The sequence below is a fragment of the Globicephala melas genome, chromosome 5 (genome assembly GCF_963455315.2).
Source record: "Globicephala melas chromosome 5, mGloMel1.2, whole genome shotgun sequence".
NCBI lineage: Eukaryota > Metazoa > Chordata > Mammalia > Artiodactyla > Delphinidae > Globicephala > Globicephala melas.
In genome coordinates this window covers 55,522,220-55,666,398 of record NC_083318.1, presented here as the reverse complement: position 1 = coordinate 55,666,398, position 144,179 = coordinate 55,522,220, and positions in this window count along the sequence as shown.

Sequence of the window (144,179 nt, the reverse complement as noted above, 5' to 3'; positions counted from 1 at the left end):
ATTCAACCATATACTTTCAAGACTGGTTATATTGTGTCATACACATCTCAGATCCAAGGCCGTAAATTCAAAGAGGTCAGCGTACCAAATTTAAATGTTTAATAAAAGACATTTTGAATAAATGGAGAGAGACTATTTCTGATTTTAAAATTATATATAGTTAAGATGTTTATTTATCTCAAATTAACTTAAAATTCCATCCTGCTTAAAGTCCTAAGTACGTTTCATAGGAATAAAAAGTCCATACTTTACAGTCAATTTTAAAATATAATGTTATATAATATATAGTTTAATAATGCTTTATAATATATAGTTTAATAATGTTTTAACTATATATAGTTTAATAATGTTTATATAATATATAGTTTAATAATGCTTTATAATATATAGTTTAATAATGTTTTAACTATATATAGTTTAATAATGTTTATATAATATATAGTTTAATAATGCTTTAACTATATATAGTTTAATATATAGTTTATAATATATAGTTTAATAATGTTTATATAATATATAGTTTAATAATTCTTTAATCACATATAGTTATAACTTGTATCATCTGTTTCTTTAATCTTTTCTATTTGATAGAAGATATTTATTCTTGGTTACTCTTTTTTCAGATGATTTATTACTAAGATTCATAATTATATTGTATTTATTGGCCATTTAAATTTGTACACATGTGACTGTTTAATTGGATGTGTTTGCCTTTTCTAGACATTTGTTGTATGGAAAAATGCATGAATAAAATAAGCTTTTCATTTTTCAGAATATATGTGTTGGCAAAAAATATTAAAAACACATTTTCATAGTTTATTATTAATGTCTGGTGTTTCAAAATTCTACAGAGCCAAATCTATCACTCTTCAAATTTATGGTTTCTTCCATTTTCACTCAAGGTTCAGAAATGCCTTTCTTAATCTTAAATTGAAGAAATATTACCTTGTCTTTTGTCCCGATTCTTTTATAATTGATTTTTTAAACTTAATATATAATTGACTTTCTATTTTAATATTAAGGATATTTTTTAGGCTCTACAAGTTTTTACCGATCCTCTTGTACTGGTTACCTCTGGTATAAAAACAAAACAAAATAAAACAAAAATACACATATATATAAACATGTTGGACTTGCCCATGATGTTGAAACTGTGACATTATTTCTAATTATATTTGCATTGTATTTTTTAGCTTGTTATCTGTTTTCCTTTTAGTTTTGCTGTTTGATATTTGGAATAAAACATCAAAAGTAGTGATATTTGTGACCCCTCAATCATAAAGCTACACATTTAGGTTTTATATTTACTATGTTTGCTGAAATATCTGGAACAATATTGATAACAGATGATACTGTAACAGCAATTCTAGCCCTATTCCTAATTTGAGGTAGGATAACTCTATGTGTTTCACCATTAATTATGGTACTGGCAGATGGTTAAAAACTAAATATGTGTGTGTTTGTGTGTGTGTATATTCTACAAAATTGAAAAATTAATTACAGTAGTAACCCATGGTAACACAGGCCTGAGAAAAACGTTCTTTTACATGAGTGACTACTGGAATCAATTGTTCAATTTTATTGAATATAAAATTTTATTTCATTAATTGTAATTTTATAAACTTCTGAGATTATATAATTATGTACAAAAAAATCTATCTTACATTTAATTTAGGCTCATTGTAACCTTTTAAGGAACCTATAGCTTTCTAGGATGTACTTGGAAAACTTGACTGCAGTATACACTTCTCATTTTATAGGTAAATAAACTGAATCTTAGAGAGGCTAAGTAATTTGTCTATAGTGAGACAGCATAATTGAAAAAGGCATGCATCTAATTTGATTCTGCCACCAATCTCATGCCTAATGTGGATAAGATTGCAATTTCTTAATTCTCATCTTAAGCTTTACTACAATGAGATCTTAACAATTAACTAACTGATATGCCCTTGTGTTAGAGTTCTCCAAATAAACACAACCAACAGGACATATCTAAAAAGAGATTTATAGGCATTGGCTTATGTCTTTACAGAGGCCACAAATTCCCAAGATCAGCCATATGCAATCTGGAGAACCAGAAAAGCAGATGGTGTAATTCAGTCTGAAACCAAAGGCCTAAGAACCTGGGGCTAAGGGTGTGAGTTCGAGTTCAAAAGTCCAAAAAATGGGGAGCCAATGGTGTACATCCTGGTGTGAGTGAAAAGCTCAGAGAAACAAAAATGCCAATGTCCAGGGCAGAAGAGATGAATGTCTCAGCTCAAACAGAGAGAGCTAATTGACCCTTCTGCCCTTCTGTTTTATTCAAGCCCTCAGTGCAGTGAATGATGCCCACCCACATTGATGAAGGTAATCTTTTTTACTTAGTCAACTGATTTAAATCCTAATCTCTTCCAGAAACACTCCCATGGACACATCCAGAATTAATATTTCACCAGCAAGCTGAGCATGCCTTAGCTCAGTCAAGATGATACAAAAAATTAAGCATGACAGAGCCCAAGGGCATTCTCTGAGTTTGATATGACTGAACACCATGCATCTAGATTGATACTTTGATGGTCTTTCCACTTTACTATTGTACCATAGTATAGGCAGATTGATGGAGGTGGGTGTTCTCTCTTATTCCAACACTCAAACTTAGTATGTCACACTTGCTGCTTTTTTCCTAATCAAGTCTCTAAAATGAATATAACATCTGTAAGTATCATTTCTTTGAATTGACTATCACCTTCACAACATGTGATATGAGATCCCTTTGCCCTGTAGGAAAATGTCAAGAATTCATAACCATTTTCAGGTTCTTGTCACCTTTGTAATCCAGCAACTGAGACACTGTCATCTCATCAGCAATGTCGATCCCACTTTTTCTAACAACATTGCAGTTGTCGCTTTCCTGACAGATATTTTAGAAAATTCACATACTTGCAAAATTTTAGACAGAGTAACTTTAAAACCTGAGTGTTGGGAAGAAGAACCATTCTAAAACACAGAGGTGCACAAAATACACCACATATGCCTTATTAACAGAGTAGCTGTGCTTCTTTAGAAAACTGTGGAGGCTGGCAGAAGCAGAAGTCTAAAATGCTGAACGCAGACCAGCTCATTTGGATCAGGAAGGTTCTTGCTGATATATGTTGATTCAACAAAATAGCCAGACATACATTTCAAATTCAGACTTGGAGGGAGATGACCTAGGTTATTTTAACTAATTTTTATTTGACATTTAATACATCTTACTCATTCTTACACTTATAACAATACATCCATACAACAACCATACATTACTGGTATTTTCTTTATCTTCCATGTGAATATGGGTCCAGCAGATAACTACATGCTCAAAGAAGGAAATTGATGATTGTTTAATAAAGGAATCACTTTCATAGGTAGGGCTAGGTTTAAGAAAAACCGACAAGAGATAGTAAAACACCCAGGTCATAGTCACTACTTGGTCTGAAGGTATGGTGAAGGGAATGGTTAAGAGCACCCAGCAAGATCTGGAGTTGGAGAAGGGGGCTTCCGGAAAGAAAAATAAGCATTGTCAGTCTTTAGCCTGTCACAGAAAGAACCAAGGGCATAAACATCAAACTTCTATTATTACTCTCCTGTTGATGCTTCCTATTCACTGAATGTCAGAAGATCAAGATCCTTGGTTGGTTCATTCTGTGAATATCACCCTCCAGAGGCACAGAGCAGGATGGAGAGGGATGGAAAGTAGATCTGCACAGGCAAGTGGAGAACATCCAGCACGTCACACAGGAGGTAAATGGACTTGCAGAGGTTAAATAACTTGCCTTAGGTAAAAAGATATGTGGTTGCTGAGATGGGATTTAATTCATGATCCTGTAACAGGAAGCTCTGTGTTTTTGCTCCGATGCTACAATTATGCCACTTCTCATTAAAAAAGAATTTATTCACTCTACTTTCCTTTTCTGCAACACAGACTTTTATTTTAGTTGAAGTCAAAGGAGTACAAAAACACATCTCAGAATGATAAATGCTTATTTTAGCAACACAACCTAAAGTTACTCTCTATCTCCTTCAACCAACCAATTTTCTTTCAGAGAACCTCAAATGCACTTACACATTCTTAGGCTTATACTGAGTGTACCTATGAAATATGTTGATCATGATAAAGCCTTAATACTTTTAAAAACTACCTTCTTACACTAGTTCAAAAAATTAAATAGAATGTTTCAGTAGCAATCAATTACATGGGAAGAATGTATAACAATCCCCTTATAATTTTTTTTTTTTTTTTGCAGTACACAGGCCTCTCACTGTTGTGGCCTCTCCCGTTGCGGAGCACAGGCTCCGGACGTGCAGGCCCAGCGGCCATGGCTCACGGGCCCAGCCACTCTGCGGCATGTGGGATCCTGCCGGACTGGGGCACGAACCCGTGTCCCCTGCATCGGCAGGCAGACTCTCAACCACTGCGCCACCAGGGAAGCCCCCCTTGTAAAATATTTTAAAATAAAATGTTTTCCATTTAAATAATCTTCTTATGTAAATTGCATAAGTTAACATTCAGTCATTCATTTCTATTTGCAAAAAATAATTATAAAAACTTTTTGTTTATGAGTCATGTTACTTAATACTGTGAACAAAAATTTAAGATGTTTTCCTATTGGAAGGTGGATCTTGATGTTTTGATATAGTTCTAAGTAGTGAATGGTACCTTACTTTTTTATAGAATAGTTTTGAAACAATATATTTAACTAAAGGAATCACTAGTAACTTTCCAGAAAGGCAAATAGTTTTTACACATGGGTTGCCTTCCCAAAATCATAATATAAACATGTTGCCTTGCAAAGTACTATATCTCTTGTCTTTACAACAAGACTTTAAAGGTAAGCAGACACTTGAAACTGATACTGATTCCTTATGCAGATTTTCAGTATAAAGAAGAAATACAGAGCAGAAGCCTCCTCACACAAAGACTGCCAGGAGGTCAGGAGCCTACAATCCTGTGATAAAATTGAAGTATTAACCTGTTAAATGAACCACTTCAACAGCATCAGAGAACCTCTTAGGATAAATTTCTTACTGTTTCAGATATGATTTACCTTGGCAAATGGGATATGTAAGTATCAAAACTGTTCTAATATGGTATTGTTATTCTTCTGACCTTTCCATCTAGAGGTACATGAACCCTTTGATTCACAGCAAGTTAAATGTCACTATGGCAATAAACTTTGGACATAATCATTGAGTATATAATCAATGAATGCATTTTAAAATTATTGACTATTTTTGATGTTTCTCTCCCAACATTGCCCTTCAACAGCATCATATGTCTCTCAGAAACCTATAGACAAGTTGAATATATACAATGAAAATATATAATCACAATGTAAAACAAACAACACAGAGAACATCACTTCTTTGTAGGAATTAGTTCTCTGGCCCCTTTCTATCCAAATATGACCTTAAGAATGGAGCAGGGGTGAGTAATCTGAAGTTGTTTGACCTACAAATTTCTCTCATTAATAGTAATCAGGAGTTCTTGGAATTAGAGTTTTTTATTACTTCTCAGAGTTAGTTTAACTCCTAGTTTAACTCCTGGAAGAACTTCCGTTCTAAGGAAGCAAATGAACATTAGCTAGCTGAGAATCGGCTTCTTTGTTTTAAAGGAGACAATGAATAATGTTGCATGACTGGAGAGCAAGAGACTTTGAATCTCGGGGCAGATGCTGCTTCCCACTATATGAATGGAGAAAACACATATGTCCTCAACTACCCCCATTCTACTTACTTAATTAGTACCAACTGTTGGAATGCCCAAGCATCTGGAAGTACAAAAATATTCATAACTTGAAGGAAATATTTGGACATCAAGATGCAGTAAATAGTAAGCTATTATAAATATTTGTTCATGAGGTGCCTGGCTGTACTGAGTCTAAATTGTTCCTTAGTGCTGTTTGACACATCAACTCTTTGAGACCATTCAAACAGTGTAATATGGTGAAACTAACTTCCTAAAATAACTGTAGCTAAGTTCAAAAGCAGCCTGTTATAAGTTAGATAATAATCATAGGCACTCTTTTGCCTTGAATAGTCCCAGTTTTATCTCCTGTTCCTGGATAATGTTTAATAATGCCAACTTTCACTCTTAAAGTGTTCCAGTTTGGATGATAAATTGTAAGGCCATCCCAATTATAGGGTGACTTAGAAAAAAAGAGAAAACCTATATTTTTATTATATTTTAAAGAAGAAACTAAACTTTAGAAAGATTTGTTTTCATTGTGAATTTCATTATATACAATGATATGATGCCTCTGCCATTTGCTATAATTTTTTGAAATGAGTAATACCCAGCACCAAAACAATGACAATTAAGTGAAAAGCAAAAGAACATGAAAGATATTGTAAAGCACTGAGAAATTTGCCTTTTTTCCCCACTATACAGAGGGCACATATTTGTGATGTTTGCAGATTTTTAAAATATATTATCTGAAACAAAAACATAATTTCATTTCTCAAATAATGTCTCATCTTTTTTTTTGGCATAAATTTTAAAATTGTCAACCTGCTCATTTATGCTACTGGCTAAAACTCTAATTGCCTAAAAAGGATTTAATTTCAAACATGGGCTAGTTTCTTTTTTTTTTCCTCTAAGATTTTCATGTAAACATATTTTTTTAATCTTCCAGAGCTAGCAAGTATATATATGACATTAAAAAAGTGACTTCTGATTGCTGTAAATGCCAAGAAATACATTTCTAAATATAGTCATTTTATCATAAATGATAATTGAATCTTCTTTTACAGGATTTAGAGCAAAACCATTTAAAATAACATAGATTTTCCTTAATTCATATGAAAAAAAGCAGGATTTTTATGAGTGTTACATTTTGAAAACAGTACTGATTTTGTTCAAAAACTTTTTTAAAGAATTTGAACTTTCTACCTTTAATCATGATCTTAAAGCTACTTTTACAGTTAGCCCAAAGTGACTTTGGATGTTCCTTTCCAGAATACAATAATAAACTGATAAGATTAAAGGCTATCAAAGGAATTAATAAATAGCTAGTAGGAGAATATATATGTAGACATACAAAAGGAAAAAAATATATTGAGCATATGAAGTAAAACCAGAACTGGAGTTTTTTTTTTTTTTTGCGGTACGCGGGCCTCTCACTGCTGTGGCCTCTCCCGTTGCGGAGCACAGGCTCCGGACGCGCAGGCTCAATGGCCATGGCTCACGGGCTCAGCCGCTCCGCGGCATGTGGGATCTTCCCAGACCGGGGCACGAACCCGTGTCCCCTGCATCGGCAGGCAGACTCTCAACCACTGCGTCACCAGGGAAGCCCAGAACTGGAGTTTTTGAAAAAACAATTAGCAAGACTAGATTATACATAATTCAATGTGGGCAGAACACATTATTTAAAAACAAGATAACATGTATTAGCTGTTGTGGAGCCTTGCTAAAATTGTGTAGAAAAATATTTGACATTTTGTTGTACTTCATTTATTTAATTAATAAGAATTATATATATAAATATACACGTACCTACACACATTTATATGCATACATATGCACATATGTTGACAATTTCCCCATTATAACAGATTTCTATGTAGAAAGACTTCAAAATTTTACAATTCACAACAATTTAAATTAATTCTGCATTATTTCAATTAAATGGTGTTTGTATTACAAACAGCCAAAGACTAAAATGGGATTACCTAGATTTTTTTATTCTAGGAAATCAATATAGTTCCATGGATTCAGTTTTGCTATTCAGATCTTTGACTTGAAAGAGACTGCACTCAGCACTATGTCATGCTAATTCTTGCAGTCCAGTAGACTCTTTGTGCTGACTCAAATTTTACCAGAAATATATTGAATACACTTGCGGTTCATCAGTTACAGTACCCTTTGGCTCATTGGTCAAATGGAGTGTTTGGCAAAACACAAGTAAACTGGAGGGATGCATGCAATAAGTAGTACATGCTAAACATAAAAGTCATTGTTCAGTATATAAAATAAGTTTGCAAACATACCAGGTAATATTAACATGTATAGAGTCTCATGGAACTTGGATGATTAACAAAATAATTTCTTAAACAATTTTGATGCTTGATTTTTCTTTTTGAATGAAGAACTGATCAGATGATCTTAGAAACTTTCACGGGCAATTGAATTTACCCTCAACAAGAATATAGTAAATATGTTCTTATGAAGCATCTACTTTACTTTTTCTGGAGCCCCAAATTTATGTGGCTTTGTGAATTAAAGGGTCCACATAAATAGAACACTTGCTAGTTACTGAATGATGCTAAAGAAATGTTGCTATTTTTTAGATTTAATAATTAATGGTGGGCTTCCCTGGTGGCGCAGTGGTTGAGAGTCTGCCTGCCGATGCAGGGGACACGGGTTCGTGCCCCGGTCCGGAAAGATCCCACATGCCGCGGAGCGGCTGGGCCCGTGAGCCATGGCCGCTGAGCCTGCGCGTCCGGAGCCTGTGCTCCGCAACGGGAGAGGCCACAACAGTGAGAGGCCCGCGTACCGCAAAAAAAAAAAAACAAGAACAAAACAAATAATTAATGGTTTTATTTAAGAAAGAATCATCTTTTAAAGGTAAGTACTAAATAGTTATGAGTGAAGCACAGACTTTTTGGATCTACCTCAAACTACTTCTGGAGGAATGGGAAAAAGTAGAATAGAATGTAGACAAACAAGATTGGCCCTAAGTTAAAGTGGTTAAAGCTGTGTAACGGATCCATGAAGTTTTGTTGTACTATTATCTCTATTTTTATATGTTTTTGAAATATTCCATAATGAAAATGTTTCCACAATAAAGATAAATATCACCTCATATATTCCTGAAATAAAAAAAATAGAAATTTAACCACAATCAAAACAAAGGCAGGAAGGAAAAGATTATGTAATGTACAAGACATCATGTTTTTTGGTTTTCTATCTTATAATAGATGCTTTCAATATAGAATAAGTATTTGAGCAATATTCAGGATGTTGTCACCAGCAGTCTTGGATAACCTGCAAAGTATGCTCCACATGTCTTTTAAATCTTCAGCTTTCTTTATTATGCTCTGTCTTACCTCTACATTCAGTACCTTCATTAAGTTTCTGTCTGCCCTACCATTAACTGATGACACATATATCATTCCTTACCATACTTGAGAGCATTTCCATTTTTTTCTTTCTCTAGTTTCCTCCTCTGTTTCTCCCTCTACTTCTTCAATATAAACCCCGTTTTCTTATATATTTGAGTCTATCAAAGTGCAAGCAATTCAGTATACCCCAATGACAGAGGTGTTATGTGATAGAAGTTTAATATATAAGCACAGAGAAGAATACTTCAAAAAAAATCTTAGCATTTCTGCAATTAAATATGGTAGAAAAATAAAATTCCATTTATTGCTATTTAGGATGCAATGGTAAGTCCATTTCGTTGTTCTCTCAGACCAAACAGTGCTAGACATCTCCCCCAAAGCATTCATTAAGCTAGTAATTCCACCATTCTGGTTATTCAGTACATTTCTTTTTGTGTCTGCTTCCTATTAGCTATTATCCCAGTATCTAGATTCTATTTTTTATCCTTTCTTATTCCCTCTTTGGGCTTTCCATTCAAAACTATGCAAGGAGAGGTCAGCTAGTCACCCTCTAATGGAAAGTATTGCAGTTGGACCATCCTCTCAAGTCAGTGCTTGATGAAGACTTTAGTAGTCTTGAAGATTCAGAGCTAGCTCCAAATCCTTTCCTCCTAACCAATATTCATACTGCCCTTCGATACCTAAGAGTACTGGGGCTTAACCAAAATGATACACATCATTAGTGGAATTCCAAGCGTTAGATCCAGTCACAACTCTAAAGGAACTTAAGATATACATAGAAAGAACTAAAGAATTTGTGTGTTCATTTCAACTGCTAATAAATGAACAGAATGGGATGTTTTTCCTCCCAAGAAGACTGCTAATTTCCCCTGGCTTTCATTTTTCATAAGCTGTATAATGACATACTCTCAGTTAAAATACCTTATTTACTTGCAGGATGTTCACTCTTTGTATACGTAGAGATGTGATAATAACACAAGAACAGACTTAATCTAAAATTAGTTTCAAGTAATCACGCAATAAGCTTACAGATACTATTCCTTCCTGTTGTCTCTGCCAAGTTTTTTTTTTTTTTTAAGCCTGTTTTCTCTGGGGCATTTATAAATCTTTGATATAATTTTTTTTAATATAATAGAGCAGAGTCCAAATTAGTAACCTAAGACTTTCCGTTTTCAGAGGCATGGAGAGGAAAGTTTCAGGAGTTTCTAAACTAACCTGCTGAGCTCGCAGTTATGGTCAAGATCTTATAATGAGAACCGGTAGCCCCACAAACCGAGATTGGGTAGAATGGCACAAGATAAGACATTCCTAGTTTAGAAATTTTGGGGATTTTTGTTTCTTTTTAAGGACAAAATTCGTTCTTGTGAAACAGAATTTAATTATTACCATTGGGTTGAAAGGAAAGAGCAACATTGCTAAGTTTCCCACTCCCTTTTGAGTATTTCGTGATATCTGTATCTAAAATATATTTCTTAAAGATGATGTACAAGGTAATTTTCATTCGTTCCTTCGGATCCACTCTCTACTATTTTTCATCTTGCTCTGAACCCAGAAGATTGCCCCATATTCACTGTGTCAGAGGACTCCATTTCAATTTAGCTTCTGACTGGACTCAACAAATGACAGATGGCTGCAGGAGATCATAGGGTAGGAGGACAGTATTAAGTTGCTAAGAGTTGACTGTGCCCTTGGAGGCCATAGTTTATTTTTCACATAGTTGCCCTATTTAGGTTTTGGTCCCTGCCCTTCCCTGTCCCTTCATGTCATTTTCCTATTAAACAAGATCCACTAGTATTTTTGTTTGCTTGCTTGCTTGTTTGTTTTTAAACCTATATATTCCAGCTTATGAAAATATTAGGTAAGTCTTATTGCCTCTAGAATAAAATACCAAAGTACTTAATTAAGCATTTGCCTTTCTTTAATTCCAATTTCCTTTTATATTCCTATTCAATGTCAGTTCTCTACAGCCATACTGGTGTAGTGACTGTCCCCAAATATTTTCCATTTAATTCAACTTGAATAAATTCAATACAAATTAGGTCACCTCAAATTTCTTAAGCACTGTTAATTTCTAAAAGTATGATATAGCTCCTGAGATCTGGATGAAAAGGGGATAGATAGCAGTTGGAGAGGTTAAAACAGATATAATACAATAAAAAACTAAGTTCCACAAATGGTGTCACAGGTTACTCTATAAATCTCTGTAGAACACATGAGTACAATTTTTAAAGGCTAACTTTACTTAATAAACTGAATCCTAGGGCAAGGAGAATAAATTGTGAAAAGATTTGGGGAGACCTAAAGAAAACTTGTAAGAATGTATAGTTTCAATGTATTTCTTATCAGTGTATTGGCTTTTTGCCCTCTTCAACTTGCAGTGAATTTTTCATCTTTAGAGTGTCCCCTGGTTAACAGAAAAAATAGCCACAGTGGTTCATTAGTACCTTTCATCCATCCATCCATTCAGTACAAGACTCTTTCCACAACACCAGTACATTGTTTCATAAACCCTTCCAAGGTATAAAATCTGAAAATATACTCAGATGAACTTAAATCAGGAATGCTCACCCTGACATTTGTAAATTGCTACCCCCCCCCCCCCAACGATCAGGGATGTCTAAACTTATGCTTTGGGCAACTCTACACTCTAATGTTTTTTTTTTTATTTCAAGCTTTTCATTTTGATGACAAGCTACAGGAACTAATTTAAGTATATTCTGGATTGTCTGGCTTATAAGTATATCAATAAACTATTGGTGTGTAGTAAAGTATTATGCCATAATAACTCAAAGTGGAATTCAAAATTAAGCATATATTTCTCACATGTTGGTGGGTCAGCTAGCACAGATTTGTTCCACTTGTGTACATTCTGGGTCCCAAAGTAAAAGGGCATCTGCTAATGAATGCAATGCAGAAGCATAATGTGGCAAGTCCAATATTAAAAAGCTTCTTTTTATATTTTTTTATTTACCATTTTACTTTATTTGTGTGTGTATGTTGAAATGTTATTTTATTTATCTATCTATTTATTTATTTATCTCTTTTGTTGGAGTATAATTACTTTACACTGCTGTATCACTTTCTGCTGTACAGTAAAGTGAATCAGCCATACATATACATATATCCCCTCTTTTTTGGATTTCTTTCCCATTTAGGTCACCACAGAGCACCAAGTAGAGTTCCCTGTGCTATACAGGAGGTTCACATTAGTTATCTATTTTATACATAGTAGTAGTGTGTATTATGTCAATCCCAATCTCCCAATTCATACCATCCTCCCTTTCCCCCTTGGTATCCATAGGTAAAAACCTTCTTTTAAGACTGCTTATATTATCTCCACTAATGTCCCATTGTTCAAAGCTAGATAGATAGCCAAGATCAAAGCCAAGGGTCATGGTTGTGCACTCAGCCTCCCTAGTAGTGAATGAGAATTTATAAAGCACAGGATATGGTGGGAGGTAATTATTAGTGCCAATTTGTCTATCACAGCACAATGATGTTGATGCAAACATTTTAATTTGTTTTAGCAAATGATTGTGTTCCAGCAAATTGACAATCAAATGATAACAAGTTTACAATAGAAAAGGTATTATAAATTGAATGGACAAGAGTTGTATGATTCATGAGTCATCAGATGGCACACTCTACTTTGGTCTGTCAGACGGATGATCTGTTCCAAAGAGGTGAGTTCAATATTACCAGTCTAAAATTGTTCCATCTTTGTAATTACCTACTCACAACAATCAGTACTGTACAGTTGATCAATAATAAATGTGTAAAGAAAAAAACATTTTTTCAGAATTCAGCAAAAATTGGAATGAGTAGCTGTTTAATACAGATATGAATAACACTAGAATTGTAGATTACTGTAAAATAAAACAGGAGAGCATTATACGATTATCAAACAAAACCTCACCAAAATTGTCATTTTAGTATTCTACACTGTCACTTTTTTTAAAGTTTGGGATCTGATTATCTTACCAAAAAAATGGTTAAAATTATTAATGCATTTTGTACACATTTATTTAAAATATTGTTCTTTGCATTTCTGTTGTTAGAATCAAAATCCATAAAGAGATAAATATGGAGCCAAACCTAATTTTAAATATTTCTCTTAAACTTAACATTGATGTTTTAGTTTCAATATCACATCATCACAAGGTATTAGGTAAAATTTCTAAGTTCCAAGTTATTGACAGAATAAATTACCAATCGTTTGACCAGGTTTCCAGTTTTCAGTCTCCTGTATGTCTTCATCCATTTTCTCAGCCTTTGCTCACTCACTGCCCAGTCCCTGAAGCCATGTATTTTAGGTTTCATTTACATGGCTGCAGTCTAATTCTAGGTATTAATTTCTCTTTCAAACATTGCCATGATACTGCTACAAAATTAATCATCCCAAAATAAGGTGGGCTATAACATATACATTTATTGAGATCATGATTCTACAGATCTGTGTTTCAGCTGAGGGTTATTTCTTTTTTAAAACTGAAATGTAAATGACATATAACGTGTGAATTTAAGATGTACAGCATATTAATTTGAGACATTTATATATTGTAATATGATTGCCATTGTAGAGATAATTAGCAACAATAACACATTACATAATTATCCTTTCTTTTTAGAGGTCAGAATCATTAAGTTCTAGTCTCTTAGCAAGTTTGATGATTATAATGCAATATTGTTTTCTGTATTTACTGTATTGTGCATTAGATATCTAAGTCATATCAGGCAGAGAAAGAAAAGTATGTATGATATACTTATGTGTGAAATCTTAAAAGGCCAAACTCCTAAATATAGAAAGTAAAACAGTGGTTTCCAGGGGAAGGAGTGGGGGGCACAGTGGAAGGGAGTGGGGGGCACAGGCACTGTCTTGGCTGGAGCACATTTGCTCAGCTCCATATTTCTTATATTCATCCAGCAGATTAGAACAGATTCTTTTCAAAAGGCAGAGGTACCAGAGCAACTAAGTGGAACTACATGAGTCATTTTGAGGCCTGTATTCAGAACTGTTATACCGTCACTTCTGTGGTATTTTACTGACAGAAACAAAGCCCGGTTTCTCTTCTTTGAGAGGAAATAGTCACATGGAAGAGTGTAGATAAGGGTGGGATTAAAAACTTGGACAATTAATGCAAACAGTCTTTCTTCCTTTGTATTTAATCTGTTTTGTTTTTAAAATTCTATTCTTTTATTTACATAAGTTTGAAACTATCAATACGAATCATTCAATTAAGTACTCATCAATCCTGGGTGATTTCTTTGTCTTTTTATTTATTTTTAAACTGAAATGAGATTCATATATTATGTTTGAGAATCTCAGCCTTATGATTGGAGATTGTTTTAAGAATACATAGGGAAGCAAAGGGACGAATGTAGGCTCAAACTCTTCATAGACAACATTATTTAGGATACCACAATAAATCTAATGGATTAATAAGAAATCTAATTAAGAGGTGGGAAAGCAGTGTGGTTGAGAGCATGGTTGCCAGATTCTGAGAGGAAAATTATGGAACTGCAGGAGAAATAAGTGAATCCACTATTACAGTTGGAGATGTTAAGACCTCTCTATTAGTAATTGACAGATCCAACAGGTAGAAAATCATAAAGCATAGTTGAACTGAATAACATCATAAATCAACTGCATTTAATTGGCATTTATAGAATATTTCATCCAACAACAGCAGAATGCACATTCTCCTCAAGCTCACATGGAACATTCACTAAGATAGGCTGCATTCTAGGCTGTAAAATGTGCCTCATTTAATTTAAAAGAATAAACATTATACAAATCATGCTTTCAAAACACATGAAATTATACTAGAAAAATTATACTAGAAAACAATAACAGAAATTATACTAGAAAACAATAAAAGAAACATGGAAAAATCTCCAAATGTTTGGATATTAAATAACAAACTTCTAAAGAATACATGAGTCAAAAAAGAAATCCTGAGAACAATTATAAATGTTTTGAAATAAATGAAAATGGAAATACAACTTATCAAAACTTGACAGATGCAGTAAGAGCAGTGATTACAGGAAAATTTGTAGTATTGACTTCATATATTAAAAAAGAAAAAGGATCTCAAATCAATAATTTAAGTGTCTACCTAAGGTAACTAGAAAAATAAGAGCAAATTAAATTCAAATAAAAGAAATAATAAAGGAGTAGAAATTAATGAAACTGAAGACAGGAAAACAATAGAGAAAATCAGTGAAACCAAAGCTGTTTGTTTGAAAAGAGCAATAAAATTGTTAAACCTCCTAGTCAGGATAACTAAGAAAAAAATAGCAGTCACTGAACATTAAATTCATTGATTCAATGAACATTAAAACAAAATAAAAATATTATGAATAATTCTATGCTCACAATTTGATAACATAGATGAAATGAACCAATTCCTTGAAAGATACAATCTACCAAAATTCACACAAGGAGAAATTAGTAATTTGAATAAGCCTATATGTATTAAAGAAATTAAAACAATAAATAATACCTTCTAAAATAGAAAGCGTCAGGAAAAAACGCCAGAAGGATCAACTGAATTCTATTCAATATTTAAGGAAGAAATGATACTATAAGTTCCAGAAAATAAAAGCAAGGATGCACTTCCTAAATCATTCTATGAAGACAACATTTCCTTAATACCAAAACTGGAGACATTTCAAGAAGGGAAAGCTGTATATGTATATGTATGTATGTGTATAATGGATGAATATTCAGTAAATGATCTACCATATAAATCCATGAAAACGCACAGAAAAAAAACCTTAAATGCATATTGCTGAGTGAAGTCAGTTTGAAAAGTCTACATACTGTATGATTCCAACTATACAACATTCTGGAAAAAGCCATACTATGGAGACAGTAAAAAAAAAATCAGTGGTTTTCAAGGTTTGGGGTAGGGTTGAGGGTGGGGATGAATAGGTATAACAGGGGATTTTGAAGGCAGTGAAACTATTCTGTATGATAATACAATGGTGTATACATGATATTAAACAATTGTCAAAACTCATAGTACTGTACAACACAAAAAGCAAACCTGAATATAAACTATGTTAGTTGATAATAATGTATTGGTTCATCAGTTCTAACAATTGAATGCCACTAAGGCAAAATGTTAGTAACAGGGAAAAGTGAGGGCAGAAGGAAAGGGAGCATAAGGGGATTCTGTGTGTTTCCTGCTCAATTTTTCTGTAAACATGAATCTGCTTTTAAAAATATGTATATTATACTTAAAGCAAATTGTCAGCTTCTCCTACATTCAAGGAAAGGAACTTAAACAAAATGAAAAAAACAAAACTACTGGTACACAACACAACATAGATGTATCTCATGGACACCCTGAGAAAATAAGTCAATAGAAAGAAAGAGTACATAGCATACAATACCATTTATATGATGCTCAAAAGCAAGCAAACTAATCTATGTGTGATTAAAATCAGAAAGGTGGTCATGCTTGTACCAATGTACCAAAAAGCAAGGAGGTACAAAGGAACTTTCTGGAGTGTGGAAAACGTTTTGTCATCTTCGTGGTAGTTACATGTGCATATACATATGTAAAATTTTATTGAGCTGTATATTTAAGATGAGCACCTTTACTGAATGGAAATCCGTGTTTTTATTATACCTCAATAAAAAGAAATAACAATAATTAAATAAGAAATAACAATGAAGAAAATCAATTACTTTCTTTAAACTGCATATCACATCATGAAACTATGAACAAATGAGAAACAATTTGACTATTGGTTAAGAGTATAGGATCTGGTGCCAGCTGCCTGAGTTCAAATCCTGGATTGGCAATTTGTTAACCTTAAGCAAGTACTTTAGTCTGTGCCTAAGTGTCTTCTATAGAAAGTGAAAATCATAGTATCTGCCTAGTAGTATTGATGTGAGGAAGTAAATATTTGAATATATCTAAGGTGCTTTGAACATTGCTTGACATATAGTAAGCTCTCAAAACAGCTTGAATACTTTTGGTAAACAGGTATTCAATAAATGTAATGTGCCTATTCTATCCATTCATGAAAGTTAGAACTTAATATTCTGCAGAATGTTGGGGTGTCCAAAGCATTCGTCTCCAATGCAAACTTCTATGCAGTGTGACTTGAGTGGTCCTTTGGCTAAAATAGTTTCCCTTCCATTTTCCAGACTCACACTTCTCACCTATCAATCATTATTGATTCTAGGCAATACAAATGGAGCTTTTTTTTCCCCTACAGAATAACACATTTAAATTGTATAGTTAATAAATGTCTTTATTTTTGGAATAATTATCACTTACTGAATGTCTGTAATACACAACTCAATATTCTACAGATGTTAGGTTATGGGGTAAGGGGAAAATTTGGAAAGGAATTTCATTAAGACAAATAATGAGTGGCTTTCCGAATCTAAAGTTTCTATCTGGTAAAATGCTCACTGATATTTTAATAATCATACAACTTACAGAAACTTCGCTGATGGCAAATATTTAACATATTGATTTTCATTATGGAAAGTGGCACAAATAAATACTAGAATCTCTTCTAGAGGAAAAGGACAAGGATTTAGGGTTTACCACTTAATCACCTATCGCACAACCTCTCCTCTGCTGAACACCTGTGCTATAACCTCACCATCACTTTGCTTTTCAGGCTTTTGAATGACCTTAACTTATTCATCTAGACAATTTCCTAGTATCTAAGGAAAGATTTATTGAAACACCCTTAAGATAAACAGTTATAACATCTAAAATTAAGAATTAGGCTCTAAAGGGTTTATCTAATATTTGGAAGACCTGTTGTCCTTACAAACCTGATGCTCTTAGACAGCAGGAATATTTCATTCAAATATATTTCCCAAACCCCAAGGAAACAAACATATACAGTTATGTTTATTATATCTTAAACAGTTATATTTAGATTGTTTTGCATGTAGCAAAAATGACTATATTCCCAACCTTAATTAGCATCTCTCTCAGAAGACTTTCTTAATATTTTCTCTAGTGAAAATTATACTTTTATTTTTAAATAATAAATCAAGATACAGAATACAGGGTACCCAGTTAGAAATACCAGTTTAACTCCGCTTTACCCAATGGAGATTTCATGCACACCATTAGACACTTTTCCCTATATTAAAGCCACATTAAGAATGTTAACGTATTTTACTCAGTATTTTGATGTCAGAGTCATCCAAGCTATTCTAATTATCCAGAGATAAACCTAAACAAAAAAGCAGGAACTAAAAAAAATTCTACAATATTTGTTTTATTATATTAACAAATAATTTTTGCTCAGCACCTTCAAGTTGCCGTGTTGCTTTACTTGTTCAAGCTCATTCAAATTCATTTATTTTTCCAAATGTCAGCAGTAATCTAAACTTGTTCCACATCGCAGGCTGCTGACAGCTGGTATGTAAGGTAATAAACAGAATCACATTCACTTGGGACAGTGAAATTCATACATTTTCCTTTCTATGGACCCCACTATCACATAATTTAGATATTAGCTTGTCACTGTGATTTTCAATTAATTCTTCATAGAGTTAATGTAACTGAACTGATGCTTCTGCTCACAGGTGTCAACAGAAATGTTAATTATCTCTATACAAACTGATATGTAGGCCAGTGCATTTTACTCTTCCAGAGTAGAATATATGGAGAAATAAAAAACATATATGCTGTTCACCTAAAAGGAAACTACTTTACTGTGACATATTTTTTTTTGAATGGATGGTCAAGGAACCAAAGTGTTTTTTTTACCTCACCCCCAAGGGAATTTTGGCATTATAAGACTTATTGATCTATCAAGCTCTTGCAATTCTGGCTTTATGAATTCATATACTATCCAAAGAAGAAAATCTAAAATATTTTATTTTCCCTGAAGAAAATCTTGGTGTGCAAATAAAGAAAGAAGCATAAAAGTAAGGGCTGATTTTAGTTAATAATTTCAAATATTTTCCTATAGTCCTTTGTTCAGGAACCAAATGACAGAAAAGTATAATTTTTCAGAAATCCCCCAAAATATCCCTTGTATACCTTTATCCCTCCATTAATATCATAGTGGGGCTTATTGTTATCACAGAATTTCAGTCAGGTAAACTAAATCATACTAGAATATTATAACTTCCTGAATTCCCTCAATAAAAAAAAATTTAAATATTCTAAAGAACCTCAGGGTGATAACAGTGAAATCCTAAAGTGATGGATCTTAATTTTGTTCATTGATGTCTTTTTTATTCATTCTTCTTGTCAAGATAGGCATTTAACTTATTCTTTAGTCAACTCCTTGCTATTTTCCTCATCTAAATGGTATAAATTCTACTCTCCTGAGACACCTCAGCATCACTTCTGTAATTCCATTATTAAATGTACTTATCACACCATGTTATATTTTTTTCAAGAGTCTTCTCAGAAGCTAAACTTTTTTGACCTCAGCCTCATTTCTGGGGAAAAATAATTGAGCATCTTATGGAGTAATTGTCAAATGAACTTTTTTCTGTGAATGTTTTTACGTTTCGTTGGCTGTTCTGCTGGTTGATGACTTTCTTAGGTTTTAATCCAGAGTTTTAAGAAAATAAACTCTATCCCTTTCACAATTCATACATCATAGTTTTACTCTATAATTTTTGTTTAATGTAGTATGTTAAAGGTTGCAGAACCCTACATACCAATGCCTAATTTTATAGATGATGAAACTAGGACACTCAAAAGTTTATAAACATCTTCTCTAAGCCCCAATTTCCTCATCGTCAAAAATACAAAAAATTCTGAGCTAAAGAGGTTATTCTAAGAAGTAAATGTATACTTAGCACATGACAGGTAGTAAGCATTCAAGAAAGAGTATATGTTTGGATTATTTTTGTGACAATGTGTCAATAATTTTCAAAAATCTCAAGTTTATTGTTTCTTTATTGAATAAATTCAGCATGTTTCCCAAACAAAGAAAACCTTGCCTTTCACATTAACATTTATATTTATCTGTCAATTCAATACTATTCTCCCAGCCTGCTTTTTATGGAAATGACTGTCCTCAGGCTGCAGCTCCTGCTGTGTTCTACAGAACTCCTCTGATTATTTGTACCATATCCATACACACCTCGCCCCCTGTGCAATGGCTATGCATTCTCAAGTTTGCGTCAATATGGAAAACTTATGGGTAGAACTCACACAGTAACTTAAATATCTTTGATACCTTTCATACCTTGTTCTCACACTTGCATTTTCTCAAATTATCTTTTTCTACAGGCTTTTCCTGTTGTCAGTTGAATTATCATTACTCGAGATAATAGAGGATTGAGATCTGGGAACACATATTAATATATAAATTGCCTGGTATGTGTTTTGATTTCACACTTTTTAAATTATAGTTTGTACAATTGTAATGAAATAAATATTTATGTAACTATTTTGTTGAAATCTGTCTCATCCATTAGGCTACAATCTGTTGGAGGGCATGTACTAGGCATATTCAGTTTATTCTAACCCTGACATGTGCCCAAGTCTAGAAAACACCTGCCTATTTGGTGAATTTTTTTCCATATTACTTGCACTCCTTATTTCAGCTTGAAATATGTAAATTATTATGGAATCATGTGTCTTTTTTTTTTATTTGTTTCAAACCAGCTATTTGTTTATTCAGTCATTGATAGTTTTCTTTAGCCTTGCTTACCAACTGTTCTCATTACTTAAATCAGTTATGTTGATTTCTAAACATAAGTGAAAATAGCATCTAAGTGCATTCTAATGATAGGTTTGTAATTTATACAAAGAAAAATGTTTATATCGGGCCTCTCTAACAAGTTAAAGAAAAATTTTTTTAAACATTTGTATTAATATCTACTTATAAATGCATAGGTCACATAATTGCTTCTTTTTAACAATTTTCTGTTTGGTGCATAACAGCATTTATAATATAATGCTTTTGTCTCCTAAATGTTCACCTGAATATATACCCGCATAGTTGGCAAGCTACTCATGTTTATATTTTCCCATGTCTGAGAGTTAACATATGTTCTTAGCCACTGAGGACCAGTAAATACTGTCAAAGGGACACATCTGAGCAATGCAGTTTAATGCATCACACTGTAAATTCTCTCGGCCACATAGTGGTGCCTTCCCCTCTTTTGAAACAAATATTGCTTTTCTTTGGTGGTCTTACTTTCTTCTGACCTGGAAAGAGTTTGTTTAATATTGTAACACAAAAATTCAAACGGTAGTGCTAGACCTGAACAAAATAAACAATGAATGGGCATCAGGCTCAATGTTAAAATATAATATTTAGAGGGCTTTAAAAAATTCTTTGTAAAAACAGAGTAAAGATGAGCAATAGAATATTGAATCCTTCAGAAACAACAGTGTAGCCTGGGGAGACCAGTAATTACACGAAAGGTTTATGGAAACATCTTTAAACTAAAGGATATCATAACTCACAGAAATTTGGAGATGAGAAAATATGAGTTACAAGCAGGCCTGCAACCCACTTTCTCCCTTTTATGCCCAGGCCAAAAAAAAAAAAAAAAAAAGATCCATTCAAATCCCCTTGTAAACTCTTTTAACAAGATATCATGGCAAATACATTAATTATACTTACCAGCAGAAGGAGTTCTTATCTATGGACTTCCTTTAATGGGATATACCTGGTCAAAGTACTTTGCTTATTAAATGTAAATCTTCCGTTTATGGATTATAGCTAGAAATACTAGAGAATATCATAACAGTTCTAGAACTAACGGGGAATAACAATGGAGTTGTTTTATAAAGAAAACACTTGCTTTCATTTGTGCTAGCAGTATCACTTTCATAGAAATGTTAAAACTTAATCAGAATATAACCCGAGGCTAGAAGACCAGCAGAGTTGTGCTGACAGTCTCAGATTTTTCTATTTTATGCATGCCCTGATATTGCCCCTGTCTTTGAATTATCAGTAAAGTGAGAAGAACTATGACTTCTGTACGTGTGATTTGACAATTTCCTTCCTTGTGTTTTCTAACGTAAGATGCCTGGAAGGCATCTCCATAGGCCTGAGCTGCAAGAAACCCAGGTTGAACTTTGTTAGGGGTCTTAACCCAAGTGCCTCTGAAGGTAACCATATGCAGAGGTAAGTTATTTAGAGTTGTGATAAAGTTAAAATGGGACCTTTAGGGTGGAGCCCTAATCCACTGGTGTTCTTATAAGATGAGGAAGAGACACCAGGGATGGGTGTAAACAGAAAAAAGGACAGTGGGAAGATGGATGTCTGCAAGCCAAGGAGAACAGCCTCAGGACAAACCAAACCTGCTAACACCTTGATCTTGGACTTTTAGCCTCCAGACGTGAGAAAATGAATTTGTGTTGTTGAAACCACCTGGTCTGTAGTATTTTGTTATGGCCACCCCAGCAGGCTAATACAAACTAATTTAGTTTGCCCTATCATTCCCAGGAATACATACTTTTGCTTAAAAGTATATGCATTTAATATGGTATATATTTTATCAGTGATTTAATTCAAAGTGAAAGATTAATGGAACCTTGGAACTTTAATGATGATGGTCTGTTACTTTAAAGATAGGGAACAGAGGCCAAGAAAGCAAGGTGACAAAACGTGTGTTCCTAAATATGGGGGTGGGGGTGAGATAGGCCAACAATTAACACATTTCTCTCATATATCCTAAACTACAGAGAAATGAGGGGAAAAAAAGAGAATCACAAACGTAGGCCAAAATATCATCTCTATTACTGTTAAAGGCTAACTAGACAAAGGAGCCTAATGGAAAGAAATGGGCTTGCTAAATGCATTCCCAAATTCATCATGAAAATCTACCCTATCAGGTCAGTGCCAGAACATGGCAGACATTCACACCACTCTAATTAACAGAGTCAAATGTTCTTCTTGAAAGAGAAGAATAGAATGATTGTTCCTTGTGTGTAAACAGTACTGAAGAAAAAATATATATATATATGGAGTAGACCTGCTTTCATTATCCATTGCTGCATATATCTTCAATTAGGATGGCGCTCAATGGAGAAAAATCATCTCAGATCCAAATGGCATCTGCTGGAACTATAACATCCAGGATGGCTTCTTCCCTAACATGTCTGAATCCTAGCCGGACTGGCTGAAATAGTGGGGGCTGGATAGCATTTGACTCTCTTCCTGCACAGTCTCTCTGTGTAGCTAGTTTTATTTTCCTCCCAGTGTGGAAATCTCAGTTTAGCCAGACTCCTTAGCTGGTAGCTTACTTCCTCCAGTAGACAAAAATAGAAGGTACTAGGCTTGCTTAATGCCTGAAATTTGAAGCTCTAGAATGATATTTTCACCATATTTTTTGATTAAAACAGTCATAGAATGAGACAAGATGCAAGGAGAGGGAAAATAGACTGTCTCTTCATGGAAGAGCGATATTAACAATTGCAAAGCCAGGAGCTATTTTTGCACCATTTTTTAGAAATAGGAACTACTAAAGGATCCCAACATGCCAAGTTCATTCTTACTAAATTTCAGTCTGATACTTCAAACGATCTTACCAGATATGGAATGGATAAAGTGTCAGAGGAAAGTCATGTGTGTTAAAATAATTGGGTTTAAACCAATATGAACTTAAGCTAATGTAAAAGGAAAATGCAAGAGTGAGAAAGGAGAGTTTTACGCTAATAATAATGAGTTACAGTAAATAAAATTGTTAATTGACTAATTATAGTAAAAGAAATAAAATATTTTTAAATTTAAAATACTGCTCACATGGGCTCCTTTAATATTTATTGAGTGTCCTATATGCCACACTCTGTTCTATCCTCTGGGAAGATAGCATATCAAGTCCATGATCTCATAGAGCTTACAATTTAGTGTGTATTTGTGTGTGTGTGTGTGTGTGTGCACGCGTATGTGTGTGTATGTTGAGGGGGTGGTCATGAGAAACAAATAAATGTATAAAATATAATAAAGAAATGTAAGGTGAAGAAGTGTAAAGCCAGATGAGAGGAAGAGAATGTTCCTATCCCTTTCCCTTCTGCACATTCTTTGGTCATAGCACAACCACTATAATAAACAAGTTATCTGTTTCCCCTTAGTTTTCCCCCAGGAGAAAGAGAACTTTAAGGAAAGAGATTGTATTTTATGCTCCAAATTTCAATTAGTACAGAGCCCGGATCTACTCCTGGCTCAGTCAGTGTCTGTTTAACTTCAAAATTCATCAGTCTGACTTCTCTTCCCCATTTTTCTGTAGGAAAGAAATATTCTTAAACATTTCTTTGCACAGCAATACTGAGCTCAAATATGCACAACTTATCTATCAATCTGCTTTCAATGTCATTTTCTAAAACTAGAAGACTAAACCTCTATTTTTAATGTGTTTAACAAACATACACAGAACAAAACATCTGACTGTTTCCCAGATGACACTGATATGCTCTTCTAGAAGGAATGTTCCACCAGTGTTGGGAACCATCTCTCTGAGTCATATTGACTTACAAATGAAACCCTGTTGCAGTTGGCTGCAGTTCACAACAGGCCTCCTTTAATTATGTTACCTCCTTTTTTCTTCTTTCCATTTTCCACTTCATTCTACCCTGTAATTATGTGAATCCAGTGTGTAATGTTGAGCAGGACTAAATGGGTTCTGGTACCAATTCCGTTGGGGAAGGGGGTTCCCCACACCAACAGGCAGACAAGTCAACTCAATTCTGACACTATGTTGCTGGAGATAGCGTCAGATTCCACAGGCTAAGGGTTCAGTTCTATAAGTCTGTCCTCCCCTACTTCAGATGCCAGTCACAAACCCAGATGGTTACCTGAGCTTCTGACTATCCAGCTACAGATTGGAGGTTCCCATGACCTCCTCCTTGGAATAGAGATGCCAGTCACAATCCAGACTGGTAGCTGTACTGAGCCACTGGCTATAAATCAGGGGTTCCCAAGATCCCCTTCTCAAGTTCTATTAACTTGCTAGACTGACTCACTGAACTCAGATAAAAAATTTACTTACTAGATTATCGATTTATTGTAAAAAGGTATAATTTAGGAACAGCCAGATGGAAGAGATGCAGAGGACAAGGAATAAAGAAAAGGTGCAGGGCTTCCCTGGTGGCACAGTGGTTGAGAGTCCGCCTGCCGAAGCAGGGGACACGGATTCGTGCCCTGGTCCAGGAAGATCCCACATGCCGCGGAGTGGCTGGGCCCGTGAGCCATGGCCGCTGAGCCTGCGTGTCTGGAGCCTGTGCTCCGCAACGGGAGAGGCCACAACAGTGAGAGGCCCGCGTACCACACACACACAAAAAAAGTGCAGAACTTCCATGCTCTCTCCAAGCTCACCACTCTCCTGGCACTTCCCTGTGTTCACCAACCCAGAAGCTCTCTGAACCCTGTCCTTTTGGGGATTTATGGAGGCTTCGTTACATAGGCATGATTAGCTAAATCAATGGCCACTGGCAATTGATTCAACTTCCAGCCCTCTCCCTCCCCAGAGATCAAGGGGATGGGACTGAAAGTTCCAACCCTCTAATCACATGGTTGGTTCCTCTGGTAAGCAGCCCACAACCTGAGATGAACTAGGGCCATACTAATTGTTAACTCATTAACATAACAAAGGACATCTTTAACTTTCTCAAAACTGTAGAAATTCCAAGTGTTTCAGGAGCTCTGTGCCAGAAAAAGGGACAAAGATCAAATATCTATTGCTTATTATAAATCAATATCACGAGGACTTAATAGCTGCCACTTTTATAATAGTATGCTTGATATGCACTAGACACTGCCTGGTGTGCTCTGACTTTCTTATATTTTTAAATTCCATTTAATACTGACAATAATCTATTAAAAGCAGATAATTAAACTGAGACTTAGAGAGTTCAGGACCATGGCCATAGTGAGAGCTTGTATGTGATCAAGCCAAAACTTGAAACCCTGCCTGGTTCGTTCCATAACTTTATGTAGTTAATCAGTTTGCTCTTATACTGTAATTAATGATCTGCTCTCAATTAGATATTTTATATCTTTTTGAAGGTCCAGATTGGTTGATTTTCATTACAAAATTTCCCCTGTTTTGGAGATAAATTAAATTATCTAATTATCTTTGGCTTCTAATATTTATTTATGTAAGGCAGTTCTTAATCTTTGTTGGGTCAAAAACCCTGCTGAGCATATGGGAAAAGAATATGGAAAGAAACAGCAACAACAAACTGTGGACATATGGACATCAATATATATAACTCGACTTCAGAAGGTTTGCAGACATTCTGAAGCATGTCCAAATTAGCCTTTCAAGTAAAATTTTCCAAAGTCCACGGAGACTATTATTTGCACACCCCAAATTAAATAGCATTGAGTCATGTATTGTGTTGACCTGAAACAAACCGACTGCCAGATATTTCTCTAGAAAACTAGGTTTATTCAGGATCATCAGAGAATTGCAATTCAGGGAATGCAACCATGGCCAGCAACATGCAAGTCCCTACACAGCAAGGGAGGGAGATTGCTTTTATAGAGAGGATAAGGAAGTTGGGAGGCCTGTAGTAAACAAAGAGTCCATGGCTTTCCACTGGCTGAGTCCTTACCAGGAAAGACGAGTCTTCTTATTGGTCTCTGCTATCTTCCCAAGGTGTGAGAGCTCTCCCCTTTCTGGTCTCCTAACTCTATTTAATTGAGGTTTCTCTTTATTAACTTTTCACAGTTGCAGGGTAAGGCTATTTAAATTTGTATCCAGCAACACAATTACATCAAAGGAAAGCCAGTTTGGTGTTAATGTGTCTTTATCACCTCAAAAATTCACTTTTAACTAAGTGAGATTAGATCTCTGGCTCAAAATTGGTTGTTCTTTCTAATATTATTTTGGAGACACTACATGTGTTTGTTGATTATTGATAATCAACCAGAACATTGTCAAGCATAGTTTTAAGAGCTTTACAAATATTAGCTCACTTACCATCAGTGACCTATAAATAAGTAATTAAAGTTTAAAAAGTGAGTTAATTAAAAGAGTTAGTATAAAGATTTGTCAAAAGATTATTAATGTGGTATGTGGGTTATTAAAAATTGGGAAATATTTCCTTAATGAATGTTAGATCATCTTGCATAAAATATATGGACCGCACCTTATGATTTATTCTCTTTTTTAAATAATATTGGCTATAATCATTATGTAAAATTGCATCTCAATGATAGAAGATGATCATTAGCTATATATTCCTATATTTTTGTTTTTAAAGAGAGATATATGGGAAGAAAGCAGGGAGTGTGAAACATTCTACTACTGTAGATCGTATCAGTGATTGCTCGGTTGCTCCAATGCCATCCATGATGTCCTCATGACAGAATTTGAGATAGAGAAGGAAAGTTGGCTGGAAGTGATAATACTGGTGTATCTGTGGCCAACCCTTAGATAGAAATTGAAGGAAAAGACATCATATTCTCCTTCCTGTTCTTGACACATGTACCACTGTTTGCTAAAACTTAGCCATTTTCAGTTTTACTCTTTTGACTGCATTTTTTTATATATATATATATATGTGTATAAATATATGTTTATTTATATGTATATATAAATAATATATAAATATATATGTATATATAAAATTAGATGGAAATAGAAAAATCACTGGTTATTAAAAAATTTTCATATATCTGAAATAGTCATTTGCTTATAGACAATGTTTTTTTTTCTGAAATAATGCAATTCATACAAATATGTGGTTGTTGAGGCTATTATCATAATACAAATTCCAAGACAAAAATCTGGAATGATAGTTCAGTGATGTGGGGTGGGAATTACTTTTACTTCATTTGAAAAAGAAAATTGTGTCGTAAGAGAAAGTAGAAAAAAAAAGCCTTCTAGAAAGAAAAGGGAATATAAAAATAATGTATGTTTTGACAATGATCACTTGCTTATATGAAGTCGTAGCAAGATATAATTCCCCCCGCCCTCCAGGTTCATCAGTTATAGTAGGGAGATACATTAAAAATACATCCATTAACGTATCTTCCCAATCACAATTTTAATGATGTTAGTAATGTTCTCTTTCCTTCTCTTTTCTCCCCTCTCCTCTCAACTCTCTGGCACATGTTTCTCCTCTTTCTTCCTTCTTTTCTTCCCTTATCTGGCCCTCCCTCCTTTCCTCCCTTTCTTATTTGCTTTCTTTTTTCATTCCTCTCCTTAACATTCTTTCTTTTCCTTCTTTCCTCCCTCTCACTTCACTTCACAAATGTTTGTAATAACTTTTATTTTTCAAGAAAACATTCTATAATGTGGTAAGTAAAGAGATGTCCTCAAGAAGCTTCAGATGTACAAATAGAGATTAACATAACAAAATGTTTAAAAATTGAGAAAGAACCACACAATCATAGGTTAAGTTTGGAACAAGGTTTAGGAGAGTTCTTATTATGCAGAGACAAATTCTAACTGGAATTACACTTCATGGAAGAGTTTAAATTAGGTTGGAGTTTGAGAGATGAGATAAAATTTCTACAGGGGAAAATTATGCTGGAAGAATTGGAATCTCAGACAACAAAAACAACATTATTAAAGACATTAATATAGGGAAAGTAGATGGCATTCATAGAAACTCAGGATAAAATTTTATAATAGCTCTTTTTTCCCCCAGAGAATACCGTGCAATGGGCAAGTAATACATTTATCTTCATAATCATAGTTAAGGAAGCATGAACATTTAATTCATGTAAGAGGATGCAAATGTAATATACATTGATAATGTAAAGAAAAATCTATGAAGCAAGAAGGGGGAAGAAGAGAGGAAGTATAAGGATTAACTTCTTAATAATAGATAGTGCCTAGAATGATTATAGTAATATTTTTTGAAACTGCAATTTCAAAGGAATAAATAAGATAAATTAAAATTTAGTTACAGGCTTACTTCACGTAGAGATTGTTCAGTTAATGACTTTTTGCCAAAAGTGATCTTTAAAATGTTCACGTTTTTAATGATTCTTTCTTTTTTAAAGAATGAAATTTTAGCCTCCAAACACACTAAATAAATATACTATTTGAACTGGAATTTTGATATTATGATTTTAAGCAGAGATACTCATAAAAACAAGTTTCTAGTCAGAAATCATGGTATACAATGTTTGAATTTTACATCCTTTCTTCCTCTATCCCTTCTTCTCTTTTCTTTCCTTTTTTCCCATCATTTTTTTTCTTTTCTTTTTTCCTCTTCTCCCCCCCCTCTTTTTTTTACCTCTCTTCCCTTCTTTTCTCTTTTTTTTTTTCTTTAAATTTCTCTGCATGCTGCAAAGTCTGAATTGTGGTCTCTTTCTCTTAGAACTACTTTTTCCAGTTGAACAATTATTCCAGTTACAATAATTCTGGTTGTTCTAACCCTGACACTGACCACCTTGGGTGAACTCACCATACTCCATTCAGTGTGCCTTAAAGTCACATTGTAAAATAGCAGTTTCCTATGCCCCATGCCACTGTAAGTTGGGCAGATGGCTGAAAAAGAAGGGTATCATGTTTCATAACAGGATTACTGACTTCCTTGATTGTGATCATCTTTCATAATAGTAGCCATCTTTGCAGCATAGTGCTTTCTGCAGGTACCCTTGTTAACATTACTAATTCCACTCTATCATCATTTTTGAAAAATAAGTATCATAGGTGACAGGGCTTAAAGTATTGAATGATACTTTTAAGAACAGTAATGATAAATACTAAAATTCAAAATAGGTGCAAAATGTATGCTGAAAAAGCTAAATATTTATAAAATAATCTTCAAGTTAGTGTGGATTATGTTACTGTATTTATCTCCTGTGATACTGGTTTTATGGTTCTTTTATTTGTTTCTTGATCAAATGACTTGATGTGGGTAAACTCTAAGCATCAATTTTTTTCAAGTATAAATTAATGATAATAATAATACCTATCATTAGGTTATGGTAACAGACTGTATTAGTCTACTAGGACTGCCATAATACAATACTCCAGGCTAAATAGCTTAAACAAGAGAAATTTACTTTCTCACAGTTCTGGAGGCTGGAAGTCCAAGACCAAGACACCAGAAATGTGTCCAGAGGTCTCCCTTTCTGGCTGCAGATGGCCACCTTCTGGCTGTGTTCTCACGTGGACTTTCCTCTGTGTGTACGCACTCCTGTTGTCTATTCCTCTTCATGTAAGGCAGGGGTCCCCAACCCCTGGGCCACACAGCAGGAGGTGAGCAATGGTCCAGCCAGTGAAGCTTCATCTGCCATTCCCCATTGTTCCCCATCACTCGCATTACTGCCTGAGCCATCATCCTCCCCTCCCCCCTCAGCCCTGGTCCATGGAAAAATTGTCTTCCACGAAACCAGTCCCTGGTGCCAAAAACGTTGGGGACTGCTAATCTAAAGACACCAATTCTATTGAATTAAGTCCCCACCTTATCACTTTAATTAACGTTAATTAAACCCTTGAAGGCCCTATATACAAATAAAGTCGTGCTGGGCTTTATGGTTTCAATATATAAACTGGGGAAGGGGAGGGGCACAATTTAGCCCATAACAGACATTTTTGGCTGTGCTTAAATTGCCTCAGATCTTTTTATCAATTCTATATGCCCATCTAAAATCTTCTTAGTGCTTTTGCTTTCAATGGCTTAATAATAAAGTAGAGTGGCATCTGCCACTCTCTCCCCAAGACTGGAGCCACTATTCACACTTGGAATTGCCTGGGAGTTTCTGTCATTCCCTTCTTCTCCCCTGCAGGCTCAGATTGACTTTAACTTAGACTGAACATTTGTTTGGCATCTTGAACTTTCCTGTCCCACTTTCTACCTATCATACCCCACACTCCCATTACTTAACTGGGAGCACTTCTTTTCTTAATAAATTACATGCACACAAATAATTGGCCTAGATTCCACTACAGGGTATCCTCATCTAAAAAAGATATTGCAAGGACTAACTGAGAGAATGCATCAAAAATCATTAGCCTGTTGTGGGGGAAGGATAAATTAGGAGTTTGAAATTAGCAGATACAAACTACTATATATAAAATAGATAAATAATAAGGCCCTATTGTACACAAGGAACTGTATTTAATATCTTATAATAAATCATAATGGAAAAGAATATTAAAAGAATATATATGTATGTATATGTGTGTGTGTGTGTGTGTATATATATATATATATATATATATGCATGAATCACTTTGCCGTTCACCAGAAACTAACACAACATTGTAAATCAAGTGTACTTCAATAAAATCTTTTTTTAATTAATTACCTTGGTACTTGCTCATAGTAAACATTCCATACCTGTTAGTTACTGTTTCATTAGTTATTTGTGTTTGTTATAGTTGCTATTATTTTGTTAATTTTATTATAATTCAAGGTTTATGTCATGCATCATAAGACTTTTGTACTTCAATGTTTTTTGCACTTCAGTATTTTTACCTAAAAAGATTGGTGAGAGTACACAACTGAAAGATTTCTGAAGATTAAATGAGATGGAACATAGACTCTTTTATCAGAATGATTCTCATAGTAATTATTAAATAATTATTAGTTTTATCTTATAGTGGGTATCTGCAGGATTCCCAAAATAGTTTGTCTCTTTGGAAAATACTCAAGACAGTTTATTAAAAGATCCCTAACTTGGTAAGAGTTCTTAAAAGCATACCATTTAAGAAATCTGGAAAAGATCTTGGAAGTCTTGCAATTGCACTAGAGAGAATAAGATACAAAAGTCAGAGGACTACATGTTGACCACTTTCAACTATATAAAACTGTAGTAAGAGACAAATTCGTGTTGCTTTACAGAGCAGAACTAAGGCTAGAGAGTATATTAAAGAGAAAGAAATGATTATTCTATCATTGATTTGTTCACCAAATGGTTTTTGAACACCTGCCATGTGTCAACCACTGATCTGGGTACCAAAGATAAGTAAACACAAAACAAACAAACAACAAACAAACAAACAAACCAAGTAAGAGTCACTACCCATGGGGAGTTTACATTCTGGTGAGGGAAAATTGAAATAATGGGTATCATTATTAATACTATTGAAGCAGAACTGTGGATGATCAAATTTAAGTATATGATGGAAGAAATTTTATACTTGGGTGGAAGTTGACTTTCAATGGTCCATCTAACTCAGAGAGCCTGTGCATTTATACAACTAAATGACTTATTTCTGCTGCACTGAATTATTCTCTAATGCTTTTTTATGTTTTTAAAACACATTTATATGCATTAATTTTATCTATTTTAGGTCAAAAATTTCTCAGTGAACTAGAATGACATTTATCTAAATTATTATTATATCATGAAAAAGGTTAATATACTTTTTGTTGGTGATAATATTATCGATAATAATAATGATGTTCTCATATATTATTTTGGAAATGACTCTTGTGGAAATAATTGAAAACCAGTATTCAGAATTGAGTTATGGTAAGAAGGAATAAGTCTATAAAAATGAAAACTAATTTTATTTCTAAATATCTCTCTTCAGGAGCTATTCCTATTCCGTACTCTTTAGTTTATGCCAGAGAAATGCCAGACAGAGATAGGAAGGAACATAAATCTATAACATGGGTTTTACATATTTGGTAGGTTGACCTAAGGCTTCTATTAGAATTGCTTAGGAAGAAAATCTGAAATATTGTTGTAAAGCTGTGAAACTGGAAATCGTGACTTACAATACAATAATTCCACCTGTAGGCATATAGAGTTAGGCAAGTTCTTTCACATGGACATTGGGGAAAAATTGGCAGAAGTATTCAAAGCACCAATTTTGAAATAACAAATAAGTAGAAGCAACTCAGATTTTTATTGACAAGAGAAGAAGCAAAAATTAGTTGTAGTATAGTAATACAAAGAAATATAATTTACTGGAAAATTAATAATTATAACCACGTATATACATGTGATTGAATATTGAAAAACATATTTGATTAAAAAAATCAAGTCAGAGAAGATAGTTTTATATACAAAAATATATTAAACTTTTTTGTATGTATTATAAGATCTATTTATAATATATACAAAATATATTAAAATTGAAGAAAGAGAGGTAGATATGACTGCTGAAGAGAAAAAATTGTTTCCTATAAAACTAAAAGAATGACCAAATATTAAAATATTTATTATGATTAGTTATATAGTAGTCTTTTTTAAAAATATACTTACAAATATACAATATATACAACATATACAATGCACATTAATATGTACTTATATATATTTAGAACAATACATAACATACAATGTGCTTATAATAATTTTTATTTTATTTGCATGCAGTATTAAATAACAGGTCTAATCAACATTTGAGTTTTGGAAGGTGATATCTGACATGTATAATTTAAATAATTTCCTCGATGTTTCTTTTGCATACAAAGTTTGAGATCTTGTGAGGAATGTACTCATCAGACTTGCAAATTAGAAGAATCATTTTGGGAGGCACTTTTTTGGTAAATTGGAGGCAGATAAAACAAAATGTAAGACAGTCTGGAAGAAGGATACTTCAGGTTTTATTAAAGAGAAGAGGAGTTTCTAAACTAGGTCAGTGACAAGGAAATGAAGAGGAGGTGTGTGTATTTTCAATTAGCAAAGTTTACTTAATAATTGATTAGATGAAGGAATTATGATTATGGTTGAATGAGAAACCTAGGAAATTTAACATTTTTCTAGATTATATCACCTATTGTTTCACGGGTTGTCGAGTAGGGAAGACTAAATGTGAGGAGTCTCAGAGAGAGATAATAAGGATGCTCTGAGATTGGTTCAGTGTGAAGTGCTTGGGACAGATCTAGATGTAGATGGTCAGTAGAATGTTGGATACATGAGTCTGGAATTTTGGCAACGAGTATCATCTAGAGATTTCACAATTGATGACTAAAGTTTTTCTAGAAAAGCAATGTAAAATTAGAATAGAAAAATATGGAAGCCTGAACACTTTGGGCACTACGCCACCAAAAAATGATCCAGAAGAAGAGGAACCTTAGAATAAATGAGGAAAGGATTACCTCACCAAGAGCCAAAAAGGAGAAGGAAGAGAGAGGAAATATTATCCAAAGAAAATATATGGGTCAATTGATACAGAGGTTTAGGAAAACAGATCCTGGGGCTGAGTTATGAAAAAAAGGTGAAGAGCAAAAAAAAAAAAAAAAGTTGAAGAGCAGTGAGACCTGCAAATAGGATGGAATTAAGAGACTGAACATATTTATGAGAAAAAAGCATATTTAATAAATGTTGAAAATAGTCTAAATATCCAAGAAAGTGAGATTAAATAAAGTTGTATACGCATGTGTATTAAATAAATCTATATATGTATGTATATCTCACCATTATATTCAGCTTATAGTTATGTCATTAAAAATTACATTATCAAATAATAATTAATAAAAAAATTATTTGTGATATAAGATTAAATGTAAAGCGATCTTTAAAACTTCACATGCAATGCAATCCCATTCCTGTAAAATATAACTGCAACAAAATATAATACACAGTTAAGGTAATCAATCTATTATCATGGAAAAAAAATTCTACATTAATACATTTCCAAATTTCTTCTATGAACATATTTTATCTATATAATCAGAACAAAAGTAAATTTAGTTATATAATAGTTTCACATTTTCCTATTCCTCAACATGCTCCATTCTCAAATTATCCTCATGCTTTATAATAATTGCTTTTATTGGATATATCCTTCACCTTTTTACCACTGTCTCAATTCCTTACACTTCTTTGTAAACACACCAACTTTTAGTTTAGTCCAACTGTCCTCCCATCCTACTCTGGCACCAGCGTAGCAGCTGTAAGTGGCTGGAGAAAACACATGAAACAGCTATGTGGACTCACTTTATTACAAGACTACTAACCTCATATAGGCTCTTAATCCTGTTGACTATCATGTGATTTTTTTTTTTCCTTTTTCCTCATGCCTCTGATATCGCTATCCCTAAATTCAATCTCATTGAGACTCTTTCATTTAGAAAATAACAGCAATCAAAAGTGAACTCTCACCACATTTACAAACTTACATACATTGGTTCCCATAACTTTAGCCCTGCTCCTGTTACCATGTGCAAATGACCTGCCTATTCCCCATAGATCTGTCCCCTCTCACTACAACATTAAGGAGCCATAAATTTCCCCTTCTCTCTCTCTCGGATCATCAGTGTTTTCCTTTCATCAATGGTTTCCTTTCTGTTGGATCCTTCTCATCATAAATTGCACTCTGTAATTCCACATTATATATATGCTATGGGCTTAATGTTTGTGTGCCCCCTGCCCCCCAGTTCATATGGTGAAGACTTAATCTCCAGTGTGATGTTATTTGGAAGTGGGGTATCTAGGAAGTAAAAAGGTTTAGCTTAGGCCATGTGGGTGGATCACTTATGATGGGATTATTGACCTTAAAAGAAGAGAGGAAAGAGCTCTCTTTCTCCTCCATGTGAGGACACAGCCAGAAGGCAGCAGTCTGCAAAGAAGGAGGAGGGCAGAGGGCCCTCACCAGACACCAAATCTGTTAGCACCTTGATCTTGGATATCCCACCCTCCAGAAGTGTGAGAAATAATGCTTGCTGTTCAAGTCACTTAATCTATGATATTTTGTAAAGTAGCTTGAATTAAACTATAACTTATGTATAATTAGCCCACATCCACCACCTACCATTTCTCTGCTCCTCTTTTTTGCCCGATTGCTAGAGTGTTTTCTATTCTTACCTCTTCCGGTTCCTCTTTTATTCTCCTTTGAGTATAATTCATGCAGGTCAACACATTCACTAAAATGTTCTTTTCTCAAGGGCACCAATGACTTTCCCACTGCTAAATTTGACAACTAATGCTCAATTCTCTCATTATTTTGGTCAATCAGTAAAATTTGAGCTGCTGACTCTTTCTTCCCTCTTCAATTGCCTTCAAGCCAACATCTCCTGACTTTTCTTCTTCCTCACTGAATACCTCTCAGTTTTCTCTGTTACTTACTCCTCATTATCATTTTACTTCCATTTCACTTGAAATATTCTCCTCTCAGATATACACACACTTCACTTACTAACTTCCTTCATGGCTTTGCTCAAAAGTCTCCTTTTTATAATATGAGAAACTATGACCATTCTATTTAAATTTGTGACCTACCAGTCAAGTATTATCCTCACTCTGGCTTATTTTTCATAAAAACACTATCAAGAGCAGTACATATTATAGTAATTTATTTGCTTATTGACTGTCTCCACCACACTAGAATTTAAATTTTATGAAGCCAATCATTTTTGACTGTTTTTTGAATTGCTGTACCAGTAGTGTCTATGCAATATTCAGTTAAAATGTAGGAGCTTAATAAATATTTGTAGAATGAATGGATAATAAATTTTTAAAAGAACAGCTACAATTAAAAGGGGAGATTAAAAACAGTAGAAGGTTATCATACTACTATTTGAAAGTGAACTACTTTTGAAATGTGATAATGCTTATATGGTCATGTGGGAAGATTAGTGAAGTAGCATGAAAATGGAGGTAATTTATTTTTCTTATGAAACGATGGCAAGTATGCTCATATCTGTGATTAAAGCAATATGTTTCATATTTTTATCTTTAAATATTCTACTTATACTTCTGTGGGATTTTGCCATAAGTCACCAAATTTCACTGTTTCAGAGTTTTTAGGTATATTTAACATGACTTATGAGATCCTTAAGAAGGCACAAAACTCTCTTTTCCCCTTTAATGGTATAGTTTAAACTCACCTGGACCCTACTTCATAGAATTGCTGGCATAGTTTTCAGTGCTTTCCTTAAAAATTTGACATTTGATGTCAATGATTACAGATATAAGAACAACTTGAAATTCTTTCCAAAGAGCAACCATTTTACTCTTATTTTTTTCATTGTCCTCTACATCATGTATGCATTATCAAGGATATATTCTATCTTTATAATATCTTAAAGCTTTCCTCATAAGTGTCATGTATGTCAGTATAGTCTTGTGATTTCTGCTTCAATGAACTACTTTTTAGATTATAAAATTAAATTCACTTTTATAATATTACTGACATTAATATTTGTGGAAGTCATGGACATGCCCTACGCAGATCCCATATCAAGGGAGAACCTGCCATGAGGAGTGGGGTTAGCTGACAAGCTTCCAGCTCCATGACTTTGTGATTTGCCAAAGAGTTCACACCAAGGCCATGCCCTCCTTGGGTTGCTCCCACTCAAGGACTAAGTAGAACAAGGATAGTAGAAGTAGACTATATCCTACCTAATACAGGACTCCCCTGGGTAAAAAGTAATCTTTGTTCTGAAATTCCTGTGGGCTTGGAGAGACTTTGTCATAGTTAGCAATGCAGACTGAAGCCCTAACTGTCCGATTCTCTTTCTTTCCCCATCTCTTTCCACAGGTGTTATATCTGCAATTGGGAGTGAAGGTACTTCCTGATTATTTCTGCTCTCTTCCTTTTTTATCTTTCATAGATGTCTGTCTCCCTAATAAGCCCAATAAACCTCTTGTACTTCAAATTTTATGTAGGCATCTGTTTTCTTGGAGAACCCAATTTGATATTTTTTCAGAGCTTAAACATAAGAGTATCTTTCCAGTTACCTATTACCAATCAATATCTATGGAAATTTCAATATGTATTACTTGAGCTTGTTAAGAGCGGCAGATACCAGGTTTAAACTAGCTGAAGTAAATTGAGGAATTTATTAGAAGAGTGCTATGAAATCTCATGAAACATTCAAATGATTAAATAAAATCATCTTTGAAATGAAAAAAAAAAAAAAAGAAGGTTGAGCTTAGTAACAATTGTACCCAGGAACTAGAGCACCATGTTTTTCTCCATAATTTATATCTGAGTTAATCTGGTAACTTAGTTCATTCTTCTCTTTAATATCAGTATGGGTTTCTGTTTGAAAAACAAGAGAGAGAGAAAGAGACAGAGAGAGGGTGGTACCCAATATTGTGAAGAGACAGTATCCATTATACTTCCATGTGTCCCCCTCACCCCCCCAACCATGTCCAAATTGTAGGGAAGGGACCCATTGTCTGATTTTTCCACTTTGGCCCATCAATTATAGCCAGGGGCCAAGGTCACTTTGAACAAAATGCATGCTCCCATATTAATGATATACACAGAAGAAATAGTTAAATAAAAATTTAAAAAGGCAGGAAACAAACGTAAGAACATATAAAACAACAAAAACAACATGAAGGTACCAATGTACCCAGTAGACTGTATTATATCAATTTACTGTTTTTTTATTTAATCCAATTATATTATAAAAATACTGCTTTTTAAATAGCACTCACTATTACTTATATCTTTCTTTGGGGCATAGAAATCACTATTCTCAAATTGTCCCATTGACATTATTTTGTATTTACAGTATTTACTGGCTACTGCAACTAGAACTTTCTACTTTCTCATTTAACAATATTGATGTACAATCTTTGACTACCACGTGTTTTCCCAACTTTTAAATCAGAGAGATAAATTTTATATTTATATTTACTGGTAACTTGCCATGTTCCAAAAGTTTGAGATCACATACAAAAAAAGTCTAAATATGTAATAAAATAATGTAATACAAATATTAAATTAAGTTAGATTAAGTTCAGTACTTAGGGAGACATAGTACAGAGAAATATAAATATTATTTCTTACACTATTACAAGAGGTGGGTATCAAATCGAAATCTAAGCTTCTCTGGTAACTAATGAAATAGAGAAACATAATCAGTGACCAATTACTATACATATATACATATACATATATATTTTTTCTTATAAGAGAAAAACAAGCTTTCCTTGGTACTGAAGTAAAACTGACTGTTCTCCCATGGGTCTTTATACAGAGAAAACAGTGTAATGAACTTGAAAATGTTCTCAGTGACATTCTGACAATAAATGTACCAAGAGTTTTTATGTAGGTCTTACTAATGGATGTCCTTCAATATAAGCCAGAGACATAACATCAGAAAATAATTCAATATAAATTAAGTTCATGAGGTGTAAGATAATGTAGTTCATGTATGTCATTCAAGTAGTTGAGTTGTAATTCAGTTCCCTGATGGTGATATATACATATATATATATATATATATATATATATATATATAATCATTGTGTTGGATTTATTTTTTGTTTAAAATCATTGATACAAATTATGTGAAATTTTATTTAAGCATTCAGTTTTATTTATTGATAGAAAAGGTATTAAGCAAAATTTTCAAAATGATATTAATTGAAATATGTCTGCAACTGGAGCATTAATATGTTATTTATTGCCTACCTATTTTGTGCAAGTGCAGTGTGAGCACTGAGGATACAGCAGTAAAAAGAGTGAGAAGGTTGCTACCTTCCTGGAATTGAGGAGGCTAGGGAAGCAATAAACAGGAAAGGAAATGATAGAAAACAGTTAAGACTGATAAAGGCTAAAAAGAAAATTAATAGGGACTCCGATAGGGAGAACTTTGTAGTATCTACTTTAAATGGATTAGTCAGGAAAGGATTTTCTGACAATTAAATATAAAAGAGTAGATAATCATGCTAAATATCAGAAGAGTGTTTCCAAAGCAGTGTCTCTACGTGGATAGACCCTGTGTGGGGAAAGGACTTGACCTATTTGAGGAACTGAAAAGATGGTATGGGAGGAATGTAGGAAAGCAAGATGACCAGTATAAAATAATGTTGGGGAGATTGTCAAGAGCAAGATAATACTTGTAAGTATAGGCCATTATAAGGAGTTCAGATTTTACTAAAATCCAGGTACATTTGTATTTTAAGCAAAAGGGTGAAATGATATGAATTATTGTATGAAGAAAACCCTCTGGTGATATATGCCAATTGTTTCAGAGGACAGTGAGAATGGGATAGTGGCCAAGTTGTATACTATCACAGTGGTCCAAGCAAACATCTGACAATAAATTCAGCTTGAGTGGTGGCAGCAGATGTATTTTGGGGTTAGACAGGTTAGATGTGTCAAACGAAGAAAAGACTCAAGCATGGCTCCCAGGACTCTGGAGTAACTGGGTGAATTATATTTAAATTTAAATTGCACACAGTGAAGAAAGGAAAAGTTTTGCTGGGGATGGAGTGCTCTGGAAGCAAGAGTACCATTTTGAATATGCTAAATTTGAGATTACCATGAGGTCTCTGAAAGAAGATTTTAGTTCTACGATCTTTAAGATATCCTTAGAAAGAGTTTAAAGCCATGAAACTAGATGAGACATCCTAAAGACATACTACAGATAGAATAGAAAATTGTCCTTCAGAAAACTGATATTTGGAGTTTGATTCCATGAGAAGGATGCAGAACAGAATATTGAGTTTTAAATGGAGGAACAAACTAGTAAAATGGGAAGAAAAACATGAGAGAATATAGTTTTTCAGAAGCCAAGAAAAAGAAGTGATTAAAGACTGTGGCTTGTGTGTATTCTGAACTTAAGAAAAAAAAAGTATCTATAGAATAATATAATTTTAAAAAGGGAAAATAATTAATAGAATAATTAATTTTCTCACATTGATTTGAATTAAAATAGGCTAAATATCAGAAAACAAGGATTTCCATCAGAATTCTAGACTTCTGCTGAGAAAGTGGTTTGTTTACATTATGGTCTCCTGGGTTTCTTATTATATCACTCATGTCTTCACTATTAGAAGGACTATTTCAGTCATAACCTTGAAACATGATTCATCCGTTCTCAAACTACAGAATTTAGGAGTCTACTATGGTATGGATTATTATATATACTTCTCAAAACAATCTTATGAGGTAAGGATTTTTCATGTCATTCCATTATACAAATGGAGAAGTGGAAGTTTTGCAAGTTAAAATGACATACCTATATTTCCACAGTACAAAATTGGAGTTTGAATAAAACCATGTCTGACTTCTGACTTCTTGAGTAAAATCATGTCAAAATTCTGATCCTATCCTCTTGGCCATTTTGTGATGGTTAGTTTTCAAGTAATATCACCTTCTAAGATATATTTCCAAATCTATGTCTTTATTTATACTGGTCAAATTTTAAGTCAAAATTTGTTAAATTCTAAGTTTGATATATTAGGCAAGGTATTTCTTCTTTCTTCATTGGCTCTGTAAATTTGAAAACCAACTCATCGTTAGTTTGCATAATTATAACCTGGCGCATCAGTATTTCAGCTATTTGTCCTCCACAGTGTAGTTGTTTAAGCTACTTAAACAATGCAATCTGAAGAATACTTTCTCTGTTTTATTTGTTAAGAATATGACATAATTTATTCCATATCCTTATCTTGCATATATTATATGTCTATTTTAACTAAGGCAGTCAAGTTATTTTTATTTTATCCACTTTAAACACACGTGTCAAAAATTAGATAAAATAATTATTCAATTTTCTTTACAGCACTTAAATAATCAGTAATTTCCTGCATGTCAGAGAAGAAAATACGTGGGTGAAATTAATAATTTAAATAGATTTATAAAGCTTATTCTCTAGATGACTATATTCTATTTAGTATAGATAAGCTGCTATTGCTACAGCTATCAGGGCATCTTAAAACAAAAGGAAAGCTTTCCTTGAAAAGAGATAATATGATAATTGGTCTCCCACTCAATTGTAGATGTTTTATGTCTAAAATACTTGAAAGTTAAAACAAGCATTATATTCAGTGTTAGATGGATTATGATCTGGATCTTCCCATTTCAATGATAAGAATAAAGTGAAACGGAGTTTATATACCAATGCATTTGTCACTCAATAGTTCATCACTATTTCCCTCCAGTTTTTCACAGTTTAATCTACTAAAAATCTTTTTGGACATTAGAATGGAGCATACTATAATGCCTGATTGTGTCATTTTTGAAGGCCTTTTGTTTACCCAGCTGTGAAGACGAAGTTCTCATGTAAGCAGCTAAGAAGCTTGCGCATATTGCCTTAGTTTTTTCATCTCTAAAAGGGGGATAATATTCATAAAATTTAGGATGTTTGTGAGATTAAATTATCCATGTGAAATTCTTAGACTGGTCCTAGGCATATAGATAAGTTATAGTAAATGCTAGTTTTATTGCTGCCTGCTTTGCGCTAAGCTCTAAACTTTATTTTAAACCCTTATAGTTTTCTTCCACTGCAACTACAATCATTTTCCCAAGACTACTTCTTATGTCAAAATTTTGTGCCATTTCTCCCTCCTCCAATTTCTATAAATTTTGAATGATGGGTACATTGATTTCCTTACCAAAAATCTTAACTGTGTTTTCACAGGGCTCAAGGCAAGAGGAGCATAGAGTGGCAGCTTTCCTTCCCAACTTTTGTTCTCTTAAGACCCTCTTACTTAGCCCTGCTTGTCTGTTTTTTCACAAATACCTTTATTTAGCCTATATTTTCAAGCCCAATTCACCTTAATTTTCTCTAGTTCATAACTATTGGTATTTACTTTCATATCCAAGTTATGGAAATATTTCTAATTACTTATTTCCCTAAAAGCTGTTGAATCCTCCTTGCTTCTGTCAGGGCTCCCATGCAAGGATTAGGATTCATATTTAAAAAATGGAGTCTACCGGAATTTTACTAACAGCTCTCAAATTAATATCCCCTAACTGAATTGCCACACTCTGCTCACCAGGAGCAACGTCCTGCTACTTTATCTTTGAGCTGTTTGGCTATTTGCCTGATTTATGCTTGAAGGTTTTTAACCCCTAGAGGCATCTAATCTTGTTCACCTAACAGAAACTCTTCTAACAACTAGTCTAGCCTCCTGGCATCTACATGATTTTATTAGTTAGAATGTAAGAGAAAACTGATTTCTATATTTCTTTTTTTAAATTAATTTAATTAATTTATTTACTTTTGTCTGTGTTGGGACTTCTTTGCTGCGCGCAGGCTTTCTGTAGTTGCGGCGAGCGGGGGCTGCTTTTCGTTGCGGTGCGCGGGCTTCTCATTGCGGTGGCTTCTCTTGTTGTGGAGCACGGGTTCTAGGTGCGTGGGCTTCAGTAGTTGTGGCTCACAGGCTCTACAGCGCAGGCTCAGTAGTTGCGGCGCACGGGCTCAGTTGCTCCGCGCATGTGGGATCCTCCCAGACCAGGGATCGAAACCGTGTCCCCTGCATTGGCAGGCAGATTCTCAACCACCGGGCCATCAGGAAAGTCCCATTTCCATATTTCTAAGTAGAGATTATGCTTACTTTGTAACTTGATGTAGTAGCAACAACATAGCCTCAGGTTCAGACGCCATCCTTTACTCATTTCATGAGAAGGTGCAATTTTCTTTACTTTTTGATATTCTGTTTTTGCATTCAGACATAACCTTTCAACATATACAGAATGAAAATCAGGTCATTGACATAAATTTTCCAAGTAAAACACAAAACAAAATGATAAGATGTCAAAATGGCTTAAAAACCAAACAAACAAACCTGACAATACCAATTGCTGGTAAGGACGTGGAATGATGGAAGCTGTCATTCATTGTTGACGGGTATGCTAAATGGTAGAGCCACTTTGAAAAATAGAGTGAAACTTTTTTATAAAGCTAAATATAATCTTGCCATATGATCCAGAAATTGTGCTCCTAAGTATTTACGCAGCTAATTTGAATCCTCAGGTCCACAAAAATACTACATGCAAATCATTATAGCAGTTTCGTTCATACTTGCCAAAAACTTAAGAAAATCAAGTCTTCAATAGGTGAATAAAGATCAAAAGTGTCTTATTATCTTTGGGACCTTATTTACTTGAAAGAGATATGAGGTAGTTTTCTAGGTGGCTGATGACATTCAAAACTTGTTCAGATTTTGCTTACCTGGTTGTATATATGCATGTAAAAATTCATTAATCTGTATACATAAGATTTGTGCAATTTGATGTCTGAAGCTCAATTAGAAAAAAAATGAAACAATATTTGAAAATATTTCTTAAATAATATAACAATTTGTATGTGGAGTTGTAATGTGTTTTGTTTTTATAATAGAAAATGTTAAGCTTTCTACAGAGCATTTTTTACCAATAAAATATCATTTTTGAGACTGAGCTAATGGCCACTGTTAAATTAACAATTCATTAAGGAGTTGAAAAATTACTTCATGCTGCTATGGACATTATTGGCACATTGTATATAAGTCATTACCCTTCAGTATTAGAGTATAGGAGTGAGCAATACATTGGATTACAGGATTCCACAAATGGATTTGTATTTTGAAGCTGTTATGAGAAGTTAAGAACTTTATGTTGGAGTAGCCTATAAATCATCTTGGAAACATTTTGTCTCAACAGGTTGCTGACATAATTAGAAATATTCAAGATGGTAATCCATTATAAGTTCCTTCTCATTCTAAACCATCTTTTCACTGCATAAGAGTTCACATAAAATAAAAGGTTAAGAAATTGTTGCAGCATCAGGATATTATGAAAGCTAATGATAACTGTGAAAAATGTATATGTTTTACAAGGTGATTTTTAGGAATTGCAGTTAAATTAATATTTCAAGTATTTTCTCTCTTCTCACTGTCCCCCTCTCACCTTCCCAAAAAATCCTATCAGAATTTGGCAAAATTGGCTGGGAAAACTTAAGTGAAAAGAGAAAATAGTGACAGAGTTCTTGAGTGTGTGTGTGTGTGCATGCGTGTGAGTGTGTGTGTATAAATAAGGCTAATATTGACACTTAAGACTTCTATGGAACTAAATTTGGTTTGACTCAGTGAAATAATCAATATATTCTTATGTCATGTGGTGTCATGAAGGTATAGTCTCTGATTTATTATCTCTCGTTCTTTACACATAGGTCAAAGACTGTGTAACAGATTCTGTATTTTCCTATGTATTCCCTAGAACTATGTAGAGGTTTAAAGTAATTCCCCATTTTTCTGCCAACAAAGTTGCTCTCACCACCTGCTATGGATGCTCCTGGATTTTATGTCATTCTCCAGATTCACAAGCTTTAAGATAAATGTTCAGACATGTTCTACTTCACCATGGCCAACGATATCAATAGAAAGAACATAAATTCTACCACAAAGTCAGATTTCCTCTTTTCCTGATCAGAGTCTAAGCTTATACTTAAAAATCTAATAAACATAACAAAAAAGAGACATCTTAAAGAGACAAACATCTCAAAACTATATGCTCTGCAGCAAAAATGTTGAAGAGTATTCAATCAATACTGAGAGTCTGTGACCAAACTGAAACAGAATGGCTTGACATGAACTTCACCAAGGCAGAGACTGTGTATCACTCTACCAACCATAAACTATATGTAAGTGAGCAAAGGTCCTCAAACACTATCATTAATGTCACTGGATAGAGCTCCACAGCTGCTTTTTCTGCTCAACATCATCATATTTAAGAAAAACTTTTTAAGAGGAGAAAAAACAAGACACTATTTGAAAAAAAATTAGAATAGCCTTTGTCAGCAAAGATTGTGGAGGCAACAAAAATACATATGAAACTTCCTTCCCAGGTAGGAAACCTAAAATATTTGTATCCTTTCACTTTCAAATATAATATAGTACATCCATAAATTGAATCCCTTTCCTCTTCTGAGCTCATATTTTCAAATATTTTCACATTTTCGATTCAAGTACCTCATAATCTTCTAGTAGAATTTTGCTGAATCTTTGCAATGTTTTGTTTGACTCTCGTGCCATTAATTTTGTTTTATGATAATTTTTGTGCTTATTTGAATACATATGCTTTTCTATTAATCCAGACCTGTAGGGAGAGGACTTCAATAAAAATTATAAGGTAAAATTAAAAGTTCACAAGTTGGAATTATAGGACAGGAGGTGGAGTGATAACATCTGCTTTAGTGAGATTAAGTACTTTTTAGAATTTAGAATTTTTTTTAATTCAACTTTGTATACCTGTACTTTGTATAGCATAACTTTGAGTATCATAGTTGTGCAGTAAGCATTTGGTAAATAATTGATATTGGATGACTGATTGAACTTCATATCTATGGGAAATTTAATAGGAAATTACCATTTAAGCCAGACCACACCTAAGTAAAGCTTTTCTGTACTTCCTCATTTAACACCTGGTGCTTCTTTTTCCCTCCTACTAGACATAATCACTATTTTATAATCTTATACTATTCTACTCTATCTTTACTATGTTCTTGTGGTTCAAAAAAATTTTATTAATGACTATCAAAATATTATGAAAAAAGTTTATCCTTGAAGTTTACCCTGGAATGAAGATATTGCTCTTTTACTATAACTTTTTTCTTACTTTTCTATTTATGCCATGATCTCCTATTTGGGGAATGCATTCTGTGTTGGGGTACATATATCCATAAATTTTGAATTCTTCCTAATAAACTACTCTAGGGTCTGTGGAATCTCTAAAAACAAATAAATAAACAACAACAAAAAAACCCACTCCATTTTCAAAGTATTATTGGATATTTTTTATCCTAAAACATATTAAAATTTCAGAGTAAAGTATTCTTTGTTGATGAGAGTAAAGTCTTTTTTTTTTAATAATAACTAAAATTATTTTAAACTAAAATTTGGCTGAATAATTTAAACAATAATTGTTGACATAAAAGTCATGGGTATGACAGAAAGAAAAAAAACACAACATAAAAATAATATTAATGATAAATAATTGTCTTTTTAAGGGGATTAGAGGACATCTCTGAACTGAATTCTATTGTGCCATATATTCAGTTTGTGAGTGTTTTTCCTCCAGCTGGCTTGGGCATGTGAAGATGGGATTTGAGGCTCTGTCACCAGGCTGGGGTTTTTGTACTCAAAGTAGAAGACTGATCCTGTAGAGGCTGAAGACCATGGCGATATTCAGGTCTTATTTCTTACTTTGTGTCTTTGCCCATTGAGTTATTAAAAATGTTACTTCTGGAGGAAATAGACATTCTGTCATGTGTGATAAAGAAATAATAATTTTCAGTCCATGACAGTTAACTGGGAAACCTCGTACCATATAAAGAAGTGTACTCCACACTGGATTATAAGCCATGCAAATATTTGATGAAGGCTGGCTTTTGAAAAAAATCTCATTATTAATTAAGGAAATAAACTTAATTTCTCTCCCACCCCTGCACACTTGCTTTCTTTTTTCTCAAAGAAAATTTTACCAGTACAATTTCCTCTTTACTCCTTTATCTTCTGGATGGGGCAAGGTACCTTTTATAATTCTATGCCTTGGCAACTGATAAGAACGCTGAATGGAATCAGGTCACAGCAGAGCTTCTACATTACAGCCCTGTCAAAACTCATGCTTTACTCTTCCCAAAAGTTTGGAAAGCCGATTAAATTGAGTACTGGTTATGTGCACAGCCTAAAATGTGTTTGGTGAACAAGGTGATTTCAGGTGTATCTTTTATGTCTAAAAACTTCTATAAATTTTTGTTTCTTATATTTGACAATAGACCTTTGAATAAATGTGGTATCAATACAGAGTCATAATTTGCATAGTCTCACATCATTAAAATAACTGAAAAGTTAACCTCAGTGCAGTACTGAAAATGGCAGAAAAATAGCCTGACACATATATTCATTTCTTTGTTGTTTATTTAATAATGCTGACAATAAACAAGCAGCGCATGCAGTCAGTGGAAAGCAAAACCAAGTTTTGCTTCTAATCTATAGAAATAATGTAACTGAAGTTACTTGGGGAAAACATGATTGAATGAGCAGGCTCTTGCTTGATATTATGAGGAAGGATTGTTCAGTTAAACAAGAAGTGAAAAGGTGGTAATAAGCAGTAACAGATCCTCCAGGCACAGGCAATTGGCATTAGCATCTGGTTGGTTCACGTGTGCAATCAATACAGCAGGTATTATAGCCCATGAATTGAGCAGTGTCTCCTCCACTTGCTCTCTAAGGAGCTTACATCAGTAAAATAAAATGTTTTGGTTGTTTTTGGAGGGAAGTTACATATCTGATGATTCTACTTTTGTCATGTTAGATATAGTAATCCTGATTTGATATTTTTGCTTTAATAAAACAGATGAGTAAAATTAAACATATTATCTCCTATAGACGCATTAAAGATTGACCATATATTTAACCTGCATGAGTCCATGAACCATATTTTTATTGTTTTTGTCTGTTAATTGCAGTAGTATTTTCTATCCAACCTACTCATGCTGCTACTGAAAAGTGAGCTTTTCCCAAGCATACTTTCCTGATGTCAACCATGTACTCAAAACCTATAGCTTCACTATGAACAAAAGACAAACTTGTATTGGGTTGGCCAAAAAGTTCATTCGGGTTTTTCCATAACATCTTATAGAAAAACCCAGTGAACTTTTTGGCCAACCCTATATTAGAAGTCCATTAAAACCTGTACTCAAACTTTAAAAAAAAATTAACTCCTACTAATCTTCTTAAGCTATTGTTCTAGTGCATTCTGACTGTACTTTCTGGTAATTAACGAACAAACCTTGCAATTTACAATCCCACACCTTTGCCTGTGTTTGTTGTTCCTTCTCTTGGAAATATTCTTCATTCTCCTTCTGACATAGGACCAATTTTTACCATAATGTGAAGACCCATTGCTTGACCCCTACCTGAATTTCTTGATGTAAAATAAAAAGCTCTCTTCTAAAAAATTCAAGAGTTTACTTTCACTGCTTCTGGGGTTCTTATACTGCTGTGTAAAACAGTTGTCTGTGAGTTTGTGTTATTGTCAATAATAACAATATTAAGTGTTTACTAAGGGTCAAGAAACCTGCTACAATATTTTTATGCACAAACATATTTACTCAGGCAAATATGATTTTATCTCAAATTTTTAAATCAGAAAACTAAAGCTTAAGAGGTGTTAAGTAAATTGCTAAGCCCAGAGCCAATGACAAAGCTAGGGATCAAATCCATGTTGGTCTTACTCTGAAGCCTAAAAATGACAACCCTTACAATTAACAGTAAACATCTTGAGGATAAACATTCTCTCTTTTCTGTATTTGTACATTCTCAAACAATTAGCATAGTAATTTATAAATCCTAAGCCAGAGATTTCTTTTTTTTTTTTTTTTTGTGGTACGCGGGCCTCTCACTGCTGTGGCCTCTCCTGTTGCGGAGCACAGGCTCCGGACGCGCAGGCTCAGCGGCCATGGCTCACGGGCCCAGCCACTCCGCGGCATGTGGGATCTTCCCGGACCGGGGCACGAACCCGTGTCGCCTGCATCGGCAGGCGGACTCTCAACAACTGTGCCACCAGGGAAGCCCTAAGACAGAGATTTTTAAAGATGATTGCATATTAGAAAGAATGGGAGGTTTTAAAAATTCCTATGTCTGAATATACCTCAGTCCAATGGTTGGGGACAGGTATACTGGAAGGCTAGGTAAGTGTGATAAGTTGCCTGAGTGAAGATCTACTGACTTGAGATTTCATTTGGTATCTACTGAACTCAATGAATGAATAAAGGTACAATATAAATTACAGGCATACCTTATTTTATTATGCTTCATTTCATTGTGCTTCACAGATACTGTGTCATTTATGAATTAAAGGTTTGCAGTCACCCTGCTTTGTCAGATGATGGTTAGAATATTTTAGCAATAAAGTATTTTTAATTAAAATACATACATTTTTTTTTAGACATCATTCTATTCCACACTGGATGACTACAGTATAGTGTAAACATTACTTATATATATATTGGGAGACAAAAATATCATGTGACTCATTTTATTGTGATATTTGCTTTATTGTGGTAGTCTGGAACTGAGCTCACAATATCTCAGAGGCATACCTATGTGTCCCTGATTGGATATAGGAATATAGTACAAATGAGCACACCTGTACACATAATTGTACAGATAATATTTGGATATGGCCTGCATATAGTATAAATGTAGAGAGAGTATCTTTTACTATAATCATCTGAAGTAGTTGATTTTTTTTTTTCCAGTCTGTTGAGGAGAGGTGAACCAAGAGTAAGTAAAGATTTTAAGAAGAATAATGTGATCCAAGTTTTGCTTTAGAAAGAGTAATGCAATAGAACAATAATGTAGGATACATTTAAGTGAGAGATGCTCCAGAACCTAAAGTCCATAGTGCCCGTTGAGAAGGTTTTGCCATTTCCTTAGTCTTGAAGAACAAAGGGACAAAATAATTATGATAAAGTAGAAAGAGAAATAACAGGTAAAATATGAAAGGTACTAAAAAAATGCTGATATAAACTTAATACATTGTATCTGAGAGAGTGTTTGAATGTGTGACACTGTAGTAATTGAGGAATGATGGACAGTGATTAGGAAAACAAAAGGAAGAACAGATTTGGAGACCCAAAGTGGAGAACTTATTCTCATATCTGCTTAATATCCTTGGTTTCTACATTGATCTTAATATTTACTGAAGTTAGAGGTTATTTCTGTCTCTAAAATTAGTCTAATTTTAGTTCAAATTGGATAAACAATATGGATATGGTGGAAATTGCACCACACTAAGAGATTATGTTTCTGCTCCTATATTCATGGTGCTATTTTTTTTTTCATATATCTGAGCAATTCTGGACCTGACATATATTTCAAAGATAGACATAAATGTTTTTGTCTGCAAACCCCAGTGTGCATCAAAGAGACAGTTGGGGAATTTTTATACACTCTCCTGAGACAGAAATAATTGGCTGTAAGAACATTCAATCTTAACCCCACTACCTCAATCAAAGAAGCTATTAGTGGAACTTCTCTGTTCTTTGGTGGCAACATTAACAATCATTCTGATATATTTTTAAAACTACTTCTCATATTAGAAAATCTTCCTCTAGAAGCATTACATATTCCACTTGCTACAAAAGTGTCAATTTATATTTCTGAGAAAGATGTGCTTAGTTCTTAAAGGATATTATAAAGGAATAATAGATAATAGGTGCAATTTATATGCATGTCCCCTAGAGAGAAAAAATTAAATATATAATGAATTTTAAGCAAAGGTCTTTAGGTCTATAAACTGGCTAGAGGCCTCCTAGAATATACTTCCATGTAAAATTGTCTGAATAGCAATTTAAAGTATGGGAGAGGGAGGGAGATGCAAGAGGGAAGAGATATGGGAACATATGTATAACTGATTCACTAACAGAGACAGCAGAAACTAACACACCATTGTAAAGCAATTATACTCCAATAAAGATGTTTTAAAAAAAAAGAGAGAGAGAAAAAAATACGGTCCCCAAAATTAGATATGGCTGACTTTGAAGGATCTAATTATTTACAAATTAGAGCAAAATTTTACATATTTATTGATATATTAATTTTGTGTGATTGTGAATGGATCCCATAGCTTGTGTGTAAAAGGAAATAAGTTGACTAGTACCTACTGATCACTTACATCATCATTTTTCATATAATTCTCTTTTGGAGATTGATTAAAGTAAGAATCATTTATGTTCTGTTAATACATATTCTTTCCAAATTATTAAATCATTTATAAGAACAAAAAAAATAAGTATGGGAATAGCTCATGTGAGGTCAAGACAAGAGATGTATGAGTTGGAAATCATTTATATAGAGAGTTCTAGTTACAGAAATCAATTAGAAGAGAAAGGATGGAGATTGAGAAAAATAGAGAGATGAGATCAAATCATAAATAAACAAATCAACAAAAAAAACCCAAGTGTAAGTGACTCAAAGAATGGAAAGACAAGACACATAAGGAGAAAATTGTGCAAATAGGTATAATGGAATGTCATCAAATCAAAAGTTTTGTTTTGTTCTGTTTTGACATTGCTGATTAACAGTGTCATGTGAAGTATTTAAATTAAAGAAGGAAAACATTTAAAAAACAGCCATTAGAGTTGCTTAATTCATATATTTTGAGAAACCAATAGCAAACAATTGAAGTGGGTAACATTCTTATTGTTAAGTCTTGTTAATAGATGCGACCTCATACTGGAAATGTAAAATTATTAAGTTAAATAAGGAAAACTATTATTTATTTCCTTGATATTTCAAAAGATCCCAAAGAATCTGTTTTTTTCCCTAGCTCAATAGCAGCGACAACAGCTTTGCATACTCCAAGACCAGATATGCATGTCTAAGAATATTCCCTTATGGAGGAAAACAGATTTTAGGAAGGTGGCTCATTCTATACCTTAGAGCAAGAAAAATTTAGAATGGTGTTATTGCCAAAAAGCAAGGATACTTTAAGTATTGCAGGGGTTGTTCTCTGAGACTATGTAGTTATACTAATATCATATGGTAGAAACTTTAAGGCAAAAAATAGTAGTGGAGGAAGTAGTGTGTTTTATAATGATAAAATGTTTAAGCCACCTAGATGATAAAACAATTGTAAATTTGTATGTACCAAATAACAAAGACAGAAAATATGACAACAAAGAATGACAGTATTGAAAAGGAGTAACTGAAAATCTACCATCATAATGGGGAGACATTAACATACATCTTTAAAAAAATCTTATCTTAAAAAAAATCAAAGTTATATAGGTCAAACAACAATTAATAAAATTAACCAAATAGAAAACTTCACCTGACAATGAAAGAGTATGAAATATTTACCAAAATCGACAATTTAAAAGAGCATATATTCAATCATTCAAAGTATGTTTTTTGGCCACAGTGAAATTAATAAAAAACATAAATTTAAAATGTTTTTAGATTAAATTTATTTAGAAATGAAGCAATGTATCTCTAAATAAACCATAGGTTATGGAAGAAATCAAAATATATGTTACACAAGTTATAACTTAATTATTATGAAAATATGACATACTAACAGAAGATTAGCCCTAAATGTATATATTAAAAGAGAAAAAGGTTGAAAATCAATTACCTAAGTACCCAACCCAGAAAGAACAGAAAATTTAAATCAAAGAAAAAGCCATAATAAAATAAGAATAACAATCAGTGAGGTAGAGCACAAACATACTGTAGGCAAAATCAACAAAGCAAAATTCGACTCTACGGTAAAACTAACACAATTGGTAATCACTTTGAAAGCTTAAAAAAGAAAGGTGATAAGACACAAAGTACCAGTATAAAGAATAAAATGGGTACTAACATGGATTTCAAATGCATTAAAAAACAAAACAGTAAGAAAATATTTTGTTGTTATATTTGATAATTTAGATTAAGGGACAAACTTCTATAAAATATAATTTACTGAAATTTGAGAGAAGCAGAATGAAAATATCTTAGTAGTAATGTAACTTAGGAGATGTTAAATCTATGATTAATTTGTTTTACAAAGAACAATCAGATTCACATGGCATCACTAATAATTTCATTCACAAATATTTGAGGAAGAGAATACATTGTATAAAAATTTTTACAGAGCAAAAAATATAAGAATATTTCCTTGCTTGTTTTAGTAGGAAGTATATCTTTGATAATAACACTAAATGACATCAAGATCACAGCAAGATCACAGGCTAATTCTTTTCTTGAACATGGATGGAAAATGCAGAAAATGCTAAACAAAAAAATAGCAAATCAAATCCAGCAGCATATAAAAATGATGATAATAGTGAGTTTCTTAAAAGCATGCAAAGTTGGTTTACCCTATGAAAATCAAACAATACTTACCATGGTAAGTATTATGATTACCTCAAAAGATGTAGTAAAAGCATGTAATAAAATTCAAAATCTCTTCATAAAAATATTTAGTAAAATAATTAAAGAAGTTAATAATCTGATAAAGAAAATCTATAATAAATGACAGCAGTCTTTATATTTAATGGTGATATATTGAAAGCTTTCCCACTGAGACCAAGCTAGGGCAGGGATGCCAGTTTCACTATTTTTATTTAATGTCCTCCTTTAAGACATAGAGAGTGAAGTAAGAAAAAGATAAATTTCAAAAGTGAAGATTGGAAAAAACCCCAAAATATTAAAACTGTTATTATGAGCAAAATCAAGTAATTTTCAGCATGATATGTCTAGTACATTCAAGGAATCTAAGTAATATTATTAAATTCAATAAATAATATCAATAAACAGAAATATAAATTTGATATAGAAGCAAGAGATCAATAAGAAAATAAATTTAATACAATACTATTATAATAGCAGGGAAAACATCAGATGCCCATGAATATCTAATAAAATTGTAAAATCTCTATAGAGAAGTCTATAAACCATTATCAAGAAAAATTAAAGACCTAAATAAATGAGAAGATATACTGTATTCATTAACTCTGAGAATCAGTAATGTAAAGAGATAATTTTTTTGCCAAATTAATCTATAAAGTTATTCTTATTCTAATAAAATGCTAGAATACTTTTGTGATTATTAATAATTCTAAGAATTTATGGAAATGTAGTACAGGTGTAAAAATAGACCAATCAAACATAATAGTCAAGATGAAGGAGGAGGTGAAGTGGGGTGGGTAAGAAATAACCTTGTGTTCTGATTTTACTCTGTGTGACCTGTTTGTTCAACATGAAACATAAATATATATTGGTGTATGTATTGCTTGAAGTATTCTAAAGAATCCATTATTTTTCACTTGTAAGGGCCATTTACATAGCTTAAGAGAAGTTAATTTAATTTATTGTAATCAAAACCTAAGTGATAAAATGACATTTATTAGATATATGTGTTTAATATTTGATAATATATATTTTATGTTTATAGAAGATAGATAAATAGATAGATAGAAATATAATTTTAAAAACTGAAGCACATTCAACAAGTTATAAATAACTGGGGTTTCTTTTCTTGGTAAAATACTTGGGAATGTTAATATATTAATGCCAGTTGAGAATTAAAGGCAGTGAGTATATACTATCTTACAGGAGCATAGTATAATACCTCATAGAAAGCAGGGTTCTATTATTTGCTCTGCCACTTACTCATTGTAGGTTCTTAAACAAATCACTTAGACTCACTGATTTTCAGTTTATTCCTCTTTAAAAAGAAAAAAATAATGGCATGGATATATAGGGCTGTTCTCAATAGTAAATGAGAACACAGTTCAAATACAGCCATTAACACAATTCTTCACATATTGTTAGCATTCAATTGCTGTTGGGTATTATTATTATTACTGTCATGGGAATGTTCTAGTAAAAGCGAAATAGTGGTTGTTAGTTTTATAGGGTAGCAAGTTTATGGAAAGTTATTCTTTTAAAAAATATGACATAGTAGCACCAAGCAAGCTAGTGAAAAAAAGCAGAGGAGCCCAAAGAGATGGTTAGTGTTGCAAAATGGAGAGATTTTCAATGTGACAAATTATGCAAAGAGGTGATGGAGGAAAAAAAATGAATATGTAAGGCAGGTGAGGAGGAAGAATATTTCCCATTTTGATAGAAAGAAGGTGATAATTGGTGAAAAACCAAAACAAATACTTCTAGCAAAAAAAAGTGACATGATATCTAGAGAAAGTTCAGGAGTCCAAAACTGAGGACTCGGGTAACAGTTAATTAGGAAGCAAGCATCTATGGAGAGGTAAGGCGGTGAACCTGTGATGTGGATCTTGGGTGGTGAGATGGAATAAAGATGGCCGTTAAGTTATCACTCGCACTCTGAGAGGTGGATTTGAGTTTATTTTCCATCTCTTGAATTCAGGCTACCAATAGTGACTACCACTAGAACACATCAGAAGTGGCATTGAGACAATTCCATACCAAGGTTTTAAAATGATAAGAAATGTCTGCTTTTTGCTTCTTGGAATACTCACTCTTAGAATCTCCTTATCGGTGGAGACATTTGTCGTATTGTCAGAAAGCACAAGCAACTATGTGGAGAAATCTACTTGGAGGAGAATCAAGGCCCCAGTCAACAACCTTCAGTTTAGCTTTCATCTGACAACCAAATTGTCAGAAGAGTGTAAGTCATCTTGGAAATGAAGGTAAAGAATATTATAGTTCTACCTGAACTGTTCAGCTTATGATACATAAAGTAAATGTAGGTTGTCCCTGCCAAGCCCTGCTCCTATTGCAAAACTTCAAAATCCTATGACTGATTTTGTTTTAACTTACTATGTTTAGAGTGCAAATATAGATAACTGAAACAAATGGCAAGAGAAAGTTTGAAAGAGTCTAATATATAGTGTATAGTGAATGATTGATTATATACTTATAAAATATACATATTTAAATATATATATTCCCCTGATATTAAAGAAAAACAAAACAAACAAACAAGAAAAACAAAAACAGAGAATCTGGTAAGAAATGGAGGCAGTGATACATCACTTATATACCACTATCAACGTGGTTATTTTATCTGGGAAATGAAAATATCCAAGACTAAAGGAGAGATCAATAAAAGCTAAATTAAAGGGATTCTGAGGAGATTGAACATTTAGAGAAAAAATAGCTAACTTGCACAAATCAGTTTGTTTACCTACACCTTCTGTTCACACATAAGGAACATAAATTATGATTTATGAGAGACAGAAGGTTACTTTACATATCTACAGAAGGCTTCCCTGGAATCAAACTGGTCTTATGGTAAAATTAAGTGGCAAATGCCCTGAAGCATTATCACATAAGTTGGGGCCAGACCCATACAATCACATGTACTTACAATCGTTTAACTAATAATTGAATGTAATGTTGAGAGAGAACATCTTTCTTCACTCACCAGTGCACTTGGACATTTAAGATGACAGCATTATATTTTCCTTTCTATGAAAGTTTCTTTAAGTGAAAAGCAAATACTATAAAAACACATACTTTAAATGCTGCCTTATTTAGAGGGATATATCTAAATACTCAAAATAACTTATTTTAAATTTTAATTTACAGTATTGAGTTTAATATTATATATACATATATTACATACACATAATAACATTCATATATGTATATGAATACATATATACTTATATATGCTTATTCATACACATATACACACAAACACACTAACATATAGGTTAGGAAATATATCACTGAGGAAGGGATTTAAATGTAGTTGTAAAAAAGAGAAAAATAAATCTTGGAGTGTCCTGGTTTGATGTACAGAGTTAGATTTTTGCCTGGTAAGCAGTTGGAAAAAAGTCTCCTTAACGAAGTAACTTTCTTATTTTTCTTTCTGATCATATAATATGTGCTAATTTTAAGAAATGTAAAATAAGTTAAAGTTTATTCTATATTTTAATTTTTGTACTTTTTGTCTTTAAAAATTTTTAAACTTATTTTAAGTTGCTTTATGTTCATCATGATAGAAGGGCTTATAATATTTTGGGGGTCAAAACTTAAGATATATTCAGATAAATGGTATCTAAAATACAAGTTTTGTTAACACCAATGTCACTACAAAAGATTTAGAGTACAGTATATAAAGAATATATATATATATATAGCATCTTCTTTATCCATTCAAGTTTTGGGGGGCACCTAGGTTGCTTCCATATCTTGGCTATTGTGAATAATGCTGCAATAAACATTGGAGTGCACATATCTTTTCAAATTAATGTTTTTGTTTTCTTCTGATAAATACTCAGTACCATTCAATCCAGCAATTCCACTCTTGGGAATTGATTTTTTATTAGACACATTTTATACCCCTATTTTTGATTTCTAAATTCACATAAGACATGCTTCTTCTTCAGTTCCTCGAGTTACGTAGCTAAATACTAGATTTTCTGATAAACCTGGACTGATGAAATAGCTAATATTATATGAGTACATATTAGCTTAGTAAACCTCTATGCATACCGTTAATACAGAACTACTTAAATAATGTGAATTACAACACTTCAGTCTATGTGAAATAGTAAAAACAGGTAATGGAATCAAGATACTTAATATCTTTTCCCTGATTCTACAAATAACTGCTTATGTAACCATGAATAAAATTACTAATTTTCTGGATAATATTTTTTTAACGTTGAAAAGAGAGGGAAAGGAAAAACTTGTAATTTTCAAATATCTTAAGGATGTAGGTATTTAAACCCAATACTGTGTAGAAATTCAAATTTTAAACAAATAGAAACAGAAGTATTTTAGCTCAAGACTCTTACTTTTGTTGCAAATGACAATAATTATCCTAGCTAATGTCAGCAGAAAAGAAAATTATTGAAAGCATATAATGTAGCCAGTAGAATTTATAGGAAGACAGGAGAAACAAGTTTAACAAAAGGCACAATTCTAGGAATGCCAGAGAGCTGAAAATACAGCCAAGGTCAAAGCTAAGGAACAAATTTGTTGAAATACCTCCACTGGCATCACTGCCACTGGACATTTGACATCACTACTGCTTGATACTCTCAGATGACACCACTAACTATGCATGCTTTTAAAGCTGTGAATAATTTCTCAATTCTCCCTGTGGCTTTGCCTTGCTTCCATAAGCCTCAAGGATTTTAGATAGTAATGCAGAGCCTACATATGTATAAAAATCACTGCCCACTGGGTTGTTGTTGCGCATATATAGAGAAAAAGAAATGGCATTTTTTTGCCTCAGGAAGTATGACTCTGCCAACAAATCTCATCCAGTGAGGCACTTACTTCAAAATGGAGTGGTGCTGTAATATTTCATAACAGATATAACAAACGTTCTCCACTACATACCTAGGGATTTGAAATTTTAATAAAATAACACTTCACATTTCCATCATTCTCTAGTTCATTTATAACATATTTGATGCTACTTACTAAGCTGATTTTTCATATAAACAATGTACCCAAACCTAGATTTTGGAAAACTATATTCTACAATATTCTCTTGCTTTTGGGAAAATCAAGCTTAGTTTTGTTTCTTGAATGTGATTTTTAAAAAATAAATGGGCCATTTACATACATCTTAGGTAAGTATTGCAAATGTATCTTCTAGGTTTCTATAGACACGTTCAGGTTTGGAGAGGTCTTTTTAGATACAATCTGTGAAAAAATAAATTGATAAGCTAGACTTCAATAAAATTGAAAACTTCCACTCTGTGGAAGACACTTTCCGAAGAATGAAAAGAGAAGCCACAAATTAAGAAGGGTTGTTTGCAAAAAATAAATCTGATAAAAGATTTTATCTAAAATGTGCAAACACTTAAACCTTAATAATGAGAAAACAACTTGATTAAAAAATGGGCCAAAGACCTTAATAGTCACCTCACCAAAGAAGACGTATAGATGGTAAATAAGCATATGCAAAGATGCTCTACATCATATGTTGTCAGGGAAAGACAAATTAAAACAACAATGACATAACACTACACACGTACTAAAATGACCAAAATCAAGAATACTGATACCACCAAATCCTGACAATAATGTAGAGCATCAGGAACTCTCATTCATTGCTGGTGAATGCAAAATGGCGTAGCCACCATGGACGATAGTTTGGAAGTTTCTTGCAAAACTAAACATATCCTTGCCATAAGAGCCAGTAATCATACTCCTTGGTATCTACACAGAGGACTTGAGAACTTATGTCCACACAAAACCGTGCACACAGATGTTTCTAGCAGCTTTATTCATACTTGCCAAATCTTTGAAGCAATCAAGATGTTCCTCAGTAGGTGAATGGAAAAATAAAATGGTACATACAGACAAGGGAATATTATTCATCACTGGAAAAGAAAAGAGCTACCAAGTCTTCAAAAGACATGGAAGAACATTAATTGCATATGACTAAGTGAAAGAAGCCAATCTAGAAAATCTACATACTGTATGATTCCAACTATATGACATTTTGGAAAAGGCAAAACGATGGTGACAGGAAAAAAAAATCAGTAGTTGCCAAAGATTGGGATGGGAAGAAAGTAAGAAGAGGTAGAAGAAAAAGTTTGTTTTTTATTTTTTGTGCGGTACGCGGGCCTCTCACTGTTGTGGCCTTTCCTGTTGCGGAGCACAGGCTCCGGACGCGCAGGCTCAACGGCCATGGCTCACGGGCCTAGCCGCTCCGCGGCATGTGGGATCTTCACGGATCGGGGCACGAACCCGTGTCCCCTGCATCGGCAGGCAGACTCTCAACCACTGCGCCACCAGGGAAGCTGACAGAGGTTTTTTAGGGCAGTGAAATTACTCTGTATAATACTATAATAATGAACACATGTCATTATACATAGAATTATTTCCATAGACACAAGAGATCGAATATTCGGAAAGAGAAATAGGCATTGTGTCAGAGAAAATAACAACCAGAGATAAGAATGCCAGGTGGTCAATAAGAAAAAAAATGACCGCTGGATTTTTATGGAGGAAAAGCAGGGGATAAAAGAAATGATATTCATTCATTCATTCATACATATCATTTATTCATTCCATAAATATTTATTGAGTGCTTACTATGTTTTAGGCATGCTGTTGTCAGTAAACAGAGGAAACTAAAGTCTTTCTCATCATGGAGCTTTCATTAGAGGAGCGAGTAGACAATAATATACTGCATGAATCATCAAATTCTTTAAAATGTGGTAACTGTGGAGAAAGGTAATCAGCACATTAGAAAGGAAGAACCAAGAGATAGGTGAGGATGTTGTCAGTACTAACTGCAGTGAAACAACAAAGATTTCAGGGAAGTAAGAGGATGAACTATGAATATATCTAGGAAAATAATAGTTTTGATTACATGATGTACTTGAAGAGCATCAAGGGGTCCAGTATTCCTAAAATGGAGTGAACAGAGAATAGTAGAAAATGATATCAGAGGAGTAAGGGCTCTGTGTCTGGTGGGGAAGACCATGTGACCCCTGATAAAGCATTATCTGTAGTCACAGGCTTCCCTTGAGTCCAGAGATGAGAGGCCATTGGAGGGCGTTGTATTTCACAGGATGACACTGGTTGTTTTGTTGATAATAGACTGTAAATAAGCAGAATTGGAAGTAGAGCGATATTGCAATAATCTTGGCAAGTGGTTATGGCAACTTGAACCAGGGAAGTGGCAGTGCAATTTTTGAGCATAGACCATGCCAGGCAGTACCCTAGGAATACTCACAGATATTTTATTTAATTGTTAATATAAATCTGGCAATAAGTGTTATTTCTCTTCCGTAGTGAGAATAATGTAACAAGACAATGTAAAGCTTATTCAAAATCAGAGTTAGTGCTTAGCAAACCTTAGTATAAATACAGCCCTATTGGACTAGAAAGTTCATGCTCAATCATGAGAAAATTAAAGGTTGGCTGACCAACAGAAACATCCATAATTTTCATTCAAAATCTGTGGTTGTGGTCAAATGGAGCATCTTATTATTAGACTTGTTGCTGCATATCTGTATCTTAAGATGACAACGCATGGTTACTTTCATAACGAGAATTCTGATGTATGCTTTGCTATTTCAGAAATATATTAGTGTTCTCAAATTCATAAAGAATCTAGGGCTGTAGCAGTATCATGGTGGGGAGAAATTTAGACACATGCACATCTTTTCTATCTTTACCTTGTAGAAGTTGAAAACATCATGTTATAAGTAAAATTAGATGACACTATTACATTTCAGAGATATACATATTTGACTTAAGTATATAAATTATAATAGAATACATGAAGCTATAAACTATACCCAATTTATGGAGGTCTCTGAAATTCTGACTCAGTCATCAATGACACTAATTGAGTGACCCTGACATACCAGGCTCTGAAGTTGCAAACACAGGTAAGTACACATAGGTTTTAGTAAAGAAGAGCACATATTTCTCATGGTTCTTCATAAAGTCTTAGCCCTCATATACAAAGGAGAAGATAAGCTTTGTGAAAAAATTAAGTTTTTATTTTCACATTGTAGATATTTAATACTTGCTACATTTGCATTCACTGCTGATATGGCTATGTGAATCAGTTACTTCCATATGAACTTAAAGGAGAGTCTGTATAACTTGACAATGTGAATCTTTTACAATGTATAACCTGACAATGTGAATCTTTCACAATACTGAAAATCTGGAAATAATTACAATAAAAATGTATCCATTCATATCAGATCTACTTATAACAGATGATTAGAAAATTAATAAGCCATTTTATCACACTTCATAATTACACTTGGACTTTCATGCCGAGTACTTCTGATCTGAACAAATATTAAATCCAACACTTATTTTTTCCCATATAAATAGCACTATGTTTCTTACCTTAGTCTTCAATACATAATGCCAGGGCAAACCAAAATAACAAATTGAAATGAGCCAAAACAAGTGGTGATTAAAGAGAGATGTCATCATCTTGGCATTATGAGATGTCCCCATTGTCTCTCCCCTTCAATCTACAACTAGTAAAACATCCATAATTCAACAAAGTTTTCTTGGTTGAACACAACAGGACACTGGAGAGATCCATACATCTATACATCTGAAGGTGGTGTATGGAACACACAAAGAAGCCAGAACTGGGAAATAAACCCATACATATATGGGGAACTAATTTACAATGAAGGAACCAAGACATACAATGGAGAAAGTATAATGTCTTCAATAAATGGTGTTGGGAAAACTGGGCAACCACATGCAAAAGAATGTGTTACATCAGTATCTTACACCATACACAAAAATTAACTCAAAATGGATTAAAGACTTGAGGGTAAGATCAGAGCCATAAAACTCCTAGAAGAACACATAGGCAGTACACTCTTTGACATTAGTCTTAGCAATATCTTTTTCATTATGTCTCCTCAGGCAATGGAAACAAAAGAAAATTTAAACAAATGAATAAATGGGACTACATAAAAATAAAAAGCTTCTGCCCAGCAAAGGAAGCAATCAGCAAAATGAAAAGACAACCGACTGAATGGGAGAAGATACTTGCCAACCATATGTCCCATAGGGGTTAATATCCAAAATATATAAAGAACTCATATATGATTCAAAAACAAAATAAAAAAGCGTACAACCTGATTAAAAAATGGGCAGAGGATCTGAACAGACATAGATCTAAACTGGCTCTAATTTATGTATTGTTATCACATCCTGTTTCCACATAATAGTGTAACAGGTATCTCTTCGAAACCCACATATTCTGACTTCTGAAGTATTGGGTTTTAACATTCCCTGTAGAATTCCTGTGTATGTTTGTGGGAAGAGATTGTTTGCCAATCATATTTATAAAGTACGTAATGCTGCTCTAGTTTATGGGAGACAAGAAAATTGAATCTATTAATGCATGAATAATTAAATTAATTAATGTAAAGGACAAAAAAAAATGGGCAGCTCCAGGAAAAAAAACAAAACTGTTTCTTCCTCCCTAAATATTTCCTGCCACTTCTTTTTAATTTCAAACTCATTTAGACACAAGACTGAAGTTGCTTAGGTGCAAGCAACAGATAGTCAAAGGAACATTACACTTGGATGAGGATGCACTAGTAGTGGGCAAAGGAAAGAATAACTGATTCACAGTCATGAGAGGTTAGCACATTATAAAACATAGGAAGTCATTCCTCAGACAAATCAGGAGAGTGATACCTGATAAGAATTCCCTCTCTCTTCCTCAAGCAATCATGTATGACAGGAAGAGATGATCAAACATTGAAAATTTAAGATTTCTTTGTATTTTAATATCCAAACATAGTCTGAAGATTTCTATTACTTTGTGTTAAAATAAGTATTAAATATGTCTTGGTCTCTTCAGAATACTATATTTTTATGACCAGATTCAATGAAGGACCCTGATATTCTCGGCATGATAGTAACAAACAGTTTCAGAAAACAGTTTCAGGAAACCAAAACAGCTTTGTACCGGAGCTTTATTGAGAGACAGAGAAGAGAGAGAGAGATGAGAGAGAGAGGGAGAGAGAGAGAGTAACTACTTTCAGTTCAGGATTATCATAAATATTTTAGCAAGTTTTATGTTGATTAAATAAAGTAGCAAAAGTATTTCCAACCCCTTTTTCCTTTTCTCCTCCCTTACTGAGAGTGAGCTTCATTTCTAGCACTCACTGGTGCCCAGAGCCTCATTTTGCCCTAGCATGACCAAGACACTAGTCCAACTTCTCTAAAGCACACTGCACAATGCTCTCTCCACTCGTGTACTAATCTTCTAGGAGCCCGGCCTTCATCTAGCTTTGATTCTAAAATAGCTCTGATAATAAGCTCAACACATTGTCTTCTTATTTGTTAATTGTTTAATGTATGAACTTCCAAAATTCACTACTTGTCAGCACAGTCAGTACCTGTATATTGATAGAGAATCTAATATTTATCCAATGGTAACAGAAAATTTAAAATGGTGGAATTAGTTCTGCAATTTTTTAGTTTTGCAGAAGGGCAAATATTTTGTGTAGTTTGCTTCTTTGTTAACTTTCAAGGCCCTTTATGCAGGTAGCTGACTGTCACGTAAACCCAAACCACCCTCTTAATGCAGGACAGCGTGTTGTGTTTCATCCTGTTGAAAAATTTTGTTATCTCTTCACTGGAATAAAGTATAAACACACCTACAGTGGCTTGCCATTACCTTTTGGCTAGTGCTGTAATACCTAATTATGTTACATAAGTACACTTGCTTATTTTATAAGCACAAAAAAATGAACAAGTCCTTGCTCTAATGTTTTCTAAAAAAGAAGCAAATGTGCTGAAAAAAAGCAATTGAAAGTTCACTTTAATAAAAATATCTTCATAGAGTCAAGGGTTTTAATGGAACATTCAACCTGCTCTGATAAACAAATGTTGTCAAATCAAGTATGTAATTTAATAGGAATATGATAGCAAAGACGAACTGCCAAATAATTCTTAAGGGGAAAGTTTCTTGACATTTAAGAAAATGCAGTTTTTGGAAGTCACTTGTCATGTAGTCACATATTCATTTTTAAGGTAATCACTAGTAAATTATAGTGACCCTGCATCTCATTAGACACTGCTCTTTTTTATAATTAATCACAACTTCTTTTGATATGTATGGAGCTAGAATCTTTATGTATGCAATCCCTGAATGTATAATTCCAGAAAGGAACAGTCAAGAGATAGAAGTATATTCTGATATAAACATTTTTAAAAGATTCATTTATTGCAAATATACCACATAAGTGACAAAGGCATTATGGAAATAATACATTTTCCATAAGTTAGATTTAATAGCTGTGTGAATCTGTATATTTGACTGTCTATAAGAGACATGATTGCTAAATCAGGTGGCCTATGTCCTAAAGCACTTGAAATGTAAGAAAGATACTATTTTCAAAAATAATGGTTACCTACTTTTATTTTATTTATCTTTTGTATAAAATAGTAGAGTTGGGCATAGTAAAGAAGAGAAAAACAATGGGACTTGTTAAAAATTATACTTGAAGATACTGTATAAATGAATAAACAAAGTGTGAGGCTGTATATATGTATGAAACGTATTTATACAAAGTCATATAAGCTCTGCTGGAAAACTTAAAACTCAGTGTAACTTCCAATATAAGTGATTTTTATTAAAATTTATTCCTGACTTTTTTTTTTTTCTAATTCAGGACATAACAAAACTTCCTACTAAAGTGAAGGTAAATCATAAGTTTATTGTTCAGAGACATTCAGTTCTTCTTTTCTCTGCTGACACCACCAATATGAATAATGACAAGATCAGTGATGAGGGAGTTTTTGTGATGCAAATCTCTCCACAAGGACAGGACTATAGTCATCATGAGTTTATTTCACAATTCAGCTTCTTTCTCTAGCAAGCCACTATAATGAGATCAACTGTGTCCTTTCTCTAGACTGAAAATTGAAATTCCAGTGGATCACAGCAGGACTGATTTGGGTCCTTCAGCCATCATGGTTGTCAATGCCTAAGGACTTCAGTTCCACGCAGAGATTTGCATCTCTTACTATAGTGGTCAAAATGAGCAGGATGATTCCACTGTGGTTTTGTTCATCTTAAGAATGTAGAAAATCTGTCAGTTTGTGTTTGTAGCAGAAAACATAGGTCACATTTAAATACAGCTATGTCTACTTCATAATAATTTATTAGCTTTTTACACTAACATAATTATTTCTTTGATTAAGTTAACTTGCCTTACCCTCCCCAGACCTGCTCACTCCTCCTTAATTTTCCCATTAGAGCTAATCACTTCACATTATTTCATAATTACTAATAAAGAATAGTTTTCTTAACTAGATTGTGATCTCTTTGAGGCCTGGGGTATCACAGTGCTTTATGAGTGTCAAGATCTACAGAATGGGCAATGTGCTTAGGATATAACACATCTTCAACAAATCTACTCCTCCCAAAAGCGTAATAATGTATCAAGTGTATCATAATGCAGCTTGTTAAAAGCCATTTGCTAAAAATGGCTTTTCCATGTATTACTATCTATGACTAATAAATACCAGAAGAATTAAATCTTGTAGTCTTTGCCAATGTCTATAAATTGTTACCAAATTGAAAGTGGGCCCACTCATCCACTGCATAGCAAAGCCAATATACTGACACCAGACTGTGGTAAAAGAAAGTACGGCATTTGTTACAGGGTACCAAGCAAGGAGAATGGGCAGCTAATGCTCAAAAGACCTGAACTCCCTGATGGATTAAAGGGAAGGTTTTTAAAGATAACACTTGGGATGAGGGTTGCAGCTTGTGCACTTTCTTCTGACTGGCTGGTGGTGAGGTAACAGAATGATGTTTGGATCATATTGCACATACAATGAATCATATGTTTAAGTATTCATTTAACTATGTCAAGTCGCTATAAGAGATATTCTTAACTGTGTTTGTCTATGAGTTATACACACACACACACACACACACAGATAGAAAAAAAGGCTTTACTGGTATCATTAGGCATGGTTTACACATGATAATTTTGCATGAAATTTTGGAAGTTATCTGATTACTGTGGTCACCACTTAGAGAACTATAATATTTGATTATGAAGCATGTTGCAGAATTTACTTCAGATACTGAATTTATCAATTGGCTATGGCCTATATTGTTTTTGATTTTCTTTTCTCCTACTTAATTTTTCTTTTCCATATTAAAAAATTTTTTTCCAAATGTTCATTTTTATTTTTACTGATTAACTAGCATTCTATTCTATTTGAAGGCTCTGCTTCCACCGCACCAAACCTCTCTCTATTCCATATGCCTTATTTCTTTATTTTGTTCTGCAACAATAATTCTCCAGTAAACACACTATTCTCAGAAACAAGACTACATCATCAGGGTTGCTAGTGACAAACAGAAAACAAATGAACATAAGCAAGCTTAAGCTCTATTAGATCCACAGGGAGAAATCAATGACATGGAAAAAAACAACGTTATAGAGGAATGAGGTTGTATCTTCCAACTTGTACACAAAGGAGAATAAAAAGAAAGAAAACACTGGATTACACAACTGAGCTGATGCCAACACATGAAAAGTAAAGTGCAAAATGAAAGCAATTAACTGGATAATTGGAGCAAAACCAAACAATTTTCCCTCAATTAAATTGTTACTTCACTTGAAAGTAATTCTGGATTTGGATTACTCTGAATGATTTGATAAAATTATTCATTAGTCTGTTACAGGAGTGGGAAGGATACTTTATTGTCTCCAAGGGCCTCTCCAGAAATGAAATGACAGATTTTTTTCAAATAGAGGAAGCAACAGGTGGGAAACCTTATCTATTGATGACCATATGGTTGTCATCTTTGTTACTTTATCCTTGGTCTGACTATTTGTCAATATCTGTCACTGTGTATTCTACTTCTAGCAGTTTATCTTCTGCCTTTGCTATATTAACCAGTTGGGAAATCTGGAGATCTGGATATTCTCAGCAGAGTTCTACAAAATTAAGTTCATGGTTCTTTGTTATTTGACTTCTGTTTTTTTCCAACATATCTAGCCATAAATAATAATGAGGCACAACATTTATTGATTTCCTCCTCTGGACTAGATGCAATAAGCACTGCTGTAATCCATACAGAAATAATCAAGATGATAATTATTATTGTAATTTTGCAGACAGAGAAATGGAGGCTCCAATAACTCAAATAACTTACCTGAGGTCAGAAAATCAGGCAGAGGCCAAGTTGGAATTAATTTCTAGCTTAGTCTGACCTTAAAGAACATGGTATTTCTACTGATTATTATTATTATCTTTTTTTTTTTTTTGAGGTATGCGGGCCTCTCACTGTTGTGGCCTCTCCCGTTGCGGAACACAGGCTCCAGACACGCAGGCTCAGTGGCCATGGCTCACGGGGCCCAGCCGCTCTGCGGCATGTGGGATCTTCCTGGACCGGGGCACGAACCCATGTCCCCTGCATTGGCAGGCGGACTCTTAACCACTGCGCCACAAGGGAAGCCCTGATGTTATTTTTATATTAGTTCTAGGACATCATTAAAAAATCTTACTTCATCCTGTTTCTCATAAGAGCAGGTATAGACAGTTGAAACATTCATTTATTTTTAGGATCAATGGCCTTCAAACATTTTTAGCATGCTTGCATGAAAATTAAAAGGAGCACATTCCTCAATACATTTTTATTTTTCTCCATGCAGGAGCCAGAGAGATCATTTAAAAAGGTAAATCAGTGTGTCATTACCTCACCTGCTCAGAAGCTTCCAGTGACCTATCACACATTGACTAATGTCCAAAATCCCAGCCATGTCAGAAAACCTATCATGATCTGGCTCTTCTCCATCCGGATTGCCCCTCCTCCCACCTCCAATACCACACCACCCCAGTATGTTCTGGCATTTTTATTTTCCTCAGACGTGCCATGACTTTTCATGTCATAAGACCTCTTTTCATGGGTCACCTCTTTACTTCCTTTTGGCCCTGCTAAAATATTACATTTGGTCCTCCCAGATAGCATCTTTCTCAATATACCTCCATCACGTTCTATCCACTTCTTCTACCTTATTAGTTTTCATTGAGTTTATCACTATCTGATATTAAATTATATATTCAATTGTTTGCTTTCCTATTTTATGAAAACTTTACATAAAGCAGCTCTTTTATATAGTGGGTCTTTGATTGTCTCTTTTATCATTGGCTCCACAGAAGCTAAAGTGTGTCTGGCATATAATAATTGTTCATAAATACAAAACTCTCTTTCCTTATATTAAGTATTAATATAACAATACTTATTTCTCACATTTTTAGATAAAAGTACTAGAAATTCTAATATTATTTTAATACTCCCTATTGGATTATCCTGCGTTTCTGTGGGAAAGGAACACTTTATTTTAGAGAACACTAATTTGTATTATTGAAATACTGTAAACTAGTAATTATGTCCTCTTTTCATTCAAGTTGGAAACAATTGACAAATAAACTTAAATCAGCAGATGAAAATTCAACCATTTTTTTTTCCCTAGAAAAACCATACAGACAAGCCTGACTTGGGTAAGGCCAAATGGCCTGCTAAGATTGCACCCTAGAAATAGACAGACTTATCCAGTCAGACACAAGCTGAAGTGAACAACAGAGGCTTCCCTAACAAGAAATGTGTATAAAAGTTAGGAGATGGAAGACAGAATCATAGGCAATTAACCTATACAGGTAAGCTAATACCTAAGGTAAAGGAAAAAGGCAAGCCAGACACACCCAGAATTTACTCCAAAACTTAGCAATCAAGTAGACAAGCCACTTTTTCCTGCAGAGAAGTCAGTGATGAGATGGAAATAGTCTAGTAGTGTAATTATGGTGGAACTTCTTCCACGTGGAAACCTAAGGCCAAGGAAAATAAATTCTTCCATTATATTACACTAAGTTGTGTTTCCTTAATCTTTTTAACTCAAGTATCAGGCTTCTGCTTAACCAAAGTTGTGGATGCTGCTCCCAGGGAAGGAGCTGCGTGTTTTCTCAGGACAGTGCACATGCATGATTAACAGCTGCCCTATGCTGATACTTCTAGAAATGTGTCAGTGCCAATTTGTGCTCCAAACAAGCCACTAAAATTTGATCTGAAAATTCATTGGCTTTTATTATTCCTTACTCTAAATCAAAGCTTGTTATATCTCCCCAACATAGATCCTCCAAGACTATGCAATTAGATTGAATGAGAGTATAAATATACTCTGATAATATTAGGAATCCAAGATTCCAATATAAATCAACCTCAATATCAGGTTTCTAGGGAGAAATTTAAAATTACAGTCTGTATTAGTGTGCTAGTCTGCCACAACAGAATATCACAAAATGGGTGGCTTAAACAACAGAAATTTATTTCTAGTTCTGCAAGCTGGAAGTCCAAGATCAAAGTGCCTTCAGATCTGATTTCTCCTGAGGTCTCTCTGCTTGGATTATAGATGAATGCCCTTTTACTATGTCCTAATGTTACTGAACCTGGCCTTGGGTCCACTTGTCCACACACAGTAAAGTCAATCTACTGACACCGGGTTGTGGTGAAGGAAAGTACAGTGTTTACTGCAGGGCTCTGAGCAAGAATAACGGGCAGCTAATGCTCGAAAGATCCAAACTCTCCGAGGGCTTTCAGGGGAGGTATTTAAAGGCAATGTGAGGGAGGGGGCTGCAGGGTGTGTGATCAGCTCATGCACAATTCTCAGATTGGTAGGCATCAAGGTGAAGCTTTAAGCATCGCCAATCTTTTGGTTTCAACCGGCCTGGGGTCTACATGGTTGAGGTCAACAGTTTTCATCTGAAGGTGATCTGCTTCCTGTAAAACAAAACCAACTTATAAATGTGTGTCAGACCTTTATATCTTTCAGGGAACTAGAAGCTCAGTGATTCTGCTACATGGCTGGTTTATGGTCTAAATAGTTACCAGTTTCCCTGCCCAACAGCTATTCTTCATTTCCACATCTCCTCATTTCCTTATCATTAACACTTGAGCCACCCTTTTGAGACTCCTCCTCAGGGGAGGCTTGGGAGACTAAAGGAAAAGTCTTTTACTTCAAAATACAGGGTTATTGTGATTTGTATACATTTCACTAACATGACCTTTTCTCTGTACAGGCCTATCCCTGAAGTATCTTCTTCTTCTTATAAAGATATCAGTCATATTGAATTAGGACCTGACTCTTATGACCTAATTTAACTTTTATTACCTCTTTAAAAGTCCCATCTCCAACTACAATCATTTTGGGGTGTTAGGGCTTCAATATGTGAATTTTGAGGGGAACACAATTCAGTCTATAACGAAGCCCCCAAATTAAGATACTTTATAAGTAAAAAGACCAGAATTTTACATTAAATTTTAAAAGGTTAAAGAAGAAAAAAATTCCCAATTTCATATACTCCATTGTGGCAGGGGGCATTATGAGTTTCTGGATGAAATCAGGATCTTCCAGGAATTACCATCTGAGTTGTCTCTCACAGGAAACTTTATACTTGGTTCAGGATTTCAGAAGTTGTATTTGTTCATTACCAGGATGTAAAAAGCCAAAAACTTAATAGAAAAAAATCTCATTACCCCAAACTTGTCCCAAATCTACCATATTTTGAATATAAGTGAAACATCAGCCTTGGAAAAATTTATCTAAGACAAACTGTTGTACCTAGAAACTGACACTTAGTGTTTCCATAGCAAAAGTTCAATAGATACTGAGGAAGTAGAATAAGTTGTTGGAGAAATCTTTGATTTAAGCTTTTCTAGAATGTCATTCTATTCCTGAAAAAAGAAAGAAACTTACCAAAAAAGAGTTTAAATTCTGTCCAACATGTACCCTGTAGTGGCTTGAGGATGGGCAGAGAGGAAGTAGCCTGTGTCAATCATCTCTATATACCTTGTACTTCCTCTAATGTGGAACTTGATTTAAAGGTTTTATGAGATCCAGGTAAAACGCATGTGGCAAAAGTACACCTTGGGTGGTGATGTGTACTTTATGTTGTAACAGGTCAAGAGGCATGTGTCAGGTTGTTCCACCACTAGTAATGTGAGACCTAATCATTTAGTTAAGGCAAGGATGCTAGTATTAGAATTTAAAAGTAAGGTTTCCTTTGCAATGAGGCATCAAATACTGGTACCACTAGCACATCCTGCCCACCCCCCCACCCAAAAAAAAAGTCCTACTAATTGCTAATTTGCTTACTAATTTGCTTTTTAATTTTTTTACCTCTCTCATTAGTTATAGTGCCCTTGAAATGTCTTATTTGTGTGTTTTTGCTTTATCTTCCCCCTTTTATTCTTAGTTTGATTAGCTAGTAGTATGTTAGTGCTTATTAACTATAAACCAGAAGTGTGATGACTTGAACAATAAACATTTATTATTTCACAATATTTATGATCAGAAATCACCCAAGTATAGGTGTTCCTGGCACGAGGTGTATCACGAGTTTGCAATGAGAGTGTTGGCAAGGTTTTTCCTCTCATCTAAAAGCTTGACTACACAAGGATCTGCTTCCAAGCTTATCATATGGTTGGTGGCAGGATTCAGTTCTTCCCTGGGGGTTGGCTGGTGGTTTTCCTTAGTTTGTTGTCATGTGAGCCTGTCCACAGAACAGCTCACAGTTGGCAGCAGGCTTCCTTCAGAATTGAACCAAGAGATCAAGAAAGACTGTGCCCAAACTGAAGCCACAGTGATGCTCAAACCTAAACTCAGAAAGTGTCATCTTGTCACCTCCTGAATTCATTACAATTGAATTACTAAATCTAGCCTGCACTCAAGACTAGGAGATTATACAAGGCTATGAATGCTAGGAGGTGGGGACCATGGGGGACCATTTGAGATGTTTCTTACCATAAGTGATTTGTCAGTTTATATATTTTTTCTTGAAGTATTGCTTCTTTATTAATTAGTTCTTATATAGTATTTTTGTTTTCTAATGCACAAATCTCTTCTATATAATTTCTTGCTTTCACTTTTCTCTTGTTAGTTTTCCAACCTTTTTAGTTGGATATTTATATTAACACACTTTCACCTTTTATTCCTATGGATATGAGTATTTAAAAATTTGAATTCTGCTTGTTACTTTACTTTATCCCACGTATGTTATCTTATATATTCTTATGCATGGTTTTTCATTATCATCACTGCATGAAAAAATGTTTCCAGCAAAACTGCTTTTTTGCACAAACTCCACCTTTCTCTGCTCTATTATAGGCTTACAAAAGTGCCTATGGTCTAACATTTTTATTTTATTATTTACTTATTAAGTGAAAGTTGTAGAATTGTTCTCCTTTTCAAGTTATAATTGGGAAATTGGGGTAGAGTAACAATATGTCCCATTTTGTCCTAGACAGTCTTGGTTCATTGCTCTCCCAGTGTAGTTATTCACAGCACCTCCTTTACGCTAATAAATGATTTGCATTATATGCAAGAGAATACAATTTTACCAACAATGGATTTTATTTGCCTCCTTGGTGTGTGTGTGTGTGTGTGTGTGTGTGTGTGTGTGTGTAGAGAGAGAGAGAGAGAGAGAGTCCAACTTATCCAGGTACCATTTTCTTATAGAAATATAGAACCCCCAAAATCTTTGGAAAAGTTCAAAATAAGAAAACTTTCAAGAAATCATTTTCTGGATAATATACCTTTTTAAAGAGGATTAACTAAAATTAATTTAGACTCTGTCCTGATTGACTATTCTTTATCACTAATGAGTTTTAACATAAGTGATAATATCAATATAAGAGGGTGATTAGGGTCTTCAGATGAGACTCTGAAAGCCTTGGTTTTGAGGAGAACTGATTCTGCCAATATCCTTGTGCCTTTTACAAGTTATTTCAACTCTGAAAATTAGTTTCCTATGGCATAAAAGTGTAATAATGTCATAGGAATTTTGTGAGAGTTAAGTGCCCAATAAATAACAGAAGACTAGTAATTTGTAGTTATCATTACTTTTAACTATTAATAATGTTGAATTAAAATCCTTTTTTGGAACTCTGGAGATTTTGAAATTTGATAGAAAATAAATACTTACAAATGATTTTTCTTCTGTATTACTAGCTAACAGTGTTAAAGAAATTTTAAAGACACAGAAACTACCACATTAAAAGTGTAAACATTATGCGTGAAAAGGCATGATAAAATTCATACTGCATAGAAAAGGGGATAGTTGATTCACATTTTAAAGGTAATGGATTAAAATATTAATACAGTAAAATCTAAATTTTAATTAAGCAAGTAATTGCCCAGTAGGAAAAAAATGGGAAATGATTTAACTAGAGAGCTCACAAAAGCAAAAAGCAAGCAAGACAGAAATTATAGCACATAACAAATAAATACATATAACACAAATCTTAATAATAAAGGTCTGTAAATAGAAACACACTACTATTTTTTAACTGTAATACTTCTAATATTTAGAGTTAATGATACTAATAATATTTTTCTTTTTAGGATGCAGAAAGTGAACCGACTTATATCCTGGTGACAGTAAAAATAACTATAACTGGTGTGAGAACTATAAATCTTTCAAAAACTTAAATTTTTACTATTCTTGACTTCATAATTTAATATCAGGATTTCACCTTCAAATTATAACCAGAAATTATAATTAAGATGTATGTGTAGGGCTTCCCTGGTGGCACAGTGGTTGGGAGTCCGCCTGCCGATGCAGGGGACACAGGCTCGTGCTCTGGTCCGGGAAGATCCCACATGCCGCGTAGCAGCTGGGCCCGTGAGCCATGGCTGCTGGGCCCGTGAGCCATGGCTGCTGAGCCTGCACGTCCGGAGCCTGTGCTCCGCAGCGGGAGAGGCCACAACAGTGAGAGGCCCGCGTACCGCAAAAAAAAAAAAAAAAAAAGATATATGTGTAAACAGAAATGTTGATCACAAAGTTATGTAATAATGAAATGGTGAGAACCAAAATTAAGAGGAATATAAAGTAGTATTTTAATAGAGACATGAAATAGAATATAACAGTGCAGTCATTAAAAATCTACCGTTGTAATACAAGTGCTCACAATATGATTGTAAATGAAATAGCATTATGCATAGCTGTATGTAGACTGTGGTCTAAATTTTTAGCAATGTATATGCAAACGTTCATGTGTATTACACTCTCATTCAAAAAAGAAAGACCAAGGGAAATAATATAGTCAAATGGTCATAATTGTTATTCTCTTTGACATTTGTGAAATGATTTTTTTCTCTATGTTTTCCTATATTTCCAATTTTTTTTCTAAATCAAGTCATGTTACTTTCAGAAATAGCAAAGATTAACAAATAAGTGTATAATGTTTTAAAGAAGAAATTATTTTATGCTGTTTTATCCATTTTTATTATGAATTTGAGTCATTTTGAATTGTAACAACAGGTTGAGAGTGAGCCTATAACTCTATGGGCTTCTCTTCAAAACTCCTTCCAAGATATCAAATAACAGTTTTAGACAAAGACGTAATTCCAAACCAGTAACTCTAGTGTATTTCTACTGCCCTTTTCTCTTTTTCATTCCCACTGAGTTTCCTACAAGAATAGTTCTACTTTACTGTGCATTATTATTCTAATTCACATGTACTCCAATCCTTAATCCTAGTTTTATGTTGTGATGTAGTTTGATGTCCTATTGTTCCCACCCCAAACCATTAAATGTGTCCAGGATCTGGACACATTTAATGGTACTGCCAGAATCTGTAAGTCCAAAACACATTTTTTTTTTTCCTCTGTTGCATTTGGATCTGTTGATCACTCTGTCCTTGAACCTTTCTCAACTGTTATCTTCCACAGTGCTAATCTCCTATTTCTCCTCAGATGATTCCTTTGGTTCTCCTTTGTGGATGCCCTCTACTTTGTCTTCTTCTTTTAGCTCATCTTTTACTTGTAGATAAAGGCTCTTGTTGGCAGCATAACCTAGGAAAGCTACCAAATTAAGGTTACAAGATACTAAAATGATTTGCAACTGAAACGGATGGAAAAATTATGAGTAGATAGCTTTCCTGTTCCCAGTTTTTAGGTTTTCTTTGATGGAACAATGAAACTGGGAGAACTAAGTGAGGTAATTCAGACTTATGAATATTTGCTTTTCTTACTCTGACAACAAACATGTCACAGATAATATAATGAATCAGCAGAACCTGAGGATTCTCAGGCTTCCAGGATCTCCACAATACCAGCTCAAGTCTCAATCTTCATGACCTCATTTAATGATTGCTACAGACTGAATACCAGATGACTTCATAAGGTGATGCCCTTCCAGAAATTAATGTTTACTCATTTGCATGTAACTTATTCTCATTATAACATCTGTAATATTAGGAGGCAGCTGAGAATTTTGGCTGTCAGTTCTCTCTTAAAGCTACTAAAATTATATTATTGATATACTTCATTTTTGTTATCAAACAAATAAAACCCTTACAATTTACAAAAATCATATCACGTTCATTCCTCTCCTGAATTACCTGTCTTAATATATTCAATTAATTCTAACATTCACATATGTTTTGCTTCTTTTTAAAATCGTTTCCTTTCTTGTCAAAAGTGCTCCAACCTTTCTCTTCTTTCTTATTTCTAATTACATAAAAAACTATTCTGCAAAGAAGAAAACAATCTCTGCTTTTCATCAGATTGTTTTCCTTAATTAATAATTTCCATCAGTCACCTAAACATTGTTTTCTTTCCCCTATATTTCTTTTTAGCTTAATTTTCTTGACTTTATATAATCTATTTTAGGTAATATTATACACTCAATATTTTAAGTAACACCAGCATAATAATGACTCCAGTGTTGACCTGTTATATATTCCTCTGAATTGTAGACATTTCTAACTGAACATGTTACAGTGTTGGATGTGAATCAATCAGGTATTCATTCTGTAGGATAATATGATAACTCTTGTTCCCAATAACAGGAAGTAAAACCATTGGATAAAGTAATTGGCAAGATACTGTTTAGGTTCTACTTGACTTCCATATCAATCTCTTATTCTAAAATTAAACTACACTACACTTTAATGTGATAAATCCACACTCAGATGTTCACTCAGCAGTTCAGCCCTATGGAAATTCTAACCACCATATGCCACCTGATAAATTATTATGGGTGATCTGCCACTCTTCACTTGGTTATGTAGATACATATTGTATGTCACTGTAGATAGGCAGTTCAGACTCACTAAATAGGAATCATCTATTTTCCTTTTTTTAAAAAATGTGTTATTCATGCCATGGATATCATTAACTAATCTCTGAGGAGTGTTAATAATACACAATGCAGAAAGGAGAGTCTTTTCAATAAGCGATGTTGGGAAGACTGGATAACTGTATGCAAAAGAAAGAATTTGGACACAAAAATTAATTCCAAATGGATTAAAGATTTGATTGTAAGACCTGAAAATTTTAAAATATGAGAAATAAACATAAAGGCAACATGTGAAAAGCTCACAGCTAATATTGTACTAAACAATGAAAAGTTGAACATAAAAAATGTTCCTCAACGATCAGGAACAAAGCAAGGATGCCTACTCTCATTATTTTTACTTAAACATAGTAATGGAAGTCCTAACATAGCAATTAGGCAAGAAAAATAAGTAGAACACATCCAGATTGGAAAGGAAGAATTAAAATTTTTTCTGTTTGCAAATGACATACAAATGGGCAACAGGTACATGAAAAGATGCTCAACATCACTAATCAACAGGGAAATGCCTATGAAAACCACAGTGAGATATCACATCAACCAATTAGGATGGCTCCTATCAAAATATAGAAAATAACAAGAATTAGCGATGATGTAGATAAATTGGAACACTTGTGTACCATTGGTGAAAATGTAAAATGGTGTGGCTACTGTGAAAAAGAGTATGGAGGTTCCTAAAATATAAAAATAGAATTACCATATGATCCAACCATCTCATTTTTGGGTATATATCCGAAAAAATTGAAAACAAAGTCTCAAAATATATTTCATACATACCCACATTTATTGCAACATTATTCACAGTTGCCAAGTACTAAAAGTAACCTAAATGTCCATTGAAAAATGAATAACTATGGGCTTCCCTGGTGGCACAGTGGTTGAGAGTCCGCCTGCCGATGCAGGGGACATGGGTTCGTGCCCCGGTCCAGGAAGATCCCACATGCCATGCAGCGGCTAGGCCCATGAGCCATGGCCACTGAGCCTGCATGTCTGGAGCCTGTGCTCCACAAAAGGAGAGGCCACAACAGTGAGAGGCCCGCATACCACACACACAAAAAAATAATAGTAAATAAAAAATGAATAACTAAAGTCAACTAAAGAATAACTAAATGAATAACTAAAGAATATTATATATATATACACACAGAATATTATATATATACAACAGAATATGGTTCAACCTTAAAGAAGAAGGAAGTTCTGTCATATGTTATCACACAGATGAACCTTGAGAACATTATGTTATGTGAAATAAGTCAGTCACAGAAAGACAAATATTGCATGATTCCATTTATATATGAGGTATCTAAAACAGTCAAATGTATAAAATCAAAGAGTGCCAGAGGCTGGAGGAGGGGAAAATGAAAAGTCTTAATCAAAGGATGTAAAGTTTTGGTTAAACAAGACAACAATTTCTTAAGAGTACAGATCTTATGTTGTGTTCTTATCAAAAGAAAATAAATTTAAAATAATAAAGATAATGATATGATAAATATATAGTTTCTGACATTCAACATAAGATTGTACAGCAAGATAGTAAGTTAGAGAGCCAGCCATTACCAATTGAAAAAAATTTCCTTAAATTATTTTCACTTTAATTTTAATATATTAAAAATCTAGATGATTAACTATTTTCATGGACAGAATTCTATAATGACCCTCAGTGACCATTGTATAATCCTCTTCCTCTTGAGTGCTGTTAGGAATTGTGTATGTAAGCAGATGGATACCAGATGTTACCTCAGAGATCAGTAGATCAAAAAAATGCCACAGAGGATTTCAGAACCTCTTTGCCCAACATCTACAAAGTCATGTAGCCTCACCCAAACAAAGAAACCATCCTTGAGAGGAGTAGGATATGAGGAGAAATATGAAATACTGAGCATTCTTACCTAGAGAGATCTAACATGAATTAAAGTGATTATTTATATTATTTTTTCAGCCTAATGTCAATGGAAGGAACTGTAATAGTATTCTTTCTATATCTAGAAGTTTAGGGCATCTACAATAATTATAGATAAAGAAGCTACACTGTTGCTGCACACCCTAGTCATAGTGTTAATAAATGTTTAATACCAGTATACACACAAATGCACACACACAGACATATACATTTACTTCAAAATCAAAAATTCTCTATATTCAAATTTAAGTAATTAATTTATGTTTTCACATAAACTAGTACAGTGAAACAGCAGTGAACTAATTCCTTTAAGTTTTAATAACCTTTGTTCTTTAATTTTGGATGACTTTATATTTCATTTATTCTGATAATTTATATTGCAGTAAAAAATGTAAACAAAAAGGTAAATATTATACTCTATTTAGAAGACAATAATCTGAGCAAGCAACTACTTAAAAATAATGATTGCATTACCTGATTATGGGTAGTTGATACACTTTCTATATGTTATAGAGAGGATTGAAAAGTCAATCAAATTATTTGCAATCAGTCTTCAGCATATTTTTTTTTTCCTGAACAGGGGTAAGAAGTAGCCAGTTTCTAATTCCGGTAATATCCGGAGTCAGTATGGAGTTCTGAAGCTCATTAGAGTGCTGTACCAGTTTGGGAGATTTTTTTCTTGTTTCTTGATGCTAAATTCAAGTATTCATATTTACTGCCTTGTCTGTATTGATGTAAGAGGTACTTCCAAATTTGGAGTTTTGGAATGCAAACAGGGAGGTGTGCAATTTCATTAGAAATAGAACATTTCACAAATTATCATTGAATAAGATGTTACCCCATCTATCTTTTTTTTTTTTTTTTTTTTTTGCGGTACGCGGGCCTTTCACTTTTGTGGCCTCTCCCGTTGCAGAGCACAGGGTCCAGACACGCAGGCTCAGCAGCCATGGCTCATGGGCCCAGCCGCTCCGCGGCATATGGGATCTTCCCGGACCGGGGCACAAACCTATGTCCCCTGCATTGGCAGGCGGACTCTCAACCGCTGCGCCACCAGGGAAGCCCACCCCATCTATCTTGTTAACCTGAAAAAAAACCCTCAACATTTTCTTTTTTCTTCTTTTCTTTTTTCTTTTCATATTTTTGGTGTATGTATGTGAATGCTGAGTAATTCAAGGAAAATAGGAAACAGAAGCTCACATCATTTCCATAGCTGATGATTCTTAAAAAAAAAAAACAAACAAACACTATAGAGTAGAATATAAACTCAGACCCTAATTTTCTGAAATGAATTCAACTTGAGAACAAGTAAATTTTGTGACAAATAAATGTGTTGATTCATAATAAATAACTATTCACCATTGCATTTTCAAATCTTAGTCCCAAGTAGAATTTATTTCACTACTTGGAGAACAGGATATGAAAAAGTATTATATAAGGGACAGACCTTCAAGATGATGGAGGGGTAAGACTTGGAGATCAGCTTCCTTCTCACAAATACATCAGAAATATATCTACATGTGGAACAACTCCTACAGAACACCTACTGGATGCTGGCAGAAGACCTCAGACTTCCGAAAAAGCAAGAAATTCCCCATGTACCTGGATAGGGCAAAAGAAAAAAGAAAAAACAGAGACTAAAGAATAGGGATGGGGCCTGCATCTCTGGGAGGGAGCTCTAAAGGAGGAAAGGTTTCCACACACTAGGAAGACCCTTCACTGGCAGAGACAGGGGGTGATGGGGGGAAACTTCAGAGTCACAGAGGAGAGCACAGCAACAGAGGTGTGGAGGGCAAAGAAGAGAGATTCCCACACAGATGATCAGTGCTGACCAGCACTCAACAGCCTGAGAGGCTTGCATGCTAATGTGCCGGCCGGGATGGTGGGAGCTGGGAGATGAGGCTTGCGGTTTTCGGAGGTCAGATCCCAGGGAGAGGACTGGGGTTGACTACGTGAACATAGCCTGAAGGGGGCTAGTGCACCACAGCTAGCTGGAAGGGAGTCCAGGAAAAAGTCTGGATCTGCCTAAGAGGAAAGAGACCATTTTCTCGTGGTGTGCGAGGAAAGGGTATTCAGAACACCGCCTAAACAAGCTTCAGAGACAGGTGCGAGCTGCAGCTATCAGCATAGACATGAGAGACGGGCATGTGACACTAAGGCTGTTGCTGCAGCCACCAAGAAGCCTATGTGCAAGCACAGGTCACTATCCACACCTCTCCTCCCGGAAGCCTGGTGAGCCTGCCACTGCCAGGGTCCTGTGATCCAGGGACAACTTCCCTGGGAGTACATATAGTGTGCCTCAGGCTGTTGCAATGTCATGCGGCCTCTGTCAGCTCCGCATTCAGTACCCCTTCCTCCACTCCAGCCTGAGTGAACCAGAGCCCCCTAATCAGCTGCTACTTTAACCCCGACCTGTCTGAGTGAAGAACAGATGCCCTCAGGCAACCTACATGCAGAGGGGAGTCCAAATACAAAGCTGAACCCCAGGAGATGTGTGAAAAAAGAAGAGAAAGGGAAATTATTCCAGCAGCCTCAGGAGAAGCAGATTAAACCTCCACAATTAACTTGATGTACCCTCCATCTGTGGAATAACTGAATAGACAACAAGTCATCCCAGAATTTAGGCAGTGGACTTTGGGAGCACCTGTAGACTTGGCATTTGCTTTCTGCAACTATTTTGTTTCTGGTTTTATGTTTATATTACTTTAGTATTTAGAGTTTTTATTATCATTGGTAGATTTGTTTATTGATTTAGTTGCTCTCTTCCTTTATTTCTATATAGATATATAAATTATTCCCTTTTTCAGTTTTGTTGAGTGTGTATGTGTATGCTTCTTTGTGTGATTTTGTCTGTATAGCTTTGCTTTACCAGTTGTCCTAGAATTCTGTATGTCCTTTTTTCTTTTTTTTTAAATATAAATTTTAGTGCTGTTATCACTGGTGGATTTGTTTTTTGGTTTGGATTTTCTCTTCATTCTTTATTTATTTTTTATTACTTTTTAATTTTTACTGTTAATATTTTTTATTTTAATAAGTTTATTTTTTTCTTTCTTTCTTTATTTCTCCCTTTTCTTCTGAGCTGTGTGACTGACAAGGTTTTGGTTCTCTGGCCAGATGTCAGGCTGGAGCCTCTGAGGTGGGAGAGCTGAGTTCAGGACATTGATCCACCAGAGATCTCCCAGCCCCAAGTAATATCAAACAGTGAAAACTATCCCAGAGATCTCAATCTCAATGCTAAGACCCAGCTACACTCAATGACCAGCAAGCTAGAGTGCTGGACACCCTATGTCAAACAACTAGCAAGACAGGAACACAACACCACCCATTAGCAGAGAGGCTGCCTAAAATAATAATAATAATGTCACAGACACCCTAAAACACACCACCAAATGTGGACCGGGCCACCAGAAATACAAGATTCTGCCTCACCGACCAGATCACAGGCACCAGTCCCCTCAACCAGGAAGCCTACACAAGCCACTGAACCAACTTTAGCCAATGGGAGTAGACACAAAAACAATGGGAACTATGAACTTGCAGGCTGTGAAAAAGAGACTCCAAACACAGTAAGCTAAGCAAAATGAGAAGACAGCAAAACACACAGCAGGTGAAGCAGCAAGGTAAAAACCCATCAGATCAAAAAAATGAAGAGGAAATAAGCAGTCTATTTGAAAACGAATTCAGAGTAATGATAGTAAATGTGGTCTAAAATCTTGGAAATAGAATGGAGGAAATACAAGAAATGTTTGACAGGGAGCTAGAAGGACTAAAGAGCAAACAAACAATGATGAACAACACAATAAATGAAACTAAAAATTCTCTAGAAGGAATCAATAGCAGAATAACTGAGGCAGAAGAATTGATAAGTGACCTGGAAGATAAAATAGTGGAAATAACTACCTCAGAGCAGAATAAAGAAAAAAGAACAAAAAGAATGGAGGACAGTCTCAGAGACCTCTGGGGCAACCTTAAACACACAAACATTCAAATTATAGGGGTCCCAGAAGAAGAGAAAAAGAAAGGGACTGGGAAAATATTTGAAGATATTATACTTGAAAACTTACCTAATATGGGAAAGTAAATAGTCAGTAAGTTTCAGAAGTTCAGAGAGCCCCATAAAGGATAAATCCAAGGAGAAACGCACCAAGACACATATTAGTCAAACTATCAGAAATTAAATACAAAGAAACAATATTAAAAGCAGAAAGGGGAAAAAAATAACATAGAAGGGAATCCCCATAAAGTTAACAGCTGATCATTTAGCAGAGACTCTGCAAGCCAGAAGGGAGTGGCAGGACATATTTAAAGTGATGAAAGGGAAATATCTACAACCAAGATTACTCTACCCAGCAAGGATCTCATTCAGATTCAATGGAGAAGTTAAAATATTTACAGACAAGCAAAAACTAGGAAAATTCAGCACCACCAAGCCAGCTTTACAACAAATTTTAAAGGAACTTCTCTATGCAAAAAAGACAAGAGAAGGAAAAGACCTACAATAACAAACCTAAAACAATTAAGAAAATGGTAATAGGAACATATATATCAATAACTACCTTAAATGTAAATGGATTAAATGCTTCAACCAAAAGACATAGACTGGTGGAATGGATACAAAAACAAGACCTGTATATATTTTGTCTAGAAGAGACCCACTTCAGACCTAGGGACACATACAAACTGAAAGTGAGGGAATGGAGAAAGATACACCATGCAAAAAGAAAGCTGGAGTAGCAATTCTCATATCAGACAAAATAGACTTTCAAATAAAGACTATTACAAGAGACAAAGAAGGACACTATATAATGATCAAGAGATCACTCCAAGAAGATATAACAAATGTAAATATTTATGCACCCAACATAAGAGCACTTCAGTACATAAGGCAAATGCTAACAGCCATAAAAGGGGAAATTGACAGTAACACAATCATAGTAAGGGACCTTAACATCCCACTTTTGCCAATGGACAGAGCATCCAAAATGAAAATAAATAAGGAAACACAAGCATTAAATGACACATTAAACAAGATAGACTTAAATGATATTTATACAACATTCCATCCCAAAACAACAGAACACCCTTTCTTCTCAAGTGCTCGTGGAACATTCTCCAGGATAAACCATATCTTGGGTCACAAATCAGGCCTTGGTAAATTTAAGAAAACTGAAATTGTATCAAATATCATTTCCAACCACAATGCTATGAGACTAGATATCAATTACAGGAAAAAAAGTCTGTAAAAAATATAAACACATGAAGGCTAAACAATACACTACTAAATAATGAAAAGATCACTGAAGAAATCAAAGAGAAAGTAAAAAAAAATCTAGAAACAAATGACAACAAAAACACCACAACCCAGAAACCAAAGGATGCAGCAAAAGCAGTTCTAAGAGGGAAGAATATAGCAATACTATGCTACCTCAAGAAACAAGAAACATCTCAAATAAACATCCTAAATTTACACCTAAAGCAGTTAGAGACAGAAGAACAAAAACACCCCAGAGGTACAGAAGGAAAGAAAGCATAAAGATCAGATGAGAAATAAATGAAAAAGAAATGAAGGAAAGACTAGCAAAGATCAATAAAACTAAAAGCTGATTCTTTGAGAAGATAAACAAAATTGATAAACCATTAGCCAGACTCATCAAGAAAAAAAGGGAGAAGACTCAAATCAATAGAATTAAAAATGAAAACAGGAGAAGTAACAACTGATGCTGCAGAAATACAAAGGACCATTAAAGACTACAGCAAGCAAGTATATGCCAATAAAATGGACAATTTGCAAGAAATGGAAAATTCTTAGAAAAGCACAGCTTCCAAGGCTGAAACTGGAAGAAATAGACAATATAAACAGAGCAATCACAAGCACTGAAATTGAGATTTTTTGATTAAAAACTTTCCAACCATCAAAAATCCAGGACCAGATGGCTTCCCAGGCAAATTCTATCAAACGTTTAGAGAAGAGCTAACATCTGTCCTTCTCAAAAATCTCCCAAAATATAGCAGAAGGAGGAAAACTCCCAATCTCATTCTATGAGGCCATCATCACCCTTATACCAAAACGAGACATAGATGTCACAAAGAAAGAAAACTACAGGCCAATATCACTGGTGAACATAGATGCAAAAATCCTCAACAAAATACTAGCAAACAGAATCCAACAGCACATTAAAAGGATCATACACCATGGTCAAGTGGGGTTTACTCCAGGAATTCAAGGATTCTTCAAGGTATGCAAATCAATCAATGTGATAAACCATATTAACAAATTGAAGGACAAAACCACGTGATCATCTCAATAGATGCAGAAAAAGCTTTTGACAAAATTCAACACTGATTTATGATAAAAACCCTCTGGAAAGTAGACACAGAGGGAACTTATCTCAACATTATAAAGGCCGTATATGGCAAACCCACAGTCAACATCATTCTCAATGGTGAAAAAATGAAACCATTCCTACCAAGATCAGAAAGAAGACAAGTTCGCCCACTCTCTCCACAATGATTCAACATAGTTTTGGAAGTTTCAGCCACAGCAATCACAGAAGAAAATGAAATAAAAGGAAATCAAATTGGAAAAGAAGAAGTAAAGCTGTCACTGTTTGCAGATGACATGATACTATACATAGATAATTTTAAAGATGCTACCAGAAAACTACTAGAGCTAATCAATTAATTTGTTAAAGTAGCAGGATACAAAATTAATGCACAGAAATATCTTGCATTCGTATACACTAATGATGAAAAATCTGAAAGAGAAATTAAGGAAACACTCCATTTACCATTGCAACAGAAGAATAAAATACCATGGAATAAACCTACCTAAGGAGACAAAAGACCTGTAAGCAGAAATCTATAAGACACTGATGAAAGAAATTAAAGATGATAGAAACACATGGAGAGATATACCATGTCCTTGGATTGGAAGAATCAACATTGTGAAAATGACTGTACTACCCAAAGTGATCTACAGATTCAATGCAATCCCTAACAAACTACCAATGGCATTTTTCACAGAACTACAACAAAAAATTTCACAATTTGCATGGAAACTCAAAAGAACCTGCATAGCCAAAGCAATCTTGAGAAAGAAAAACGTGGCTGGAGGAATCAGCTTCCCACACTTCAGACTATACTACAAACCTACAGTAATCAAGACAATATGGTATTGGCACCAAAACAGAAATATAGATCAATGGAACAGGATAGAAAGCCCAGAGATAAACCCACACACATATCGTCACCTTATTTTTGATAAAGGAGGCAAGAATATACAATGGAGAAAAGACAGCTTGTTCAATAAGCGGTGCTGGGAAAACTGGACAGCTACATGTAAAAGAATGAAATAGAACACTTCCTAACACCATACAGAAAAATAAACTCAAAGTCATTAAAGACCTAAATCTAAGGCCAGACACTATATAACTCTTAGAGGAAAACAAGTAGAACACTCTATGACATAAATCACAGCAAAATCCTTTTTGACCCACCTCCTAGAGAAATGGGAATAGAAACAAAAATAAACAAATGGGACCTAATGAAACTTCAAAGCTTTTTCACAGCAAAGGAAACCATAAACAAGAAGAAAGACAACCCTCAGAATTGGAAAAATATTTGCAAATGAAGCAACTGACAAAGAATTAATCTCCAAAATTTATAAGCCGCTCATGCACCTCAATATCCAAAAAACAAACAACCTAATCCAGAAATGGGCAGAACACCTAAACTGACATTTCTCCAAAGAAGATATACAGATTGCCAACAAACACATGAAAGGTTTCTCAACTTCACTAATCATTAGAGAAATGCAAGTCAAAACTACGATGAGGTATCATCTCACACCAGTCAGAGTGGCCATCATCAAAAAATCTGCAAAAATTAATGCTGGAGTGAGTGTAGAGAAAAGGGAACCCTCTTGCACTGTTGGTGGGAATGTAAATGGGTACAGCCACTATGGAGAACAGTATGGAGGTTCCTTAAAAAAATAAAAGTAGAACTACCATATGACCCAGCAATCCCACTGCTGAGCATATACCCTGAGAAAACCATAATTCAAAGAGTCATGGGGCTTCCCTTGTGGTGCAGTGGTTGAGAGTCCGCCTGCTGATGCAGAGGACACGGGTTCGTGCCCCAGTCCGGGAAGGTCCCACATGCCGCGGAGCGGCTGGGCCCGTGAGCCATGGCCGCTGAGCCTGCGCGTCCGGAGCCTGTGCTCCACAACGGGAGAGGCCACAACAGTGAGAGGCCCGCGTACCGCAAAAAAAAGGAAAAAAGAAAAAAAAAAAAAAAACAGAGTCATGGACCACGATGTTCATTGCAGCATTATTTACAATAGCCAGGAAATGGAAGCAACCTAAGTGTCCACTGACAGATGAATGGGTAAGAAGATGTGGCACATATATACAATGGAATATTAGTGAGCCATAAAAGAAACGAAAGTGAGTTATTTGTAGTGAGGTGGATGGACCTGGAGTCTGTCATACAGAGTGAATTAAGTCAAAAAGAGAAAAACAAATACCGTATGCTAACACATATATATAAGGAATCTCAAAAAAAAAAAAAATGGCTCTGAAGAACCTAGGAGCAGGGCAGGAATAAAGACGTGGACATAGAGTATCAACTTGACCCAGGGAAGGGGAAGGGGAAGCTGAGACCAAGTGAGAGAGTGGCATTGACATATATACACTTCCAAATGTAAAATAGATAGGTAGTGGGAAGCAGCCACACAGGGAGATCAGCTGGGTGCTTTGTGAACACCTAGAGGGGTGGGATAGGGAGGGTTGGAGGGAGACACAAGATGGGGGGGATATGGGGATATATGTATATGTATAACTGATTCACTTTGTTATAAAGCAGAAACTAACACTATTGTAAAGCAATTATACTCCAATAAAGATGTTAAAAAAAAGTGTAGCCCCTGCTCACTGCAACTAGAGAAACCCCGCACGCAGCAACGAAGACACCACACAGCCAAAAATAAATAAATAAAATAAATACATGAAAAATAAATCAATAAAGGAAAGACATAACTCAAGGCAAAAAAAAAAGTATCATTTAATTTATATTCTAAGAATGATTCAGTGATTCAATCAATACCATTATGTTGAGATATATGTTTTACACAACTATTTCTTAAAAATTATCTTACATCTATGACTTTCTATCCTTATTTATTTTATACCCACCTAGTGGATTTCAAAATCCAAATATTTATATAGATAAGAGATATATATCTTTAAAGTTGCAAGTTACATTTTAAAATAAGTTAAATTTCTCCATTCTTCAATATCATTTGGTTTCATCATTCAGTTCCAATGAACAATTTCATACCTAAATTGACATGTGGTTATTTTGTGTGTTCAGACTTCATCTCAACAATATAAATCTAATCTAAAAATACATATATATGTTAAAAATGATAGAGTACAGCAAAATATTTTCCTACCACAGAGGTATCTTGGTTCATTAATATGATGAATGTATTGGATTAGTGAATGTTTTCCTATTACAGTATACAGTGAAAAAAATCTATAAGAACTAATATACTAAAATTTTTTCAAAAATTAACTAGATGATTGTGGTATAGATGTGGGTGTTGGAAGGCAGACATATACAAAAGAATTGTAAGTACAATTCATCTATATACCTATGTTAAATGAAAGTAAAGAATAAATAGTATACTAATCAAAAGATGAAACAGAGCTTAAAGAAAGACACAAGAAATATCAACCATAAAGAGGGAAGAAAGTGGGTTGTTTTAGATTATTTCCCCTTCCTCACCACCTATGTCATATTTGATTATCATTTTCTATTCATCTTATCTCCTAAGCCTTTTCACATCAGCCTTCTTTTTTCCATCTATAATTTGCCAATTTTAAGCTGTCTTGACCTTGCCTTTTCCTGTCATGATGAAGTGACAGGGACAGAATTTACCCTCTCAGCTTAAAATTTTAAATACAGACAAAATATATAAAGTAAATATTTTCAGATTTTAGAAAATAGACAAGATAAGTCACCGATAAATGAAAGAAAAGAACAATTTGAACCATATGATTTATACAGCTTACTAAATAAATAAAATTTCCAGGCAAAAGCCCAAGGAGGTGAGACTCCAGTAAAGGCTTGATATATTAATTATCTGAAGAAACAGAGTTCAGAGTTTAGGGAAGTCAAGGTGACTAGAATTCACAGAGAAAACCCCAAATAGGACACACACACACACACACACACACACACACACACAAACACAGAAAGCACTGAAGATACACAGTATCCCAAGTATACATGTGAGTGCTCATCGGCACATGTTTATGAGAAAACTAGATCCAGGAAAAGATCATCAGAAATGGTCAGGTAGAATAAAACCTGGAAATTATTCATTCTAAAGGATTATTCATATTCCCATAATTAGAATGGAAATACAACCTAACACACACTTTTTCCACTAGAGTCCATAAAAAATTATTGCCTCTATAGTGAGGCCACATTAGCTCTGGATGAAAAACAGTCTGGACTTTCCTAAGAAGGCTTAAAAGCAAGCCTCAAAAGGTTAAAAATTTCCCCAAGTAACTCAAATACATTCCAGAGCAAAGTCCAGAAATATTTATCTTTATAGGAGCACAAAAAATTCCAGCAACCAATAATGTAAAACTCATGTTTAGCATTTATTTAAAAAAATACCAGGTATGCAAAGAAGCAGAAAAATACAATGAATAATAAGAAGAAATACTAATAAATTGAACCAGATTCCAAAAAGGTACACATGATAGAATTGGTAGAAAAGGACAAGAAATCATACATGGTATATAGAAAATATAATACATATGTTCAATAAAGTAGTGTGTAAAGAGAAAAATAAAATGTAAAAAGGAGACCTCAAGTGAACTTTGAGGAGAAAATATGACATTTAAAATTAAAAATACACTGAATTGAATTAAGAGAAATTAGATACTATAGAAGAAAAATATTACTTAATTTAAATATATCACAATTAAGAAACTGTAGAAAATGAAATATAAATTTTTAAAAGTCTGGAAAGAATAAACAGAGTATCAGTGAGTTATGAGGCATCAAGTGGCCTAATATAAATGTAACTTAAATATCGGAAAAAGATGTGGGAACATCAGAGAAAATATTTGAAAAAATAATAGCCAATTTTTTTTAAATTTGATACAAATTATAAACCCAATGTTCTAAGAAGTTCAACAAACTTTAAGAACAACGAAGAAGAAAAAAATATCACCAACGGACATTGTAATCATATGGCTTAAAACCAGTGATAAAAGAAAAAGCTTTAAAGCTGTGAGAAAAAAAAAAAGATATGTACATAGGAATGGAAATAAGAATGAGAGCAGATTTATTGTCAACTATAATTCAAGCCAGAAAAAAGGAGAGGCATCTTAAATGTACTGAAAAAATTGTCAACCTGGAATGTTATTTCAGCAAAATACATTCGAAAATGAAGCCAGAGTAAAGACCAGCGACATATAAAAATATGAAAGGATATATCACCAGCATCACTATTATCATCACTAAAAGAAATGTTAAAGTCCTTCAGGCACAAGGAAAATAATGAGAAACTGAAATGTTAATCTACAGAAAGAATAAAAAAATGAAAATGGTTATATGCAGATAAATTAAAATTTTTCTTATTTTTAAAATGACTTTGAAGGATAATTGTTCTAAGCAAAATGAATAACAACATGTTGTGGGATTTATAACATATATAGAAGTAAAATATAAGAAAACAGTAGCATGATAGGATGGAAGAAATGGAAGTATATTGCTTTAAGGTTTTGTGTTAAACGTAAGGTGGTATAGTTTTATTTTAAGGAAGACTATAATACATTGAAAATATATACTTTAAATTCTAAAACAACCATTAAAAAATAAAACAGTTATAGATAATAAGCCAAAAATGAGATAAAATGGAATTATTAAAATGAACTCAATCCAGAAGAAGACAAAGAGAAAAATGGGAATAAAGTACAGAGGAGACAAAATTATTATTTCTATAATTTTAAACTAACTCTATCAACAATTTCATCAAATATAAATGATCCAAAAACCCCTAATTAAAATTCAGAAATTGTTGGAATGGATAAAAAAAAGACCCAAGTATATGATGTCTATAAGAAATCTACTATAATTATGACACAGATCAATAAAAAATAAAATGGTCAGAAAAATTATTTTACACAAACACCAATCATAAGAAAGGTGGAGCATCTAGATTAATACCAAGTTTTTTCTTTTTTCCCTGATTCTTTGTTAGAACATATTAGTCTCAATTCCTCCTGCTTTTTTACCCCTAAAATTCTTTCTGCAAAAGTATTTTAAAATGCATTTTGATCATGTGTAGGATTGCCAAGTAAATTCTGATGAACATGGAAAATATATACACAAATCTGAATTTTCTGACCTATCTTCTGTCCCACCTACACAGCACTAAAATAACCATTACTCTTTCTGCTTTTACCCTTAAAGTTCAAGAATTTGTCTAATTCTGTATGTAGTTCTGCCCAACAATATTCTGCCAGCATTGAACACCCAACCTTTCCTGTTGCTAACATCTCAAATTCCTTCTGCTCTATTCTTCACAATCTGATTTTTATAAATTTACTTCCTTTCCATGTCAGTCCTTTAGTTTACATTAGTGCCTTGTTGAATAAATATTTATTGAATAACATAAATGTTCTCCAATATAGGTAGGATACAATTTAAAATTATTAAGTCTCTACAGTAGAAGACAATGACAAGTTTCTAGAAACTTTGCATTTATAGGATGAAATTTCATTCTAAACTAATATAATCAGATTATAACCTGTAAATTTTGAGCTGAAAGGTAAAATATGAGCAGAATTTCAACAGATGAAGACAGGGGAAGAATATCTAAGAAGGAGGAATGGTCCTGCTAAAAGTTTGCCAGGCACACAAATTTTATGTCTTAGTTTTTCTTTCTTATTTATTTTTCCATCATGTGGAAATATGAGTAGGTAACTTGACTGGAAGAGAGAGACTGTGTCATGAAGATATAGGAAACAGGTTTTGGATATGAATTGAGAAAGAGTAAAACTCTAAAGCCAAACATAGAAATGCAGATGCTATTTTAAAAGAAATAAAAAATCATAGATTTATTCTGGCAAGGAAGTTATAAAATCACAGAGTTGTTTTCACAATATTAATCAGTAAGTCATAAGAGATAAGTTTCTGGCAATTCTGTCATTAGTCATTTACTTGGGTTAGGTAATCCCTCTTCAGATACCCTATTTTAAAGTACAACATGTTAACTTGAAATAGACTACATGATTTAACAGATTTATTTTTTATTATGAAATTCTAAAAGGAAAGTTAAATTTTTTAAAAAAGGAAACCTTGTCATGCTATATTTTGAAATAAACTTTACTTTTTAGTATAGTTTCAGATTTATAATGAAATTGAGAGTTTCCATATACTCCACAGCCAGTTTCCACTATTAACATTTTACATTACTATGATTCATTTTTTTCCAATTAATGAACTAGTATTGACACATAATTATTAACTAAAGTGCAAAGTTTATTGAGAGTTCTTTAATTTCTAACAGGCTTCTCTGTTCCATGATCCCTTCCACAATACCACACTATATTTTGTTGTCATGTCCCCTAGGCTGCTCTTGGGTGTTTTTGGTGACCCTGGTAATACAGGTCAGATATTTATACAGTGACCTTCTATTGGAATTTGTCTGATATTTTTCTCATGTATAGGCCTTGGATTATGGGTTTCAAGGAGGACCAGAGAGATGATTTTTATTGCATTAGTTCAAGGGTACATTATGAACATGACTTATCACTCCTGATGTTGGCTTTAATCAGCAGACTGACCTACAGTTTGTCACAATTCTCCACTGTAAAGCTACTCTCTCCCAGCCCTTCCCATACCATGGTTTTTGCAAAGCAGTCACTCACTAGGTTATAGCCTACACTTAAGAAGTAGAGAATTATACTGTCTCTCCTTAAGAACAGAGTATCCGCATTAGTTATTTGAAATTCTTCTGCATGAAAGATGTATCTATTCATCATCTTTAATTTATTTATTCAATCATTTTTATATCAGCATGGACTCATGATTATTAATTTTATAATTTGGAGTATAATACATTTCTACTTTATTGTCTGGCTTAAATTATTCCAGCTTTGAGTATTGCGAGCTCTTTTCATTCGTTCCTAATCCTTTTGATCCTGTTTGTTTTAAGCACATTTTTACTTCCTGGCAGTATAAAAAATCCAGGTTCATCATATATATATATACACATATATGTTTAACATCTTTATTGGAGTATAATTGCTTTACAATGGTGTGTTAGTTTCTGCTTTATAACAAAGTAAGTCAGCTAAACATATATATATCTCCCCATATCTCTTTCCTCTTGTATCTCCCTCCCTCCCACCCTCCCTATCCCACCCCTCTAGGTGGTCACAAAGCAGTGAGCTGATCTCCCTGCGCTATGTGACTTCTTCCCAATAACTCTCGGTTTTACATTTGGTAGTGTATATATATGTCCATGCCACTCTCTCACTTTGTCCCAGCTTACCCTTCCCCTTCCCCACGTCCTCAAGTCCATTCTGTAGTAGGTCTGCGTTATTATTCTCGTCCTGCTCCTACTGCTCCTAGGTTCTTCATAACCTTTTTTTTTTTTTTTTTAGATTCCATATATATGTATTAACATATGGAATTTGTTTTCTCTTTCTGACTTACTTCCCTCTGTGTGTCAGACTCTAGGTCCATCCACTTCACTACAAATAACTCAATTTTGTTTCTTTTTATGGCTGAGTAATATTCCGTTGTATATATGTGCCACATCTTCTTTATCCATTCATCTGTCGCTAGACACTTAGGTTGCTTCCATGTCCTGGCTATTGTAAATAGAGCTGCAATGAAAATTGTGGTACATGACTCTTTTTGAATTATGTTTTCCTCAGGGTATATGCCCAGTAGTGGGATTGCTGAGCTGTATGGTAGTTCTATTTTTAGATTTTAAGGAACCTCCATACTGTTCTCCATAGTGGCTGTATCAATTTACATTCCCACCAACAGTGCAAGAGGGTTCCCTTTTCTCCACACCCTTTCCAGCATTTATTGTTTCTAGATTTTTTGATGATGGCCATTCTGACTGGTGTGAGATGATATCTCATTGTAGTTTTGATTTGCATTTCTCTAATGATTAATGATGTTGAGCATTCTTTCATGTGTTTGTTGACAATCTGTGTATCTTCTTTGGAGAAATGTCTATTTAGGTCTTCTGCCCAGTTTTGGATTGGGTTGTTTGTTTTACTGATATTGAGCTGCATGCACTGCTTGTAAATTTTGAAGATTAATCCCTTGTCAGTTGCTTCATTTGCAGATATTTTCTCTCATTCTGAGGGTTGTCTTGTTTATGGTTTCCTTTGCTGTGCAAAAGCTTCTAAGTTTCATTAGGTCCCATTATACCTTGTATATTTCTTAAACCAGTCCTGGTATCAGCCATTATTCTAAAGTGCCCAGGCTTGTTTTTCTAAAGAATGGTGTGAGAAACTAAGATTGGATAATAGGGATGATGATTGCTACTGGGATTCTGTTGGTTCTAAACCCTCTTAGCTGACAGAGAAAAGGCATATATGTGTGAATGCTAAAATATGTATATACACACTCTATACATATTTCTATATATAATTATCTGTGCATAATATTATATAGAACATATTAAATAATTTAAAGAGAGATATTCCCTTTTTTTCTCTGAAAATATTTATGTAAACATGGAAAAATCTATTTCTATAGCTTCTTTTTAAAATCACCTGTTTTGTATGTGGGAAACTTTTAAATCACTTATCCAAATTCTTTAATGATCATAAGATTAATTATGCTTTCTCTCTCTACTTCAGTGAGTTTTAGCAAGTTAAATTTTCCATTTTGCATAAGGATTTTCAATTCACTAGTGTACATATTTCCTTAGCTTCCTCTTGTATTTTTAAACTTCTATGCATTTGAAACTAATGCCTCAGTTTCAAATATTGTTTATCAGTGACCTGCTCATTATTTTTTTTTTCTGTATCAATTTTGCCCAAGTATTACAATTGTTTTAGTGCTTTCAAGGAAAGGAGAAAACAACAACAAAAAACCTAACTGGAAACTTTCTTGATTATTTTATATTTTATCTAAATCTGTTCTGATTTTCTTATTGTCTGTTTTATTCTATCTTTTTAGGTTGACACAACTCAATATTCAATATCTCTTTTCAGTCATGTCTTAGTAGCTATAAATTTTGCTTTAAGTAGTATTTATAGCATCATTTTAATATGTAATATTTTAATATAATTTACTTCTAAATTAATTTTTATTTTATTTATTTTCACTGAGATATAATTGATTTACAATATTATATTAGTTTCAGGTGTACAACATAGTGATTCAAAAATTTTATAGATTATACTCCATTTAAAGGTATTATAAAATATTGTCTATATTCCCTGTGCCTTATAATATATTCTTGTATCTTATTTATTTTATATATAGTACATTATACCTCTTAATCCCCTACCCCTATCTTGTCTATCCCCCTTTTCCTCTCCCCACTGGTAACACTAGTTTGTTCTCTATATCTGTGAATCTGTTTGTTTTGTTATACTCAATCATTTGTTTGGAAACCATCAACAAATTGAAAACACAATCTACTGAATGGGAGAAAATATTTGCAGATGATATGATTGATAAAGGGTTAATATCCAAAATATAAAAACAGCTCATACAATTTAACATCAAAAAAAACAAACAAGCTGATTAAAAAATGGACAGAAGACCTGAATAGACATTTGTCCACAGAAGACATACAGATGGCCTACAGGCCCATGAAAAGATGCTCAACATCATTTATCATCAGAGAAATACAAATCAGAACCACAATGAGATATCACCTCATACCTGTCAGAATGGCTATCATCAAAAAGACCAAAAATAACAAATGTTGGTGAGGATGTGGGGAAAAGAGAACACTTGTACATTATTGGTGGGAATGTAAATTGGTGCTGCCATTATTAAAGTCAGTATGGGAGTTCCTTAAAAAACTAAAAATAAGGCTTCCCTGGTGGCGCAGTGGTTGAGAGTCTGCCTGCTGATGCAGGGGACGCGGGTTCATGCCCTGGTCTGGGAAGATCCCACATGCCATGGAGAGACTAGGCCCGTGAGCCATGGCTGCTGAGCCTGCGTGTCCGGAGCCTGTGCTCTGCATCGGGAGAGGCCACAACAGTGAGAGGCCTGCGTACCACAAAAAAAAACCCAAAACAACTAAAAATAGAACTTCCATATGATCCAGCAATTCCACTCCTGGGCATATATCTGAAAAAAAACAAAAGGACTAATATGAAAAGATATATGCACCACAATGTTCATAGCAGCATTATGTATAGTGTTATGCATATCAATAGTCAAGACATAGAAGCAACCTAAGTGCCCATCAACAAGTGAATAGATAAAGAAGATGTGATATAATTATATGTGTATGTATATGTATATAATGTGTACATATAGATGGATTAATATATAATGTATGTAATAGAATACTGCTCAGACATAAAAAGAAATGAAATTTTGCTATTTGCAACAACATGGATGGACCTGAAGGGTATTATGCTTGGTGAAATAAGTCAGTCGGAGAAAGAAAATACTGTATGCTATCACTTACACATGGAGTCTAAAAAAAATAATACATTCTTATTTTAATTCCTGTTTGCATTATTTAAAGTTCTTGAAATTTCTAATGCATTAGTTTAGTCAGTTATCTTTTTATTTGTTTCCAATTAAATCTGTGTGTTCAGAAAATATGGACTAAATTATAATTTGTCCTTTATAAATTCTTGAACATGTTTTTGTCTCAATTTATCAGTTTTTAAAATATTTCCTATAATTGGAATATAATTACTTAAAAAATATGTATATTACAACTGTTTTGAGTAATGTTCCAGATATATCCATTATATCTAATTCATCAATTGTATTGTAGAAATATTTTGTATCCTTGTGAGTTCATGAATGTTTTACTCATCAAAACTGGCAATATTTGCCAATGTTTCCCTACATGAGAGCCAGTTTATTACTTATTACTTATGTTTCTGAAAAAATTTGTCTTATACATTTGAATATGTATTATTGAGTATATACATGTTTAAAAATATTATATTTTCATTAATATTTATTATTGAGTATATACATGTTTAAAAATATTCTATTTTCCTTTTGACTTGATACCTTTATTATTATGAGATTGCCTTCTTGGACTCTAATAATTCTCTTTTTTTTAACTTAGAATCTTCCTTGTGTGATTTTTATGTAGACCAGTCTCTTCTTTGTTAGTGTTTACCAGACATATCTTATCCCATTTATTTAACTCTCCTTCTATGATTCTATGTATTTATGTTTCATTTCCAACAGCATATATGTGGGGGTTTTTTTATTAATTAACTCTGACAATCTTGTTTTTTGCCTTTTTCATTTAGGTATATTATCATTTGTTTTAATTACTAATATATCTTGATATATTTTTATCATCTTATTTTTGTTCTAACTGATTTTGTGATTGTTTTATTTTATTTGTGTGTTTCCTTTTTTACTTTAGTACCTTCTCTTGGGTTGTCTGTGTTTTTCCTCATTTTTACCTTTACCTTTAATAACTATGCTTTATAAATCACTATAATGATCACACTATGTATTTTCATATACATATGGAATTTAAACCAGTTAAACCAATCCAAAACTGGTTATTTACAATATTTGTTAGGCAGCAGAACTTGGAAACTAAGTTTGACTCTCAAGAAAAATTCAATCTAATAAGCATATAAAAATACAAATAAAAATGATGTCAGGCAGTATAAAACTATCATGAAATTCAATGGAATGTGAATTTAGAGTCAGAGTCAGTTAAAATAAAAGTTGAGAGAAAAATTATAAAACTTTTACTAAACAGGAGAATTTGCTCTGAGTTCTTGAATGCCACATAGATATTTAACTGTTGTGGGTGGATAGAGAAAATAGTTTATAAGAAAGGACATATGAAACAATTAAAGGGGACCTTGAATAATATGTTTTGGCTGAAGTGTGTGTGTGTGTGCGCACGCGTGCGTCTGCAGAAGTAGAAGTCAATTAGTAGTAGGAGGAAGAGCACTAGCTAATAGTGGTAATAGTAGTACATTGTAAAGCTTGATGGGAAAAAAATAAATAGGCGTATACTTATTGGCATACTATGAAATACTTCCTTTTATATTTAATGGTTAACCAATAAAATATTTTGAACAAGGGCGTGATATATTCAAGACTTCACTGTGTGCAAAAATTTAGAATAACTTATTAACTGACAGAAAAACTATGGCTATTTAAGAGATATTTGTTACAGTAAGGACAGAAACAAAATGAGTTGTCAGTTTGAGACAGATATACTGTGTCTTGAAAACTGAAATTTTCAAGACATATAATGAAGGTAAATTCTATAGAAACTGTCAACTGTTTAGATTTTTGGAGAGAGGATTGCTTGAGATGGAAGAAGTTCAGACAAAGAACTGTCCAAGATCTGGAATTGTGTGATATATTAAATATTCACCAACTTATAAGACTGTAGAGAACCAAAATTGAGGAAACAATCACATATACAAGCACACAGACACACAGGCACACACCTACACAGGTTTTGCCCTTGTTGCATTTTATAGGTAGAATGTCAAATAAATATCCATATAAATATATGATTGTGTTTTGCATCTGTGTTTTGTATAAAGCAGGTTCTCTTATAAAAATATTACCAATTCTCATGTTCTTTTTTAGGAGAAGAGACTGGTCCATTATGGAAAAATAGTTGAATTCATATAGTGATGGAGAATTTTAAAATACATAAGTAAATCTGAAGATTTTTGTTTTCTTTTTTTGGTTATGAGGAAAGGTGATGAGTTTAGTCTTGACCAGCTTGAGTTTGAAAGGTCTAGAAGCATGCATAAGATTTCTACAATCAAAGTTTTGCTCTTGTAGAATTATCAAGTATTGTCAAAAAAACGACATGTGTAAAATTTTCATTGTTTCTATGTTGGGTAAAGAATGGTAGTAAGGTTTAGGAAGAGAGGTGGAAAAGGTAATACAGGCAGTGCTTATTTTATTTAATATTTATGAAGTTGTCTTCTATGACTAAAGATTGAGATATGTATTTACCTATTTCCAAGAAGCCAAACCATAACCAAGGATTACATAAATCAGACTTCACTCTTTCATTGCTGGTGTTACATGAGCCTATGTAAAGATGGAGGGCTCTGATTTTGGTAATAGAAATTTTTTCAGAAGAGATAAAATCACTAATTTCACTTTCTCTTATTTTGTCTGTGTGTTTGCACAAATTTTTAGTGAAATATATATCACTAATTCACATCTTTTTCTGAACAATCTCTAAAGTTGCTTAAAATTCTATGAGATAAAGAGAACTGTAGTAAAATTGAGATGTTGAGAAATATCCTGTGTTTTCTTAATAACTTTAAATTTGAATTAAAATATAGGAATACTTAATAGGAATTTTCAACTTTAGAGTACACTTTAGTAACTACCTTTGTCATAAATAAGTACAAATTCATCTATATACTCTATTATTCATCTATGTAAATTAAATTATAATTTTATTGCAATATCTTTGTAACCACATTGTAGAGAATGTTTAGATCGTTTCATCAAGGAGACAACAAAAGATATCCAAAACCAATAATGTATTTTGGTCTAAAATTTAGTATAAAATGAACTTTAGTCTTTTTTACTTTATTAGATTTGCATTTGCATAGCCTGTTTGCCCATGAATTCTGTATTTAGCCCTCCTGGATAGTCTTTGAATTCTATGGTAAAGAAACAATCATTATTTACAATTCATTGGTATGTGCATTTCTATTTTGAACCATGTGGGAAGTTCTCCTAATTTATACATGCTCTTGACAGGTTCATATGGCTTCTGACACAAGTTGGCTAAAATGATTAAAGCTTAAGGATGATTGAACATATTCAATGTATTTCAGAAAACAGAAATGCATAAATTACTTTGTTGTCTCTTTAAATTATATGCAACAAAGAATTCTCTTTTGAGATTCAGGCAGCACACAGGATCTAATTTCTCTAATTAGTTGCTGTGTTTCTGTTTCTGCTTCCATGGCATCCATCCACAAGCCACCATCACAATCTAAAATGAGTTTCTTTTTAAATGACAGGCATTTTAGTGAAGACATCTAAAAGTGCTGAAGGAATATTGGAAGGTTTTACAAAATTTTGTAAAATGTCTGAAAAGCAAAAAGTTTCTTGTATTAATTTCTTGAGAGAGTGTCCATTCTCTGAAAGAGAGATAATATCTGCCTTATTTTAAGTTTTGCTGTCTTATTTTCATTCATTTCATTGATTTTATCAATCGGAACCTCTATACCTATTTACTTCTATATATCTTTATCATATCTATCTGTATAATTTTCATCTATTTACTCCTATATATAGATACAGTTTCATGGGGGAAACCTTCAAAAGAGATCATGAATTTTAATTATTTAAAGATTTCAATTTGTATGCTATATTCATCTGAGAATCTTGTCTGTCTTAATAGTCATTGTATTTTTTCCCTCTATATTTTCTCTCTTAATAATAGAACCACTGGTTCTTAACTAAGAACTTTACTAGATGAAATTAAGAATTGGTGTCCTAGCCTTGTGGCAAAGTGTGTCAAGAGATATGAAATTTGAGATGAAAGTTAGGGGCAAAACTCATGCCGATTATGTTGAAAGGGAAATGGTAGTGAAATTAAAAGACAACAACAACAACTCTATGTGGTGGTTCCTTCTTACACTTTTAGACAAATTCTAGGAGAACGATATTCTTAGTCTTTAGGTAACAATTCCATAAACAAAGAAGGAATAGTATTAAGGTTTTGCTAAATCAGAAGCTCTCTGCCTGTGGCAGGCAATTGGACTTGACTGAGTGACTCATCTTATGAAGTCTCTAATTCACCCACTAATTCTGTACCAGAAATGGAAGCAATTAAAAGTGCTGTGAAGCTGCAGATTTAGCAGCCTGCTACTGGTATTCCACTTTATAAATGCTATGAGCTGACCAGCCAAAATTGGATTAAGGACATTGCCATCTCAGGCAAACGCTGTGAGATGATCCCAAGATAGCTGTTATTAAATTGAGATAGAGTGTGGTGGGCCAGGAGGGAAACAGAGGCCAATAACTTAAAAAACTATATATATACAGTCTTAAAGACACTATCTAGATAAAAAAATTAGTTGTGATAACACACATGTTAGAATTATCTTTGTTGCTGTAAGCCACCAGTTGAAGTAATTTGGTATGCTGCAATAGGTTACTAATACACCATGAGAGTTTAATAATATACACATCTGGCACCCTGATTTGTTTTCTTCCAGCAGTAAAATATATAGTATAATATTAATATACAATTACACACACACACAGAATCTTTATGTCTCATGAGATAGCCAGTTTAAATTATAGGCTAGACAATGAGAATAAACTGCAAAACTCTGCTCCTCATCAGTTTATTTGTTTGTTCTGCAAGGCAGTCTGTACACCTCCCTTATTTTTTAATCCAAGGAAACTATAGAAGCAAATATTATTGCCATCTATTTTCCCTTGCTTATAGGTTTGTTTTTGTACATTGAGAGTTTATCAAAAAGGGAATCTCTACCATTTTTTTCATTCACTGATGGTATGCTGCATTCCTCTGATTCAAAATGTCCTTCAAATTTTAACAATCCTGATGAATTATACAACTATATGAATATGAAAAGACATTAATATTTTTGGAATGCTAACATTGAGAAAAGAAGTAAGTAATTTAATCTAGGAATATATCAATTATTCCAGTTTCTCCTCTCTAAGTGGAAATTGAGGCATGAGGAAGGGAAGAATTGATGATGATACTGAAATTGCAAAAGGATACACATAGGAACTGTAAATATAATAAATAATAAATCAAAAGCATTGTATTTTCACATGGAGGTAAAAAATACATATATTATTGATTTTAATAATGATGTTTAGTGGTAATTATCAGCTAAGAATATTGGGTTGCAAATGTAGAAAATATAAATATAACAGTGCAATAATATTAAAAATTAAGAATTAATTAATTTATAGAAGTACCATATATGTACATGAAAACTTTTAATTAAACAGATTTTTTAAATTATGAGCAAATAAATGTTAATAATTTGACTGAGAAAAAAACCACAAAACTGAAAGATGGGAAATGAAAGTTGGGCTTAATTATTATTCAGCTGTGATCAAGATCAGGTAACTTAATGTGTTTCAGTCTCTGATTTTTTGTATAAAGTGGTAGTATTTGTCTCTTGAATTTAAATATGAATGAACGATGGGAGATTATAGCTGTCTTCAGCAAGACTGAAAACAATATTAAACATTATTAACTGAGCATTGACAAATCCTGGACCAAATTTATAAATCAAAATAAGTTTACAAAATAATAAAGGACAAATAAGATTAATGTAAACTAATTCATTAAAGTGTATTGCATTATTTGCTGTGTGTTATATACTTGGAATAAAAATCTGAACATGTTTTCAAGAGTTTATACTCTAGTGAGAGATATAAAATACTAAAAAGCACCTATAGTGTGAAGATAAGTACGAGTTATTTCCTAAGTCTCCTTAGAAGAAGAGTTAGGCATGAAAATTGAGCAGGAACTACACCTTAAAAGAGTGGGAAGTGGAGCTGGGCATGGCATAGATGGAAGTTGGAATTAGTCATGGGAAGGTTGAGATGGAGAAAGGTATTCTAAGTAAAGTCAAGAACATAGTCAAGGTTTGAAGACAATGGAGAAATGGTACTTTGGGAGAAAGTTCAGTGATATGGGAAGGCAGAAGCATACAGTTCTTGGTGGGAAGTATTTAGGTGTGAGGTATGAGAGTAAATCAAGGGCAGTTTATAAACAATCACATAACATTTAGAGCAAATAATAAAATAAGCATATAACAAAACAAATTCAGCTTCAAAGAAAATGTACAAAGACAGCATTTTAGAATAAAATAGACCATATGGAATATACATGCATGGTATGAAATTTCTATGAATCAATGAAAATTAAGATAATAATTTCTTGTCAAACTCTATGGATCTTCATTCTAAAGAAAATCACCAGTAATCCAAATGTTAGTTGTATGTTACTTGATTTCAAGAAACAAAATTTCATTCCAGATATTTAGGTTTGGATGATCTAATGTTATGCCTTATGTTGAGCTCAGGAAAACCAAATAAGCAGATAGCACTGGCCTTCACAAAAGACTGGAGGCAAGAAAGCCATCAGGAAACAAGGCAGATTCCTTCTGCCTCTTTATCTAGCTCACCACCCTCCTCTCTTCCATACAGACAAACCTGATTTCTTTTCAGCTTTGTTCTGGATATCTGCTTCATTCTATTACTACTCTCTGGGAATTAGCTTTCGAAGCACATGTAGACCAAGGCTGTAGATCTAACCCTAGAGTCAGAATTTGAATATTAGATATACAAAGTCCTGATCAGAATGTAGAGTCTTTGTAACATTTTATGTAAGACTGAGAAGGTGTGCAAGTGAGGATTTGATGACTAGAATTCTTGTGTCACATTGTTACAAACTTCCCTCCCCACACCGTAATCCCCCATAATCACATAATGTGAATTTATGTCCTGGTGTATTCTAATTCTTCACTATGCCTGGCCTTATGGTTTGCTTGGATGAATAGAATGTAGTGGAAGATATATTCTACACATTCCATGCTTGGGCTTTTAAGAGGCTTTGCAACTTCTGCTTTTACTCTCTTGGGGCCTGAGAAATCTTGATCATCCTGCTATAGTGAATTTCTACTAATGGATGATCAAAGAAACTCAAATTGTTACTAAGATGTTATGGATTAAATATTGGGATACAAGGAGGCCTTGGATATAGTATACATGTGAAACAAATTACAGAAAGTTTGTTCAGTTATAGCAAATAACAAAATTTATTAATGACAGTTGACTAAAGACTAAGATTGATATTACATTATGAAAGTAGTCCATCCTTCAAGGAGCAGGACATCAAAGAGAACTTCTTTAGTAATACTCAACTTAGTGTATCCCAGCATACTTGTTAACAACTGTAATGGTTTTGTAATGTATCAACTTGACTAGGATAAATAATCTTTTTAAAATTCCCTTATTGGGTTGAGGTACAATATTCATGTTTGCATGAAATTTGAGAAGTATCAGTATTACTGTCTTTTATGTTCTAAAAGTTGGGGCAGGGTCACCAGAAGTTTTTGTAGCTCACACACATTATTATTTGCCTGCTGACTCACGATGTTTCTATGAGACAGTAACTGGGTCCACAATTCCCCCACCTTCCTTTGGGTCCTCTAGTTTTTTAACTTCTAAGCCAAGCAGGAATAGCTCCCTGAAAAGGGAACCTATTTCTTATGAAGGACATTATAGCATCAAGGTTGGAAAGGTAAGAACTAGAATGCTGTGGGTAGGCAGAATAATGGCCCCCCCAAAATGTCCACACCCTAATCTCCAAACCTGTTTATATATTACCTTAAAAAGAACCTTTGCAGACATCATTGAATTAAACTCTTGAGATAAAAACTACCCTGTATTATCAGGATGGTCTCAATATAATCACAAGAGAGGAAGGGAGGAGGGTCTGAATCATACAAGGTGATGTGACAATGGAAGAAGAGATCATGTTCAGAGAGAGATTTGAAGATGCTATGCTGTTGGCTTTTAAGATGGAGGAAAGGATCATGAGTCAAGGAATGCAGGAGGCCTCTAGAAGCTGGAAAAGGCAAGGATACAGATTCCCCTCTGGAGCAGATGGAAGGAACGTATCCTTGACAAGACTTTGATGTTATCTTAAAAAGACCTATTTCAGACTTCTGACTTCCAAAACTGTATGATAATAAATTTATGGTTTTTTAAGCCCTTAAATGTGTAATTTGTTACAACAACCATAGATGATGAATATGCATGGATTCCACTCTATTTTTGTATCAGCCCATGCCATGGGTTCCACCTTGTCCTTGATCACCTCCACTTTACATCCATCTTCCTTTTCCAGCTATCTGTCTTGAGAACTTCAAACTCCAGCAACAGACATGAAGAAATCTGCCTCACAGAGACTGTTTAGCTCTAACAATTGCATAAGGCAGAATCCCTATAATGAATTTTATTTAGTATGTCTGGTGGTTCTGCTTCTCTGAACCCTGGTTGCAACAAAGGTTCTGACTTTACCTGGACACCATTCCACAAAGTGCACAGAATTTTTCACAGCATCTTAAAAGACTTTTCCCTGCATTTGTCTTGATAACTTCTTGTATGCAAACATCTCTGCCAGCATTAAGAGTAGACTTTGGGTCACCAGCAGACTCTTTTACCATCTCTTTTGCCTTAATTGGCCATGGAAAAATCATCTCCACACAGTTAGCTTGTCCCAGAGGACTTAAACAATGCTATAATTATTTAGGGCTTAAGTAAACTATTAACTACATATGAACATATTGAATTTCAACCACTTCAAAGGTGGCATTTACATACTTATTGCCCTACAATCAGGCCTTGGATTTTGACATTTTTATGTAGGTAGTGTTTAGAGGATGATTGATTTCTATGACATCCCAGATAAAGGTGAGATCTGAAATATTATTATTTTTTTTAATGGGAAACTTGGAAGATCTCTATATGGGACTTCCTAAATTTCCATTTAAGGTTTTTTTTTTCTTTTCCTTTTCATGATATTTTTAAACTATATTCACTTTCTATTGGTTTTAATCAAGTTAACTCAAGGTCTATAAATTCCTTATAAGAAGATAATATTGATTTGTACAGAAGAAAGTGTAAATGATCCTTTCAAATATCTGAAAGGAATCTATCTTTGTTTAGAGATTACACTTCTTTGCTTTCTTGTTTATGAGGAGAAATTTGTCTGTCAGATACCAAAGTAAGTTCAAATAGAATTGTGATTGGATGTCTCTCTTCTCCTGATTTTCTCCCTGTGTGACACTTAAAGGGTATAGTCACATTTTACCTACTGGGGGCAGTCAGTCTTTTGCCTTGCAATTGTTTTGCAAAAGGCTCTGGCAAATCCTCTCTGCAACTTCAATCCCAAGTCAAAGAAAGTTCATATTGTACTAGCCCTGGGGCCCTGAGAATGTTCAGGCAGTTGGTGAATCTAATTTCATCCATGTATTTCTCTCATGTATGTTCCAAAACATATTACATAAGTGAATAGAATTCTCTTAAAGGTATGGAGAACTCCAAAAGTATTAGAGCTAGAAATATTAATTTCAAAAATTTTTTTTTATAGATGGTATTAAAACTATGAGGGTGGATGTAGTAATCTAAGAAACTTTTCTTTTTCTCATGAAAATAGAAACTACTCAAGAATACAATCTAACATTTAAATGATAGATACAAAAAATGAAAAAATAGAATACAAAGATGAAAAGTAGAAACTAGCAGAAAATAGTGTCCTTCAGGTCGATGGAAGGAAAGATCTAATGTATAAATCCAGAAATTAGGGAGTTGTGGAGATGTTATTTACTACTCTATAATAACGGAGTTCATATTATCCGATTCCATTTCTTTTAACTTCTGAAAATTAATTTTTTTTTTACTTAATACATAATAAATTCTCCTTCTAAAGAAAAAATAGAGACATCTAGTATACAATATGCCATGGAATTACGATAATGACATTTATAAACACAGGTACACACATCTCAATCTGTCTATTGATTTAACAATCAATCTATGAATCTATTTGCTTACTTATCTGTATATCTATAATATTTTATTTTATATCAAAGTAGTCTGTTGTATCAGTAGGCCATGCTTTAGTTCCTTCTCTATTAACAGATTTGTAGCTTTTTTCCCTAATTACTTGCTTTTGTTCTAAGTCTCATGTTAATATAATTTAGAAAGTTAATATCAGGTATTTTAAATTAATGTTTACTTTAGACTTAACAACACATAGGAATGTTTATGTAATCTGACAAGAAAAGTCTTCCAAAATTTAGACATTTTATGATTTTAAAGATACCAAAATAAATATTAATATATGGATGAAAGACTAGGAGAAATGCTTGGAAAAGCTATAACAAAATATCAGAATACAGAATACATAAGGACTAAAATAAATCAGTAATAAAGATACAAGCAATCATTTTGGATAATGAGAAAAAGTATAAAGTTGGTCATTCAAAGAATAGAACAATAGATATCTCTTAAATGCAAATATTATTAGTCTATTGAGGGAATAAAAATTTAAATCATACCATGAGTTGAAATAGCTACACAGATACTCTTCTAGGCTCAGAATGTTCCTACTCTTCCCAGGGTCCTCCAGCCACCTGTGCAATTGACAAGATTTCACAATCCCAGAGGTCTGGAAACACCGTAGAATGACAGTTCTATTACTGCCACTTGTCCCAAGAATAGGTGACAGATGCAAAAAGGTTGCTGCATTAGCTGCTCTTTCCCCAAGTAATCACATTTTTGTTTGATCCTGAATTCTTTTATGCTTCTATTGTCTACTACCTGTGGGCATGGAGCTCCCTCATAGATCACATTTTACAGCACATTTAGCCTAAAGTTTTCTTCTTATGTTTGATCTTTTAAAGATTAGACCCACCTTTTTGCCATCAAGAATTCTTGTAAATTTTGGGTCAGGAATGTATTTTACCCCTTATCTTGTTTACAATTTCCATGATTAGGTAAGGGGGAGAGATGGCAGTGCGTGCACCCAGTGGACCATCTTGAAATTTTGGATTAAAAATTATTTACTATTTATGAAAAATTCATCTTTAATAAATCCCTTGTAGCTCTTATCACATTTGGAAGCAGTATCTAGTTTTCTTCTGCTGTGGACATTCCCTTGATTTTCCAGTCCCTGAAATTATCCCCCATCTTCACACTTTGATTTTCCCTTTGTCTTAAATATCATTCTCCTTCTTCCTCTCCATTCCCCTTAAAGAACATTAATATCTTGTCAATTGTTTGAATTTTTCCCAAATATGAAGGAGAACTACTGGCCTTAGCTGCTTCTGTTTTCTTCTCTGCAACAATCTCTAAAACTAGAGGGCTGGTCTCCATTTTAGATATGAAAGGAGCGAAACTATTGAAAGTTTATTGTGAATACACTTGCCTGTTGGAAAACATGAGAAATTAAACTGATAGATATAATGAAAAATGATGAAGCAAGAAATATTACAACAGCTTTACTCATCACTTAATTTTTAGATATCTAGAGATTGAAAAATCCAAATGAATAAAGATGACATAGAAAATGAAAATCATTTATTATATTTTTCATATAATTCAATGAATTATTTCCAAATGGTAATTGAGTCTAGATATTTAATTCATAAGAAAATAATTAGATTGAGGTTATTTGAAGGTAATCAAGTAATTATTACCCAGTCAAGAGATGAACTACAATTTGTAACAAATCATTTAAACATAATTGCAAAGAAGTATAAAATAAAAATTTCCCAAGAAATTTATTAGGTGTTAAGCAATAAGAAACAGTATAAAACTTGCTGAAGTTTCGATTGAAGAAAATATAGAGATAAACAATTTAGGAAGCACAATTCTTTAATAACAAAGATGATAGTTACTTTAACTTAAGATTTGCAATGCAATAATATTACATTAAAAGGAATTTCAATGAATAATGCAAGCCCCAAAAGATTGGATCACATTTGGCCAAAAGAATCAGTGCTCAATTGATATAGCCTCCTATAAATAGTTGGCTTGCTGAAAACTCTAGGAACTTCTCTTTATAAATTATGGCTGTTCACTCTTCATATATCTTTTCCTCCTCTGTATTCCAAGATACATCATCTACTGGTACCCACTGGAGAGATGCCACAGAACTCTTAGTCAAATCCATTGTTAACTTTCACCAAAGCCTCAGAAGCTTCTTCTTTTTCTCTAAACTTTATTAAGACTTGGAGGTATAATTCTGATATCCACATTTTTAATACACATCAAATAAAACTTTGTCTTACCACCAACTGGAGGATGTTTCATGCTTATCTTAAGGGATCACATTATTTAAAAAGCATAAGGAGTTTAAATAAAAAATAAATAAATAAGGCAAACAACCCAGTACTCTTTCAATGTGGTGATCATCTGGGAGTCTGTGACTCTCTGGTGCCACTGGGAACTATATACCCTCAGCTGCCATGTGTGCCCTTCCCTCTCCCCTTACAGTCATTCCTGACTAGACCATGATTCCTTTCATTTCATTCTGAGTGACTATACCTGTCAGAGGAAACTTAAGATCTATAGAGAAATAATTCTTGGGCATATGGAATAAAGAACAGAGAATAGTTACACAGAGAAAGAAAAATATGAGAAACAGAGACATCAGAATATAAAAGTGTAACATGTATCTTTTTATCTTCTACCTCTCAATCCTAAATACATACGTCATCTTGCAGAAGGTAATTCACTGGCTCATGAGATTTTTAGTATAAGTACAGAGTCTAGTGAAATAGAGCCCTTTACAAAATGACCTTAGTTTTCATGTTGCTGCTAAGCTGCCGTAGTCATTTTTCTGGGACAGACGATAAAATACAGTCAAGTCTAAGTGGAGTTTTCGGAGGCTAGCTCAGAGAATCCTAAGCTTAATGTTTCTGTTTTATTATTACTGCTATGCCAGATATGCATGACTGTATTTTAAAAGTTCAAGCAAAACCACATATTCTGATTTTTCTTATTAAAGTTTTGACTCCTTTCAAAAGTCTTATTTCTTTTCTGATAATCCAATGTTGAGAGCAGTTTCATTTGGGAACAACACTGTACCTTTCCAATGTGTGGTGTAATTGTAGGTTTTAGAAGGGTCAAATCAGTAATGACAATTTCTAGAATTGTTAGAGACAGAATTAATTTTTCTGGTCCAAGAAATGCTGAGAATGGTCCTTTGTCATTTGGTGAATTAAGTTTCAACGAGTTTTTGGTCAGAGTTCTTTTCAGAAAAATGTAATTATCTATATCTATAAAATTTTCACATATTTGTAAGTTACTTGACTGCTCCAGCTAAAGAAATACAGATAACATCAAGCACTTTGGGGGGAAAAGTCAAGGGACAATAAAGTGATAAGGAGAAAAAGTAGTACATGTGTAGTACATGCTTTAAGAAAACTTCATAAAGTGTAAGACAATTATCTCATGGACCCTTCTCAGCATGAGGCTAACTCTCTCTGATCCCCTTCACCTCTAATGGATTGATTTAACTTCTTGTATTTCTTTATAAACTTTTATTGCCTGCTTTTCACTTTGTTAGAGTCTTTATAAATAATTACAATCAGTCAAAAAAAAAGTTTTATCATCAAGATAATATATCTTTTAAAAGCATCTTTTGGTATCTTTGAAAAGTTTTATCAGATACCTAATTTTCTTTAAAAAGCCATTAATTTTTATCACAAATCACACTAAAAAAACACATTCAAAAGGATTGCTTATAATATTTTATATTTTCTAGTCAATTTTAATTTTAAAAGATTAATTTTAAAATTTAAATTTACAGCCAATATTGCAACAGCTCTCATTGCTTTAAAAGAGATCTATACTTGATATATAGCTTAAGATAGTGGATAACAAATAGTAAATTCTCAAAAATATTAGCAATCATTATGTTGGCATATTCTGAAATTTAATCTTAGTAAAATACATGAGAAAACTTTTTTCAAATGTTACTTGGTACTCTGGCACAATTCTAAATTGAAAGAAACACATCTATGCATACTCACATACAGCATTCAGGCAACAATAGTAAATTTATTGGTCACAATTGAAAAACATAATGAGTAATCCTGTATATGGTTACTTATAAGGGTCAATTCCAATCCTAGATCATTGCATAATTTGTAAATGAGATTTGTGAAGAAATTTTTCTTTTTCTTTTTCATATTTTTGAAAGAAAAGTCACAAGAGTATTCTGTCTCTCCTTGCCCTCCATGTATGGTGGCCAGTTTCAGATTTCACCCAGGAAATTCCCAAGGCTGTGAACCAACAATGAGAAATATTAAGCTAAGATGATGGCACTCTGCTTAATTGTATGAAGTAAGACATTCAATAACACAATGCCATTCATTTTCTGCTTTGTTCTCATCTTGGCTTATTTTCACTTTGGCAAAAATGCAGCTTATTTGGTCTAGTGCCATCTGTATATAAATGATTATGTGGAATCACATGGTTCCTCACTCTGTGTTTTGAGTCAAACACATGGAAGATTGATATAAAAAAATAAAATTCACTTTTCTCACACTCAGCTAATTGTCCAGTGTCAGAATAGACGAAGATTGTATTCACAGAAATTGCCTCTAGACCAGCTCATGCTCTAAGATTTTTAATGGCTTTGTAATTTTTTCTCCAGATATTTTTTTTATGTTGAAAGGAGCAAATGTTTACCTCGTTTAAGTGTTTTAAGACACTGGCCTTCTATCATACATCTTAAAAATTGACCCATGCTTTTAAGAAACCATGTATTTAAAAATAAAAGATAATCATAAAGTATTCGGTGAATTTGTGCAATATAGGCATGAAGATATTTGATATGTTTTTGAACGGAAGTGTTTCAGAGGTTAAAAATAATGCTGATAAAAGTCAGTAAATAAACTTATAAAGCTCTTAAACACAATTCAAAAAATTCCTCAAAATTTAGTTAGGGAGGGGGCAAGCTAGAAGAATTCAGGGTGTAATACATGTGAGAAAAAGAAACAGAACTTATTTCACTGAGAAATCAGCACACAGACTGCATTCCTTCATTTTATGTAACTCACATTTAATGCAATGTTAAAATCAGAAATATAGCAGGTGATACTAATGAGGACACTAGACAACTAGTCCAAATACTTTTTGCTTAACACATTTTGCCATTAATTAACCTGGTAACCTTGGACTAGTGCAGCACTGACGTCTTCCCCTTTTTTGTGTGTAAATTAAGGGATCTACATTAGATCATCTATAAAGTCCTAAAATTTAACGTTAAATAATAGGAAAAATCACTTGCTTATATGAGTAAATTAGGTCAATTAAATAAATATATATAGTTAGACCTAGTCTAAGATCATGAATATAAGATTTTTATATGCTAAATACCAGCAGATCTGGGTTGTCTTTAGTTTTCTCTTACCAACGTGAATTAACAGCATATTGAGAAACTGGCAGAATGATCCAGACATCACTTAAAATAAACCAATATCAAATAAAGCTTTCCTGTATAGGCAAGCTTTCTCCTATCAGTATGATTTAAAAAGAGAGAGCAACAACGGTCATAAATAAATAAACCTATTTAGAAAAAAAAAATCTTAAATGATTTCTTCCCATTTACAGTAAACTCACTTTAAACATTGATGGAGCTTACAAATGTGATATTGTAAACAACAGACACATTTGTTTGAGGACACCACAGAGTAACAGAAAATTGTCACATTTCAAATCTTCTTTCTTCCCCTTTCTTTCCTGCTCTGTCATTCATTCTTATATATCCTTACAGCCACCTACTTTTCATCCTATCACGTTTCTTTTATGGCTGTTCATTCACATAGCTCTGCAAAAAATAAAATATTGCCTGGAATTCATTGCCCATTTTGTCTCATTTATCTACAACTTTGTTCGTATTGAAAATCATCAATTAAGTGGGCTGAGTGTTGCTTATTATGGGATAACATCTCTAAGAAGGTTTCTACAGAAAATCCTGGACACTGCTATTTTGAAAAGTGCTTCTTTTAAGAATTAGCTCTGCTTAGGACCATCCCATGGCCCTTTGACTTGCCTTGTCAGGATTTTAGCTGCTGCATCTCTTAGCTGTGGATATAGTTGGAAGCAGGTCAACCTGTGACTAATGCCTTAATAAAATGTTCCTGTTATTAGCTTACCTTGCCCTCTCTTTGTTCCTTGCTGACTCAACTGTACTTCTAATTAGAGTTCTTAATTCTTGGTTATTTCAGTACCTGAATATTTTAATGCAGGTGATGTTATAAAAGAACTAATCATTAGTAAACAAATTATGGAAAATTAATTCCCTGATTGTTGTGCTTATATTCTGCAGGGTTTGGGTATCTTTTTTCCTTCCTTCTTTACCTGGTCACCAAGTTTTGTTAGACTGTCACATTCCCTAAGATAACAAATCTTGAAAATAGCTCTAAAAGCATGACTCTATATTATTTTATAAGTGAGAACATCTCCTTCTCATGGTGTAATAGGCAATGCAGACATCCCTGAGCATTCTAAGTGAGATATAAAGCAGGTTATCCTCTGAGTTTGAAGGAGATAAATGTGGTAAAACACTGTCCCAATGATGCTTTAGACTGCTGACCTTGGTGTGGGAATGAAAAGTGATTTTAAATTCAAAGCAGTTAGTAGAGCTGCACAGCAACTTATTAGGCTGATATCCTAGGCTTGCATTTTTCCACTTTTTGTGCCTGACCAATCAGCCTCTGGAATTCATCACCACAATCTAAATGCCCTCTCCTTTATCAGTATCTAAACACTTCCCCAAGTTTTTGCAAGCTAACACAGCAGCTTCCTAAATAGCCTGTAGATTCAGGCTAATGCCTCCTGTCTAGGGTCTGGTGAAAATCTACTCTTGTTTCAGGAATGGTATATGCTTCTTCCTTCATGAAGCATTTTCTGGAAGTTTTAGACACTTACCCAGCACTCCTAGTGGTGCTTCTATTATCATATTATGTTTCACACTATAATGTATTCCCGGTTAAAATGTTTATTTTCCTAGTTAGACTGTGATATCAATGAAGGAAGAAGACTCTGCATCCTATTGGAATTTGTAGTTTCAACATCTGGTATGATGTCTCACATATACTGGGCCTTCCATAAATGTTTGTAGAATGAATGAATGTCTGTCTCACACTATGATGGTTAACTGCAGCAATTGTATCCAATGAAAACTGAGCTCATGTTTTGGCTCTGCTTGTGACTAGTTCTGTGACATTATTCATATCACTTCTCTTATTCTCAGTGTGCTTATTTGTAAAATGAGATAATACTAGACTTGGTCTCATAGGCTTATAGTAAGAAGCAATGGTTACAAAGTTTGTCATGGTGCCTAACCTAATTACTGAACAATTACATATGTGCATGTGTATGAGTATTTGCATGGATTCTTATGTAACATACTTTAAAGTATTCATAAAGATTGAATGACATAAAGAATGCTCTATAAACTGGCTCTATATAACAATAAATAGAAACACACAAACACACACATATATTCATATATATCATTAGTATTGGAACATATGGCAGTTACTCTCCTTCACTCAAACAGGTGAATTTTTATTTTAGTTTCTGCCTTGTTTTGTTTTCTCTCTCCCATAGCAAGATAACAAAGGAGCTCCACTGGTGTCTTGGCCTTTCTCCCTTTAACTTAATTTGTTTTGAGATTATTTGGAAATATGTAACATCCCCTTCAATAAATTACAATATTATACATTTTTTCCCCTCTCTCAACACTATCATCTTTTTCTTAAAAAAAAATTCACACTGCTAAGTCTCACATCTTTCAGTTGTAAAGCTTAGGTGCCAAAATACATGGTTTCTAAATTCCCATTCATGTCAAAAAAAATCAATCAATTTTTGGGGGGGTGATTTAGCCAAGGCACCATGGGAATTATTAAAACATCTATTAAGTGTGTAATATGTAAACGAGTAATGTATCCCAGGAAAGAAATTGAAATTTGAGGAGGTGTTTAAGGCATGTAATCTTAGCAGAGTCAGAATTCTTCATCATTCGTTCATTCTTTTGCGCCTTTATTTACTAAGTATACTATTGATTTCTTACAATGTACCAAATGGCAACTAGTATGTATGAAATGCTTATGATATTCTAAGTTCCAGTCTTAACATGAATTATATAATCTAAATCTCTGTAATAGCTCTTTTTTCTAATTACTCTTATTGCTGTTATTATTATCGTTATTATTATACAGGTGAGATACAGAACTACTAAAGAATTTGCTAAGATCACATAGCAGGTAGGTAGAGGATCTGGGAGTTAAACTTATGTCTTTCTCAATCTGCATCTGTTCACTAGCTTTGTTTAAAAAGCAGGATACCATTTTCTCTGTGACTGGAGAGAATGAATGGACTTTAAAATGAAAGAGGTGATATTTCAAGCTCTAAGAGAGAAGCTCACGTATATAATGATGAACTCCATGGTATAGTGAGGTTCAAGTTTAGGCAACTAACTCCCTTACTCTCTCAAAGTTATCACCATTAAACCTAAGGAGAAATTCATCACGGGGGCCTTAGATTGAAGGATATTGAGTGAAAAATTGAGCGTTCCTTCATTTGTTATTGAAGGTACGCATTAAGCTTCTACCCTCTGTAATGCACGGTGCTGGACGCCACAGACAGAATCATGCATTAAGCTAGGTCCTTGCTCTCAATAACTGAAGAACATATTGGTACTTATCTACTTATCTGGTTTTCTATTTCTAAGAGGCCCTGATCCTCTCCAGTTTTTTTTTCTTTTCTATTATCGCCTTAACATATTGCCACACCTTCTTAATAGGATTCAACTTTCAAAATGCTTTTCCCCCGACATTTGTTTCACTACGCTCTCCTGTTTAATAATGTTTTCATTGCTGACATCTCTTTTTTGTTCTCCTTAGCCTTCTCTGTATTCACTTCTTTGTGCTTAGCACTTGCCGTTGACTATTTTTTAAATGTTCTTTGCTTTGCTGGATTATTATACCTCGTAATAAGTTGTGACACTTGATCACGCTCATCTCGTCCCAAATTCATCTTTAGTGACTTCATGATGGAAGTTTGAAACCAATTTTGCTAGAAGTTTATACACCAAGAAAATTAGAAAATATTATGAATCAGGGCTTTGTTTTTAATTCTCCAGCCTGTGGTTGTTGATAAATCTCTCTCTCTGACCAGTCCAAGAGGGTATTTTTGTTCAATGTCAAAGTAAAATGCTTAGAAAAGTACCTGACATGTAGTGGGTAATACTAAATTACTATTATATGGATATTATTGATATAATAATTGATATTATTTAGTACTTTAGTATTTAGTACTTTATGTACTAAAATAAATTGCAACTCTGAAGTTTTCTAAGCAACCATTTTAAAAAGATCACAGTATATTATAACTTGGAAGAACTGAACACGTATTTTCTTAGAAATAGTGAGATGAGTGATTAATACCCACTTATGTACTTACTGAAGATAACTTGCATAAAAATGATCCCTATAATTATGCCAAATTATCCATTGTGGGAAAAAAAGACTGAAAAGACTTTTCACCTGCTGGGAAAGCACTGCAGAGCAAACATACAAAAGTGAGTAGAAGGTGAAATTAAAATTAAATTAAACTATACAGGATTTAAATTTAAGCCACAACTCCATTTATTTCTTGGAGGTTTCTCTTCTTTTCAAAAGAAATACATGGAAATATGTCCCCATTACAAGATGAAGCATTATTTTAAAATTCTACTTTGACTCACTTTCTAAATCAGTCACTGAAGGCTTAAATCGAAACATATATTTAGTAAAGAGCTGACGTTCAAACATTTTAATTTGTATCTTCTAACACTCTTTTGCAAGCTTTAAGTTGGAAAAGTAAGATAGTAGAGCGTAATGATTAAAAACAAAACAGATTCTAGGCTCTAAAATCAAATTGCTAGGATTTATCTTGGTTTTACTACGTAACAACTATGTGATCTGTCTCTCTGTATCTGTATTTCCTCAGCAGAAAAGATGGTTATAATAATATTATTTTCATGTAGAGTGTCATTATGAAGAATAAATATGTTAAAATGTATGCAACACTTAGAACAATACCTGAAATTACAGCTATTTAAGCATCACATTTGCTGTGGTTATTTATAGCTAATGTTTTTTGCACATATATAAATTCCACAGTAAACACTTTTTAGTGTTCAGAATTTTCAGTTTAGAAAATTTATTTATTTGAAGTAAACAGTTATGTTTTGTGCTATGAATTTGGGAAGATCACAAAATATTCATTCAGATATTCAGTACCTATAATGTTCTGGGACTACTAGTAGTGAATAAAATGGGTGAAAAAAATCCTTAGTTTTGTGGAGCTTAGATTCTATTGTTCTTACCCTTTAAAATGTTATGATCTGATACATAGAGAAGGCATATATACCCAACAAATTATATCACAAATACTGTAATCGGTTAAGTAAACAATGGATAGTAAATAATTCACAACTAAGAATCATGATAAAAATCATTGAGCCACAACTTGAAAGATGAGTGATGCTGCACTCACAAGAAAAAGCAGGCAGGACAATTCTTAGCAATTTGGAGAACGATATAATCCAAGCAGAAAAATCTGAGGGGAGTCCAGTGCAGCTTGAGAATCAGAAATAAGGCTAAGTGTGATGAATGATGAAGCTGAAAATGAAAATGTAATGTTAGGAATAGGCTATTAAAACCACGTGAGGGTGAGTAAGTTTCCTTAAAGAGACAATGGAGAGGAATGGAACGTTTTAGCTTGAGTGTGTAAGGGATTATGCTTACATAGTACACATTCCCATGACAGAGGGTTAAGAGTCACTATTCTTTCCTCGCTTTTGACAGCAATACAATAGCTGTTACAAAATGATTCAATATATCAATTTCTGAATTCTGGAGAAATCATTCATGAACCATATGTTCTACTCATATTCTTCATTTACCATCGAGAAGTTATTTTTATGAGAGAGAGGACTATTTGCCTGACTGGTTGACATCCATCAAATGTTTCTTCTTTATTTATTATTACCAAATACATTTATAAATTAATTTTTTAAACAGATACTCTCTGGCAAAAAGGCACTGGTCTAGCATTTAGAAGATGATGACCTGAATGAGACACAGAACTTGAATTCAATGATCATAATGGGAAGGGCAATAATCACAATACACAAAAAATTTTTATGTTTGGAAGTTAATTTTACAATTAAAAAAATCAGCAAAACATTGGAGTGGGGTTCTGAGAAGAGAGAGAAGAAATATGATTCAGTTATCATTATAAATTGATATCAATGAAGATATTGATTACTTAATGTTTCATAAAGGAGGTGGAGTTTAAACTAGGCTCTGAAAGATCTGAGGATATTAGTCAAAGGAGATTGAGGAGGAGTCTGGATTCAAGGGAAAAGAGCTGTAGAACAAAAATGGGTAGATATGTTTGCTTGTTTTCTCTAGGATACCATTTATATCTTTTGTCTTATAGGTACAGATATGTTTAAGGAGGCACATGAGGATGCTATATTCAGACTTTGGAAATGAATACTCATCCCAGTAACAAAAGCTCTATTAATCTCTGGGCAAATTACTTAACTTCTGAGCCCAGCTTCTTCAGCTGCCAAATGGGAATAATAATAATAGCTACCTCATAAGACTATTGTGAATATCAAATAAAATAATACATAGAATAATATTAGAATAGTGGCTGACTGACAAGTACTGGCAGTGTACTGCTCAAAAAACATTAACTATTTTTTTTTATTAAGGAAATAATGTGTGGCACTTATTTTGAAATAAATTTGTTGGTAAGCTTGGAAATATATGTTAATGACAAAATATGGAGGATGATGAAATAATTTTGGATATAATGCAAAGAATATGTGAAACTGAAAGCTTTTGAGTGAAAGGCTGACATGATAAGTTGGCATTTATTGTTCTAATGCTGTGATTCCTCAGCAAGAATTTACAGTTCTGAGTGTTTCTGTATTAAAAGTTTACAGATTTCACAGAGAATAAATGAAAAAACAAACTAAAACATAATTATCCAAAGGGAGCAAGTTGCTCCAAGATTACTTTGTGAACAAAGTACTATTTACTTTTTATTTTCATTCTTCAAATTTCTTGACGATCCTTACACTTTCTTTATTTCTCCCAATGTTGACCTCCTTTCAAACCCTGCTCTGAGGTTTAGAATGGTGTGAAATAGTCACTGACAATGAGTTATAATTGGTGTGTCTTACTCTGCCTTAAGAAGCATGACTCTTTTCCAATTTTGTAGGTTATCATTAGAGTAAAGGATAATTTTTGTGAGGAAATTTCAAATAGTTTGTGCAATGCAATATTTTGGGGATCAGAGGACTTTCCATTGTTATCATTAAAAGCAAGCTGCATCAGGGAATTCTCTGGTGCTCCAGTGGTTATGGCTCTGCACTTCCACAGTAGTTGACACAGGTTCTGCCATCCTTGGTCAGGAAACTAAGGTCCTGCAAGGCATATGGCATGGCCAAAAAAAAAGCAAGCTGCATCAAAAGCTTCTTTAAATATGAAAAATGTAGTTTGTCTCTGTCCACAAAAGTTTTGCAATTTACAATTGATACTTAACTAATATTTATCTTTTTTCTTGTTGATAAATATAATAGAGGATTGTGATGTTGATCATTGTTTCTTCAACATAGAATAATTCTAAAGAATACTTGCTAATTATATTCATAAACTACATTAATTATACCACATAATATTAAAAATCTCTCTTAGGAAGTTATTATTCTAATTATTATTTACTCCTACTCATTTATTTATTCGGTACAAATCAGTTAATCAGAAAAATCTGTGGATCAATTGTTATATGTACTACACATCTACAAATAACCCAATTGCTAAGGACTTGGACTCAGTAAGGATTATACTGTAAATAAACTCCTTCCATCCCAAATGAATTTGTTTATTTATTTTTTAAATTAACATCTTTGTTGGAGTATAATTGCTTTACAATGTTGTGTTAGTTTCTGCTGTATAACAAAGTGAATCAGTTCTATATATACATATATCCCCTTATCCCCTCCCTCTTGTGTCTCCTTCCCACTCTCCCTATCCCGAGCTGATCTCCCTGTGCTATGTGGCTGCTTCCCACCAGCTATTTATTTTACATTTGATAGTGTATATATGTCCATGCCACTCTCTCACTTCGGCCCAGCTTACCCTTCCCCCTTCCCATGTCCTCAAGTCCATTCTCTACGTCTGTATCTTTATTCCTGTCCTGCCCCTAGGTTCATCAGAACCGTTTTTTTTTTTTTTTTGGATTCCATATATATGAGTTAGCATACGATATTTGTTTTTCTCTTTCTAACTTACTTCACTCTGTATGACAGACTCTAGGTCCATCCACCTCACTACAAATAACTCAATTTCACTTCTTTTTATGGCTGAGTAATACTCCATTGCATATATGTGCCACATCTTCTTTATCCATTCATCTGTCAATGGACACTTAGGTTGCTTCCATGTTCTATATATTGTAAACAGTGCTGTAATGAACATTGTCCTACGTGACTCTGAATCATGGTTTTCTCAGGGTATATGCCCCATAGTGGGATTGCTGAGTCATATGGCAGTTCTACTTTTATTTTTTTAAGGACTCTCCATACTGTTCTCCATAGTGGCTGCATCAATTTACATTCTCACCAACAGTGAAGGAGGGTTCCCTTTTCTCTACACCCTCTCCAGCATTTATTGTTTGTAGATTTTTTGATGATGGCCATTCTGACTGGTGTGAGGTGATACCTCACTGTAGTTCTGATTTGCATTTCTCTAATGATTAGTGACGCTGAGCATCCTTTCAAGTGTTTCTTGGCAATCTGTATATCTTCTTTGGAGAAATGTTTATTTAGATTTTCTAGATTTTGGATTGGGTTGTTTGTTTTTTTGATATTGAGCTGCACAAGCTGCTTGTATATTTTGGAGATTAATCCTTTGTCAGTTGCTTCATTTGCAAATATTTTCTTTCATTCTGAGGGTTGTCTTTTTGTCTCATTTTTGGTTTCCTTTGCTGTGCAAAAGCTTTTAAGTTCATTATGTCCCATTTGTTTATTTTGTTTTTATTTCCATTTCTCTAGGAAGTGAGTCAAAAAGGATCTTGCTATGATATATGTCATAGAGTGTTCTCCCTATGTTTTCCTCCAGGAGTTTTATAGTATCTGGCCTTACATTTAGGTCTTTAATCCATTTTGAGTTTATTTTTGTGTATCATGTTAGGAAGTGTTCTAATTTATTCTTTTACATGTAGCTGTCCAATTTTCCCAGCACCACTTATTGAAAAGGCTGTTTTTTCTCCATTGTATATTCTTGCCTCCTTTATCAAAGATATGGTGACCATATGTTCATGGGTTTATCTCTGGATTTTCTATCCTGTTGCATTGATCTGAATTTCTGTTTTTCTGCCACAAGCATACTGTCTTGATGACAGTAACTTTGTAGTATAGTCTGAAGTCAGGGAGCTTGATTCCTCCATCTCCGTTTTTCTTTCTCATTGTTGCTTTGGCTATTCAGGGTCTTTTGTGTTTCTGTACAAATTGTGCTTCTTTTTTTTTTTGTAGTTCTGTGAAAAATGCCATTGGTAGTTTGATAGGGATTGCATTGAATCTGTACATTGCTTTGGGTAGTAGTCATTTTCACAATGTTGATTCTTCTAATCCAAGAACATGGTATATCTCTCCATCTGTTTGTATCATCTTTAATTTCTTTCATCAGTGTCTTAGAGTTTTCTGCATATAGGCCTTTTGTCTCCTTAAGTAGGTTTATTCCTAGGTATTTTATCCTTTTGTTGCAATGGTAAATGGGAGTGTCTCCTTAATTTCTCTTTCAGATTTTTCACCATTAGTGTATAGGAATGCAAGAGATTTCTGTGCATTAATTTTGTACTCTGCTACTTTACCAAATTCATTGATTAGCTCTAGGAGATTTCTGGTGGCATCTTTAGGATTCTCTATGTATAGTATCATATCATCTGCAAACAGTGACAGTTTTACTTCTTTTTTTCTGATTTGAATTCCTTTTATTCCTTTTTCTTCTTTGATTGCTGTGGCTAAAACTTCCAAAACTATGTTGAATAACAGTGGTGAGAGTGAGCGACCTTGTCCTGTTCCTGATCTTAGTGGAAATGGTTTCATTTTTTCACCATTGAGAATGATGTTGGCCGTGGGTTGTCATATATGACCTTTATTATGTTGAGGTAAGTTCCCTCTATGCCTACTTTCTGGAGGGTTTTTATCATAAGTGGGGTTGAATTTTTCAAAAGCTTTTTCTGCATCTATTGAGATGATCATGTTTTTTCTCTTTCAGTTTGTTAATATGATTTATCACATTGATTGGTTTCGTATATTGAAGAATCCTTGCATTCCTGGGATAAAGCCCACTTGATCATTGTGCATGATCCTTTTAATGTGCTGTTGGATTCTGTTTGCTAGTATTTCATTGAGGATTTTTGCATGTAAGTTCATCAGTGATATTGGCCTATAGCTTTCTTTCTTTGTGATATCTTTGTCTGGTTTTGGTATCAGGGTGATGGTGGCCTCATAGAATGAGTATGGGAGTGTTCCTCCCTCTGTTATATTTGGAAGATTTTGAGAAGCATAGGTATTAGCTCTTCTCTAAATGTTTGATAGAATTTGCCTGTGAAGCCATCTGGTCCTGGGCTTTTGTTCATTGGAAGATTTTTAATTACAGTCTCAATTTCAGTGCTTGTGATTAGTTTGTTTATATTTTCTATTTCTTCCTGGTTCAATCTTGGAAGGTTGTGCTTTTCTAAGAATCTGTCCATTTCTTCCAGGTTGTCCAGTTTATTGGCCTATAGTTGCTTGTAGTAATCCCTCATGATTCTTTGCATTTCCGAATGCATTTAAAAGCTAAGTGACATGCATTATTTTGTAATGTTCTAAATAAAAACATCTAAAATTATTAACACTCTGGTTTGGAAAGAGAAAATGTCAAATGGAGTAAAACACAATATATTATCACTAAAATAATAAGTAAGCTTACCAATGGATAAAGCTAATATTTGAAAATATAGCCCTTCCTAAAATAAGGTAAATCTTAGCATATACTGAACTTATGTAAATTCTCTATGAAAGTGTATTTACTGTAAATAAAGCATAAAATTTTTATATTTACTTACTTGAGAGTAGACTCATAAAATATCAGTAAAGCTAGGATATTTAGTGTATATAATTATCATTTTAACCTCTAGAAAAACACATTTTCCTTCTATCATGTCCTGTACAGCGTCATGGAACAAAATTTTCTCCTAGTATGTCAAGTTTTATAATCTTTTATAGGCACATGCATAGATTATAATGAATATAAAATTTCCACATAGCAACAGAAATCTCTTTTCTAGATAACCTCGAATGTTATCTAGTATTTTTTCCATACAGATAGTTTATTCTATTTCTATTATTGTGGTATATCAAATATACCCCAGTAGAAAGTGAAAAATTATGCAATTTTCTGAATATATTAATGTTTATTCCACACTTTCCTATAGTCAAAACACTAAATTAATGATTTTAAATTCTTATAATTTATATATTTATTTATCACATATAAATAGTTGTACATAACATTTCTTCCTGAAATATTTTGAGTGCATTAAACCACAAAGTCTATGAAAATTGGCAATAAGTCTAATTCTTTCTATGTTACCACTGAAAGAAACTTACATGGAGAATCTGATTTCCATTTTCATAACACTGTCATTTATCAAATTATCTGCCTTTACCCTAACCAGCCAAATAGATGTAATTAACAATGCTTTCTTAGCCAAAGAGAAGGCAATTGTAGACATCAGATTATACTTTCTGGAAATAAAAATGCAGAATAAAAAGGGAAAATAAAGACAAGTAACAAAAAAAAATTAAAGAATTATCACTCTTGCACACACACATACAATGATGAATTTGTCTAAAATATGCCAAGTTTTTGTCAACTTGTTACCTTCAGATAAGTATTAGGAGATTTCTCTCTATCTCAATACTTGTTTTAAAGAAATGTAATAAAATACAACATATATATACATTTATATATACACACATAATGGAAAAGTGATATGAAATTTGAATGTAAAATAAAAATATTAAAAATGTCTGTTTACTGACCTGGGATTGAACACAATTCACATCATCACAATATGCAGCATTGACAAGAATAGTTATTATGGAATCAGTAAATGAATAATCTTGGTAAGAAATACAAGTAGGGTGTTGAATACTACTTCTAAATTAAAAACCCCTGTAAGAAAAAAGTAGACAGAAAATAACTTACAATCGTATACTGGAAATTAAATAATAAATAAATAAATCAGAGCATTAACAAGTTGACTATAAAACAACTATGTTAGGCTAATTTTGATGTTGTTGTTTTTAAAATATAACATTTACTTCTATTTTGTAGATCCTACAGAGGAGACAGACAGAGAAATAAAGAAGAAAAAATGCAAGCAAGATTGATAAATAGGAAAGTCATCTTCCCTGGTCTTTTCACAGGAAAATTATGAAACATTTTAGAGCAACTGACAAAAAAATAACAAATTACACAACTTTTTTAGAAGTGACAAGACAAGAAAAGCTGTCCCCCAAACCTGTATTTTTGTGCTACATAAAAATATAAGTATACAACAGAAAATTGGGGAGAATGGATCTTCTAAATTTTCTGACATTCACTAATTTGTAAAAGAATAGAAGATGAAAATTTCAGTGATAAGTTAGTTTATGTGATCTTCAGGTTATAAGTAAAAATATTAAATGTTAAACATTTATAAATTGTCAATAGTCATATTTACACGTTTTATTTTTTCTAAATGTTTTTGTGGGTTCTTATATCTTAGGATAAAAATTCTTGCGGCTAATTTTATTGGATTGTGTCTACTGTTCTAATACATTTCTTGGAAAGGTAGACTGTAATAATAAGAAGTTTGAAGATGTATTTTTCTGTTTGCTGCTGATTATTTTCATTTTTGTTTTCCTTTACAGAATAATGTACCAGCTTTTAGTGGAGTTAATTAAAAACCCCCTATATTGTGATCCCAACTCATTTCCACTGTTGAACTTCACACACATGTACTCCAACCAAACAGATATATTAACAATTTACACATATTTTAAACATTTCTTGGTATTTGCTGAACCTGTGCTCTTAGTCTGGAATGATTGATTTCATCATAATTAAACCTTTTTTTAAATTTTTTGCTGCAAATAACATCTCCTTCCCAGGAACTCTCAGACTACGTTGTCTGTCTACCTGGCACACTTTTTTTGTTTTGTTTTGTCTTTAAGACTTTATTTTTTAGATCAGTTTACAGCAAACTGAAAGGAAGGTACAGAGATTTCCCAGTATCCCCCTGCCACCAGGTATGTATAGCCTCCCCATTAACAACATCACTCATCAGAGAGATACATTTGTTATAATTGATGAACCAACATTGGCACATCATAAATACCCAATGCTTGTAGCTTACCTTAGGGTTCAGGATTGGTACTGTAAATTCTATGGGTTTGGAAACTGTATCATAACATATATTGATCAATATAATATCATGCAAAATATTTTCACTGTCTTAAAATTCTTCTGTGCTCCACCTATTCAAACTCCCTACTCCCCAACCCATGGCAACCTCTGATCTTTTTACTGTCTCTATAGTGTTGCCTCTTCCAGAATGTCATATAGTTGGAATAATACAGTATGTAACCTTTTCAGATTGGCTGCATTTAAGGTTCATCCATGTCTTTTTAAGACTTGCTAGTTCATTTCTTTTCTTTTTTTTTAACATCTTTATTGGAGTAAAATTGTTTTACAATGGTGTTAGTTTGTGCTGTATAACAAAGTGAATCAGCTATACATATACATATATCTCAATATCTCCTCCCTCTTGCATCTCCCTACCACCTCCCCATCCCAACCCTCTAGGTGGTCACAAAGCACGGAGCTGACTTCCCTGTGCTATGCGGCTGCTTCCCACTAGCTATCTATTTTACCTTGGTAGTGTATGTATGTCCATGCCACTGTCTCATTTTGTCCCAGCTTACCCTTCCCCCTCCCCGTGTCCTCAAGTTCATTCTCTATGTCTGCATCTTTATTCCTGTCCTGACCCTAGGTTCTTCAGACCTTTTTTTTTTTTTAGATTCCATATATATGTGTTAGCATATGGTATCTGTTTTTCTCTTTCTGACTTACTTCACTCTGTAGGACAGACTCCATGTCCATCCACCTCTCTACAAATAACTCAATTTCATTTCTTTTTATGGTTGAGTAATATTCCATTGTATATATGTGTCACATCTTTGTCCATTCATATGTCAGTGGACACTTAGGTTGCTTCCATGTCCTGGCTATTGTAAATAGAGCTGCAATGAACATTGTGGTACATGACTCTTTTTGAATTATGGTTTTCTCAGGGTATAGGCCCAGTAGTGGGATTCCTGGGTCATATGGTAGTTCTATTTTTAGTTTTTTGAGGATGCTTTATACTGTTCTCCATAGTGGCTGTATCAGTTTACATTCCCACCAACAGTGCAAGAGGGTTCCCTTTTCTCCACACCCTTTCCAGTATTTATTGTTTGTAGATTTTTTGATGATGTCCATTCTGACTGGTGTGAGGTGATACCTCCTTGTAGTTTTGATTTGCATTTCTCTAATAATTACTGATGTTCTCTAATGATTAGTGATTAGGATGTTAGCATCCTTTCATGTGTTTGTTGGCAATCTGTGTATCTTCTTTGGAGAAATGTCTATTTAGGTCTTCTGCCCACTTTTAGCATTGAATAATATTACATTGTCTGGATGTACCACAGTTTAATTGCCCCATTCACTAGCTGAAGGAATTATTTGTTGTTTCCAAGTTTTGTTATTTTTTTGGCCACACCCCACTCAGTTTGTGGGATCTCAGCTCCCTGACCAGGGATTAAATCTAGGCCACAGCAGTGAAAACCCAAAATCCTAACCATTAGCCCACCAGGGAACTCCCCCAAATTTTGTTAATTATGAACAAAGCTGCTATAAACATCTGTGGGCATGTTTTTATGTGGACATGTTTTCACCTTCTTAGGTAAATATCAAGGAGTATGATTTCTACATCATATGTTAGGAGTAGATTTATTTTGTAAGAAGCCACCAAACTGTCTTCCAAAATGGTTCTACCATCTTTGCTTTCCCACCAGTAATGAGTGAGAGTTCCTGTTGCTCCGTATCCTCACCAGCATTTCATGTTGTCAGCGTTCCAGATTTGACCATTCTATTCATTTTAATAGGTGTGTAGATGTATCTTGTTTTAATATGCATACTCTCAATCACATATGATGTGAAACATTTTTAATATGCTTATTTTCCATCTGTGTATCTTCTTTGATGAGGTATCTATTTAGGTCTTTGGCCTATTTTGCTTGTTTTCTGTTGAGTGTTAAGTGTTCCTTGCATAACTTTATCAGATGTGCATTTTGCAAATATTTTCTCCCAGTCAGTGGGTTGTGTTTTCATTCTCTTGACATTATCTTTCACAGAACAGAAGATTTTACTTTTAATACATTTCAAATTTTATTAATTATTTTATGGAATGCCTTTGGTGTTGTGCCTAAAGTTATCACCATAACAAATAATCTAATTTTCTCCTATTTTACCTTCTAGAAGTTTTACAATTTTGTGTTTTACATTAGGTTTTTAATCTATTTTGATTTAAGTTTTGTGAAGGGCATAAATTCTGTGTCTAGATTTATTTTATGTTATTTTTTATTTTTACATGTGACTGACCTGTTGTTCCAGCATCCTCTGTTGAAGAAACTATCTTTTCTCCATTGTGTTGCCTTGACTCCTTTGCCAAAGTAACTTGATTATATTTATGTGGGCTTATTTCCTGGCTCTCTATTCTGTTCCATTGATTTATTAGCCTTTGCTTTCACCTATACCATACTCTTTTGATTACTCCTGCTTTATAGTAAGTACTGAAGTTGGAAACTGTCAGTCTACTTTGTTCTTCTCTTTCAATATTGTGTTGACTAATCTGGGTCTTTTGCTTCTCCATATAAATGTTAGAATCAATTTGTTAAATTCCATAAAATAAACTTCTGGGTGTTTTGGGGAAGATTACACTGAATCCATAGATCAAGGTGGGAAGAACTGTTATCTTAACAATGTTGAGTCCTTTTATCCATAATCATGGAACAACTCTCCATTTATTTAATTCTTTTTTGAGTTTGTTCATCAAAATTTTGTAATGCCCCTCATATAGATCTTGTTTGTATATATTTTGTTTGATTTATATCTAAGAAATTAAGTTTAGGGTGCTAATAAAAATGGTATTTTGCTTTTAAGCTCAAATTCCACTTGTTTATTGTTGGTTTATAGGAAAGCAACTGACTTTGGTATACTAATCTTTTTTTTAATTTGTGTATTTTATTTATTGATGTTTGGTTGCATTGGGTCTTCGTTGCTGTGCGCATGCTTTCTCTAGTTGCGGCGAGCAGCGGCTGTTCTTCATTGCTATGCACAGGCTTCTCATTGTGTTGGCTTCTCTTGTTGTGGAGCACAGGCTCTAGGCACATGGGTTTCAGTAGTTGTGGCTTGTGGGCTCTAGAGTGCTGGCTCAGTAGTTGTGGCACACAGGCTTAGTTGCTCCGTGGCATGTGGGATCTTCCTGGACCAGGGCTCAAACCCATGTACCCTCCATTGGCAGGCAGATTCTAAACCATTGCACCACCAGGGAAGCCCTACTAATCGTATATAGCATCCTTGCTATAATTACTTATTAATTGCGAGATTTCTTGATAAATCTTTTGGATTTTATACATAGATGATCATAACATCTGTGAACAATGACAGTTTCAAGTCTTCCTTACCAAGCTGTACATCTTTTAATACCTTTTCTAGTCTTATTGCATTTTCAAGAATTTCCAGTATGATGCTTAAAAGAAATGTTGAGATGGGACACCCTTGACTTCTATTTGACCTTAGTGGGAAAGCTTCCAGTTTCTCATTATTAAGTATGATGTTAACTGTATACAGTATTTACCAAGTTGAGGAAGTTTCCTTCTGTTTCTAGTTCCCTGAGAGATTTTTATTATGAATGAGTGTTAGATTTTGTCCAAAATCTTTTCTACAGCTGTATATATGATCATGTGCTTTTTCTTTTTTAGTTTCTTGGTATGAGGGATTACAATTATTGATTTTCATAAGTTGAACCAAACTCTCATACCTTGAATAAACTTCACTTGGTGAAATTGGTGTATAGTTCTGTTTACTTATTTTTGGATTCCATTTTTGATGATTAGTTGAGGATTTCTGCACCTATGCTCATGGTAGATATTGGTTTGTAGTCTTATTTTCTTATAACGTCTTTGTCTGGTTCTAGTATTAGGGTAATATCAGTTTCATAGAATTAGTTAGCAAATATTCTCTCTGCTTCTCTCCTCTGAAAGAGATTGTAGACAATTGGTATAAAATTTTTCCTTATATGTTAGATAGAATTTACTAGTGAACCATCTAAGTCTAATGCTTTCTGTTTTGAAAGGTTATTATTTCATCTATATTACCAAGATTGTGGGAATAGAGTTATTCAAAGTATTCCTTTATCATCTTTTTAATGTCTATGGGGTCTGCAGTAATGTTCCCTCTTTTATTCTGATATTATTAAGTTGTGTACACTCTCTCTTTTTTCTTCATAGTTACCTATCTAGAAGTGCATAAATTTTATTGTTATTTTTAATGAAACAACGTTTGGTTTCATTCTAATGATTTTCTGTTTTTACTTGTATTGATTTGTTTTAATTCTTCTTATTTATTTTATCCTACTTAATTATATTTAACTTGCTCTTCCTTTTCTAGTTTTCTAATGTAGAAACTTCAATTACTGATTTTAGATCTTTTCTAATCTATGCATTCAATATTATAAATTTCCCTCTAGGTTTTGCTTTTATAGGATCCTACAAATTTTAATAAGTTGTATTTTCATTTTCAGTTAGTTCAAAGTATTTTTAAATTCTCTTGCAATTTCTTTTTTGACTCATGTTTTTAAGAAGTGTGTTTTGTAATCTTCATGTAATTTGTTGTTTTCCAATTATCTTTCTGTTATTGATTTCTAGTTTAATTTTGTTGTAGTCTGAGAGAAGACATTGTATGATTTATGTTACTTTAAATTTGTTAAAGTGAATCTTATGGTCCAAAATGTATTCTATATTGGTGAATGTTCCACGTGATCTTGAGAAAAATGTGTATTAAGCTGTTGTTGGATGAAACCATTTAAAGATGTCAATTATATACAGTTGATTGATGGTGTTGTTGAGTTCAAGTATGTCCTTTCTCATTTTCTGTCTGCTGAATTTGTCTATTTCTAATCAAGGGTACTGTAGTGTTCAAATATGATGGTAGATTCATCCATCTCCTTGAAGATGTACTAGTTTTTGCCTCAAATAGTTTGATGCTCTGATAGGCATTTACACATTAAGGATTGTTATGTCTTCTTGGAGAAATGACACTTTTATCATTATGCAATGTGTTTCTATATCCCTAATAACTTTCCTCACTATGAGGTTGGCTCTGTCTGAAATTAATACCTTCTTCTACTTTCTTTTTGTTACTATTATTATGGTACCTATTTCTCTATACATTTACATTTAATCTACATATGTATTTATATTTAAACTAAGCTTGTTGTAACAACATGTAGTTGGTTATACTTTTTTTTAACTTTTTATTTTATATTGGAGAATAGTTAATTAACAATGTTGTGATAGTTTCAGGTATACAAGAAAGTGATTCAGTTATACATTTATAGGTATCCTTTTTCTTTCTAATTCTTTTCCCGTTTAGGTTGTTACATAATATTGAGCAGAGTTCCCTGTGCTATATGGTAGGTTTTTGTTGTTTATCCACTTTAAATATAACAGTGTGTATATGTCAATTGCCAACTCCCTAACTATCTCTTCCCCTCACCCTTCCCCTCCTGGTAACCATAAGTTTGTCCTCTAAGTCTGTGAGTCTGTTTCTGTTTTGTAAATAAGTTCATTTGTATCATTTCTTTTTAGATTCTGCATATAAGCGATATTATAGGCTATTTCTCTTTCTCTGTCTGACTTACTTCACTCAGTATGGCGATCTCTAGGTCTGTCCATGTTGCTGCAAATGGCATTATTTCATGAGAGAAGGGAACCCTCCTACACTGTTGGTGGGAATGTAAATTGGTATAGCCACTTCCATGGAGAACAGTATGGAAGTTTCTTAGAAAATTAAAAATAGAGCTACCATGTGATCCTGCAATCCCACTCCTGGGCATATATCTGGAGGAAAACATGGTCCGAAAGGATACATGCACCCCAATGTTCATTGAAGCACTGTTTACAATAACCAAGACATGGAAGCAGCCTAATTGTCCATCGACCGAAGAATGGATAAAGAAGATGTGGTATACATACATATACACAATGGAATATCACTCAGCCATTAAAAGTAATGGTTATTCTTTTTTGAATCACTCTGACAAGTTCTGCCTTAATTGGTACATTTAGGAATTATATTTTGAGTAAAATAATATTTTCTACTCCAGATATTTTGAAAGATATTTAAATGATACTTTATTTCTCAAGACTTTTTCATATTTAATACTGTTCATTTTAATTCTTCTAGATATGATTCTCAATTTCTATACAGTCACTTTTTGTTAATGTCTAATTATTCTTCCATAATTGATTTAGAGACTTCTTATTCACATGTTACATTTTAGTCATATCATATACAGGCTGCTTGGGCTTGATTTAAAATAAACTCATTATATGTAGTGACAGTAAAAAATCAGCAAATAAAGTGTCATTGCAAACTGCCTTATGGTTTATAGCCAAAGTTAATAAAATTTACTCTAGTATCTTTTATGATCAGGTTGACAAATCACTAGCCAAGTTTCTGTCAATTCACAGTTTAAAATTACTAAAGTAACAAACATCAGATAATGAACAAAAAATTAAATTAACTTATGTGTTTAAAAGTGGCAAAATATATAATAAAAACATATAGAGTAAAACTTAATTACTAAATTAATATATTTACCATGACTTGGACTATTTTTGAGAGACATAAATACTTGCACTTCTTTTCTGTCCCAAATAAGTAGATAAGTGCTATAGAGTAACTGTTTGTGTCCTTCCAGAATTCATTTGTAAAATCCTAACACCCAGAGTGATGGTTTTAGGAGATGGGGGGAGTTCCTTTGGGAGGCGATTAGATCATGAGGGTGAGGCCCTCATGAATGGAATTAGAGCCTTAAAATAAAACCACCAAAGAGCTCCCTCATCCCTTCTGTCATGTGAGGACACAGCAAGAATATGGCCATCTGTGAACAAGGAAGTAGGCTCTTACCAGACACCAAACCTGCTGGTGCCTTGATCTTAGACTTTCCAGACTCCATAACTGTAAGAGATAATTTCCAATTACTTACACATAATCCAGTCCATGATATTTTTTAAAATAACCTGAACTGACAAACAGTAAGCAAGAATAGAAACTCCTAAATTAACTCAAAATCAGTCATTAATTAATCTTAAAAATGTCAATGTCCTTTAAATTAATCTACATATCTATGTATCTCATTAATAAAATCCCTTTATAATATTAGCATTTTAACTGGACAAGTAATTGCATATTTCCTGTGAAATAATTAATAATGATAGAGCTAATACTTAATTCAGTGCTGTTTGCCAGACATTATTTGAGTTCCCTAAATATAAACATAACAATCCTTTGAGGTAGGTAGTATTATTTTCTCAGCTGATGAAACTGATTAAGGAACATGCTGAAGCTGTAGGAAACAAACTTTGATTTTTGACGGTGTGGATATGGAGTTGGCACCTTTAGAAAATATACTATGAAAACAGCCAGAAACTGAATAAGAACAGTGAAGGGAGCCTTGTTCTCCTGAAGCAAAATATAAAGTTTTAATAGTTAAAATGATAAAATACTGATATATGCCAGGCAAATGAATAATTGATATGCAGATATAAAAACAGACATTAAGTATATGCTGATAATGACATTTCAGTTCAGTGAGAAAAAGATGACTGTTCAATATTTGGCTTTTTTAATAATTGGATAACTTTCTGTAAATGAAAGTTAACTGGATTCATAAGCCAGACATCACCTAAATGTAAATTCCAAATGATACAAAGACTAATAATAAAAAATAACAATCTATATTAAAATGATATGAAATATTGTTTTACAATTTCAGAATGTTGAAAATTATTCTAACCTTGATTCAAAATCCATATGATACAAAGGGTAAGATGGATATATAATCAACTACCTTCAATTTAAAGATAGTGGGTATGACATAGAACACCGTAAGCAAAATTTAAAGGCAAAGTGACAAACTGAGAAACACTTTAATATTCATACCATAAACAAAAAGCTAACCCTCCTAATATATAAATAGCTCCTACAAATTATGAAATAAAATAGCTCAATAGAAAAATTGTCAAAGGATATAAACAGGTAGTTCATAGAAATTCTTAAATATATGAAAATATAGTCACCATCATTTTAAAATAAAAAGGAAATTAAAACAGCACATTGTAACCTATCAGATTGGCAAACAGATAAATATTTGATTAAGTTCTGTATTAACAGGTCTGCTCATTCATGATTGATGGGGCTGTGTCTCCTACATGAAGAGTAATTTGGACACATCTATTAAAATAAAAATTCACATACTCTTGTGTCTCACAATTCAAGTTCTGGAAATTTCATAACAAAGTTGAACATGTTTAAAATACTGTATATACAGTCTTCTCAATGCATCACTGTCTATAATTATTGGAAATAATTGGAAGCAACACAAACGTCCATCAATGGAGAATTGTACAAATAAATTATGGTAAATTCCTATAATGGAATACCATGAAGGTTAAAAAAAAAAAGAAGGAACTCTTATGTGCTGATATGGAAAGTTTGCCAAGATAAATTGCTAAATGCAAAAATCAAAGTTTAGAACAAAGTATTTAGCATCCTCTGTATAAAAGCAAGGAGTTGGAAGAGAAACATATATTTGTATTGGATTGTGCACATTTTAAAACATCTTTGGAGGATCATTAAAATTTAATGCAAATTACACAAAATTATAAAGAGTGTTTACTCTTTTCTGCTGTAAGTCAGGGGGTGAACTGGGTGAATGAGATCAGTTATGGGAGACAAGTATTTCTGCAAATAAATTTAGTTTATATGATGGAGTGAAAATGACCCATCTTTATCCTAGTTTATCTAACTGAAAGCAAATATAAGTAAAATAATGATCTTTTAGAAAAAAAACACAATGTGTAATGGGAAATAAAACTGTAAATTATTGTACAGGAGAAAACAAATTATTTTTCCAGAACTCTTTTGTTAGACAGCGTTTATGATAAATAAAACAGATATTAATTCGTTTTGACTAGTTTTCATCAATGTATATTGGCTTTTTCTTTCCTTCATAAAGTAATGATGTTTTATCATAATATAATCACCTTATAGACTGGGGTTTTGTTAAGGATCAAATTTTCATTGTATAGTTAAGGGAAATAGAAAGCAGGGCTGGAGGAAGAAGGCAAGTTACACATAATCTAAAAGAAGATTTTAGAAAAGCAAAAAGAGAAAGTAAAATTTAAAAGCACAAGGGATGTAGTTTCCTTTTTGCTTCCATCTGGCAAGAGAACCAAAATGTATAGTAAAATAAAGACACATCGTAGACTGTACACTGAGAATTACAGTGTTGGTCTAATTAAATTAGTCACAGTGAAATTCAGATGGCTTCTCTTCTCTGAAATGTAAAATAATGAGGTAGTTAATAAGTGCAAAGATTTGTCGACTCTTCAAGAAAGTATTTAGTTTTCTCTTTTCAAGTGACAGTGCATGTCAAAATAAAAGGCATAAGGAAAGTATATATTAAAAGTAATGAAAAAGAGTATGCTTATTTATGCTTATTATACATTATATTACCAGTTGTACAGAGTAAATAGGCAAATGTTCCCAAATGATTTATATGGCAAATTTAAAATCTGTTCTCTCATTTAGTCCTGATTTTAAATATTCTGTTCCAACATCCCCATAAATCACCAAATGTTTCAGGAATAATTTATTTCAGGATTTTTTTTTGTTAGAAGAAATGTCTCAAATGCCACTAATCATATCTCTGAGTTTATGTGCATGTGTATGTGTGTCTTATTTTCTTCAAATGAAGAATAAAGTGGTTTGATAATTTTATTCATTTCTATAAATAAAAATTATCAATTAATGATATTGTGTGTGACTTTATGGAACATATTTTTAAAGGACTATATAGCTGATATAAAAGGTTTGAAGTGCAAAATCATAATGATTTTTTTCATCCAAGGTGACCTAGGAACTTAGCAAATGTCATTTTTTACCCACGCCTGAACAGGGAGAGAGGCTGGGGAGCCAAGTCAGGAACTCAGAATCTGCAGAAGGAAGCATCAAATGCAAGATTAGGAGCCCAGTGCTTTTGAAGATAATTTTATTTATTACCTATTACAGCATCATGGGAGTGAGCATGCTTACGTTAGCATGAACTTTGGACGAAGAGAATGTGTGTGAATTGATAACTGCGTAACAAAGGAACTATGTGAAATGTCACACATGTCATTTTATAATTAGAACTGAATATCTGTACTTCAAATAGGGTAATTCAGAAAGGTGCCTATCAAAAGGGAGCTCTCTGGCTTCCCTGGTGGCGCAGTGGTTGAGAGTCCGCCTGCCGATGCAGGGGATGCGGGTTCGTGCCCCGGTCCGAGAGAATTCCGCGTGCCGCGGAGCGGCTGGGCCAGTGAGCCATGGCTGCTGGGCCTGCGTGTCCGGAGCCTGTGCTCCGCAGCGGGAGAGGCCACAGCAGTGAAAGGACCACGTACCGCAAAAAAAAAAAAAAAAAAAAAAAGGGAGCTCTCTCTGTTAGCACTAGTCTAAGAACTGTTCTGACAAGGACAATGATGAGGCTAAGATAAGAAAGGTGAAATATGGAATCAGGGCAAAAGGAGAGTATGCTATGGGTCAGATTCAAAAAAGGAAAACTATCCCAAACTCTCTTAAAGGAGGGTTTCAGCCAAGCATTTCTAAGAGAAATGTGGTCAGTTTCACCTACATGAATTTACCTGGTGATACCTCAGAAACTCATGTTTAAGGCTACAGTTAATTAACTACATGTGGTTTGCTTGTAGAAAAGTTGTTTTAATTGTCAACTATTTCATTAATTAATTCATGACATATCATTTGACATACTAAGAAGTTACAAGCACAGTGTTTAGCACTGGAAAATGAGAGAATAAATGAGAAATCATACTTGCTTTTAAGTACCTCACCTACAATGTAATGAATTCTAGAATTAAAACAACTTTTTCAGTATTACAGTTAGGTTGCAATAATTGAGCTGATTATGTGTTTGGATAGAGCAAGTAAAATTCTCTTGTATTCTCTGAATTTTATGCTATAACTTTTTAAGAGGAAATGGGAGTACATTTTGAAATAATATTCACGGAATATACAGTTGGATATACATTGTAGCACACACACCTCTAATACCATTCTCATAGTAGGACATTTTGACTCATATGATGGGTGTAACCTAATGTCTTGTATAGAAAAACATTAATAAATTAGCAGATAAATAAATATTCATTCTTATTTTGGCTAATTTTATTCTCTTTAAAATTATATTATGTATAATGCATGCTATAACTAATCCAAAGAAGTTAATGCAACACTTGATATGTGCAATGTGCTATCCTGGTACTATGTAGATAAAGTTTAAACAAAAGTAAGTATAGAAAATTACTTTAGGAAGTTGTATAATATTAAATGAGCTGAAACAATTGTCTTGACGGTGCTGAGCATGAGTTCTCAAACAGTGTCACTTAGCTGGAGCCAAGTAGTCCCTGTTTTCTTTAGGTGACTTTCCAGTGTGACACTGTGACCATCACTACCCAAGTCTGGCTTTATTATTTATAACATTTGTTTTTTCCCTATGGGTATTCAGATCACAATTCTTAAAATAAAATATGTCTGCAGCCATGATAATCCAGGGAAGAATAATGTTCACTAAGAGAAGTTTACTCAAACGGTAGTGAGAGTTTTCAAGAAGGAAATTACTTCTGGTTGAAATACCAGGATAGTTTTGATTTAGGACATAGTACATGTGTTGAATGAATTGCCTTGCAATTGTAATAAAAATAAAACCTTGATATCCTCACAATTCCTGCAAGACATTACCTAAATTATCAATTGGGTATTGATCAATTATTAATCAAGAAATAGCTCTGCTAGTCACTTTGAGCTCAGAATAAGACCGAACAACTGTTGTTCCTGCCCTTATGGAGTTTACCAATTTCTCAAAGAAGATGTGTTTTAAATGAGTGATTCCACGTGGGGAGAGAAATAAAAGGGAAATGCAGGATGCTATGATCTTGTCATGTTCTCTTTGGAAGTGACATTTAAACAAGACTTCTAATTACATTTTACAGTCACTGGAAATAGAAAATTCATAAATACACTCAAAAGAGCTGAAAACTTTACCTCAAATGCTTCATGGTGGAGCTATAATAGGCACCTTGGAAATCAATATCATTCTGAGTCCTGTGCAAATCCTGATACTCTGCTAGGTTTATTCTCATGGGAAAATAAAGTATGTTGATAATAAAATTATTCTTTCCTGGATCTTTTCTCCTAAAATGAGAGGAATTTAAAAGTAATTATTTCTATGTTCCTCTTTACGTATGTGTTTATCCCTCTAGGATCTCACACTTCTCATCTATCACCATTGAACTTTACTCAGCAGTTACTGTAAAAGTCATCTAAAATTTTACTGCTCTTTAGAAACTCCTCTCCTCCTGCAGCAACCTTCCATGACATAGAATTTCTTACAATGAAGTCACAGTAGCCAATGTTGTTTCCACAAGCTGATATATAAGGTACTGGAAAACAGCTGGAAATATTATGATTGCACAAATGTGAAGTAACAATGACAGAAAATATAGTTTACTATTTCATAGTTCTGAAGGCAACAGATTCTTTACTCTTGGTATTTTATCAGTGACAGATTTTATCTACTTTCATTATCTTCTCTTCTTTATACTTGGGCTCTTGGGATAGCATAGGAGGGTTGGAATAATTTTGTTTAATGCTAGGTAAGCTATGCAAATAAATATAAATTAAAGATTAATGAGTCATGTCTGTGTCTCAAAAATATATCCTTGGTTCCAATGAGAACGTGTGGCACATAAGGCATATTTGTGTCCTTACTTCCAAAGCTTCCAAGCATCACATGGCTTCAGAGTACTACAGAGGGGTTAATTATGTAAAGTGCTCTTCCCTCTCCTTCATGTTCACACACACACATGCATACACACTTGTATCCATTGCATCAACTATCACAAGATTATATTCATGCAGATACTTTGCAAATTTCCATCTATAAACGCTACGTATTTTGAAAACATCAAATAAGAGGTGCATTCAGCATATAGTTGGAAAATGCTGCCTGGGAACATTTAACGACCTCCTGGACACATATTTTTTCAAATCCTTCTAATCATCAACCTTCATAATCAGGCATTCCTGTTTATCAGGGCCTCAGATTTAGCAGCCCTAAAGTACACTAATTTTCTCTTATAAAGGACACAAATATTATATCTCAATAAAGCTAAAAATAAAAAAGAAACCAATGGATCAAGCCGAAACAGAAATCCATTAGGCAAATACGAGAAACAACACCACTGTTCCATGAACAAAACATAAAACTACCACATTTTCATTTAGAAACAAGTTACCTGGAAATACAAGTTACTTAAAAGATGCTTGATGAGTGAGAACTAAAGCAAGCATTTTTGTATAATTAGAATGCTTAAAGAAATCAAATTTTGATGATATGGTGTGTTTATGCGCACTGGCAAAAATTACTGTTAGGGCAACTAGATACTAACTTTATCCTAAGGTCACAAACACTTCACTGCATGGCTTCTAGATGAGTATCCTAAATGTTTGACTCTGTGCTTTGCTTTCTGTATATTCCATTGTCACCCCAAAACCTTCTTATCGACCTGGTCTTTCATTAGCACTTTATAACCAAGAATATAGTAACAAACATTTTTGGTGTCCCGGTAACCATTTGGTCTCTTTGAGGTGATTTTGCACATTTGGACTCACTTTCATATTTTGTTGATTTCATAAACTCTCATAGGACAGTCTACTTCCCTCATTTTATAACTATACTTAAATACCTGAATTTGCCCTCGTGAACCACCTACAATTATTATACTGTTTGGCTTTGAGTGTTTCCTTTTACTTCAGTAATGTTTACCTCCTCTTATATTACAGTGTGCTTTATTATATCAATGATGTAATCCAGCATTCTTGATATTTACGTGTATTGAAAGAAAATTTCCACAAAGTTTCACATCGAGGGTTACAGTGCTATCGAATAGAATATACTGTGGTCTACATATGTAATTTAAAATTTTCTAGTAGGCACATTAATAAAAGTAAAACAAAACAAGTAAACAATTTAATAATATGGTTTAAGAAAAATATATCATTAAATTATTTGTTCAATATGTAATCAATATAGATTTATGAATAATATATTTTCATTTTTCCATGTAATTGTTCAAAATTCAAGCGTTCATTTTATACTTAAATTGTATCTCAATTCAGACTAACCACATTCCAAATATTCAGTATCTGTACATGACTAGTCGTTGTCATAAGGTCAGTGCAGCCTTAGATGTATACAAAGACTCTAACCCACAACTTCAAAGTTTTCATATGCAATGACCTCAGCTCCTTTTCAATGGTGTATATATTCCTTTTTATATTTGCAGATTAAGTATCCTCTTTGATTTATTATTTTTGATTATTTGACAGCCTCACTGTATAATATCATCTTCAAAAATGGGAAATCATTTATTTCTATTTATCATATTTCACTTATTAAAATATTTTTCATATTTTAGTTAATGTGCTAAACTAAAAAAATGTAAACAGTCACAAAGCGTGTAAATTTACTTGATTGAAAATATGTGGGCAATATGTTTTCCATATTTTAATTTAATATTTGAATAGGTGTAATAGAATTAACTGGTTCAACTCTCTTCAACTGTAGATTTGAAAGTATTGCAAATACATCCCAAATGTTCATTTTTCTTTCATTTTATAATCTTTATTTATTTATTTATTTAACATCTTTATTGGAGTATAACTGCTCCATAATGGTGTGTTAACTTCTGCTTTATAACAAAGTGAATCAGCTATACATATACACACGTCCCCATATCCCCTCCCTCTTGTGTATCTCTCCCACCCTCCCCATCCCACCCCTCTAGGTGGTCACAAAACACTGAGCTGATCTCCCTGTGCTATGCGGCTGCTTCCCACTAGCTATCTATTTTACATTTGGTAGTTTATATATGTCCATGCCACTCTCTCACTTCGTCTCAGCTTCCCCTTCCCCTTCCCCATGTCCTCAAGTCCATTCGCTATGTCTGTGTCTTTATTCCTGTCCTGCCCCAGGTTCTTCAGAACTTTTCTTTTTTCTCTTTTAGATTCCATATATATGTGTTAGCATATGGTATTTGTTTTTCTCTTTCTGACTTACTTCACTCTGTATGACAGACTCTAAGTCCATCCACCTCACTACAAATAACTCAATTTCGTTTCTTTTAACTGCTCATTTAGGTGCTTGTGACAATTTTTTAAATAAATGACGGTGTGAAGAGAAGATATCTGTTTTTTTTTTCTGACAGGAAGTAATATTTTACGGTCATTTTTGAAATAAGAAATTTAAGAAGAGCGTAGAGCCTAAATTTATATTCAAAATACTCTACTCAATTTTCTTAAAGACCTTCTAACTGTTCTCAGGTAATAGAAACAGATTTTTTTTAATGGCTTTCTTTTACTTTAGGCTATGGTCAACATCAAGAAAGTCTATAAAACTGATATGTGGTGCCTAGATGGATATATCTCATTCAGATACCATGTGGGTTTAGACAAAATTACTCTTAATAAGAATGATACATTATTGAAAGATATTCAATATATACTATCCATTAGTTAGAAAGACAAAATGTTTTCACTATGAAAATTTCTAAGGATAGTAAAAAACACTTTTGCTCTACCTTTGTATATATATTAGTGCCCATCTTTAGTTTTTTATAAATTGAGGTATAAAGAAATACTATGAAAATTTTAACAGGGGAATTTTTTGTTCTTAAAATACTTTCTTTTTATGTTTCAACAAAATGCTTTAAAAATGATTTATAAGATATTTGTTCTAAATATGACCTTTACTACATCATGGTGTAATGTTTTCCTGTTATATTTGACTTTAGTAGAGAACTAGTATACTTAATAAAAAATATACATTGTACTTTTAAAAACATTACAATGAGCATTGAAATATATATACAATAATCTTAAGAAATACTCAAAATAGTAGAAATAATATAGAAATAATACTGATAGAATGGATGCCTCCTACTGGCTTAAGCCAGAGCCTTATACATAAATACCACATTTGATCATACTTAATTTTCAAGAAATAAAACAGACTTCTTATTATCAAATACCATAATTAGTATCTTGTCCAAATTTTATCTTGTTTCAAAAATATAGTGCATCAAAATACAGTTTCTGTAAAGTTTGAATAACTTTATATACTAAGTAGTACAATTAAGGAAAAGATCAATCACTATGCCTTGTTCAGAGCAAGCAGTAAAGAAGGCATTTGTTGAGAGAATGGATGATTAACATTAGCATATGTCTTTATAATACTAATCATTATTATTTTAAATACCCAGTTGCATAAGTAGGCTGTTATTTATCAGTAAGTTAATGTAGTGTTTTCTAGTGATGATAGTTGATTTACTATCAGGGTCTTACTGGAAAGGTAATGAACAATACCTAGTTAATGTTTATCCACTTTTTTTTTTTCTTTAAGCATCCACCTTAGACAAAGATGGCATGTTTGATAGGTTTCCAGGAGAGTGTGACATGCTGAGGGTGAAGATTTAGGAAGCAAGTAGATGAGAACTGTTACTGTCTGGGAATGGCATTTACAGAGTTGAGTATGGAGTGGTAGAGAAGATTCAGGAATAAGGCAGAAATCTATTCCCCTATCTCAGTTGCTTTCTCACTCAGAAGGTAAGAGAACAAAATGTATGCATGAATGGTCAATTCTTATTCTGTAACTTTGTAAAGTACCTGGACTTTAAATCATATTTCTTACATATAGTTGTTTGCTAATTTAATGATATTTTAGTAAATCCATAATTACTAAAATAATTATTTGATTACTGAAAAAAATGACACATTTGCCACATAGATTTAAATAAATATATTTTAGCTGTTTGTTTCAAAGTTGTTTTTGTATTTCTATATTTTATTGCTATTTAAAAATTATGATTTGCTTCAATCCAGATAATTTTAGTAACTAAATAACCAATTAGAATATTTATTAAATTCTATTATATTCCCTGTTCACTAGCCAGTACAAAACAAACAATAATAAATGATAAAATTCCAATTCTCAGCACAATCCTTTGCATTATAAGAGATACACAACTTTTTTAGTAACAAATGCTGTTAACTACTTATACAAAACTTTGACAGGGAGATTTATGTTGTTTTACTCTAATTATGACATGAGCAATGTGAATGCTATGGAAGTAAGAAATGGCAGACCTTGTATATGAAAACTATGAAAAACAGTGATTTTTATGATATTAAAAGCAGAAGGAAAGAGAAGGAATTAAGGATTTTCTTTAAGTATGAAAGATAAGTAGATAAAATATGTTCTATTTTTTCCATTATTTATATACATTTGAATAATATTTGGAAGAAGAGAAAACAGAAACATTCATACTCACACTTATTGTCACATGCTAAAATGTCTATTCTTACTTTAGAATGGCCTATTAAGGTATTATTATTTTAAATGTCTTCCTGTTAAGTGCTGTGAATTTATTGCACTTGAAAATATATTTAGATAATAGAGAGTTTGCAGATTCACTATTCTTTAAAACAGAATATTGGCTTACATTTGAATGATAAGTGGAATTAATTTATGGACCAGAAAATATTCCTTTCTTCATACACATTCATGCCAAAAAAAGAGAGATCTAAAGCATTATCTTTAAAGGTTCTACTATATGTGGAATATATATAAGATATACATAATATACATTCTTATATAGTAATATATATTAACACATATATAAGTTAGACATTCTTGAATAAGTGGATTTGATAAGAATAAAGTCAGTTATTTTTTTCTGAGAATAAAACATCTAAATCTAAGTCGAATTTCCATATTTCCATAAGTTTTTTTCTTTTTTTCAACTTATCTTAAATCTTTAAAAATTGTCACTAGTAGCACAGGTTCTCTCAATTATTTGTCTATTTAAAATCTCAAAGAAAGTGTAAATTATGTAAAATATTAATATGTGGTGTCATTACTGTAAATTTGTGTAAAGGGGTTTGATTAGTCATTTTCATAACATTGAAATTCCAGATAACAAAGATCCAACATATTTAAATAATAAGCACTATTACTATTTTCTTATTTCACATGTGCCAAAAAGAATAAGTTATGTTAACAATTTTATTGGTTAAATTACATTCAAATACTATCAAATTATTATTATTTGATTGTTTTAAAAAGCTGAGAGCACACAAAATATAAATTGAAGATAATATAGTTAAAGCAAAAGAAAAAGAGAAAAGAAACTGCTTATACAGATGAAATCATGGGAATTTATTTCAAAAGTGGGCTTCTTTCAAAATTATTTTCTTTTAATTCTTTGAGTTCTATGCATATTAATGTAACATCAGTACAATGCAGGAGTGAAAAAAAATCAAGTTTGTTCTCATTCACACCATGAAAATCCTTAAGGATTAAAACAGCTTTTATTTCACCACCTGGCTTGTTTTATGAATTAAGTCTGTGTGTGCGTATGTGTGTGTGTTTGAAAATCCCAATCAATACTTTAGCACTGCTTGACAATTGACATTCCAGGGCTTCAGCTTATCCTTATTAATCATATCTATATCTATCTATATATATATAGATAGATATAGATATGATTATAACTACTAAATTTTTATACCTAAGAGAAAATTAAACACTGCTAGGTTTGCTCAGAAAAAAAAGATAATATATAAATTATTTAAAGCATATTATTATATGAATGAAAAATGTCACTGAATTATTAAAACTGATTTTTTTAATTTCCTAGGACAAATCCCCTTTGCTGACATATGATATGTAACCATTATCTGTTGTTGACTAACAAACTAGCTCAAATCCCAGTGGCTTAAACAAACATTTATTATTACGTCTCATGAGTCTGGAGGCTGTGGATTCGCGGATATCATCTGGGCTTCCTCGGGCTTCTGTGGGGCATCTGGCTCAGGCATCTGCAGTTAGGCTGGAGGCTTCACTCAAGGCTGGCTTGGCCAGAGTAGCTTGCTTGGGTAGTTCTGCTCCATCCTCTATTTCTGACCTGAAGACCAGCCTGGACATCTTTCCAGTGAAAATGGTAGAAGCATAAAAAGGCAAAAAGAATACACTGGGCCTCATGATAACTAAACCTAGAACTGAGAACATCATTACTATTGTCACTCAATTAGCCAACTCATGATTGAATTCACTGATGGGAATTGCTTCCCATGCACAGCAGGAGAACACTGAAAAGAGTAGATTCTGAAAAAGATGACATGTT